At 38.8% G+C, this 144,179-nt stretch overlaps 2 protein-coding genes across 5 annotated transcripts; one reads left to right on the forward strand and one right to left on the reverse strand.

The window, feature by feature from the left end:
* The first annotated feature begins 3,498 nt into the window (after positions 1-3,498).
* Positions 3,499-68,284, forward strand: MED23 (mediator complex subunit 23). 4 transcript variants are annotated; one of them, XM_037843379.1, is made up of 30 exons: positions 3,499-3,775; positions 4,112-4,143; positions 4,297-4,384; positions 7,080-7,204; positions 8,667-8,778; positions 19,182-19,280; positions 19,864-19,965; positions 20,289-20,358; positions 21,341-21,453; positions 23,818-23,913; positions 24,457-24,474; positions 29,636-29,836; positions 31,394-31,537; positions 35,632-35,777; positions 36,699-36,944; positions 38,157-38,299; positions 39,342-39,516; positions 40,159-40,322; positions 42,309-42,433; positions 43,469-43,674; positions 43,766-43,946; positions 44,924-45,094; positions 45,453-45,669; positions 58,917-59,153; positions 60,117-60,282; positions 60,832-60,904; positions 63,680-63,894; positions 64,560-64,680; positions 65,384-65,515; positions 67,288-68,284. In XM_037843379.1, the coding sequence occupies exons 1-30, from the start codon at positions 3,728-3,730 to the stop codon at positions 67,453-67,455; spliced, it is 4,134 nt and encodes a 1,377-aa protein (XP_037699307.1). In that variant the 5' UTR covers positions 3,499-3,727; the 3' UTR covers positions 67,456-68,284. The 4 variants fall into 4 exon arrangements, 3 of the variants coding, with proteins under 3 accessions (XP_037699307.1, XP_037699308.1, XP_037699309.1); XM_037843380.1 differs by lacking the exon at positions 24,457-24,474; XR_005217918.1 differs by lacking the exons at positions 64,560-64,680; positions 65,384-65,515; positions 67,288-68,284 and adding an exon at positions 60,414-60,475 and having other exon boundaries at positions 63,680-63,756.
* A 1,969-nt stretch (positions 68,285-70,253) lies between these two features.
* Positions 70,254-82,587, reverse strand: ARG1 (arginase 1). The gene is made up of 8 exons (XM_037844534.1): positions 82,462-82,587; positions 77,800-77,872; positions 75,375-75,549; positions 73,184-73,343; positions 71,848-71,942; positions 71,420-71,524; positions 71,062-71,198; positions 70,254-70,842 (listed from the first exon to the last, which is right to left on the reverse strand). The coding sequence occupies exons 1-8, from the start codon at positions 82,516-82,518 to the stop codon at positions 70,676-70,678; spliced, it is 969 nt and encodes a 322-aa protein (XP_037700462.1). The 5' UTR covers positions 82,519-82,587; the 3' UTR covers positions 70,254-70,675.
* Between the last annotated feature and the right edge of the window lie 61,592 nt (positions 82,588-144,179).

Consider the following 144,179-nt stretch of genomic DNA (forward strand, 5'->3'; position numbering starts at 1 on the left):
GAATTTTATTTGTATATGCTACCAACTAACAATTGGAAAATTGAATCTTAAAAATACTTTTTAAAATCGCTTCCAAAAACCCTGCAAAATACTTGGGAATAAATTTAAGAAAAGATATGCAAGATCAGCGTGCTGAAAACTACAGAATATTGCTGATAAAATTTAAAGAAGCCCTAAAGAAATGGAGAGATCTACCATGTTCATATACAGAAAGGTTCAGTATTGTTTAGGTATAAGATGCCTACAAATTGCTCTATACAGTCAATCCAATCCTAATCAAACTGCCAGTATATTTTCCCCCTACTCTGGTTAAAATTGATAAGCTGATTCTAAAATTTATATGGGAATGCAAAAGACCTGGAACACCCAAAATAAGCTTTAAAAAAACATTGGAGAACTTGTCTTACTCTATTTCTAGACTTACTAAGTTATAGTAATTGTGGCAGCTTGATATTGGCATTGGGATAGAAAGTACAGAAAGGAGAACCCAGAAACAAACCTATACTAATACAAGGTAATTCACTGGAGAAAGGAAAGTTGTTTCAACCAATGGTACTGGAACAAATGGATAAGCATATGGGAACAAATGAATCTCCACCCCTACTATACACCATTCACAAAAAATAATTCAAGATGGATCAGGAACCTAAACATTAAAGCTAAAACCATGAATCTTCCAGAAAAAAAAAAAAAAATTGGGGGACATCTTCATGACCTTAAGGTAGACTAAGATTTCTTAGGCCTCTAAAACATAAACCATAAAGTTAAAAATTTGTTCAATTGGGCTTCATCAAAATTAAATTTTTTTCCTAATCAAAAGACATCATTTAAAAATGGAAAGGCAAGCCAAGACTGGGAGAAAATGTTCACCATACATATATCTGATAAAGGATCGGATACAGAATATATGAGAACTCCTACAAATTAATAACAATAAGATAAACCATCTAACTAATAATGGACAAATGACTTGAACAGACCCTTCACTTAAGAATGGCCAAGAAGATATACATCAAAAGGTATTCAACATAATTAGTCATTAGAGAAATATAAATTAAAACCCCCAAGGAGATACCACTGCACACCCATTAGAATGACAGAAATTAAAAAACTGACAATACCAAATGTTGATAAGGATGCAGAACAATTGGAACTCTCCTCCAACAGTGGTGGCAGTCTAAAAGAGTACAACCACTTTAGAGAACTATTTGGCAATTTCTTATAAAGTTAAATATACGCTTTATGACAAAAACATAAACTTGAATCAGAAATTCTGCTCCTAGGTATTTACCCAAAAGTAAAGAAAATATGTGTCCACAGAAAGACTTGTATGAGAATGTTCATAGCAATATTATTCATAATAATCAAAAACTGAAAATAACCTAAATATCTATCAACAAGTGAATCAATAGCTATATATAAATATAATGGAAGATAATTTAGCAATGACACATATAGATGGATCTCAGAATATAATGTTGTGTAAAAGAAGGCAGACACAAAAGATTATATACTGTATGATTCCAATGAAATAAATTTCAAGAACATGAGAAATGACTCAATGGTTATATAAATGAAAACAGTGTTTGCCTCGTGGAAGAGGGTTTAACTGCAAAGGAGCATCAGGAATATTCTGAGGTGATAGAAATATTCTGTATCTTGACTGAAGTTGGTAGTTACACAAAGTGTGAACATTTGTCAAAATTCATGGGTCTGTATATTTAAAATCCATGCATTTATTGTATGTAAATTACACATACATTTTAAAAAAATGAGTGTTGTGGAAAAACACAATAAGAAGGCCTAGGAATGGATAGTCAATTTTTATCCAATGAATGAAGCATTAGCAAGAAAGAAACAACATTAATTTGCATTTGGTTATGGCAAAAATATTATTTCCTGACCACTTTACCTTTCTAATTACACAAGCCTTGGTCAATATTAAAATTAGTTGCCATCTGTGTTACTGGTAAAAAACACAGTCCCAGGTAGTCAGGCCTGCCTGATCCAGCATCAAACAGAGAAACAAGTCTCTTCCTTTGGTGAGGTGAATTTATTGAAGATGCATCAACAAGGAACTGTAGGAAAGAAAAACCTTTCAAGCCCATTTCAAAGTGAGAATTGGTTGGACTTTTGTAACCCCAAACAGACAAAGAAATGGCCAGGAGCCAGAAGAAAGCAGAGAGGAAAAAACAGAAGAGAGAAAGCTGTTCTGTCAGCATCTCCTTGTTATCTTGAAGTCCTGAAGTCCTTCCTTCTTTCGGGTTTGTTTTTCAAAAAGCCAGTTCTTTACCAAACCATTACTGTGGTTTCCTCCTGTGGGCAATTCTGGGAAAGTTCCTGGGAGCAGAGAGCAATTTTTTTTGTTGTTGTTGAGATTAGAGCAACAGCAAGTTATTTTAAGGAGGGCTTTTCATGGTTAGAATAACTCAAGGCTGCTTGAATGAAGTGACCTTAATAAACAGGTTTTTTTTGTTCCTATTGGCTATTGAAGACTATACTAAGCATTTTCCAGCTAAAGAATTATGTTGAGTATTTTCTACTTATCCAGCTATCATTTGCAGAGAATACACTGAAATAGATAGCAGGAAGAGAAAGCAGGGAACCCTAATAGATTAAAAGGTGAACGCTATCTAGAACTAAAATATGATTAAAGATAATCTGAAATATAATCTGCTTTCCATAGAGAAAATGACAATAGATTATTAGGGGACTTGGGTTTTAATAACACAGGCTCTGTCATCCTTCCAGCTTGGACATTCTGCAAAATCAATGATTACCACAGTTTATTAAATATCTAACAGTGTGTCTGGCACTGAGTAGAGGGAGGATAAATGTTCCACAAGTTGGGTGTTCAGATACCTAAGCACAAGGTGTTACATGAGGATAAATCACCTAAGGGAAGTAATGCAAGCTTCCATCAATGTATAAAACTTAAACTGATATTTGAAGGAATGAAGAAGTCCCGCTGCCCATCTGCTCTGACTGCCAGTGAATCAGCCTGCCTCTGCCCCTTCTCCACTCCTACCCCCACCAAAGAGGCTGCGGGTACTGAATAAATGGAAATTATTATTAATTTTAGATGATTATAACTAAAAATGTTAGGCATTATTATTTGATGATTCTAACTAAATAATGCATCAATAGTGATTCATTAATGTGTTGTTTTTTTCAACCTTTATCTAAAGCCTGCAGCCAGCTCTGAGTCCGGAGCTCTGGTACACCTGGGCTACCATAGTTAAGAATCGTGGTCCTTGTCGTCAAGAAAAGCGTGGTTTCAACGACTCGGTTGACGGTGCTCGGGAAGGCCCTAGGCTTCCGCGCCTTTTTCTTCCCTGTTTGCAGAAGCGTTAGCCCGGGGCAGGAAGCAGTTTCCAGTCTGACCGGCGGGGGCGCCCGGCAGCCGCCGACCCTGCGAGTGACTTGCGCTCCAGGTTCCGCTGGGGGCGCTCTGGCGCGGCTGGCGGGCGGCGCTTCTCCACAGGCGGAACTGTCAGGCTGGCTTCGAGTTTCTGGGAGTTCCTCCATCGCCGCGCGCCTGGTCCTTCCCAGCTTCCGTGCTGGTCTGGATTGTTTACCCGGCCGGGAGGAGACGCGCCGGGCCGATCACCTGCGGAGGAAAGCTAGCCTCGCAAGCTGAGGTTTACTCCCGGCGTCCCCGCCCCTCCGTTCCGCGAGCTTTGGCCCGACTCAGGCCGCGCCGCCCGCCCGGGGAAGGCGGGGGGCGATGGTACAGATGGAGACGCAGCTGCAGAGCATTTTTGAGGAGGTGGTGGTGAGTGGAGGGGCTGGGATCCAGGGCGATGTCCCGGGGTGGAGAAAGCAGCCTGGGCAGCCTCGTCGCCCTCCTCCCTTTTTGTTTCGACACCGAGTATGTTTGTGCGCGTGGGGGTTGCGAGTCTCAAGTGCTGTCAAATTCATGGTCTCCTTTGAAATCCACAGCATCCTTTGTGACAGGCCTGGCACGTAGTGTTAGATTCTGCGTTGCTGATCGAGGTGATTTGCGCTGTTGTATTGTAATAAGTTGTTAGGGGAGCTCCCTGAAGTTCCCACTCCTTTTTTTTTTTTTTAATTCACATCGTTCACGTCTTTGCTTTCTTCCCCCCCACAGAAAACAGAAGTTATAGAAGAGGCTTTCCCTGGGTGAGTATAATGTATGGCAGATTTTTGTGTAAAACCATGAGGAGGGTACCTTTGTAAAAAGACTTAGGTTTGTCTTGGAGGTTTATAGATTATGCTGGTTATATTGAATTACGTTTTTTAAAGCTGGTGACAATCTAATTTTTTTTTTTTTAGTATGTTTATGGATACGCCTGAAGATGAAAAAACAAAACTTATCAGCTGTTTGGGAGCCTTTAGACAGTTTTGGGGTGGTCTTTCTCAGGTGAGCACTGCTTTTTTTAATACATTCAGCTGATGATTTTTGGCCTCTTCTTTCCTTAAGTTTACTTTGATGTTGCTGTTAAGGTTTTTCTGGAAAGGGAGAAATAAATTTGTCATCTTTTCTTTCTCTATTCTGGCTTCCACTTGTTTTAATTCGTGTAATTCCAGTGGAGAACCTATACTGAGAAGTCAAGTTGACAGCACAGTATTAGATGTCTTTCTTTTTCACTAACCTATAATGAGATGTCTCCGTTTTATGTTTTTAAAATGCCCCCCATGTTAGATTAAGACTATTTCATTCATTCTTCTGATTTATTTGATACACTTGAAGGCAGCTGTGTTAGGCATTGTAAAGGATAAAAATTTTATCACTTTACTCAACAGATGAAGGAACTACCACTATACTGATAGATTGTATCTTTACTGCAGTATTTTTATATCCTTACCAAAGCACTGTAAAAAGGATACAAAGATAGTCCAATTTAAAGGATACAAAAATATATTAAAAACAGGAAAAGGTTCAGTAAAACTTAGTAACCAAGAACAATTACCTAAAAAACGTGTATTCATGAAAAAGACAAAATTTGTGATCCTTATAGTTCATGTTGGAGAAGTGTATTATCTTCTCATGGTGCATTAAGGTAGGGAAATGAGAACTGTTTGTGGTTAAGTCACTGGTGGTAAGACTTGACACACAAGGGTCACATAGCCACAAGACATTCATATTTTACATTTTTGTTTTAATTGTTCTTTAATAGGTAATGCATTTATGTGTTCAAAATGCAAAAGGTACAAAGGGTAGAGCCAATGAAAATTCTCCCCCCATCTCTCTTAGCTTAATTACATTTTTCTCTCTGCAGCCAATGTATCCAGTTTGGTTTTTTTCTAGAAATATTTTATGCATATAGAATCATACTTATAGAATGGTCATATACTATGCATGCTATTGATTAGCTCCCTGCTTTTTTCTCTGTAATAATAAAAAACTAAAAGTAATTCCACATCAGTCCAGTAAGAATCCTTCCTTCCTTCCCTCCTTCCTTCCTTCCTTCCTCCTTCCCTCCCTCCCTCCTAATATTTCATTGTATGTCTGTGCCTTCATTATTTAACCATTCCCCTATGGACTGACATTTTGGTTGCTTCTTACCTTTTCCACTTTAAACAGTACTGTAACGAATTATAGTATGCACAGGACATAGGATAAATGCTGGGTCAAAGGGTATGTCTATTTGTAATTTTTATAGAAATTGCCAAATAGCTTTCACTAAGGGTTATACTAGTTACACTGCCACCTGCAATGTATGAGAGTATCTGTTCCTTCTTGCTTCACAATGGAGTGTTAATGAACTTCATGATCTTTGCCAGTCTAAAAAGTCAGAAATTTTATCTCAGTATACTTCTATTTTACATTTCTCTGAGTGAAGTTGGACATCTTTTCAGCATGATGTTTTAGTTTTTTAATTCATTAAACATTTTTAGGAGTTTAGGGAATGGCCCTATCTTCAAGAAGTTCTAATGGGGGAGCCAGGAGGTAAATAGATATTTCTAAATCAGTATCACACATCTATAGTACAAGTTTGTGTGAGGGACAGTGGTAGTGCAAAGGACGTATAGGCTCTTCTTGGGTGGATCCCAGAAGACAAACTTTGAGAGAGGCACAGTGTTTCAGTGTCACACTTAAAGCTTTGCAAGACTAGAAATTGGATGTGTAATTGGATTCATAATTGATTGGGCTCATAGGGATTAAATTCCTACTAATTTCTCGTGAGGCTGATGTTCTAACCCATAATGGATTTTTTCCCCCGGTAAGACAGCAGTATTTATATCCACATTAAAGGCATTGTTTCTCTTACTTCTTCAGGGTATCTGGAGGGCCATTTTATAGTCAGAATGTTGACTAGCTCAGAAGGTGTGAGCTACCTGTTGAATTTCCCTCCTCCTATAGTAGAGCTTTTGTGATTGAGGAATCATCTCCTGCTGCCTCCACCATTCACTCAAATTCTCTTTCACTAGTAAACCACCATTTTCTTTTCACACAGATTTTATTGGTATTAACAGCTGGCTTTCACATTCAATCCTTTATTTAGTTTCCAAGAAATTTCCTCCAAAAGGGATATAACAAAAAGGTACTACCACCATTATGTGTGTTTTTACCACTTTTGACTTTCGGAAAGTAATCTTACCTCCATTCTGGAACACTTTACTTTAGCTTCCTATTCACTTTTTTTTTTTCTCCCTATTTTTTTCTACTCACTTTTCACAGAGTATGCTTTGTCCTTCAAATATTCTAACCAACTCCGGTATCATCCAGTAAAACAGTATATATTAAAAAAAAAAAATTCAAGGAGCTTTTGAAAATAGTAGAGTCAGTATGTTTTCTTTCAACTGATTCACTTCACACAATGTATTAGAGTTTTCTATTGGCTGTGAATATGCTAATAAAATCTTACTCCTTTTGGAGGTTCCATGTAATAAAAATAATGGGATTTTAATCTATATAATTGCAAGAGTTTAAACTTAATGTAACTGAAATAAATCTGAGGTTTTCACTTTGCCTTTTAAAAAATTCTTTTCATCCACTGATGTTTATAGTGGATTTTCATAATCTTTATATGCTCACAGGTATAGTATTAGCTGTTCATTAATTACAAAATATGACATTAGACCTAAAGTATAATCATATTCTGATTTTCCAGGAGTCTCATGAACAGTGCATTCAGTGGATTGTTAAATTCATTCATGGCCAGCATAGTCCTAAGAGAATTTCTTTTCTTTATGACTGCTTAGCAATGGCAGTTGAAACTGGCCTTCTTCCACCCAGGTACGTTTAATGGCGAGTACAATTAATCCAAAGAATTTTTCTTTATATTAATGCTTAGAAATTGCTTGAGGTTGTTATAACAGGATAAGGGAATGAGGAAGGAAGTTAGGCTCATCAAGTAATCCTACATAATACTTCAGGTTTTAGTTTCTAGGATGCGGTATTCTTAGAATTGTACATTTATAGGCTCAGAACAAGGCAGGCCCTGCCTCTCAGTTCAGAGGCTGAGATCACTCACTTTGGTGAGCTTGTTCCAGTTAGTTTTGCTGCACAACAAATTACTGCACTTTGCAGCTTAAAACAAAAACAATCATCTAATTAGTATCTGTTAACAGTTATGTGGTTGAGCAGGCTTAATGGGCAGTTATATCCCAGAGTGTGTTATGGGTTGAATTGTGTCCCCCAAAAAAGACATGTTCAGGTCTCCTGGTCCAGTGAATGTGACCTTATTTTAAGATGTGATTAATTAAGATGAGACCAATCTGGATTGGGTGGGGACTAACCCGGTATGACTGGCAGCCTTATAAGAAGGGGAGAAAAGGGAGACAGAGAGGTAGGCAGAGGGGAGACAGCCATGTGATGACTGCAGCAGGGATTGAAGCCCAAGTATTGCTGGCCACTGCCAGAAGCTAACAGGGACACATGGGGCAGATTCTTCCTTGCATACTTCAGGGGCAGAATGATCTTGCCAATATCTTGATTTTGTACCTCCAGTCTCCAATACTGTGAGACAAGAAATGTCTGTTGTTTTAAGTCACCTGGTCTGTGGTACTGTGTTATGGCAGCCCCAGGACATTAAGGCAGGGTGTCTCATAGCTAGGGCTGGAGTCATGGCCAAGGCTCCCCAACTCACACTTATGGTGGTTGATGCCTGGATGTCATCCAGGACCTCACCTGGAGCTGTCGGCTTGAACCTACCTGTGGCCACTCTACTGGACTGGACTTCTTCACAGTATGATGGAGTCTAAGAGCGAGCATTCAGAAGTGGGCTGGACGGAAGCTATAGCACCTCTTATTACCTTGCCATGGAAGTCATGTGGTATCCCTTTTGCTATAGTATTAAGCCTGCCCAGGTTTAAGGGGAGAGAACATAGATCACCACCTCTCCATGGGAGGAGTGTCAGTCAGTATCACATTTCAGCTGACTGATGGTAAATATTTAACCAATAGCTTTGGTTTCTTTCTGGTGAACCAGTGGCTTTGGTTTTTTCCTGGTTTCTTTCTAGTAAAAATATAACCTAATGAATATTGCTTAGTTCTACTTTGTGTTTACTCTGTGATACAGATAGATAATGTAAAATGCTATGCACACTTTCAAAAAAAGTATCCTTGAGTAATAATGTACTTTCATGAAAACTACTTGCTATGACAAAATATAATTCCTGAAGTACATAGACCTTGGCTGTTGGAGAACTTAACAAAATTCTGTCTTTTAACTGGAATGGGTATTCCTTTATTCTAGGATGGTTTGTGAATCCCTGATAAACTCTGACACTCTTGAATGGGAAAGAACACAGCTTTGGGCATTAACATTTCAACTGGTTCGGAAAATAATTGGGGGAGTGGATTACAAGGTATTTTTTTTTCTAATTCCAAAAAGTGATTGCTTTCAAAATGATTAATTTTTCAGCGTTTGTATCTTAAGTTGAGAGAAATGAAGTGGAAGCATCCAAAAATCTGTGTGTGTGGTGTGTGTGTCTGTGCGCGCGCGCACGTGGTGTATTTACTAAAGGGATTTAAAATTACTTAATGATTCCCACAGCTTCCTTCTCCTTCCCCTCCCAACATTTTTTTTTTTAATTATTAATTATTGTAATTTTTATTCACCCTTACAATTTACCCTTTTTGAGCTTCCATTTTCTTATCTTAAAGGCGAAGGGACTGGATTAGCTATTTCTTTTTTTTTTTTTTTTTTTTTTTTAATCTTCATTTTATTGAGATATATTCACATACCACGCAGTCATACAAAACAAATCGTACTTTCGATTGTTCACAGTACCATTACATAGTTGTACATTCATCACCTAAATCAATCCCTGACACCTTCATTAGCACACACACAAAAATAACAAGAATAATAATTAGAGTGAAAAAGAGCAATTGAAGTAAAAAAGAACACTGGGTACCTTTGTCTGTTTGTTTCCTTCCTCTATTTTTCTGCTCATCCATCCATAAACTAGACAAAGTGGAGTGTGGTCCTTATGGGTTTCCCAATCCCATTGTCACCCCTCATAAGCTACATTTTTATACAACTGTCTTCGAGATTCATGGGTTCTGGGTTGTAGTTTGATAGTTTCAGGTATCCACCACCAGCTACCCCAATTCTTTAGAACCTAAAAAGGGTTGTCTAAAGTGTGCGTAAGAGTGCCCACCAGAGTGACCTCTCGGCTCCTTTTGGAATCTCTCTGCCACTGAAACTTATTTCATTTCCTTTCACATCCCCCTTTTGGTCAAGAAGATGTTCTCCGTCCCATGATGCCAAGTCTACATTCCTCCCTGGGAGTCATATTCCACGTTGCCAGGGAGATTCACTCCCCTGGGTGTCTGATCCCACGTAGAGGGGAGGGCAGTGATTTCACCTTTCAAGTTGGCTTAGCCAGAGAGAGAGGGCCACATCTGAGCAACAAAGAGGCATTCGGGAGGAGGCTCTTAGGCACAACCATAGGGAGGCCTAGCCTCTCCTTTGCAGCAACCGTCTTCCCAAGGGTAAAACCTATGGTAGAGGGCTCAACCCATCAAACCACCGGTCCCCTATGTCTGTGGTCATGTTAGCAACCATCGAGGTGGGGTAGGCCAATACCCCTGCATTCTCCACAGGCTCCTCAAGGGGGCACTACATCTTTTTTTTTCCTTGTTTTTCTTTTTTTTTTTTAACTTTCCCTTCTTTTTTAAATCAACTGTATGAAAAAAAGTTAAAAAGAAAACAAACATACAATAAAAGAACATTTCAAAGAGACCATAACAAGGGAGTAAGAAAGAGACAACTAACCTAAGATAACTGCTTAACTTCCAACATGTTCCTACTTTACCCCAAGAAAGTTACCTAATATAGCAACATTTCTGTGAACTTGCTCCTACTATATCCATCAGAAATTAACAGACCATAGTCATTCCTGGGCATCCCCAGAACGTTAAATAGCTTATCTGTTCTTCTTGGATTATTGTTCCCCCTTCCTTAATTGCTCTCTATTGCTAGTTCCCCTACATTCCCCATTATAAACCATTTGTTTTACATTTTTCAAAGTTCACATTAGTGGTAGCATATAATATTTCTCTTTTTTTTGCCTGGCTTATTTCGCTCAGCATTATGTCTTCAAGGTTCATCCATGTTGTCATATGTTTCACGAGATTGTTCCTTCTTACTGCCGCGTAGTATTCCATCGTGTGTATATACCACATTTTATTTATCCACTCATCTGTTGAAGGACATTTGGGTTGTTTCCATCTCTTGGCAATTGTGAATAATGCTGCTATGAACATTGGCGTGCAGATATCTGTTCGTGTCACTGCTTTCCGATCTTCCGGGTATATACCGAGAAGTGCAATGGCTGGATCGAATGGTAACTCTATATCTAGTTTTCTAAGGAACTGCCAGACTGACTTCCAGAGTGGCTGAACCATTATACAGTCCCACCAAAAACGAATAAGAGTTCCAATTTCTCCACATCCCCTCCAGCATTTGTAGTTTCCTGTTTGTTTAATGGCAGCCATTCTAACCGGTGTTAGATGGTATCTCATTGTGGTCTTAATTTGCATCTCTCTAATAGCTAGTGAAGCTGAACATTTTTTCATGTGTTTCTTGGCCATTTGTATTTCCTCTTCAGAGAACTGTCTTTTCATATCTTTTGCCCATTTTATAATTCAGCCGACTGTACTATTGTCATTGAGTTGTAGGATTTCTTTGTATATGCAAGGTATCAGTCTTTTGTCAGATACATGGTTTCCAAAAATTTTTTCCCATTGAGTTGGCTGCCTCTTTACCTTCTTGAGAAATTCCTTTGAGGTGCAGAAACTTCTAAGCTTGAGGAGTTCCCATTTATCTATTTTCTCTTTTGTTGCTTGTGCTTTGGGTGTAAAGTCTAGGAAGTGGCCGCCTAATACAAGGTCTTGAAGATGTTTTCCTACATTACCTTCTAGGAGTTTTATGGTACTTTCTTTTATATTGAGATCTTTGGTCCATTTTGAGTTAATTTTTACGTAGGGGGTGAGGTAGGGGTTCTCTTTCATTCTTTTGGATATGGATATCCAACTCTCCCAGCCCCATTTGTTGAAAAGACCATTATGACTCAGTTCAGTGACTTTGGGGGCCTTATCAAAGATCAGTCGGCCATAGATCTGAGGGTCTATCTCTGAATTCTCAATTCGATTCCATTGATCTATATGTCTATCTTTGTGCCAGTACCATGCTGTTTTGGCAACTGTGGCTTTATAATAAGCTTCAAAGTCAGGGAGTGTAAGTCCTCCCACTTCGTTTTTCTTTTTTAGAGTGTCTTTAGCAATTCGAGGCATCTTCCCTTTCCAAATAAATTTGATAACTAGCTTTTCCAAGTCTGCAAAGTAGGTTGTTGGAATTTTGATTGGGATTGCATTGAATGTGTAGATGAGTTTGGGTAGAATTGACATCTTAATGACATTTAGTCTTCCTATCCATGAACATGGAATATTTTTCCATCTTTTAAGGTCCCCTTCTATTTCTTTTAGTAGAGTTATGTACTTTTCTTTGTATAGGTCTTTTACATCTTTGGTTAAGTTTATTCCTAGGTACTTGAATTTTTTAGTTGCTATTGAAAATGGTATCTTTTTCTTGAGTGTCTCTTCAGTTTGTTCATTTCTAGCATATAGAAACATTACTGACTTATGTGCATTAATCTTGTATCCCGCTACTTTGCTAAATTTGTTTATTAGCTCTAGTAGCTGTATCGTCGATTTCTCAGGGTTTTCTAGATATAAGATCATATCATCTGCAAACAATGACAGTTTTACTTCTTCTTTTCCAATTTGGATGCCTTTTATTTCTTTGTCTTGCCGGATTGCCCTGGCCAGCACTACCAGCACAATGTTGAATAACAGTGGTGACAGCGGGCATCCTTGTCTTGTTCCTGATCTTAGAGGGAAGGCTTTCAGTCTCTCACCATTGAGTACTATGCTGGCTGTGGGTTTTTCATATATGCTCTTTATCATGTTGAGGAAGTTTCCTTCAATTCCTACCTTTTGAAGTGTTTTTATGAAAAACGGATGTTGGATTTTGTCAAATGCTTTTTCAGCATCTATTGAGATGATCAATTGATTTTTCCCTTTTGACTTGTTAATGTGTTGTAATACATTGATTGATTTTCTTATGTTGAACCGTCCTTGCATGCCTGGAATAAACCCCACTTGGTCATGGTGTATGATTTTTTTAATGTGTCTTTGGATTCGATTTGCAAGTATTTTGTTGAGGATTTTTGCATCTATATTCATTAGGGAGATTGGCCGGTAGTTTTCCTTTTTTGTAGCATCTTTGCCTGGTTTTGGTATTAGATTGATGTTAGCTTCATAAAATGAGTTAGGTAGTGTTCCATTTTCTTCAATGTTTTGAAAGAGTTTGAGTAAGATTGGTGTCAGTTCTTTCTGGAAAGTTTGGTAGAATTCCCTTGTGAAGCCATCTGGCCCTGGGCATTTATTTGTGGGAAGATTTTTGATGACTGATTGGATCTCTTTGCTTGTGATGGGTTGGTTGAGGTCTTCTATTTCTTCTCTGGTCAGTCTAGGTTGTTCATATGTTTCCAGGAAATTGTCCATTTCCTCTACATTATCCAGTTTGTTGCCATACAGTTGTTCATAATATCCTCTTATAATTTTTTTAATTTCTTCAGGATCTGCAGTTATGTCACCTTTCTCATTCATTATTTTGTTGATATGGGTCTTCTCTCTTTTTGATTTTGTCAGTCTAGCTAGGGGCTTGTCAATCTTGTTGATCTTCTCAAAGAACCAACTTTTGGTGATATTTATCCTCTCTATTGTTTTTTTTGTTCTCTATGTCATTTATTTCTGCTTTAATCCTTGTTATTTCTTTTCTTGTACTTGGTTTAGGATTGGTTTGCTGTTCATTTTCTAGCTTCTTCAGTTGATCCATTAGTTCTTTGATTTTGGCTCTTTCTTCCTTTTTAATATATACGTTTAGTGCTATAAATTTCCCCCTTAGCACTGCTTTTGCTGCATCCCATAGGTTTTGGTATGTTGTGTTCTCATTTTCATTCGTCTATATATATTTAGCAATTTCTCTTGGTATTTCTTCTTTAACCCACTGATTGTTTAGGAGTGTGTTGTTTAACCTCCAGGTATTTGTGAATTTTCTAAGTCTCTGATGGTTATTGACTTCTAATTGTATTCCATTGTGGTCAGAGAATGTGCTTTGAATAATTTCAATCTTTTTAAATTTATTGAGGCTTGTTTTATGTCCCAGCATATGATCTATTCTGGAGAAAGTTCTGTGAGCACTAGAAAAGTATGTGTATCCTGGTGATTTGGGATGTAATGTCCTGTATATGTCTGTTAAATCTAATTCATTTATCAGATTGTTTAGGTTTTCAGTTTCCTTATTGGTCTTCTGTCTGGTTGATCTATCTATAGGAGAGAGTGATGTGTTGAAGTCTCCCACAATTATTGTGGAAACATCAATTGCTTCCTTTAGTTTTGCCAGTGTTTCTCTCATGTATTTTGTGGCACCTTGATTGGGTGCATAGACATTTACGATTGTTATTTCTTCTTGCTGAATTGCCCCTTTTATTAGTATGTAGTGGCCTTCTTTGTCTCTCAAAACATCCCTGCATTTGAAGTCTATTTTATCTGAGATTAATATTGCTACACCTGCTTTCTTTTGGCTGTAGCTTGCATGAAATATTTTTTTCCATCCTTTCACTTTCAGTTTCTTTGTGTCCCTGTGTCTAAGATGAGTCTCTTGTATGCAACATATTGATGGTTCATTTTTTTTGATCCATTCTGCGAATCTATATCTTTTAATTGGGGAGTTTAATCCATTTACATTCAACGTTGTAACCGTGAAGGCATTTCTTGAATCAGCCATGTTATCCTTTGGTTTATGTTTGTCATATTTTTCCCCTCTGTCTATTAATATCCTTATTGTACCCATACCGAATCTCTTTAGTACTGAACCTTTCTCCAAGTCTCTCTGTCCTTTCTTTGTTTCTCTGTCTGTAGGGCTCCCTTGAGTATCTCCAGTAGGGCAGGTCTCTTGTTAGCAAATTCTCTCAGCATTTGTTTGTCTGTGAAAAATTTAAGCTCTCCCTCAAATTTGAAGGAGAGCTTTGCTGGATAAAGTATTCTTGGCTGGAAATTTTTCTCACTCAGAATTTTAAATATATCGTGCCACTGCCTTCTCGCCTCCATGGTGGCTGCTGAGTAGTCACTACTTAGTCTTATGCTGTTTCCTTTGTATGTGGTGAATTGCTTTTCTCTTGCTGCTTTCAGAACTTGCTCCTTCTCTTCTGTGTTTGACAGTGTGATCAGAATATGTCTCGGAGTGGGTTTATTTGGATTTATTCTGTTTGGAGTTCGCTGAGCATTTATGATTTGTGTATTTATGTTGTTTAGAAGATTTGGGAAGTTTTCCCCAACAATTTGTTTGAATACTCTTCCTAGACCTTTACCCTTTTCTTCCCCTTCTGGGACACCAATGAGTCTTATATTCGGACGTTTCATATTATCTATCATATCGCTGAGGTCCATTTCGATTTTTTCAATTTTTTTCCCCATTCTTTCTTTTATGCTTTCATTTTCCATTCTGTTATCTTCCAGGTCACTGATTCGTTGTTCAGCTTCCTCTAGTCTTGTACTATGAGTGTCCAGAATCTTTTTAATTTGGTCAACAGTTCCTTTAATTTCCATAAGATCATCCATTTTTTTATTTAGTCTTGCAGTGTCTTCTTTATGCTCTTCTAGGGTCTTCTTGATATCCTTTGTATCCCTTACTATGGTCTCATTGTTCATCTTTAGTTCTTTGAGTAGCTGCTCTAGGTGCTATGTCTCTTCGGATCTTTTGATTTGGGTGCTGGGTCTGGTTTTTTCATGTGCTTTATAATTTTCTGTTGTTTTTGGCCCCTTGGCATTTGCTGAACTTGATAGGGTTCTTTTAGGATTTGTAGACCAATTGAAGTCCTTATCTCTAATTTATCAGATCTACAGCTTCGTGGAGTTCACTTTCTCTAACTAACTAGCAGGTGGCGTCCACGAGCCACCTGTTCTCCACAAGTCAGTTCTCCCCTGCTTAGCCTTTTTGGTGAGTGGGGGAGTGAGTCTTGTGGGGTCCAATTGGTGTACCAAGCTTGTGTGTGTAGTTGGTGTTTCCTGCCCTGTATATGGGGCGTGTTTCTGGGCAGTCAGGGAGGGGGGGTGGCCCTAACAATCAAATCTCCCTGGTGATCCTAGAGTTTTAAAGCTGCTGCAATAGTCTAATCCTTCAGTTCAGTCCTGCCACAGTTTGTCTCTGCCACTGACCCACAAGTCCTTGGTATTGGCGTATGGCTCCTGAGACTTGCAAGTGGGCCCCTCTTCCAGGATGTGCACCCCAGGTCCTCTGTTGAGGGATGACTGTGCTATGTCACAGGTGAGTGCCCTCCCCCCAGGGCAGTTCTGGGCTGCTGGGCTGTGTAGGGAGGCTCCCAGTCTGCTGAAATGATGGCTAAAAGGGGCTTTGTTAATTCACACTGCTCCACCTTCCCAACTCTGGGACAATCAGCTGAGGTTTCAGGGAAGGCTAATGTCCACGCCCAGTTTTGTGGTGTGTGCCTGTTATTTGAAGCACTTCGGTCACACTGGGTTGTCTGGGGCAGCTCTGGGCTATGGGGCTTGCAATGGGCAGGAGTGTTTCCTGTCCACCAGGATGATGGCTGTGAGCAGGCACCCCCCTTTTCTTGGGAAGTTGTGGTGTTTAGTGAATTTTCTCAGCCACTGGATTATTGCCTTTTGTCTCAGAGCTCTCTTAGTTCTGCTCTTGACTTGACCTGCCCAAATTGCAAGTCTTTGAAGCTTTCTGTATTGGGCTTCTTAGAGTAATTGTTTTAGAAAAAGAAAAAAGGATTAAAAAAAAGGGCCCTCCTGAGAGATCTAATGGGTTATTGAAATGCTAAGAGACAAAGCAATTAGGGCCATTAAGGAAAGGTCCACAGGGCAGAGAGATCAGCTTTTCTTTGGGATTTGCATATGAGCCTCAGGGCCTGAGCTCTGCCCTTCCCCTTTCTATGTTCACCAGAACTCCAAAAAGCCTCCGCTTTTATTTTGGAGTTTTTTGTGTTGTTTTTTTTTTCTATGCCTGTCTCCTCTCTGCTGGGCTGGCTGCTCTCAGATTCTCTGGTGTCTGGTCTCAGTCTGTCTATGGTTGGACTTTGGATCAGTAGAATGTGTTTCCGATAAGGGCTGCCACTGCAGTTCTCCCTTCTCCTTCCCGGAGCTGACAGCCCCTCCTCCCATGGGACTGAGCCTGGCAGGGAGGGGTGCGGATCCCCTGGCCGCAAAAACTTACAGATTTCGCTGATCTCAGCAGTTCCACGTTTTCATGAGTGTTGTATGAAGTATGCCCAAAGTCAGATTGCTCTGTGGTGTCCAGTCCATGCAGTTCCTGGCTTTCTACCTACTTTCCTGGAGGAGTAACTAAAACATACAGCTCACCAGTTCACCATCTTGCCCCGCCTCTGTATTTCAACCCCAACATTTTAAAAAATGCAAGTGGCTATGCATTTTTATGTTGAGCAGGGAGGTCACAGAGCAGAAACTGTGTTCCTTCATGCCACAGGTCTTAGGAGGTTGAGATCCCTTCCAGACCACATGAAAGAGCACATAACAGAGAGTTGTAAATGTTGAGAGGGGATGTACGGTGTCCCTGTCTCACATCTACCTTGTACTGCTTTGGACTTGGGTTTTTCCTTAACTAGTATCTTAAGCCCTCTGCTCTTGAACAAAAACAACAGTATCCCCCTCTCCAGTTGTGCTTCCTAACACAGCTCAGGAACTCAAGAGATGCAAAGTCCTCTCAGCTTCACTCAAGCCACTTTAAAAATCGCCCTTTTTGGAAGAATTGCCAGTATCTGACTCTGTGCCCTATGTCTGCATTTTCTCTAGTCAGAAATGACTTAACAGGTAACAACCTATGATTTAACATAAAATTACCCTAACAGGCTTCTTCTGATTGTTTTCCCTTTACTCATACTTCAGCTTTCTTTGCAAATTAGTACCCAGTTTTTACCTTTTCACTTATTTGTGTGGGACTTAATAATTGTTTCTCATTTCTTCCATATGTATGTTCTGTCTGTCTTTTTTTTTACAATACTGGTCTCAAATCAGTGTATGTTGAGTGAAATTTCCTTTCTATGTATCAGGTTCTGCTCTGAGATAATGCGTCAGCTAGTAAATATGTTGAGATGTTCAATTAACAGAATAGCCTTATTGGAAAAGCTTGAGGAATTAAGGTATGTGATGGATGAGAGAGGCAATAAAGTTAGAATATACTAAAAGGAATAAGCAGAAAGGATTGTCTGCCATAAAGTATATTATTAATACCCAGATTTTCAGATTGTTTCCAAATCTTATTCAAATATATTTCTATACTCAAGCTCAAGTTAAGCTTTTTTGACACTCGTAACATAAGAAGAATAACGAAAGTGTAGAAAGTTTAATTTTTATTTTTTTATTTTTTTATTCAGTTTTATTGAGATATATTCACATACCGTACAGTCATTCATGATGTACAATCAGCTGTTCACAGTACCATCATATAGTTGTGCATTCATCACCCCAATCTATTTTTGAACATTTTCCTTATACCAGAAAGAATAAAAAGAATAAAAAATAGAAGTAAAAAAGAACACCCAAATCATCCCCCCCATCCCACCCTATTTTTCATTTAGTTTTTTTCCCCATTTTTCTACTCATCCATCCATACACTGGATAAAGGGAGTGTGTTCCCCAAGGTTTTCATAATCACACTGTCACCCCTTGTAAGCTACATTGTTATACAATTGTCTTCAAGAGTCAAGGCTACTGGGTTGGAGTTTGACAGTTGCAGATATTTACTTCTGGCTATTCCAATGCATTAAAACCTAAAAAGGGTTATCTATGTCCACCAGAGTGACCTCTCCACTCCATTTGAAATCTCTCAGCCACTGAAACTTTATTTTGTTTCATTTTGCATCCCCCTTTTGGTCAAGAAGATGTTCTCAATCCCATGATGCCAGGCCCAGACTCATCCCCAGGAGTCGTATCCTGCATTGCCAGGGAGATTTATACCCCTGGGAGTCAGGTCCCACTAGTGGGGAGAGCAGTGAGTTCACCTGCCGAATTGGCTTAGCTAGAGAGGGCCACATCTGAGAAACAAAGAGGTACTCAGGAGGAGACTCTTGGGCACAATTATAAGCAGGTTTAGCCTCTTCTTTGCAGTAATGAGCTTCATAAGGGCAAGCCCCAAGATAGAGGGCTTGGCATACCAAACCACTAGTCCTCAGTGTTTGTGACAACATTGGCAACAGTCCAGGTGAGGAAATCAACAATCCAGGTGAGGAAATCCAACACTTCTGCATTCTCCCTCAGCCCCTCAAGGGAGCCCTGCATATATATTTTTATTCTCTGCCCAAATTACTTTGGGATGTGTCGCTATTTCACACTAACCTATACACACCTACCAGATCTCACTTCCTATTTAATTTTTATTTTTGACTTTGCTCATTCATGTATTTCAAGACATTCTTGAGAATTCTATTTGGGAATGTGGCCCTTAGGTTAATGCTAGGGACTTAAATGCTAACTGATTCAGAAAAATAACAAGTGTGACCTTGAAGGTAACATTTTTTCTGAGCACATCATCCTGACACCTTTGATTCAGCATAACTAGGGAGTAAAACATTTTCAGTATTAGAGCACATCTGGAAATTAAAACTAGCACAGGGGACATTGCTCAGTTTTAACCTATGTCTTTTTCTTTCTTCAGGGTGTTCGGGATCTCTTAAAAGTGATTTTGGAAAAAATCTTAACAATTCCTAATACAGTCAGCTCAGCTGTTGTACAGCAGCTTCTGGTAGCAAGAGAGGTAATTTAGACATAGCTGAAATTCATTGGTTATAACCTCAAAAAAGTTTAGTTTTATTGTTCTGTACTTTATTTAAACATTTGGTAGTTTGTGGAATGTTCCATTTGCTTACTTCTACAAAAATCACTTCTACCTTTAAAGGTACTGATTCACTTTATTTCAAAAGAAAATTTTATATTTTAATTAATTCATGGTTTTTGCTTATGAAAGCAGCAATATAATATTGAAATATATTTGACCATTATAGGACATCACCTATGGATCACTTAAAAGATCTTCATGCTTTGTAGCTGATATTGCAAGAATATTTACTCTTGGTCTGTTGCTCTCCTGTTTGAGTCTACCAATTTTTAAAGTATTTTCAAGGTTAATTTACTAACCGTGAGCAATCCATTCCATTGTTTATTAATCTTCATTTTTAGACATTCTGTATATGTAAATGAATTCCTTTATGCTACAGCTTGAGCCCAGTACATCCATGAAATGATATCTCTAGTTTTTAATAGTCTTTTTGTTGTTATTGTCACTATTGTTGATACGGGTCTAATCAAAAGTAATAATATTGTTCTTTTATTTTTCATAGGTTATAGCATATATCTTGGAAAGAAATGCCTGTTTATTACCAGCTTATTTTGCAGTCACAGAAATCAGGAAGCTATATCCTGAGGGAAAACTACCACACTGGGTAAATTTTAATTTTCCAAAATTTGTAATTGAAGTTTTGTTAAAAATAGTTATAGTGATCTTAATTCTTGTGTGCTTATTTAGACAGTTTATATGCCATGTGATAAAATAACACAGCTTCATCAAGTAGCTAAGGATATGGTGAGTTGCCTTAGCTTAATTCAGCTGTGTTGGAAGGAAGTAAAAGGTATTAACCTTTCTGTAATTGCCATGTGCCAGGCACTGAACTAAACCTTAACCCATGTTATCTCATTTTATGTAAATGATCATTGCATTCAGAGTATCCTTGATTTTATTTTTATATTGGCTGGTTTTCTTTTTTAGTTACTTGGAAATCTGGTATCAGACTTTGTGGATACCTTCAGGCCCACAGCAAGGATAAACTCCATTTGCGGTAGGATTATAAGTTTAAATATACTAAATAGGACTTGATTTTTGGTGATCAAACTATTAAGCAGAGCTGAAAAATGGTATCTAACACATGTCTTGGTGGCTTGTTGTTTTAGTAACTCTCTAGGAGCTTGATAATCGTCTTTCACATGCTTTCAGGTATCTTATGGTGAGTGTAGGGAGGGAAAAGCAGTTGTCTAGAGCTCGGGCTGAATTTCAGGTAGAGCTGTTGGAGAAGACTTGGCTCCTGGGGATTAGGAAGACTCACTGATGCAGCCAGCAAAGCACCATGGGCTCTCTTAGGCAGCTGGTGGCTCAGCATACCTGTGCCTCTGAGGCCACAGTACGCAGGAGTGCCTGGCCCTACCAGCCATTATAGTCCATCCCTGTGCTCTTCTCTCTTTTATTTTGTTTTCCATTTTGTCATAGTTGGTCCAAGTCTACAGACTTTCTTGAAAGAAATAAGCATGTGATTTGGCAGTTTTTACCGTGCCCACAAGGTACTCGTGAATTATTTCGAGAAATCATGATGGTTTCATAACTGTCTGGGAAGAGAAACTGTTTTTTTTTGTTGTTCAACTGTTGAGCACCTTCTGTGAGCTAGGTGCTGTTCTGATACTGGAATTATAACAATAAACTAAACAGACACCAGACATATTTTTCAGACTTCTTTCTGGCTTTTGTAATTGAGTGGATATTGATTTCATTTAATGAACTATGAAAGTGGAGCAGATTTGAGAAGGAACATTAGTTTAATTTGGAACATATTGAATTTGAGGTGCCCGTGGGACATGAAGGCAATATCTATTAGGCAGTTGGATGTATTTATAGGAGCTGAGCCTCATATGCTACATCTAAGGCTTCTAAGGACATCCTGCCTGTAGTTAATCATCTTGACCCTAGACGGTTTTTGTGGAGTGAATGAAGGACCAGGCATCGCTGTGTTCACATTTACTTAAAAGCATTTTTTTTCATAATATACACAGGCCGCTGCAGTCTTCTGCCAGTTGTAAATAACTCTGGTGCTATTTGTAATTCTTGGAAATTGGATCCTGCGACTCTTCGTTTTCCCTTGAAAGGCCTTTTACCATATGATAAGGTATGTTGCCAAGTATTCTAGAACTCTTGGTCCATTTAACAGTCTTCATCCTGGATTATAAGATGTGTGATACTAAACTGTATCTTCATAGTCTCATACAAGAAAGAGTGAATGAAAGGTAGTTTATGGTTTATTATGTTATTCCAGCTTTCAGGGAAACCCAGTGGTTTGTGATATTGCAGCTGTTGATGCTCCAATAGGCCTCCTTCACTGTGGAGAAATTTGACTCATTCATTATACTGTCTGGAGTGGGGTGGGGTGGTGAACAGAGCAGGGCATGGGGAAGGCAACATATTTTTCATGTACATGTTTAAGTCAAAAATGAGGTACAGAGTAATTAGTAACTTATTCAAAGATGAGAAGAGTAAAATAGTGAAACTAAGGTGACAATTCTGGGCTCTTGGGGTGCTGATCGACAAACTTGAACGTTGGAATATACAGTTGTCATGATGGCAATAATAATGACAACAGCTAATTTATTGTACACATACTGCTAGGCAGTATTCTAAGCACTTGATTTAGCAGTAACTCTTTTTCTTAGCTCCACTCGTATTATGTCTATCTAGAGTTTATGAAACTGAGACTGAGTGTTGTAGTAACTTGACTTAAGGTCTCACATTTAGGTAGTGACAGAGGCAGAATTTGAACTCAGTCTGATTCCAGAATCTGTACTCTTAACGCCTATGCCATCAATCATTTGTCCTTTCCAAATTTGGAAATTGTTTTATGTTTAAAGTTGTATGAAAGTGATTGGGAGCTGCCTCTATTCCTCTTTAATTAGATTTTGAGCAGAAAATTCTTTTCTTAAAATAATACTTAAGATTTTAGTGTGACTATATCTGAAGTCATTTCTAAGTTTAATTCTGAAAGGGAGAGGGTTTTCTTTTCTTGGATCACAGGAAGTCTGGCGTGCCCCTTAAGGGGACCGTTACCACTCCTAGATTGTTGCATTAGTGAGCAATCTTGCTGATGGTAGTGATAAATATTTTGGGACTTAGTTGTACAAACTGCTGCATAAAACAGGCACTTCAGTTACTCTTAATGCCTTAGAGGAGTCCTTTAAACTCCTACATTGAAGTGAATGCTTGCATACTCATACCTCTTGCACAGACATTTCAGGATTAAAATGAAGAAAGGGACAGTAAACAGAGGCATTAGAATAACGGGTGAATTGAGAGAGACTACAGCCTGATTGGAACCCGTTTTTTTTTAAGTGAAGAAATTTACCAGTTTGTAATTATTCCAAAGGTTTTTACCTCACATTTGCAATTACACAAACTTTTAAAAATTATTTTTTAAAATCTTAAATCATTAAGTGATTTTATAGATGCATACCTAAGAGATCATTGGGGGTTAAAAACCCAGTTAATCTCGTACAAATGGTATTTGAAATAAACTTTTCAAGACTACATCAAAATGCTGTGTCTCTAGCAGCATAGATGGAGGTGAAGAGAATGTATTCTGGAAAACTGTGAGATTACTCAAAACTGAGTAACCTGCATGTAAGAGCTAGACTAAATTAGAATGAAATCTTTCTAAATTAGTATATTTTAGTAAGTATTTATAAATTAACAGTTTAACATTAATATATTTTAAATAGGGATGAACAAAATTAATTAATAGGCATATGGGTATTTCATTTACTTTTCTAAAAGTTTATGTATTTAGGAGCTAAAAAGCTACTTTGGGGATCTTATTTGGGAAGTAGATTGACTTACATTCAAGATGTTCTTTTGTTGGACATATTTGATTAACTTTCAGATTGTCATTTGGAAAAGGGCTACAAACTCTGCAAGAGATTTTGCTTTTAAATTTAGCTTTCTAGTACTGTTTATTATAAATTTAATTTGGTTATCAGAAATTGTGTACTTAGATGCCTAGAAAGACTTTTAGAAAATTTGCTGTCAAGTTATAAAAGGAGGGAAGCAAAGGTCTTTTAATAATAGTTCTTTATGTCTAAGAAGTGTTATGTCTAAGAAATGTTATCACCTAGGACAAAATCTGTATAAATTGGCATTTGAGGCTCTAACATTAAAAAATTTAAGCTTTTTATATTTTCAGGAAAATAGTGTGGAAAATGCACTGGAGGGAGCTTGGGGAAGCTCTGGTTTCTGGGCTCATCTCTACTCTAAACCTCTGTTTGACCCTTGGCAAGTTCCTTCACTTCAGTTTTATCACTTATCAAATGAGGGGTGGAAATAGATTCACCCTGAGCACTAAAGTCTCGTGATTTTCTCCATTAGATACTGCCTACTGTGTGAGGTAACAAGTGCCTTGAAAGGATGTTTTAATCTCCCTTTCAGATAATTTGAGTTACCATTTACTTTGATCTTGAAGCAATAATTTTCTTTATTTTCTTTAAAGGATCTGTTTGAACCACAGACTGCTTTGTTGAGATATGTTTTGGAGCAGCCTTATTCCAGGGATATGGTCTGCAATATGCTAGGTTTAAATAAGCAGGTACTGTACCATGCTGGAAACCTAGTAAATTCTGCATAGAATCTGCACTATTCTTTTCTCTTTTCTTTGCTATAGCTAACTGAGCAAAACAGTTAAGAACTATTTGGTGTTTTTTTTTAAATATATGGTTTATTAAACACTGTATTATTCCTGTCATTTATATATTGCTTTAAGAATGTTTAAATTAAAAAGGAGATATTTTTAAAGTTGGTTTATTTTGCATTGCTTTTTTTTTCTATAAGGCCAGTTTCAAGTATACCTTTTGCCAGAGAAACCTACACATGACTTAACCATACTTTTTGACTCTTTTTTTGTTTGTTTGGGTGTCTATTTTTATAACCCTTGGTATCTTCAGCGTGACCTCATTGCTGATTTTTGTTTGGTGTATGTTTGTTTGTTTTTGGTGGTTTAACATGTGGGAGGGTTTGTGCTGACTCTGGGTTCCTTGAGGCTGGCCTCATAGTCACTGTTTTGTCTTTTCTTTTTTTCTTCCTTTATTTTTGTTCTGTCCTGTCTTGTCCTGCCCATCCTCCAATGCTCTAGACCTTGAACATTGCTCAGGTATGTTCACAACCTTACTGTTGTATTGTGACTAACGATACGCTGGCCGCTTTGTAGCCACTGATTTCCATTTAGAGATTACGTGTATGGTCGGGGCTTGAAATTGGCAGGACCATGCTGAGACCAAGGCCACTGAAACAAACTTCTTCTTGGGATGAGAGTTCTTTTTGATGGATTGCTTTTGTTTTTGTTTTTATTTTTTTTGGTGTTTGTTTTTTTATATGCTTTTTTTTTTTAAAAAAAAAAAAAAAGACAACACCTGACACTCAATAAAGCCTGTCATTTTTGATGGATTGTTTTTCCTTCCCTCTCCATTTTACTGTTTTTATACTTCAGGGCTAAAGCTAGCCTGGTGGAATTTTCAGAGCTGGGAAGATTTGTGGTGGCCTTTATCTTTCCAGACTATTAAAACAAATCAGCAACAAGAACAACAAAAAATACTTACTTTTCTTTGCCTTAAAACAAAAGCAAATTTAAAACAAAACAAAAACAAGAAAAATAAAACACTTTAATTGAGATATACTGCTTTTAAAAGTTGGAGTATAAACTTTATACAGGGAAGGCTTTTTTGGAAACATGGGGCTTGACTAAGAAATGTCACTCTTAGGTGACCCCACACCTACTTGACAAACACCCTTCTTTGTCAATCTTTGCCAAAAATGTCCTCCCCCTAGTGTGAGCTTTCTCTGTTGACGCTCACCTATGGTGGGAGAAAAGGACTTTGGCCAAACTTTCTAAACCAAACTCTTATACAGTCCCAAGTCTGTTTCCAGGACTTTTCACCTTTGAGATTTTAAGCAAAATAGTGGTTCCAATTATTTTTGTTAAAATTTTTGAGCCCAACATATTAAAATAAACCAGCTTTTTTATTTTAAAAAGACATTCTTGTCCAGGTTATATAAAATAGCGTGACTGTTTGCAATACTATAGTGAAGGTTGTGCCAGTGCTTCCATTTATAAAGCCCTATTTTTAAGGACATATAGCTTGGCCATAAAACTTGCTCAGTGTTGAAACTTTGCATGCCAAACCTCTCCCTAGTAGCAGTATCTCTTTTATTATTTTGGTTTTTTCTTCTGAAAAATTTACCAAGTTTCCTTGTTTGGACAAGCCTTTGTACATGTGAAACAGAAACTGCTTCACACTACAGTATCTGACAGTTACCACATAAAATCTGTCAATTTAACATCTTAAACACCAAGTCATTTAATTCTGTTCAACTTTCACTTGAGTTAGAGGTAAGTATTCTGTTAACTTTGAAAGAATGCTTCATGCTTTGTCGTAAAACTGATTTTTGTAATGAATTTTAAGTCATACTTGACTCAGTTTTTTTTACAGTTTGGTGGATAAGTGTACCCATCGTCTTTGAGCTGCGTATCCCTTCCCCCAGATGTGCTTAGCTTTTTTCTTTTGGGGGGCAGCTCTCCTCAAACTAGAAATTGACAAAATAACTCGGAAGAGTATTTCGATCGGATCATTTCAATAACAAGTTTCAACCTAAAAAAAGTTTATGACTAAGACATAATTCCATTAAAAAAAAAGTTTATAATGGAAATGCTGACAGAACATTATTAGTATTGGTCCCACTGTAGTGTAAACATTGTCAAAATTTCACAATTCATTCGTAATTGTTTTGATAGAAAACTCTAGTGAGGGAACTTGTAGATGGAAGATAATATGCTGAGTTTGCTTTGGTATGTTATTTTTACCTCCTAGAAAGTAGAGTAGAAAATGAGAATACACAATATATGAAGCATATGATTAAAAGTAATCAAGTCATCTTTATTATGTCTTTTATCATTACAGAACTGTATCCTGCACTACTATACTTTCTTGTCCTTTCTCTAGCAATGCAATAATTCACTTAAAGCTTGAAACCTTTCAAGAGCTATCCATATTGTATTTTCCAGTAGGAATTGGGCTATGTTTTATCCCCAAATTGGTCAGATTCAGAAAGTCATAAATAGCCCAGTTCTGTGACCAGCAAGGCGGAGTGTTAAACCCAAAGTGGGAAAATCCTGTTTTATGTGTTTATACAAGATTTTGCGTTGTTGGTCCTTATTCAAGGCATTACAAAACAGATACATACACTCCTCAAACTCTTATGTGGTTGTGTATGACAACTGTCTACACTGAGATGGTGAAGTCCTAGAGAATCACTCAGTTTATCATTGGAAGGTGTTATTGAAAGTGGTACTAACTGGCATAGGGCTCCAGTTCTGATCGGCAGCTTTCTTGGTTAAAGCAGAGAAAATGATAAATGACATAGAAAGGAATTTTTCTTCCCAGTTTTTCCTGAATAGGGGCATTGCTTTAAAATTGATTTCTAGCACTGATATAAAAACTTAATATTGATTTAGGCCCGCCTATGTACAACATGTTAAAATTTCACTGCAAAAGCATTACCAGACCATTCTAAAAATGTAAGGTGCCACTTAGTATAGGGTATTGGTTACTGATACTGAAAAAGCATTGACATTTGCATTTGAAATAGTGGTGGGAAAGAACTGGGGTGTGTATGGGGTTAATGTCAATGTTTCTGTTAATGTCTTATTCCTGATTTTTAGCTTTTATGAAAGCTGAAAATTTTAAATGAAGTTCCTTTTTTTAAAAAGTTTTATTAAGATAAATTCGCATAGCATACAATCTATCTAAAGTGTCTTATTCCTGATTTTTTGCTTTTATCAAAGCTGAAAATTGAAAACGAGGTTTCAGTGCAGTTGATGCTATTATGTAGAAATTTAGACATTAAAATATTTAATTCAAACTTTTTTTGTTAAAATAGGTTTTAATTTAATATGCTTCTATATATGAGGTAAACTAACAAATTCAACTTTGTATGCCTGTATTTGGAAGCCTTAAATTTACTAAAGCTTTCAGAAAGTAATATGTGATTAGTTACAGATATAGAATCCACTGGCTTACAGAATTCGCTTAGCTTAATGATAGCTAATTAAGCTTTATTCATAGGTTATTAAACTGCTTTACACATTTTCATTTGTTCTACTTTGTAAAATAATCATTATGTAGAGGAGAGTCTAAATTTTAATGTCCCTATCTTTAATAATTAAAAACTAAAGCAAACTTATTATTCTAAAATAGTTAAAAGCACGGATCATTTTATATTTCTGACTTTTCTTTCTTTTTTGATATTATAAAAATTGGCAGATAAAGCAACATGTTTAAGCTGTTTTTAAACTTGATTTGAAAAATATCATTGGCTATATATAACTAAAAGACACCTAGGAAATTTAGAGTTGGTCCTGATAAATGTTCTGCCTCAGATACCAAGGCTTTAGGTACCCTAGAGATTCCTATTGATGTCATTCATATCAGAAAATTTGGGAATAATTTTGAATAATGGCATATGTTGAAAGGCCTTCAGTTTTAACTGTAAATTTCCTAACAATTGTTGTTGCTGTGTCAAAGTCTTAATATTTTTGGCTTTCTTCTCTACATTAATTGTAGGATCATCAAAACACCCCTGAAAAGATGTAGGTGAAAATGTAGGGTTTTTTAAAACAAATAACCACTATTAAAAAAGGAAACTCCAAAGTGACTTAGGTGCTAAAAACCAATTTTATTTAGTTTGCTCTTTTTTCCTGAAGCAGATTGATGAAGCATCATGGATGGAGGAATAGATGACAAATTGGTTAAGTTTCTGAACTAGAAGCAAACACCCATCACTTGTGAAAAATTCCTACTGGAAATCCTGGCTTTACTTCTTTTCACAGATTTTTCTGACTCTTGTATACTTTGAATGATCTCACTCTAAATTTGTGTTGTCTGACACATTTCTTAGGTTGTTGGTGGTTGGCAGAACTAGTGAATTTCAAGCCCTGTACACAGTAGTTTTGCATGCTGATTTAAGAAATAGTCTGTAGTGTTGTCTGTTGCACTTTGCTCTGCTTCATAATGATAATTACATTTGGAGGAAAAGTACTGTAGTCTTAACTGGTGGTGTTAATATTGCTCTTTGTAAACCTGTAATGTGGTTGAACTGTGATCATGGCATTGTGTTTTTGGAAAAAATATGAAACAACCATTGATGCATACTGTTTTGGATAGATGTTTGTTTTATATGCATGCTTTAAGAAAGTGCAGCTATACTGGAGCTTTACAAGTTTGGAGCTGGCAAAGAGCATGCAAAAGAGGGGATGCTATTCATTATGTTTTGTTTTATTCCAAATTCGTCCCCATTTTGCATTTTTCCCCTAAATTTGGAGAAATCATATCCCTTTTTCATGGCAAAAGACAAATAATTACATCTAAAGTTTAGGAGGAAAGCATCTGTATTAGCACTTGTATTCATTAAACAGGCTTCCAAGTGCCTGGCTAAGTCATATAACATTTATAAAGGAAATATGAAAATGGCTTAAATATGGCTTAACATGTTTCTTTTGGTAAAAAAAAAAATGTTTTAAATCATTTTAAAAAGCACAGATCTTTTTGCCTCTAGAAAGGGAAGTTGCATTTTCATTTTTAATGTTTAAACTCAATTCTTTTTCTTATTTTAGATTTTAAAGTAGTCAAATTTTAAATTAAAGCTGCATGATGTTTAGCTTCCAGGAAGAAGAGTAGAGATTAACTTTGAGATCAAATTGTTTTGCAGAAGAAGATTCCATTTCAGTATTGGGATCAATACCACACATTGAAAAACAAACATCAAGTAATCTATATAAAAAGTTAGTGTCAGCTTGTTGCATTTGCTTTAAATAGATTCACACACTGCTTTATTTGCTCTGCTATCAGAATACTTGATCCCTTGAAATCCAAGGTAGATATTGTGATTTAGATTACAAAATTAATACTGTTGTACCTGCTTCATATATCTTTTAAGGTGTGATCTTTTTCCAACAGATATATTACAAAATTTTCTACCATGCAGTGCCCTTTTTCAAACAATGTTGTCTGCAACGAAAGTCAAAAGTTAATGAGAAGTCTCTTGTGGGAGACCTGGAAAAATAATTTTGTAATGACAGTCATCCTCTATCATAATGTAACATTATGCAGCTTTAATAGACTAAACCTGACTTTAACTTCTTAAGTTCAACTTCATTCCATGCTTCTCAGCCTCTTGTTACAATTTATGCCCATTAACTGGTAATTTCTGAAACTAACCGGGAGGCTTTTGGAATACTGTATTTGGTCTCTGCCCTACAGCACAAGCAGCGCTGCCCTGTGCTGGAGGACCAGTTGGTGGATCTGGTGGTTTATGCCATGGAGCGATCTGAGACTGAGGAGAAGTTTGATGATGGGGGAACGAGCCAACTCCTGTGGCAGCATCTCTCCAGTCAGCTCATTTTCTTTGTGCTTTTCCAGTTTGCAAGTTTTCCACATATGGTCCTTTCTCTTCATCAGAAGGTATGTCCTAGATCTTTCAGCCAGGGCCACTGCACCTACTGATTAGTGCATTTTAGTCTGGTATGGGCATTGCCTAGTGATTTCATTTTGGCAGTGGTGGAAGTTCTGGGCCTTAGTTTCTGTTCTGTTCTGTGCTTTTATGGTTTCTTAAATTTATACTTTCTTGTCACTGTAAAAACTGGATTCATTCATTCATGCCACATATTCACAGTGCATGGACCGAGGAATACAAGATGCAGGGGCACTATATATACCCTCAAGGAGCTCCCCACTAGAGGGGAACATACATGTATAAACAGTCTGAGTATATAATATAACAGTTGCCATAATGCAAGTATGTTTTTCTAAAACATACATAAGAAATCAGGAATAGCTTTATCAGAGAGATCTTTAAACTAATACTTGAAGGACGATCAGAAATTTGTTGGGAAGAAAAGATGGAAAAGTGTTTCCCTAGTGATAAGAGCAGCTTTTGCAAAGGGATAGAGGTGTGTGAGGATGGGAAAGAAACATAAAGGGAAAAGTGTTGGTGAGACGAAGACAGCAGGAAGGCAAGGCCAGGCATGCGCTTGTTCTCAAGAGTTTAGATTTTCTTTTGGAGGCAGTGAGGAAAGGAATGACATTATCATATACAAGTTGGAAAAAATCACTGCTAATGGCCATATATAGGGAGATTGGTGTGAAGATGGATGTGGGCAAAACCGGAGGCAAGTAAATTATTAGTAAGGGAGGTATTGCAGTGGTCCAGGTGAAAGATGCCGAAAGCCTAACCTGGGGCAGAGAGGCGGAGCCAGATCCCAAAGTAGCCTGGGAGGTGAGTAGGCCTTGGTGACCATCAGGAGTCCAGGGTCACTGCCATTGCTTTGGCAGTGATGAATGGGTAAGTGAGGCAGTGGATCAAAAAAGGGGAATACAAGTAGAAGAGTAAATTTGTGGGAAAAGTTGGTTTTACTTACATGTTTTTAGACATGTTAAGTGGGAATAAAGGAAATGTTATTACATCTATAACATTTGTACAGCATGGATTATTTTTGGCAAAATTTTCCATAGAAGTTATTTGGAAATAAAAATCCTTTTAAAACCCGCCCTCTCCCCACCACTGCTACCACCACCATCACCATCATTGATTTCTATTATAATCTCCAAGAAAGTGTTTTTTGATAATCAGATCTCAAGGCTTTTAAATGTAAAAAGTCCTTTTGTCATAATAAAGTATTCCCTGTATTTTGATGAGATATTTGTAGTAAGACTATCACATATTAAGTTGATACTCAGACACACATGATCAGTTTAATTATGTTCTAAAACATTAAATTTTTTATATGTATAGTTGATTTTGGGGGTGGGGAGAATATATATATATATTTAAATATAATATAAAAAATAATAAAAGCATTGCTTGGTGTGTCTTAACTGAGACTAAATAATTAGTAAATTCCAAAGTTAGGTGCAACTTTCTGAAGCAATCAGGGTTTTTCTTTTTACTTCTTTATCTTTACTACATTCATCTGTTTTTGACTAGCTGCATATAGTTGTATATTTAAACGTCTTTTACAGTTAGCAGGGAGAGGACTTATTAAAGGCAGAGATCATCTGATGTGGGTTCTTCTGCAATTCATTTCTGGAAGTATTCAGAAAAATGCACTAGCTGATTTTCTCCCTGTTATGAAGCTCTTTGACCTTCTGTACCCTGAAAAAGAAGTAAGTTTTACTGAATAGTTGAACAGTGCAATGAGTGGATTATGTCTAATTTATGTTTAAGGATTTGAGTGTCATTTTGTGATAAGACCACTGGATTTGGAAACTGGAAACCAGAGTTCTTTTCTCAGTTCTGTGACTAATAACCAGGATCATGGGATGAGCATTCAATCTCTCTTGACCTTAGTTTCTTTATATTTTATAAAGTGAAGAAATTGAACTAGATTATTTCTAAGATTTGTCCTAACTCACAATTCAGGAGCTAGTATAGCAAGCTCTTTATCTGCATTCTAAGTAGGTCTACTGTTTTAAAAAGCACTGAAGTGGTTTTAAGCTATGCACAGCACTGAATGGTCAGTTAACACTGTTATTTGCCATTTTGCCAGTTGGATCTCAGTTGTCCCCCCACTATTTCATTATATAAGATTTTTGAGTAAAATGTAATATATTTTGATGATTGCTTTTGAAAAACATTTTATTATGGAAATTTTTTAATACACATAAAAAAAATAGAGGGTATACCTATCACCCATTGCCAAAAAATAATTTTGTTTCATCTTTCTTCTCTTTTTTTTTTTAATGTTGGACAGTTGTAAAGCAAATTCCATCAGTATTTAATAGTTTTAATGATATTTAGATTACATATTTCTTCATTTTTTTGTTTTTTTTGTCTTGCTATGTGAACTACAAAAACTGTATCATTAATACATAGTCTTTGAATACCTTTTAAAATGAGCAGTTGAAGAGATTTATTTATTTTCCTATATGAAATCATTCGAAATAATTTTTGAAAAGCTTTAAATGCAAGAATTTTTACTTTATTAAAAAAATTCATAATAAGTTGATATGCTAACATTGGGCAAAATTATATAAGGCAAAAATAGATCCTTCAGCCCCAGGAGTGTTTTAGGCATAAGTTAATGGATATTTGATAGATTTATTATGCATAGGACTTAAAAATCTAAAAGTTAACTAGTTGAGAAAAAGAAGAATGGGCCTTTTAGCCCTTCATATTCTGAGATCCTACTAGTTACTTCAAATAAATAAATTGAATCTATAGATTAAAGCATGCCTTGCTTTAAAAAAAGTGCTAAAAGGTACTAATTACATTTAAATATAATGATGAGAAAATGTCTTTTCACCAGATTGTGGAACAGTATATGAAATATAATTTGTGAAAATCACTTGAACGACATAAGATTACATTTTTTGTTAAAACTGATAACACATTGGACTTGCATTTTGGCATTCATTGACAAGAACAAAATGTTAATTTCCTAAAAGCTTGCCGCTCTAGAAAATCACATATCAAGTTATTTGTTGTTAAAGAAAGAAGAACAGACAATCAAAAGGAATACACACTTCATAATTCTTATTGATTGTCAAAAGTCTCTTTATGGTTCCTGTAAAACCTTTTCTTAGAAGAGAACACATCAAACCAAGAGATGATTAAAGATATAACAAGAGAGCCTTTTAATAATTTTGTATTCCTTACATCTTACCTAATTTATATCTGCATTTATCTAGTTGACACATGTGCCACTGATTTAGAATGTCTGCCTCCATTATATATACATATACATATATTCTATATATATACACATATATATTCTCTAAATTCTATATATATATCCTATAAATTCTCAATAAAGCAATTGTATACAGAGACAACAAAATTAATTCACTCTCAGCAGCCCAAAAGCTTTGTGTGTCTCTTATTCTGATTTTCAAACGGAACCACTTTATTCTCTTTGCCTTTTACTTTGAGTCAAAGACATGCAGTTTCACACACACTGGTAATAAAGGCACAGTGTATGAAAAATTGCAAATGAAATCTGAGTCAAGGATAATTTTTTTTCTTTAATTGAGTTAATTTGAGGAAAATGTTTCAATAGGTTAAAGTATTCAGTTTTCAAAAAATTGATGGCAAAACAGTAACTGAGCAAACAGTATGCATAGTGTTATTTATAAAATACTATATATTTTGCATTTTACTTGTGTTTACCAGGATCCTATATAATGAATTTATAAAAGACAATTTTGAAGTAAAAAATTAAATTATGGAAATACAAGTCAGAATTCATATATTTTTAGCAGTACGGAACTTCCCTGAGTTTAAGCCAAAGTAATGAGTCTATAAGGTTTTAAACTACTTTCTACTATTTAGTATTTTGTATTTCTCTCAATATTTATTGGAGAACTGGTAACCGATATATTGGGTTACACCCCTTATAATAAACATAATTAGTATAATGCAATATTCTTATAACCAAAATTTCATACTTATTAAGGGGTCAATGTCAATTACCAGAATTACATGGAATTTCCTGCATAGACCATCATAGCAGATAGGCATGCTTCCATCCCTAAGAATCAAGTCACTACACTGGTAGCTAGTGGTGATGACTACACGTTTGCAGGAAAGATGCTAATCTTCTATGTTCAATGAAATTTATATTTTGATGTTCTCATAGATGTTGAGTTTTATATGACCCAGTTTTTGAGGAACATCTTGAATGATATAAAGCTGTACTTTAACAAATTTATCTACTTTCTTCATTCTCATTTCCACAAAAAGCATATGAGTCAATTGAGGTCCTCTCTGTCCACCCCCCTCCAGTCTAGGACCAGATGGCTTTTGTTTCCTTTCACACAGAGTTCTACTTGATTAAGCGCAAAGGAAATACATCACCAAGCACACAAGCCAAATTACATCACTAATAGCAATTTTGCTTGTTTGTTTCCATTGTTTTTTGTTTGTTTGTTTGTCATATCAGCTGTAGTCTTTTGAGTTTCTGGAGGCAAATTATTGAATCTCACTCACCAGACGTTTGGTTTGTTATTGGGCTTCTTCTGTTCCTCCTTGAATGGTCTTATGTTTTCAGTTTGTTCTCCTGGGGCTATTTCACCACCTTCAAGCTCCCAATCTCCTCTTCTCTCTCATCTTCTCGGTGTTTCTTGTAGTACTTTTTAGCAACATTATGATGGTTATCCTCATTTGGTTGGACTCCAGACTGCATACTCCTGTGTATTTCCTACTCAGTCAACTTTCCATCATGGACCTCTTGTACAGCTCCAGTATTTTCTCCAAGTTATCCATTGATTACCTGTCTGGGGGATGGCTGAAAACTGTGGCAGTTGGAGGAGTCCTCTGCCACAGAGGGAGTGGGGGGTACAGCCCCACATTGAGTCAGACTTTACCCAGCAAAGTGAGGGTGCAAGAAAGTTGGAGCTTCAGCTGTGCCAAGTCAAACAGGGACCAGGAGGCAATTTAGCGCTGCTCAACCAACTCAGCTGGGCTCCAAGAGATAATTAAGCCCCCTCTTCAATTTTTATATGTTCTTGGAAAGCATATTGAGACTTGTAGAAGTTCCATGTTTTTCAATTTATGTCACATTCAGTAAGATTTCATAAAAGTGTGTTTATTTAAAAAAAAATGAAGAAAATTAAACACCTTGTCTTTGACTTTAAAAAAAAAGTTTGGGCAGAATTAGTATATTTTGAATTTTTTTTTTCTAATGTGATCCAGGTTGCTTCAAATTCTTAAATACTAATCAGTAGAAAATAGTGTGCTTTTGACATAGAAAGATTTTTTTGGTGGTATTGAAATAAGGAATTTAAAATAACAGTTACTAGTTTTCTTTGAGGGGTTTAAAAGAATAAATTCTTTATGTTGAATAGTTTAGATAAAAATTTCTTGGAGACTTTAGTCTTTCTCTGCAAAATAAGTCATGGCACCCCTAAATAATGATGAATATTTGGGTATCTATATCTTTTTTGAAATGTTTTATTGGTAATTTTGGAGAAATTTACTGTTTAAAAATTATTTTTGGTAGAGAATGTTCTGTGATAATAGGAAAAGATAGACTAAGTGCCTAGGATTGCTGTTATTATCTTTGCAAGTGAAACATGATCTTGTAATTGTGTCAGTATTTTATAGCTGCTAGACCTTCTGATGTATATATTCTTGAATAATCAAGAAATCATTGGGCTAAATTAATACAGGATATTTTAAAAAGAGATATGCCAAAAATAGATGACGGAAATGCATATAATTTAATTCTTCTTTCTTTGATTTGCAAATTATTACTTTTCAGTGTATCCCAGTTCCTGATATTAACAAGCCCCAGTCAACTCATGCCTTTGCAATGACTTGTATTTGGATTCATCTCAATAGAAAAGCCCAAAATGACAACTCCAAGCTACAGATTCCCATACCTCATTCCCTAAAGCTTCACCATGAGTAAGTTATTTGTAGCTTGATACATTATTTTATTGTTCAGTGAATAGTGATATTGTAGTTAATATTGGTGTCAAGTTTAACAAGAAGTTTGGAGATCCTCCCTTCTCCCTGACAGGGTTGAGTGTGATTATTTAGTGTGTAAAATATAGCAAGAGAAAACGTACCAACTAACAACTTGCATCAGAAGAAATCTAGAAAATTAACTCATCCTGTGTGCACATACATACACACATATAATTGTAATTTTCAAGGGTGATCTTTGTTTTTATGTGTTGTACCTTAGCTAGTCATTAATTTCTAAAAGTATGTGAAAAGGTTTCAAAATTTCTTAAGTGTTTGGGATTTGATAATGATCTGACTGACAGATCTTCCACTCTGTGGACTGCCGGGATTGACTCAGCTGGTCTGATGGGCATCTTCCTTTTCATATCTTCCAAAGCTGTGATTATTCAAAAAAGTCCCTTCTAAAAAGAACTGTCAGAATCTATTCATGGGAGACTATAGAGTAGTTAAACTGAACATTTCATCTGGCTTTCATTTTATGAGACACTGCTAACCATCTTTTCATAGTGACATCTGTAATCAAGACATATTATTGTGCTTAAGCCGACAGATAATAAATAGAAACCTGGTTTATGAATTTGTGAGTTATTTCTCCATTCTCTGAACCTTACCTTAAAATAGTGTTGTATATGTAGCACATAACAAATACCCATTTTTTAACTTAAAATTACTTTTCTTCTGAAATGCTAACAAAACTTTTATATGTGTTTCTATGCTACATTTTGGATAAAAATTAATAGCTGTATGTTCAAGATAGTGTTAGTAGATGGTTGCATAAAATTGAACTTTTCAAAAAATGCGCATTAGTTTTGTGAAAATTTGTATTTTTTTTCTGTTTAATTTAACTTGCATTTTTAGGTTCTTACAGCAAAGTCTGAGAAATAAAAGTTTACAGATGAATGACTATAAGATTGCCCTCTTGTGTAATGCATACTCCACAAATTCAGAATGCTTTACATTGCCTATGGGAGCTCTGGTAGAAACTATTTATGGGAATGGGATCATGCGGATACCTCTCCCTGGAACGAGCTGTTTGGCGTCAGGATCTATCACTCCATTACCAATGAACCTTCTGGATTCACTCACAGTTCATGCCAAGATGAGGTATGGCTTTCTTAATTACTTGGCCCCATGTCAGGGAATTGATATCAATAGATTACACACCTTGATTTCATGATTTTGTGTGTATATCATATGGTCAGTTGCATTTTATTTTGTTTTTTTGTTTTTTGTTTTTTTTTTTTGTAATTAGCTCTCATTACAAAAATGTATGTTATTTATTGTGGAATTCTAAAATATTCAAATAAACCTAAAGAAAATGCTAATTGTCATCATCTCCATGAGGTAATCATTATAAAAAAATTTTGTGTATATCCTGTGTCTGTGTTTGTATGTATAAATAAATGAATTTGTATTGTTTACTCATGGAGGTACTTTGAGCCTTGGATAAAGAAAAGGCTTTGTTAGGTAGGATTCTACTACCTCAGCTGCCTCTGGGGCCAAGCCGGTGATGTGAAGGAGTGAAGCCTGGTGCTGTGCGGAGGAGGCCCAGGTGTAGGTGCACACGGAAGCATGTGTGTGTGCAGGCAGGGAGGCCCCCTGGAGAGTGCAGACACATCTTGTAGAGCTGCCATCTTAGCTCATTCCTGTAATGTCAGAATGTGACCTTGTGTAGCTAGATCTTCTAAATTTTTTCAAGAAGGTCTGGAAATCCACACTTTGGTTTTCTAGTCTTTCAGCTTTTAAGTGTTGGCTCAAACTTAAAACAAATACTCACCCAGCAGCCCCAGGGAAAGCATGGTGGGCCTCTAGTTGGCCATTAGTTCTGGAGGAACCATGCTCTCTTCCAATGCAGAACAACTGGTGAGCAGAATTATACATGTGCTTAATGGGTATGTGTGACAAGTCTGAGGAGCATCCTGCTAGAACCTCAGGTTTGGGTCTTAGCAATGATTTATTAAGTAGTTCTGTAACAAAAATAATTTGATATCTTAAATATTTTTAGTTGCATATTTGAAAAAGAAAAGCATACTAGAATCAGTCCAGCATGTCTCTATGAGCTATACTCAAATATTGTTTTTCCATGAGCAGACAGACCCTAATAATACCCATTCAAACCTCATAAAAACCAAAATTAGTCTCCAGGCATGCAGGGGACCAAAAACAAGTTTCCTGTATAACTTAAATAGTATTAAGTGAAACAGCTACATTTTAATCATTTAAATTCAAATTTAGACCAAGTTACTTATAAATATAGCTAATCCTATCTTTATGCCAAAAGTACAGCTTAATTTCTTCCTTTTTGTTTCTCCTCAGCCTTATTCACAGCATTGCAACCAGGGTGATAAAACTTGCTCATGCAAAGTCCAGTGTGGCCTTGGCTCCAGCTCTAGTGGAAACGTACAGTCGCTTATTGGTCTATATGGAAATAGAATCTTTGGGCATCAAGGGATTTATCAGTAAGGCAGAATTTTCTGGTGTTTATAACCATTAACCACCTACTGGGTACTACTCTTCTGGCTGCTGGGGACACAGCAGTAGTGAACAAAAGTCACCGCCATCATGGGGCTCACCTGCCAGTGGGGCAGCTGGCAGCCAACAAAGTCATTAAGTGACATACGTCCTAAGTCAGAAGGCAGTAAGTGTTTCAGAGGAAATGAAAGCAGGAAAGAGGGATGGAAGTGTGAGAGTTGGAGTGAGTTGCATTTTTGAGTCGAGTGGTAGGAAAGGGGCCCTGTGCTAGGTGCTGGGATGCAGCGAGCAGGATGCATGTGGTCCCTGTCCTCTGGGAACTAAGGTCATTAATTCCCACCCCCTTCCCTGTCTGTCGCTGCAGGAAGCCACGGTCCCATCACTCCCCTTGCTGTGTGTCTGCTGCTAGTTCACCCAGGGCAGAGGGAAGAAACTTGCTCTTATCCCAGATGACACAGTGTCAGTTGGTTATTGGGCCATTCTAAACAATTACTTTCCAATATGAAAGTGCTTTTCTGATTTATAATTCTAATTTTTTACTAATACAGTATAATTTTTACTTTAACCCAGACATTTGAGAGTTGAATAAAAGTAAGATACTTTCTTATGTGGTAGGAGAGAACAAGAATGGGTGTAGTGCCATTTTTTTAATATTAAGAAGGGATCCTCATGATTGGAAAGGTAGGAAACACTATCATTATAAAAATAATGTAAAAGATAACTGAGAAGTGAGGAAAGTTAGAGTAATTTTTTTCACATCTGGTCTCTCATTTTTCCAGATGAACTTGCATATCATTTTGCCAAATTCCAGTGGTGGTGGTAACAAAATATTTTAATTGGGACTTGTATTTTTTTATTTTTTTGCAATTGAAATAGAAATTATGGAATATATGTATATGATCAAATCTCTATACCCATTTTACTCAGTGTGACTTTTGTTCAAATATCTTTTTTTTCTATTTTTTTTTCAAGTATCTTTTAATGCATAGCTTTTAATAATTGGTGCCTCAAATTGTCTTGTCTCTAAAGGCCAGCTTCTACCAACCGTTTTCAAGTCTCACGCCTGGGGAATCTTACACACACTTCTCGAGATGTTCAGCTACCGCATGCACCATATTCAGCCTCACTACAGAGTTCAGCTCCTGAGTCATCTTCATACTTTGGCTGCAGTTGCACAAACAAACCAGAACCAGCTCCATCTTTGGTGAGCCCATTGAAGACTGTCTTTCCTTAGGACTTACTAGAAGCTTTGTTGGAGATAGTGAACCTAATCCTTTGCCTCATAATTTTTTTTTCTTCATTTATCATTCAAACTCCTCTGCTTGTGCAGTAATTTTTTCCAGTATAGTAAGAGTAGAGTCCAGTTTCTTAAATAGTTGAGGCATGCCTTTGGGTCTCTGGACTGAGAATTAGTACTTCCAAAGCCTTTGTCATTATGTTTTAACCTAACCCTTTAGAATGCTGGGTTAAAATATGCTTCAGATTATGGTTTAAGTATTTATGTCATTTTGATTTTACTTTAAGTGAAAATATATTTCAGATAGAAAAATGTAATTTTTTAGAGTATCCAGGTGAAATTTTTTGAGTCCTACAGACCACAAGTTATCTTTTCAAATATGTAAAAATGGCAGATGGTTTTCACTATAAAACCTCAGGCTTTTTTAAACAAATTAACCAAAGCTCATTCCCACACCAAAGAGGCCTTTTTTTTTTTAAATCAAAGAAGGGAAATTAATAGTTTGCATTTTTGTTTCCGTTATAATTGACCTGAAATTAGATTTGATTTCGTGACATTTTATATGCTATTTAACTTTTTCACATTTCTTTTTGTTCTCCCACCTTCCAGTGTTGAGAGCACTGCCCTCAGGCTTATAACAGCATTGGGGAGCTCGGAGGTCCAGCCACAGTTTACCCGCTTCCTTAGCGATCCCAAGACAGTGCTGTCGGCGGAATCTGAAGAACTGAACCGGGCCTTGATACTGACCTTAGCTAGAGCAACTCATGTAACAGGTACAGTGAGCAGGTGGCCACAACAACAGGGAGAGGAATTGGAGTTGCTGGGATTGTAGACGTTACTGAGGGGAAAACTTACTGAAGAGACACTTCACACATGTTCCAAAAGAGGGCACTGTTGTTTTGATACCTTCACCGTTTCAGTCATTAATGCAGGTTCTTCTGTGTACTGTCATTTTAACTAGGTTGAGCATCAGCTTTCAACCCTCTTACACAATTTTAAAGTATCAGTTTGCAAGCTTTTTGGTCTCCAAGAGTGCTTTACAATTAAAAAACAATATTGAGAACTCCTGAGAATTTCTGTTTATATGGATTATATTTATTGATATTTACTGTAATAAAAATTAAAACAAAATTTTTAAACATTTCTTGATCCATTTAAAAATAACAATAATAAACACAATACATGTTAATGTAAATAAATACTTTATTTTCCAGGACAGAACTTTAATGAGAAGAGGTGCCATTGTCTTACATTTTTGTATTTTACTTTAATGTCTTAATAGAAGATCACAGATTCTCATATTTGTTTCTGCACTTAATCTGTTATAATATGTTGTTTTAGTTGAAGCTTTCTTTAGCTTCTTAAAGGTTTTGATTTTACTTTAAGTACTCAAACTTAAGTAAAAACTTAAGTAATTTACTTCAGTTACAATGTGGGATCCGAAATCCAATCAGTTAACTTTATGTACTCTGTTAATTAAAATCCTTGGTCTCTTTTGTACATTTAATGGATTTTTTTTTAACCTATGCATGATTTTATAGCTTCATGGTTTGATCATTTGGAAAATATTTTTCCCTAAGTTATATAGATCTTGCAATTGTTGACACATTTCATTATAAGGTATCAGAAAATAATATTTGTTAATGTCACTGCCAATTTCTTTGAAATGTCTTTAAGTTTGGGAAAGCCATCAAGCTAATGGTAATGGTTATAAATTTTCCAAAATTCTAATTTTTATTTGAAAGCTCAAATTTTAACATTGGTAACAGTATGTTTTTTTTTCCTTGAAGTGACAGACCCGTTTTGTTTATTTTCAAGAAAGTCTGCTACATACCCAAGTCTGAATAACACTAGTTTTCTGCCAGTGTTCTTTCAAGTAAAATTGGAATTGTGTGGCTGAAATACTTTATGCATGCTTCCCATTTTGTCACACAGAATAGAAAAAGGAGTATTCAAGAGTCAAGTTTTAGTTATTTCCCTGCCTCATCAGGGACATTGTTGAGTGAAACTGACACTTTTTTTTGTTTTCTCTGAGTGCGTGGCTCTGAAGAACACAGTTAATGTATTAATGTGTGACTATTAGTGTATTATTGCCACTGTTTGACTTGTGAGGACCAGCAGTTTACCCACCATTACTTTTGCATCATCAGTGCAGATATCAACACTATGAAAAGCCAGTGATATCTTAGTATTATTACTTAAATAGCTTTGACCTCATCAACCTCTTGAAAGAATCTTGGGACCTGCAGAGTCCACAGACCACGCTTGGCAAACTTCTATTATAAAGAAATAGTTCTTGAATTTAGCGATCGCAACCATTTGTTTAAGCTGTCTTGTTTTATATTAATAAGCCTCCTTGATTTAGAGATCTTTGCTTGTAATCTGTAGAGTACGGTGCTTTCGACCACCAGAAAAGGCATCTCCTTTCTTAATTTTATTTCCTAGGCTCAAGAAAGTACTAGGAAATCATTGTCAGAGGGACCTAACTGAGTAGTGGTGCTGGGCCTGTATCACTGTTGTATCAGTGATACTCTGTAACCTAAAAAAGAGAGTGATTCCAGATGTCTTTTGTCATCTGATCACTAATTATGTTCATATGTACTAATCCAAATCACTCATAAACTAAGAAAATTTAGGTCCTAAGGCCAGTTAATCTATGAACACACTGCAGTGAAATTCTGAGTGTACAAAATTGTTTGTGACTTTTATGAATGGTGGATATGATCATTTACATCTAGATTACATCTGTTTCTGTTTAGACTTTTTTACAGGCTCGGATTCAATCCAGGGAACCTGGTGTAAAGACATACTTCAGACCATCATGAGTTTTACTCCTCATAATTGGGCTTCACACACCCTTAGCTGTTTTCCAGGCCCACTACAGGTAATTTTGAAATACATATTGAATGTATATATGAACTCCTTCTTCCCATTCATAATGGCTCTTTTTCTAGAGAATTAGTTTTGGTTACATCTGAAAGAAAATTAGCTTTGATTTTTTCTTTTTTTAATCTATGTTCTTTTAGATCTTTTGTGTTGTTCTTTACCCAATCTGTAAGTGGATATGTCTTTAAAAGTTTAATTATAATGGTTTCATCTTAATAGTTAACAGCTTTAGGATCTCATTAGAATTAACACTTTACCTGAAAAATTCTTCCTTTGTCACAGAACTGAAATGGGGAGAAATATAATTTAGTGTAGCTTCACAGAGTACCCAGTATGCAACACTTAAGTGAACAGCAAAAATAAATAAATAAATAAAAGTTACATAGAGAGAAAAACTATAAAACTTGGCATGTACAATATGAAGAAAGGAAAACCTGATTTGTTGTCTACTTTCTGGGAAAACTTACAGCATGATGAGCATCTGTTTTCCATAATTTCTGATAGGGTTAGAGCAGTGGATCTCACTGTTAGGCACAACCAAATCACCTGGAGACTTGTTAAAACCCAGGTCACTGGGCCCCAGCCCCAGAGTCTCTGATTGAGTAGGTCTGGGGTGGGATCTGTGAATTTGCATTTTCTCCAGGTTCCCAGAGGATGCTCATACTGCTCGCCTGAGAACCACACTGAGAACCACTGGGCTAGAGAATGAACATTTCTGATGGAGACAGTGAAATATGTAACCAAAGTGTGCATAAATGTCTTTTTCTTTTCTTTTTCTAAGATTAGCAGAAGTGTCAACAGATTTTTGATGAAGCTTTGAATTCAGGCTTGCTTAAAATTTGACCTAAAAGGAATCTTTGAGATGACCTAATCAAGCCTATTTGTTTTCCAGCTGAGGAAATTCCGGCCTGATTACTGAGTTACTCAAGGTCACCTAGAGTTTATTAGTGTCAAAGCTAAGTCTGGGTCTTTCGCTCCATATCCAGAACTCTTCACTACAACCATGGAAATAAACCTCTTGTCTTCCCTTTAGGCCTTCTTCAAACAAAATAATGTACCTCAGGAAAGCCGTTTTAATCTGAAAAAGAATGTGGAGGAGGAGTACAGGAAATGGAAGTCAATGAGCAATGAAAATGACATCATTACCCACTTTTCTATGCAAGGCTCTCCTCCTCTCTTCCTTTGTCTTCTCTGGAAAATGCTCTTGGAAACAGATCATATTAATCAGATTGGCTACAGGTAAGCCAAAAGACGTACATCTGCACTTCATTTGGCAAACTGCTATATCCAAACAGCACTAGAATTTATTTTTTTCCTCACTGCCTTCCAGAGTACTGGAGAGAATTGGAGCTAGGGCCTTGGTAGCCCATGTGAGGACATTTGCAGATTTCCTGGTATATGAGTTCTCCACATCAGCTGGAGGTCAGCAACTCAACAAATGCATTGAGATTCTTAATGACATGGTATGGAAGTACAACATTGTTACATTGGACAGATTAATTCTCTGCCTGGTAAGAACAATTAAGGTTCTGAGCTTTTGCATTCTTTTTGGATCAAGGAGAATGACTTTGTGCCTTGTGCTGATGTACTCCATATTGTTTCTCAGGATTTAATGGATTCATACTGTAATCAGCATTGCTGTCACTTTCCTAAGCAACTAAAGATTGTCCCCCACTTCTTTATTCAATACTGAATATATACAATAATACTGAATATCTACTATATCCTATGCATAGAAGGTACAGATGTCAGTAAGACAGAGGGTCCTGTGAGCAGTTAGCCCCTCGGGGTTGATTCTCAAAGACTTCCCTTAGAGGCAGGAAGTAGTAAAAAGTCGCTGCATTTCTGTGCCAATGCCATTGTAACCATCCGTGTTCACTTTGGTGACCACAGTCAGGACTGAATGTTACTCACAGCCACCCAATATCCACCAAATGTTTTTTTCTTCTCACTTTGATATCTATTTCAGGCAAAATGTTTAGAAAAGACACTGAACCAGGCTAAAAAATGCTGCATTTAAAAAAAATACTGTGGTGAAGATATTTGGGGCGGTTTAGTTAGTTAACATTAACCTCTTGGCTGTGGAACATAGATACAAAGGTATTTATAATCTAGTAGGGGAAATAAGGTAAGTCTGAAAATCATCAAAATAATAGGATAAGATAGAGGAGTCAGGAGAATATTGTCAGGCATTAATGAGAGATCACGTTTACCTAGGCAATGGATCCTGAAGGACAGACTCAATTCCAAAACTAAAGACGGACATTCTAGGCAGAAGGATTGGCAAGGGCTTAATAGGCAAGGAAGGCTGGCTATGTTTGGGGAATGCTGAATAGTTGTTTGGAGTAGACTAGACATAATAAGGAAATGATAATAGTAGATTTTACTGCTTTGAGATTTAGACTCTGAAGTGGGAGAGAAAGTCTGAGCTCTGCTCTTGCACAGATCAGTCATTTTCATATAATTTTACTTTTGTTGTTCTCCAAAGGCCATGCGTAGTCATGAAGGAAATGAAGCTCAAGTTTGTTATTTCATAATTCAGTTGCTGTTACTCAAGCCAAATGATTTTAGAAATCGAGTAAGTGACTTTGTGAAGGAAAATTCCCCAGAGCATTGGCTACAGAATGACTGGCATACGAAGCACATGAATTATCACAAGGTATGTTCACAGTAGTACTCCATATCACCCTTTTTAGCCATACTAGGTATTTTGCTAATCGATTTAGGTGTATTCTCTATCATCAGCTAGTTTTGTCTCTGATCTGTACAGAAGTAAATGAACTTTTGAAACATCCTCCAGGTTTTAGAGTTTCTCTAATGTTAAGAATGTATTGAACCTGCAGTTTCACTAGGCATAGGTACTTATAATGCAAAATGAATTGTTTATTAAAGTATAGTTTTAAATGTTTCTTTATAAAAACTAAATTCCTAAATAATATTTTCAAGGTTATTTAGCTCTTTTTTTAAAAGAAGGAAAAAGATGTCTCAGACATTTACCATCTCCTCCACTTCCACAGAAATATCCAGAGAAGCTGTATTTTGAGGGCCTGGCGGAACAGGTTGATCCTCCTGTACAGATCCAGTCCCCCTACCTGCCCATCTATTTTGGAAATGTGTGTCTCCGATTCCTTCCAGTATTTGATATAGTAATACACAGATTTTTAGAGTTGCTTCCAGTATCCAAATCACTGGAGACCCTACTGGATCACCTTGGAGGCTTATATAAATTTCATGGTGAGCTTTTTCAAATTTTAATCCCATCTGATAGCTCTATAAACAAAAGTAGGCTGGGCATGACCATATCATTATAGTGTTGCTAAAGGATTTTTAATTTTTGTTAAAAAATAAAATGTCTTCAGGGTAAGTACTATGGAGTGATGCCATGAAGTCTGAAATATTGGACGTAAATATATGAACAGTAAATCATAGCCAGAATATTAAATAGTAAAAATAAGTCATATACAAACAAAGTTTAGAACAGAGTGATGTTGCTGTGAAACTAAATGGGTGTGGGCACGCTTCTTGGAGGGACTGGGTATGACCTATGATGCACACAATTTGTATAAGCAGAAAAGAAAAGAGAGCACACTAGGCAGAAGGAGTAATTTGGGAAAATCATGGAGACAGAGGGGGCAGGGGAGGCATATTTTAAGAGTAATTGCCTAGTTGGGCTGAATTGAGAATTTGTTCCAGGGAGTTCTAGAAATAAAGCTGGAAAAAGAGATTGTACATGAATGCCAAGCTAAGAAACTGATTTTATAAACTGCAGATAAAGGGGAGTCAGTTGGAAGTTACTGAGTCAGATCATGGCCTGGAAAGCATTATATTAAAAAGATGAACCAGTTGTAGTTGGCAGGATATGTTAGAAGGAGGAAGTCATTTCGAAAAGCTGTGTCAAGAACCTCAGATGTGTGATAAGAATTAAGTGAGGGTGGTAGTAGTGGAAATGAGAAAGAAGGGACAAATGATCAGGGAAGAAGGGATAGGACTTGGATGACCAGTTATGATAGAGGATAGTGAAAGAAGGATGACAAAGACGATGCTACAGTTTAAGCATAATAACTTGGTGGGGTGGGAGAGAGGAGTGCCGAAGGCATGGAGCAGCCACCTGGGGCACAAACGGAATGTATTTGTCTGGTGGGCAGTTCTGTTCTTAGTCCTTAATCTAAGATATCTCCCTGCAAAATGAAAGTATGAATTGTTTTTTTTTGTTTTATTAATAGACTTTGTTTTTTAGAACAGTTTTAGATTTACTGAAACAATGAACACATAGTACAGAGAGTTCCCACATACCTTCCACCCTATACAGTCTCCCCTATTTTTAACATCATACATTGGTGTAGTATATTTGTTACAATGAGCTAATATTGATACATTGTTATTAACTAAAGGCCTTACTTTATTTATTGTCCCTTAGTTTTTTTTTTAATGCAATTTTATTAAGATATACTCACATGGTGTAGAAACAATCTGAAATACACAATCACTTGGTTCACAGTATCAACACATAGTTGTGCATATAGCCCCATGATCAAATTTAGAACATTTTCATTACTCCAGAAAAGAAAGAAAAATAAAAAAAAAACCCTAGTCCTCCCATTACTCCTTATCCCCTCATATTATTGACCCATAGTATTGGTGTGGTACATTTGTTACTGTTGATGAAAGAGTATTAAAATATTGCTGTTAACTATAGGCTGTAGTTTGCAGTAGGTATATTTCTCCATATACCCTTCTGTTATTAACTCCTTATTATAGTGTAACTTGCAATAAGTACATTTTCCCCATATACCCCTCTATTATTAACTATTCCTTAGAATAATGTTGTGCATATGTTCTAGTTCATGAAAGAATTTTTTAATATTTGTACAGTTAATCACGGACACTGTCCACCAAGATTCACTTTGTTATACATTCCCATGTTTTAACCTCCAACTTTTGTTCTGGTGACATACATGACTCTAATCTTCTCCATCACACTCACATACCATCCAGCACTGTTAATTATTCCCACAATAATATGCTACCATCACCTCTGTCCATTTCCAGTCATTTAAGTTCACCCTAATGAAACATTCTGTACTTATTAAGCAGCTGCTCCCCATTCTTTAGCCTCATTCTATATCCTGGTAACCTATATTCTATATTTTATGTCTTTAAGTTTCCATATTATTATTAGTTTATATCAGTGAGAGCATAAAATATTTGTCCCTTTGTGTCTGACTTCTCACTTAACGTAATATCCATAAGGTTCATCCATGTTGTCACATGCTTCGGGACTTCATTCCTTCTTACTGCTGAATGATATTCCATTGTATGTATATGCTACATTTTGTTTATCTGTTCATCTGTTGGTAGATATTTGGATTGTTTCCATCTTTTTGCAATTGTGAATAATGCTACTGGGAACATCAGTATGCAAATGTCTGTTTGTGTCCCTGCCATTTTACATTCCCACCAGCAGTGAATAAGTGTTCCAATTTCTCCACATCCTCTCCAACACCTGTAGTTGCTTTTTTGTTTAATAGTGGCCATTCTAGTAGGTGTGAGATTATATCTCATTGTGTTTTTGATTTGAATTTCCCTAATAGCTAGGGAAACTGAGCATCTTTTCATATGCCTCTTAGCCATCTATATTTCCTCTTTGAAGAAATGTCTATTCATGTCCTTTGCCCGTATTTTAATTGGGTTGTTTAACTTTTTATTGTTGTAGGATTTCTTAATATATAGTGGATTTCAGACCCTTATCAGATATGTGGTTTCCAAATATTTTTTCTTATTGAGTTAGTTGCCTTTTCACCCTTTGACAGAGTCCTTTGAAGTACTGAAGTATTCAATTTTGAGGAGTTCCCATTTATCTATTTTTTCTTTCGTTGCTTGGGCTTTGTGTGTAGTCTTAGAAACTACCACCTATCATTAGATCTTGAAGATATTTCCCTACATTTTCTTCTAGGAGTTTTATGGTTACTGGTTCTTATATTTAGGTCTTTGATCCATTTTGAGTTGATTTTTTTTTAAATCTTTTTTAATGCATTTTTTATTGTGAACTTTAACATATATAAATAGCATTGATAACTTTCAAAGTATGATTTAACAAGCAGTTAGAGAGCAAATGTCAAAAAATGTCATGGTTCACAGTTCCACAACTTCAGCTATTTCCATTATTGTAAATTATAACATACATACAGAAAGGTGTTAACTTTGGATGTACAGCTTAACAAACAGTTATATAGATAATTTCAAAAATTGTTATGGTTAAAGTTCTACAGTTTCAGTTCTTTCCTTATTATGAAATATAGGGTATATACATACAGAAAGGTTAAGACTTTGAAAGCACAATTCAACGAGTAGCTATAGAGCAAATCCCAAAGGATGCTATAGGTTACAGTTCCACCATGTCATTTACCTCCTTCCAGCCATTCCAACACCCCAGCATCCAAAATATGTATATGTATTTATGAAGTTTCAGTATTCATAGACCTTTATTAAATCTTGTTTGTTGCTACCTCTTACTCTCATTTAATTTCTTTCTCCATCCTCAGGGGTGTCTAGACAGTGAACACCCTCACTTGTTCATATTGAAAGGGGGTGTTGACAGTATGGGGAAGGGGGCTGCATCTGATTGTTGTTCTTAAAGAGCTGTTCCTCTGGATCTTTGGCCTTGTCTGGCATAGGAACACTCTGGTAGATTTAAGTTTCTGAGAGATAAAACTTTAAGGGTGAATCTTTTATAGAATCTCAAATAGGGGCCTAGGTATTTGGGGACTACTTTTGGTAAGGGCATGGCATACTGTGGCCATTTGGAATGTCTAGCTGGAGCTTGCATAAGAGAAATCTCCAGGATAGCCTCTCAACTCTGTTTGGGATCCCTCAGCCACTCTGATCTCAGCTTGTTACCTTTCTTTTTTTCCCCCTTTTGGTCAAGTAGGCATTTTCAATCCCTCACTGCCAGGGCCAGGCTCGTTCCTGGGAGTCATGTTCCTCATAGCGGGGAGGTTAATGAATTTATTTACCAAGTTGGGCTTAGAAAGGCCACATCTGAGCAACAAAAGAGGTTCCCTGGAGGTGCCTCTTTGGCATAATTATAGGAGGGCTCAGCCTCCCATTTACCACCCTAAATTTCACAAGAGCAAGCATCAATTCAAGGGCTTGATTTATTAAGTAGTGGTTTCCTAATTTCACTTAATATATATTCTATCCCAAGATAAACAGTCAGTTTCTTGCTTATCTTTACTTAGTTGTACAATCATCATCACTCTCAACTTTAAACAATTATCATAACATAATACATCCCAGAGCTCTTATTAGCTGCTAATTATCCATCCCTATTATTAGTGTAGTTTTAGTAAGATACTCATATTAAATATAGTCTTTAATATGTAGTGGGTAGTTTTTCCATATCACTCTGTTGTTAACTCTTTGCACCAGTGTCATACCTTATAAATATATCATACTAACATTTATTGAGGTTTGTGTTGCTACTCTGTGGGTTACATGCCTTTAAACAACCATTTACAGACATGTTTGCCTTCAGTGCATCACTGATACTTAGAATCCCATTAACGAACTATAGTTACACTGACCATTCCCATACCATTAAGTTCACCCTCATTATCATATCTGTACATATTAGATTATGATTCCCCCTTCACTAGCTTCTTTGTAACTCTAGGTCCCCTGTACTCTACATTATAAGACATTTATTTTACATTTTTCCCAGAGTTCACATTAGTGGTAACATACAATATCTCTCCTTTTGTGTCTGGCTTATTTCACTCAGCCTTATGTCTTCAAGATTCATCCTTTTGTCATATGTTTCAAATGACCTCGTTTCTTCTAACTTCTGGGTAGTATTCCATTGTATGTATATATCACATTTTGTTTATCTACTCATCTGTTGAAGGACATTTGGATTGTTTCCATCTCTTGCCACTTGTGAACAATGCCACTGTGAACATCGGTATGCAAATATCTGTTTGTGTCACTGCTTTCAGATCTTCTGAATATATACCAAGAAGTGAAATTTCTGGATCATAAGATAACTCGATATCTGGTTTTCTGAGGAACCACCAAACTGTCTTCCAGACTGGCTGTATCACCAGCAGTGAATAAGAGTTCCAGTTTCTCCACATCCTCCCCAGCATTTGTAGTTTCCTGTTTGTTTAATGGCAGTCATTCTTATTGGTGTGACATGAATCTCATTGTGGTCTTGATTTACATTAGGGAGATGCTAGTGAAGATGAACAGTTTTTCATGTGTTTTTTAGCCATTTGTATTTCCTCTTTGGAGAAATGTCTTTTCATATCTTTTGCCCATTTTATAAGTGGGCTGTTTGTACTATGGTCGTTGAGTTGTAGGATTTCTTTATATATGCAAGATATCAGTCTCTTATCAGATACATGCTTTCTGAATATTTTCTTACATTGCATTGGCTGCCTCTTCACGTTTTGGCAAATTCCTTTGAGGTATACAGAAGCTTTTGATTTTGAGAAGTTCCCATTTATTTATTTTTTCTTTCTTTGCTTGTTCTTTGGGTATAAGGTCTAAGAAACGACCTCCTAATACTAGGTCTTTTTTTTTGTAATGCAATTTTATTGAGATATATTCACATAACATACAATCCTCCAAAGTGTATAGTCAGTTCACAGTATCATCATACAGTTGTACATTCATTATCACAATAAATCTTTGAACATTTTCATTACTCCAAAAAATAAAATAAAAATTAAAAAAAAAAACATCCAAAACATCCCATTCCCTTCCTCCCCCCATTGTTCATTTACTTTTTTAAATATAGTTTTACTGAGATATATTCACACACTCTATAGTCATCCACAGTGTACAATCAGCTATTCACAGCACCGTCATACAGTTGTGCATTCATCACCAGAATCAATTTTTGAACCTTTTCCTTATTCCAAAATAAAAATAAAATCAAAAAGAACACCCAAAACTTTCCATCCCCTCCATCTCACCCTATTCTTCATCTAATTTTTGTCCCCATTTTTCCACTCATTTGTCCATACCCTGGATAAAGGGAATGCGAGCCACAAGGTTTTCACAATCACACAGTCACACTGTGCAAGCTACATAGTTATACAATTATCTTCAAGAATCAAGGTCACTGGGGTGCAGTTCAACAGCTTCAGATATTTCCCTCTAGCCATTCCAACACACCAAAAACTAAAAAATGATATCTATATAGCACATAAGAATATCCCCCAGAGTGACCTCTCAACTCTATTTGACATCTCTCAGACACTGGAACCTTATTTTGTTTCATCTCTCTTCCCCCTTTTGGTCACGAAGATTTTCTCAATCCCACAGTGCTGGGTCCAGGCTCTTCCCCAGGAGTCATCTCCCACATTGCCAGGGGGATTCACACCCCTGGGAATCATGTCCCATGTAGCGGGGAGGACAGTGAGTTCACCTGCTGTGTGGGCTTAGAGAGAGAGAGGGCCACATCTAAGCAACAAAGATGCTCTCTAGGGGAGACTCTTAGGCACAATTATAAGTCGGCTTAGCCTCTCCTTTGGAGCAACAAGCCTCACAGGGGAAAGCTCCCAGATTGAGGGCTCAGCCCACCAAATTGGCAGTTCTCAGTGTTTGTTATAAAATCATCAATAACCCAGGTGGGGAAGTCCAACATTTCTGCATTTCCCCCCAGTTCCTCGGGGAGCCCCACAAATACAGTTATACTCTTGAGATGCCCATATCACTCTGGGATGTGTCAGGATTTCACCCCAGCCTGAAGCTCCATGCACCTGTGATGTTCAAAAAAACTGATCATACAAGTTAAATTATCTAGTGTGCTACAGAAAATATAGATCCTGCACCAAGTAAACATCTCCTCCCTTGGTCTTGCACACAAGTTGTAGTTTTAATACCCAGGCAGTTTCATCCTTTACCCTTTGGCCTGATTTGCCTTAGTCCTAACTAGATCTGCTTTGTTCGTCTCTCTCTACTTGACATCTGAACTCTTTTTCAGCTCTTTCAACAGTTGCCACATGGGGTAATACTGACATTCATAGCTGCCAAGCTCCAGCTCCAAGTCTTAGGTGTCACACAAATACCTAAAGTTCCAGAGACCAACCAGGTTATACACAAGGAGCTCAGCATCACAGAATTTAGAGATAACCATTACAACTCAGGGATAGATGTGACTGCTGTAAGAGCTTACAATCTAGGGACCATTACACCTAAGCATTCCCCTGATAAGCTGCGCTCTAAGATTCAGTTCTCAGAGTTTGCATATTATAGTTAGTCCATATTAGAGAGGCATTATATTTCTCCTCTTGTTTCTGGCATACTTCACTGAAGATCCATTCACCTAGTTGTGTGTCTCAAAGCTTCATTCCTTCTTGTAGCCATTCTATTGTATTCTATTGTATGCATACACTACAGTTCACCTTTCTCTTCCTCAGTTGATGTACCCTTAGGCCACCTCCGTTCATTGCAAGTCATGAATTCTGCCACCATAAACACCAGTGTGCAAATGTCCGTCTGTATCCCTGCACTAAGATCTTGCATGTATATACCCCATAATGAGGTTGCAGGACCTTATGACACCCACATACCTAGCTTCTTGTGGAACCAACACACTGTCCTCCAGATGGGCTACACCATTCTACTTCCCCACCAACAGTGAAGAAGTACATCTCTCCCTGCCTCCAGGTTCTCTCCAGCACTTTTGTCCCTCTGTTTATTTTTTTTTCCTTGCAATTTTGTAAGGATGTATTCAAATACCATACAGTCATCCATAGTGTACAATCAATTAGTATCATATAGTTGTGCATTCATCACCACAGTTAGCACTTACACATATTAATTACTCAAAAAAAGCACTGAAACAAAAGAATAGTAAAAAGGGTAAAGGAAAAAGGAAAAATAAAATGAATTTTAGCAGTGAGGTCAGACAATACCACCACTACCAAGTATCCCATACCCCTCCCTCCCACCCCCCTTTCACAGACATTTAGCTTTGGTATATAGCCTTTGTTACACTTAATGGGAGCATATTACAATGTTACTGTTAACCCCAAACTCTGGTTGCATTGATTATATTTTTTCCCTAATACCATCCCTTTTTCAACACCTTGCAAGGTTAACATACATTTGTTCTCCCACATGTAAAAACATGTTTACATTTGTATATTTAGTCACCATAACTGACCACTCTAGGTTTCCCTAAGTTACACAGTCCCATTCTTTATTGTCCATCCTCCCCTCTAGTATCATACATGCCCCCGGCCCTCCTCTGTCAAGTTTACTCACAGACATCTTTGGTCAGTGCACCTACAATACTGGGCTACCATCACACAGCACCGCACTCTCCATTTCTGGATCTACACCTAATACTAGGTCTTGAAGATGTTTCCCTACATTATCTTCTAGGAGTTTTATGGTACTGTCTCTTGTATTGTGGTCTTTAATCCACTTTGAGTTAATTTTTGTATAGGATGTAAGGTAGGGGTCCTCTTCCATTCTTTTAGATACTGGTATCCAGTTTTCCCAGCCCCATTTGTTGAAGAGACTATTCTGTCTCTTCAACACTGAATCTGTAGATCAGTTTGGGTAGAACTGACATTTTAACAACATTTAGCCTTCCAATCAATGAACATGGAATGTCTTTCCATTTATTCGGGTCTTCTTTGATTTCTTTTAGCAGTGTTTTGTAGTTTTCTTTGTACAAGTCCTTTATATCCTTGGTCAGTTTTTTATTCCTAGCTACTTGATTCTTTTAGGTGCTATTATAAATGAAATTTTTTTCTTGATTATTTTTTTTTGATAGCTCATTACTAGTGTATAGAAACATACTGATTTTTGCATGTTGATCTGTATCATGCCACTTTGCTGTACTCACTTATTAGCCCAAGTAGCTTTACTGTCATTTTTTCTGGATTTTCTAAATATAGGATTATGCCATCTGCAAATAGTGACAGTTTTACTTCTTCCTTTCCAATTTGGAAGCCTTTTTATTCTTTTTCTTACCTAGTAGTTGCTCTAGCTAGAATTCCTAGCACAATGTTGAATAGCAGTGGTGAGGGTGGGCATCCTTGTCTTGTTCCCAATCTTAGAAGGAAAGCTTTCAGTCTCTCACCATTAAGTATGATGTTAGCTATGGATTTTTCATACATGCCTCATATCATGGTAAGGAAGTTTCCTTCGATTTCTACCTTCTGATGTGTTTTTATCATGAAAGGATGCTGAATTTTGTCCAATGCCTTTTCTGCATCAATCAAGATGATCATATGGTTTTTCCCATTTAATTTGTTAATGTGGTGTATTACATTACACCCTTGCATACCTGGAATAAAACCTACTTGGTCGTGGTATGTAATGCTTTTAATATGCTGTTGGATTCTATTTACAAGTATTAATTTGAGAATTTTTGCATCTATATTCATTAGAGAGATTGAGCTGAAGTTTCTTGTTTTGTAGTATCTTTATCCAGCTTTCGTATTAAGGTAATGTTGGCTTCATAGAATGAGTTAGATAGTGTTCTCTCTTCAATTTTTGGAAGAGTTTGAGCAGAAATTGTATTAATTCTTCTTGGATTTCTTGGTAAAACTTGCCTTTGAAGGTCTCTTTCCCTGGGCTTTTCTTTGTTTGTAGGTTTTTGATGACTCATTTGACTTACTGATGGTTGGTTTGTTGAGGTCTGTTTCTTCTTGAGTCAGTGTAGGTTGTTCATGTGTTTGTTGGAAGTTGTCCATTTTATCTACGTTGTCTAGCTTGTTGGCATACAGTTGTTCACAGTAACCACTTATCTTTTTTATTTCTTTGGGTTCTATGGTAATACCACCCCCCACTCTCATTTCTGATTTTATTTATTTGCAGCTTCTCTCTTTTTTGTCTGTCAGTCTAGCTAAGGTTTGTGGATTTTATTCATCTTCTCAAAGAACCAACTTTTGGTTTTATTGATTCTTTTGTTTTTTTTTTTTTAATTCTCCATTTCACTAATTGCTGTTCTAGTCTTTGTTATTTCTTTCCTTTTGGAAAAGAATCTTTTGCTTTTGGATTAGCTTGCTGTTCTTTTTCCAGTTTCTCCAGTTGTTCAGTTAGATTGTGGATTTTAGCTCTTTCCTACTTTTTAATGTAGGCATTTAGGGCTACAAATTTCCCTCTCAGCACTGCCTTCACTGTATTCCATAAGTTTTGATACATTGTGTTCTCATTTTCATTTGTCTCTAGATATTTACTGATTTCTCTTGCAATTTCTTCTTTGACCTACTGATTGTTTGCTAGTGTACTATTTAACATCCATATATTTGTGTATTTTCCAGTTCTCCGTTTGTTACTGATTTCCAATTTCATTCCATTATGATCAGAGGAAGTACTTTGTATAATTTCGGTCTTTTCAAATTTATTAAGACCTGTTTTGTGCTCCAGCATTTGATCTGTCTTTGAGAATGCTCCATAAGCACTTGAGGAGAACGTGTTTCCTGCTGTTTGGGGATACAATGTTCTGTATATGTCTGTTAGGTCTAGTTCATTTATAATATTATTTAGGTTCTCTGTTTCTTTATTGATCCTCTATTTAGTTGTTCTCTCTATTGGAGAGAGTGGTGTGTTGAAGTCTCCCACTATTATGGTAGAGTCATTTATTACTCCATTCAGTTTTGTCAGTGTTTGTCTCATGTACTTGGGGGCACCTTGATTAGGAGCATAAATATTTATGAGTATTATTTCTTCTTGTTGAATTGCCCCTTTTATTACTATATGGTATCCTTCTTTATCTCTTACAACATTTTTCCATTTAAAGTCTATTTTTTCTGATGTTAGTATCGCTACCCCAGCTTTCTTTTGGTTATTACTTGCTTGGAATATCTGTTTCCATCCTTTCACTTTCAACCTGTTTGCATCTTTGGTTCTAAGATGAGTCTCCTGTAAACAGCATGTAGAGGGATCATATTTTTTAATCCATTCTGCCAATATGTGTCTTTTGATTGGGGAGTTTAATCCATTAATATTCAAAGTTATTATAGTAAAGGCAGTTCTTGATTCAACCACCTTATCCTTTGGTTTTTATTTGTCAGGTCTATTTTTTGCTCTCTTTTTATCCTTTAAGTTACACTTTTTATTATTCTTCAATTCTGTACCTTCCTCCAGACCTCTCTCTCCTGTCTTTTCTTTTCATCCAGCAGGACTCCCTTTAGTAGTTCTCATAGGGCCAGTCTCTAATTAACAGATTCTTTCAACTTCTGTTTATCTGTGAATATTTAAAACTCCCCCTCATTTTTGAAGGACAGCTTTGCTGGATAGGAAATTCTTGGCTGGCAATTTTTCTCTTTCAGTATCTTAAGTGTATTGTACCACTGCCTTGTCACCTCTGTGGTGTCTGATGAGAAATCAGCATTTAGTTTCATGTGGCTTCCCTTGTATGTGGTGAATCGCTTTTGTCTTGCTGCTTTCAGAATTTTCTCCTTCTTTTCAGCATTTGACAATCTGATTGCTGTGTGTCTTGGAGTGGGTCTCTTCAGATCTTGTCTGTTTGCACTTCTTAGATTTGCATATTTATATCTTTTATAAGGGTTGGGAAATTTTCAGCCATTACTTCTTTGAATATTCTTCCTGGCCCTTTTCCCTCTCTTCTCCTTCTGGGACACCCATGATGTGTATATTTGTATGCTTTGTGTTGTCAGTCATTTCCCTGAGACCCTGTTCAATTTTTTCCATTTTTTTTTCTCCATTTGTTCTTTTTTCTGTCAAATTCAGTTGATCTGGCTTCTAGTTCACTGAACTTTCTTCTGCCTCTTCAAGTTTGTTGTTGTATGTTTCCAGTATATTTTTTATTTCAACTAGAGTATCTTCTATTTCTATAATATCTGTTATTTTTTGATACCTTCTTTCAAATTCTTCTTTATGCTCTTCTAGTGTCTTCTTAGTATACTTTATCTCTTCATACACATTTTCCTTCATTTCTTTGAATTGCTTCAGGAGATTTGTTTGCACATCTTTAATTAATTTTTCCAGATTCTGTATATCCTCCAACTTTTTGATCTGTTCCTTCTACTGGGCCATTTCCTTGAGTTTTAGTATGCCTTGTGATTTTTTCCTGATACCTGGTCATCTAATTATCTTGATGAGTGTATTCTGAAGGTTGATTTCTCTCTCTTTTCTAGGGTTTTGTTGTTGCCTGGGTTTATAATAGGGTACTGTTTTGGCATTTGGGTTGTTTGTATTTCTCAGCCAAAACGGCTGGGTGTAGGGGATGTAGACCAGCTCCAGTGGCCTGGGACAAGGTCTGTAGAGGCTCTGAGAAGTCCTGCAGTATTCACCTGCACTTTCCAGCCTGCCCAGCAGATGGTGCTTTTCGATGGCTTAATGATCCTCAGAAGCTATTTACCTCCTGAAGCCCAGGCAGGGTCTGACTGGACAGGGCTGAAACTGCAGGTTTCTTGTGCCCTCACTTCACCAGATAAAATCTGGCTCAATATGGGGCTGTGTTCCCCACTTTACCTGTGGCAGAGCTTTCCCCCAGCTGCCCCAGTCTGCAGCCATCTCCCAGGCAAAGATTGAGCCTCCAGCTGCTGTTTTCCTCAAGAGTGCGGGATGGGCACCAGGACCCAGGGTGGGAGATACAGTCACTGCCCACATTTTCTCTTTGTCCCTCACTTACCTGGACCTTGAAATGTTCTCCCTTGTACCCCAGGTCCCCAAACAATTTATTTGGGTCATTTCTGCCTGGCTACTTGCTGCTTTTAGGGAAGATTTTGTGGCTCCGTCCCTGATTCTCCATTTGAAAGTTCTTCCTTGCTGCCCTTTTCAGATTGGGTTTTCATACTATAAAACAGGTATGAAGTTCAAGGGACCATTCCTATAAAAACACTTTCCTTTTGGTTTCAGTAATAATGTGCACATGGTATACAGAGGATATACAGTGAAAAGTAATTCAGTCACATCCCTCTCTTCCAGCTAGCCAGTCTTTTTCTCTATAGGCAGCCACTGTTACTACTTTCTCATGAATCCTTTCTTAGATATACTGGCTTGTTTTTTCTGTACAAATAAAATATGATAATATTCATATGTACTTTGTTTTTCTACATTTATAATGTGGATATGTATGATCATTTTCTATCAGTACATAAAAAGCTACCTCAAACATACCGTAATCTACTTAACCAGTTCCTCTTTCTGACCACAGGTTTTTTTTTCAAATCTTTTGCTAGCACAAACCAAGGCTGCAGCAGATAGCCTGCACATGTCATTTTTGTAGGATAAATTCCTGAAAATGAAATTGCTAGCTCAAAGAATATGATGAACACCCTTTTGGAATACATTAGTTTGAAATTCAACTTTGTATATATTATTAGAAGCCTTCTGCCGTGTCGTAAAATTAAAAATGCTCAATTTATGCAATTGCCAGTATTTGAAATAGTTTCATAGTCTTATTGGTAATCTTGAAAACAGAGGATTCACTTTTCATAGTTGTCGGTAATCCAGATAAACATTTTGGTGATCAGTTTTCTTCTTGGCAGATCGTCCAGTGACTTATTTGTATAATACTCTACACTATTATGAAATGCATTTGAGAGAGCGTCCGCATCTCAAACGTAAACTTGTCCATGCGATCATTGGTTCTCTCAAGGATAATCGACCACAGGGCTGGTGTCTGAGTGACACTTACCTGAAGTGCGCCATGAATGCACGAGAAGACAACCCTTGGATCCCTGATGACTCCTACTATTGCAGGCTGATTGGCAGACTAGTAGATAATATCCTTTTTATTTGATTTTTCCAGACTCTCCAGATATAACAGTATTTTGATGGTGAGGCCATACTTTTTTTTCTTTTCTAGGTAATATTTTTATATATTCCAAGACTTCTGTTTCCTAAAAATCATTTTATCGATTTTATTTCTACCTTTGTAAAGGTTTTAAAATCTTAAATTAGCAACATCATGCCAGATAGGCTGAAATCCACTCCGTTGACGTTTCTATTTAAGAATAGAATTCATGGAGACTTGTTTAAAGAAAAAAATCTTATTCCTAAATAAATGTACTATATTTTACAACACATTCATTTGTTTGCTACCAGGGCACATAGTTTCTTGGTGCTTTAAATAAATTGAGTACATCTAAGAATACTAATGTTAATAGACAACGATAAAACTTTTCTTGCTCTTTTAGTGAAAAAAGCTGCTATACTGGTATTTTCTTCATTTTTGATTTCGTGTTTTAAGTTAGCACACTATACCTAGATATCTATATACCATACCACTATTTACTAGATAGAAATTTTCTACTAATGGGTGTGATGTATTTTCCTGCACAAACATGTTTTCTGAAATATAAGAATTACTCATTATAACAGAATATTCTTATTAATTGTCCTAGAAATATTTTTTTAAAAAAACAGGCTGCTAAAGCCTCAGGATACCTTGGTTATATGCACAGCTATTATAATATCACAATTGTAACAAAGCATACCCATGAGGCCAATGCTTGTTTTCTACATATTTCAGTCATATCAAACTTATTTACATTTTATTGTATTATTTGTTTCTTAATATTTCTGCCTTTAGGCACATCACTTCTTTCTCTGTAAATTGGGGCTCATAATCAGAAAAATTGCTTATTGAGTGAGATGCTTCTATGTGAAACATTTTGAAAGCACTAAACAAAAGTGAATCATTACTCTCAGAATAATCCAGTTGTGATTCCTTTAACTGTCTGCACCGATGGCTGGCAAATCTCCTGGCCCATTCCCAAACTGTGACTGGAGGTTCAACGAGTTTCCCAACCCAGCTGCTCATGCCCTGCATGTCACTTGTGTGGAGCTCATGGCCTTGGATGTTTCAGGCAAAGATGTTGGGAATGCCCTTCTGAATGTTGTCCTAAAGAGGTGGGTGTCCTGTTTCCTGCGAGAAGATTCCCTGATTACTTGGAAAGAGAGTGGTCTTTTGTTTGGCGCTGTGAGAAAAGTCTTTTGCCCTGAGGCCGACGGGCTCTGAATAGACCTCCTCTTTGTGCCAGGTGTCATGCCTTGAGCCCTGGGCAGCATCAGGAGACCTGGTCTGTCATCCCTCCTCCTGTCTGTGAGTTTGACGTTTAATTTAGGAGTAACATGAACTTGTCACTGAAGAAGTTTTTTAATGATTCCTGTCTTGAAGATCAGTATAAAGTAGGAGATGATGATTAGACAAGAAATATAAATAACAGAAAACAGTCTTTTCAGCTCAGCAACTATTGTCAAAGATTACAACTAAAAAGAAAAGTCTTATTTAGCTTTTGTGGCTATTGAATTTTTTTTCAGTGAGAATCCATTTTAGCTTTATTGGAGTAGATCAGTTTGTCATTCCTCATAATATATATTCTCAAATTAAGATCTATTGTGACCCATATAAGATGTTTATATAATTTCACATGTTTACTCTTTTTTGCCCACTTGCAGTCAGCCTTTAGTGCCACGAGAGAACATCACTGCATGGATGAATGCAATTGGATTGATCATCACTGCCCTACCAGTGAGTTAATAACTGCAATTTGTCCTTAGTGAGCGATTGTAGCTGGGTCCTGTAGACAGAAAGAACAAGATGCATATAGGATGCATGTGTGCAAAGACATCTTATAAATTAATGAACTGTTTCAAATTTTTTAAAATAGTATGATTGCCTCAGAAATCTACAAGGATGATTTCTTTGCTTTTCTGCATCAGATCTAAATGTACCTACCTGACGTATAGGTCTCTGAATGCTCTGTCCCACCTTGCCTATCCAGCCTTAGTTTTTACATCCTAATCTGATGTACTTTTGGCCACTTAAAATCTTACATGTCTAGAGCCTTTACTCATACAAATAATGCTTACTGAGGCATGTTCCAGGCATTTCTGAGATGTTAGTGAAGAAGACATTATGCCAGAGCCCTTCCTCCTTCCATCAGCTTCTCTATATCCTCCTCATTCTTTGCCAGTATAGGGCCCGCTTCCTTCCCTGGCTTCTCCAGTCACATGCAGAATCCCTTCTGTGACACCCTCATATGTACAGGCAGCACCACACAGTTTGATAAATTATTGATCACCTGTGGTTTGATGTGTGCTTCTTCCTCCCCAGCAAAAGTAAGATTCAGCACAGCACATGACAAGCATTTACCATGGGCCTGGCACTGTGCAAGGTGTAGGAGAGTAGAGAAGACCAAATAATCCCTGCCCTCAAGAACTGTACAGACTGTCAGGAATACTGATAATTAAAAAGCTAGCCTAGTACAGTTGAGCAGGGCTCCACTGGTTGTGTAAATGGGCCACTTTTCCTGATATGATTAGGAAATGCTGTAGGAAAGAATGGAACATTAACCAGATAGCCTAGTAATCTGGTGATGGATATGGGGACAGGGGAGGGTTGGGAAAATTGCGGCAGTAATTGCCCAAGGGTGTGCCTAAGCATGGGAAGTAGTTGTGTCATAGTAACAGGTTGTGCCACTGCACAGAAACACGAATGGAACATGAGATGCGTTGGGAGAGTGACAAGAGGTGATACTGGAAAGATAATATTGAGCCAAATTCTATACATCCTTGAAAGACATTTAGGGAATTAAAAATTTCCCATATTGACAGTAGGAGGTCTTCAACGTTTTAAAGGAGTGACGTGATCAAATCTGCATTTTGGAGGGCAGGTGTTGACTGTCCAGAACATCTAGGGAGGGGCAAGGTTGGAAGCAGAGAGACCAGTTAGCTAGAAGGCTCTTGCAGAAGTCCGTGGGCTTGGAAAGGGTTTGAGCAAGGACACTGATGATAGAAATTGAAAGGAGAGGACAAATTCAAGAGCTAATTTTGGAGGTAGACTCCCCAGGAAATAGCAATGAATAATGGAGGCAGGAAGAAGTAGGATGAATCAAAGCAAACATCCAGGTTTCTAACATGGGAGACTAAGTAAGAGAGAGAGCTTTGAGGAACAGATTAGGGTGGGTAAATAATGTTTGTTTTTATGGGAAGTAGATTTATCCTCAAGCATTGTAAGTTTACATATGGTATTTAACTTCTTTATCCTATAATTTTGTAGGTTCAACTTGTTAGTTTTGACTATTGTGATGTCTTTGAATTTCAACACTGTCTAATCCAGTGTTCTACAAACTTTGATTGGGTGCCTCTATGAGTATACACCTCCAGAATATATTTATTTTTATCTGTAAATTATGTATGTGTGCCATTGTCATCTATGTGGTAAATTGAAAAAAGAAATCCATCTTATTAGCTGTGTCTCTTATTGATATCTTTGAATTTCAATATCATTGTTTAATCCAGAGCCCCCAAACTTGTTTGATTATGCCCCTCTATGAATAATTTTTTCCTTAAACAGCTTCAAAAATATATCTATTTCTAAAGTATGTATGTAAACCAATGTTTGTCTGTATAGTAAATATTGGTAAAGCTTAATTTTTTTCATATTTCCTTCCCTCATCTGAAGGGGTCATGTTGCAAATCGTCTGGAGTAGTATTCACACCCCATTTTGGAAGCTGCTAATCTAATGTTTTAACTCTCTCTCCCAGCTCTGTAGCATCTTAAAGTGTGATGAGCATGTCACTGATCTTAATAGTTAAGAACCCAAAATTTAGAGTCAGAAAAACCTGGGATGGATCATGGCTCCAGCAGTAACTCCTTTGCGAGCTTGGTTTAGTTAACTGACACTCTCTACGTTTCATTCCCTCATCTGTCAAATGGGGATAGTGATAATTTCTTCCATAAGGTAGTGTTTGTGAGCATTTAAACTATACTTGCAGTGCTGCATTTGACATAGTACAAGAAGTAAAAAGTTATCTGTTGCCATTATTGATCTGAATTTTAAAAATGAAGTTCAACTTGTTAGTTTTGACTGTTGTGATATCTTTGAATTTCAACACTGTCGTCTAACCCAGTGTTCTACAAACTTTGATTGGGTGTCTCTATGAGTAAACACCTCCAGAATATGTATTTCTTATTTCTAAATTATGTATGTGTGCCATTGTCATCTATATGGTGAATATTGGCAAAGTCAATTTATTGTGTAGTAAAATAACAGGTACTAAATGAGCTGGACAGAGGCAAGTATAGAGCCCTCTAACTCACAGATACTTCTCTGAAGGTTGTTATTGACCATTTGTCTAGTTACGAAACTATCCACCCATATTCCAAAATCCCCATATGCACAAAGACACAAGCTGGATACGTAGAAAGCTTTAAAAGGGTGAGAAGGTGCTATTATTTTAGGTTTCTGGTTATGTACTGGATAAGTGATATTTTTCAGCAGGCTTTCCTCCGGTTTTAAAGGAACCATATTGGATTGTCCTTCATGATCGAATTGTGAGTGTGATCAGCAGTCCCAGCTTGACATCTGAGACAGAGTGGGTTGGCTATCCATTCCACCTTTTTGATTTCACGGCTTGTCATCAGTCCTACTCAGAGATGAGCTGTAGCTATACGTTAGCTCTAGCACATGCTGTGTGGCACCATTCGAACATTGGGCAACTTTCTCTAATTCCAAAGTAAGTATGATTTCGTCAAGAAATTTGACTGTCTTTGTGTTTCTTTTTTTAATCTTATTTACACATTAGATTACAAAGATCTCAATCCATTAGAACAACTTGCAAAATAAGGGTGTTTTTAGTTAAGTCGGTTTTTCTGGTTAATCAGAAAGCCTCTTTCATTTCAGAATTATTTGAAGAAAATAGATTTGTTTGTCCGGTAATAATCTATTGTCTGGTTTTCCATTATAGTTTCAGGAGGCTTAGTCAAATGCATGTGTTTTTCCAAACCATATCCCAAAAGTTGCCTTTAGAAATGAATAACTGATACTAGCCTATTTTCTGATTATTTTTCTTGACTTTATACTTGTTGTTATTGAGATTGAAATTCCTTGAGAATGGTGTTTATACTAGATTAGATTACTCACTTTCTGTTACTCAGTAGTTTTACTGTTAAGAATACTCCTAAAACTGAAGTAATTTATTCCAAAAATCAATCAAGTGAAAGTAAGAGCCAGAGAGAAATGTGAGATTAATTAGAACTATTATTGTTAACAAAATTAAAAGAAACTTTAAAGTAATTATTACAAGTTTTGCAAGTACTTGGGTAGGCTGTATTAACAAAATTCAAATAATAAGCTGATTTCAAATTACAGGAGCTTTTTTTTTTAACCTTCAAATTTTAGGTTTCTCACCGAAGTACTTCTTCCTATAGTGAAGACTGAATTTCAGTTGCTTTATGTGTACCATCTTGTAGGACCATTTTTACAAAGATTTCAGCAAGAGAGAACTCGGTGTATGATAGAGGTAAAGTATAAGCTGGGTCTTTTGTGATAAGATTAAGTTCTATAGATTCTATTTAGGTCTCTATCCCAGTGTTTTTCAAACTGCCGGTCACAGCCATTCATAGTGAAATCACTTTAGTAAGATCTAAGAGAAATTTGAGTAGACTTAGCATGCCTATGAGTTTGGTGTGGGATGTGTTGAATTGGAGATGCAGGAGAAAATACCCATCATCAGGTTTAAGATTCCAAGGAGAAAGCCAAAGATGGAAAAGTACATTGGGGTCCTATAGTACAGAGGAATTAATTATAAACATACGTGTAGAGAGTGTGAAGAAAAAAGAAAATGAGCCAGGAATAGAACCTCAAAGCATGAGCTACCAACTAAGAAAGTACAATCCAAAGTATCTTGGAGAATGCAGTTACTCCAGAAACTGGAGTTGGTTTCTAGAAAGGGGATTTTCTGTCTCTTAAGAGAAATGACTAAATTATGAAGAGAAAATCCATTTAAGCCCATTAGGAGGCCCTTTGTAGCACCCTGGATTCCATTATAAATGCAGGGCATGTTGTATCTCCCATGTGCATAGAGATGTGTCTGGTATGTGATAATTCCTTCAACAAACTTGTTATCGCCCTATGCTGGTGTTATAGTGGAGTCCAGCTACATCATGCTGAATGACTGAACCAGTTGAGACCATTGAAATAATCTTACAATATTTGTTAAATAGATTGGTGTGGCATTTTATGACATGCTGCTGAACGTGGACCAGTGTAGCACCCATTTGAATTACATGGATCCCATCTGTGACTTCCTCTATCATATGAAGTATATGTTTACTGGTGACAGTGTAAAAGAGCAAGTAAGTTGAATTTATTTAATGTTACTTAATTTAGAAAACTTGACCTTATGGTGATAGACTTTTTGTTTGGATGAATTTTTTTATTTTGGTTGAATTTTTTTTAACAGAAAATGTTGATAGCAGTCCCTTTTGGTGTATATTATTCTATATATAATATTAAAGTATATACATGTTATAATTTCTTACATTTTTGCCCCTTGCTCTTTGCAGCAGAGCATGTGACAAAGACCAAGGGGTTTAGTGAACCATAATCTCATTAGGAAGAAGTAGGGTGGTGTGGCTGCTGGGAAGATGGTCCTTCTTTGCTCCCCAGTAGTTAGGGTATACTCTGGGGACTTGGACAAACTGCACCATGACTAGAGGCCAGAAGCCAGGATGTCAAGAGAATAAGCCATGAAGAGTATTTGAAGGATCTGGGAATGCTTAGTCTGAAGAATAAAAGTCCTGGGGGAGTCTCATGTTCTCACTGTTGAAAGGTTGCCATTTCAAATAGGTATTTGATTTATTCGGGTCCACCTCAAAGAGGCTCTGAATTCCAGTGAAGTTTACGGGAGGCCACCTGATGAGAGCATAAAGAGGCACTTCCTGATAGAGCCCCTGAAAGTGGAGAGGACCTCCTTGGATCCCGAGCCTCCTGTCTGCAGGAAGCAAGTCTGGGCTCTTTTAGACGGGTGAGGGTAGGGTGGATAGGTGATGTTTGCTGTCGCCTCTCTCATATTTCAATGTTATTTCCTTCTGTAATGGGAAAGGAGGGTGGATTGATACATCAGTCCTAGTCTGCTAGATTCTTTCTTGGAGGTGGGTTATGGGGAGGGGAAGATGTTTCTCCTTTAGGTCTCAGCAGGACTCTCAAAGAGAGATGAGTGGGAACCAATGAGGAAATGTGTTATTTAGCATATCCTTTATATTGGGGCCTAAAAAACTTTGACACAGGGAAAATAGACCATGCAGTAGCCCCCTGCCCAGAATCTGTTTATGTCTTCTGCCAGAATTGAGTATGTATCTTGGTGATTTTGTCAACCCTAAGAAACGCAAAGGCTTACAGATAGAGCAGGGAGAAGCTAGTTAGGTGACGGTGAAGCGGAAAAGTGTCTCCTCCCTTTCCCCATCCTCACTAGACCTGGAAAGGTAAAACTCTTAATGGGTTATTTCTTCAGGGAAGGTACAAGAGTGTTTCAGTAAAACTAAGAAAATTGTGAAACCAGTTGATATGTTTATTTCTCTAAAATATTTTAAGTAATATTAGATCTAATACTATTCAGATAAATATTGCAGATGAGTTTTTCGAAGAACTTTGAAACATAGTCATACTCTGTGCTTCCGTGAAGGTGGCATTTTTTAAAAAAGGATTATCAACTTGAGCAACATACTGCTTTTGCAGACTTCCAGGTGAATGTTGTGCAGAAAGTGAGATTTCAGCCCAAGAAAACAGCATAGAAGTCAATGAAATCAGTTTATCACTTGCTGGGCGTATAGAATTTCCAGTGTGAGCTAAGCTAGCTTTTCGTAGTGGGATGACTGATTAGATAATTGGGTATGCTTTTCTAAGTGTGTGCAAATAGATGATGGATGGAAGAAAGGAAGGAAGGTAGGGAAAGAGGGAGGTAGAGGAAGAAAAAAAGTTGAATCTGCATTTAAAACACAATGTAGAGAAATTTCTCACCCACTACACTTCCTAGTTTATTGTCTCAAGATACGTGTAAATTGGTTTTTTTGAGGAGAGAAGTTGAAGTTCTCTGGTTAAAATATTTTTATGTGTTTTCACTTCATAGGTGGAGAAGATTATCTGTAATTTAAAACCAGCTTTAAAGCTTCGTCTTCGGTTCATCACACACATCAGCAAGATGGAGCCAGCTGCAGTGCCCCCACAGGCCATGAACAGTGGGTCCCCAGCACCCCCATCTAACCAGGTGCCTGTGTCTCTGCCAGTGACTCAGTGAAGCCAGGGCGTGCTGCGGCGAAAACAGAGCTCCATCCATCTCTGAAAGTGGACTCAGAATCTGTTAAATCTGAACATGATCTTGCTACGTAGTGATGTAGTAGAAGAGGCAGTGGTGTTCAGATTGTTTCATTTTGATTCGAATGGTGAATCTGTTGACACCTGTAACTCCTGTCTCCCTGTCTATATTTTGGTCTCTAAGAGACCAGTTAAGCTACATCTTGTTTGTATCCTTTACAATTTATTAGAGCTCCCTAGGAACATAGAGATATCTCTGATCAATGACTTTTACTAGGCATTCTTGGTCTTGCCTGTTCTAGCCATTGTTTTTGTTCTTATTTTTTATTATTAATGACAGATTCAGTCTCTAAATAGGTTGTTTTAAAAGCACCACACAGGTAAAATAGTTAATTATTACAAAATTTCTTTATGCATAAATCTCCTTTTTGTGTCTTTGAAATGATAGAGATTTTTATTAGGTCAAGGACACTAGATTTCATTGCATTATAAGAACAAACACATTTTTATATTCTTTTAAAATGGCTTAAAATTTTATTGTTAGCTACCAAGTAAATGGTCTGATATTTCTGTCAAGGTAGGTTGGTAATGTTTTGCCTTTGTTGTGAGCTTGAACTTCTGGATGGAATGAATTGGAAGTCATGTATGGAATTAACATCTCTGGAAGTGCATAGACTTAAATAAAATCGTGGTTCTCCAATCTCTGTTTTAAAAAGCAGATGACTTTTCTAGAGTCACACTCACATCTGGAAAATGATGTGATGATTGTTTGAATTTTTATAATATCAAAATTAAAATATTTATATATTTAATTATAGTACACATTCTGTTTCTTTAGGGTTTATGCATTTTGATAAACATCATGTTAATTTGGGAAGGGAGGAATAAATGGCATTAAGATTATAAAAGATTGAAAAATAACTAGTAAAATCTGTTGAATAAATAAGCAATATCATTTCTTTAATTCCTCGATTTGAATGTGTGTCTGCCGCAGGCTGGGCAGTGTGCTGCCTGGGTCACAGAGAACCGTGCCACTTTGAGTTCATCACAGGCTACAGTGCACTGCTGTCACTGACCTGAGGATTCAGAGCTGCTCGTTTTCTTTTTTTAACCAGCTGTACTTTGGGTTCTTATTTCCAAATACATTCCTCACAGACTTTTATTTTCTTCAGATTCCATATTATTGCAATTACATAAGCTAACTCTTTATTTGCCATGCCAGTCTGGCTTAAAATTTTTATAATGGTATAAGCAGTTTTTCCAGATTAATATTTTTCTTGAAATTCTTCAGAAGTTTTATGTTAGAAATGATTTCAAGTGTTATTCTCAAAATAGTCTCAGCATATTCTTGCTGCCTCAAGAGGAATGAATATATATGTTTTGAGATTCTAGAACAGGAATAATTAAAAGACACTGATATACAAACAGAGTGGGGATAGTGAAAATCAATATGATCAGTTCTTCAAAGACATGTGCTCCAATTAATTTATTATTAAAAATTCCTTTTTCCTCTCTGTATTAATACTCCACCCCCACCCCCAGAATGGGCTTTAAAAGAATTCTTATTAATCAGAGACATTACAGGAGACAGAAACTTTGTTTGGTTACAGGGTACAGCCGAGAAAAAAAAATTCCCTTTATTAATTTCTAAAAATTTTTCTTTTTAAAAATCAATAGTAACTTTAGTGCAGATCTGTCCAGTTGAACTTCCTGCAGTGATGGAAATGTTCTCCACTTGCGCTGTCCAATACAGTGGCTAGTAGCCATGGGTAGTTAGTGAATGCTTAAAATGTGGCCAGTGCAACTGAGGAACTGAATTTTTAATTTTATTAAATTCCAATTAATTAAAACAACCACATGTGGCTACCATACTGGACAGCATAGCTCTAGATTAAGAGCCATCATAATTGTTCTTATCTAAAAGTAATTCAATAAAATATTTCTCTTACAAAGACCATAGAGGCAAATGAGGTGATTATTTGAATTTTCATAGGTTTAAAACGAGAGGTAGGTTTAAACTTCTGGGTTGCATGTGAGAAGTTAGATGGTAGAGGCTCTCTGACATACAGTTGTTAAAATAACAAATCCAGTGTCATGGAGCCTACTTCATTACAGAGTCCTCTTGGGTTCTTATATAGACTGGAGGGAGAAGAGTTTGCTTTCCTTGTTTTGACTATAGTTGCTCTCATTTGTGTTTTGTTTTGTTTTTTTTCTGCTTCCTTCACTATATTCCAGACCCAAGATAAGTTTTCAGCATGTTTTAGGCTTTTAGCCAAAGCAAACTACTGTAATTGAAGTAAGTGAAGACTGGGACGTTTGGAAGTCATAGATAATTCTAGGTGAAATCCTGATCTGAATTGGCAGATCCTGGAAACAAAATAGCAGTTTGGTTTCTCTACCTCCTGTTTAGATTTTGGGTGCTATCTTCTACCTCTAAGAGAGTCAACTGAATATCATCCATGCCTAAAATATCACCAATATCATGTTTGAGGCTTTAAAAACATAAGACATGGTCATCTAACATATATGAACTTGGACGTTACCTAAGCCTGTAATTACCCATTTTAAAGTTAAAGAAACAAGAGCCTGAGAGTTTAAATAGCTTCTCCAGATCTTACAATGTTTAGAGGATGATGATTTCAAGTATTTTAATAGTAGTTTTAAGTAGTTTTAAGCTTTTCAAGTATTTTAATAGTAGTTTTAAGCAGGGTGTGTGTGAGTGTGTGTGTGTGTGTAAAAACAATTTGTATTTATTTAGAAACATAACATAGGCACAGAAGAATCATTATAAAGAGTTTATTATAAAAATCACCTCTTTTGAACAACATGAAGATATGGCAGCTTTTCAGGTGGGGTAATTTTGACTACTGATACCAGGACTCCCACTGTGGGGGTGCAGGGGTGTTATATAGATGTGTTTATATGTAATACCAGCAAAATTTTAATTGGGAATCAGTGTATACATACTTCTGTTTCTAAGGATAAATTCTTTAATTTCACAGAAGTTAGAATTTACATCTCGAATTTCACACCAAGAGGAAAGTCCGTTTGTATAGTGTATACTAATTATGTTAATATTTTCTAAGGCAAAACATGTTTCTGAAAAGGACAACCCTTTGGGGCAATAACTGCAGACTTAAGTAAGTCATTAGATTTGCTAATTATGTCATTAGCTGTGAACTTTTTGTCCAACGTTTCCATAGCTACTTCGGGGGGTTGAGGTAGTCGTTGGCTTTATGGTTACCCTCCCGAGCAACTCCAAAGCAGGCCAAGGTTATTGCTACTGCTGTGTCCACTGTTCGAGTTACTTCTTCTGGTGTCTTCCCCAGACGGGGATTCAGTTCCATTATATCTAATCCTGAGAGCAGCCCTACAATGACACATAGTAATAATGTAATTTATAAAATAACGACATTTTAAAATTCAGTACAGATGGACTTGAAAGATTATCCAGGAACATAAAGTACCAAGGATCAACCCAAAACACTTTGTCAATGCATCGTGTGACGGACTTTCTGGAAGTGTCCTCAGGGGCTTGGCTTTCCAAGCAGGGAGGGAGAAATATGTACTGGCCCACATTTCAACCTACCTGTTCTGTAAATTTCCTCCGTAATGTAGAGCCCTTCTCTGTAAGACAGACCTCCCAAGACTGGGGTGCCAGTAGCAGGTGTGTGAGACGGGTCCAGTCCATCCACATCAAAACTCAGATGAATTGGCCTTTTCTTTCTTTTAAGAAGTGGGACAGTAATTCAGTTTAAAGGTGGTGGTTTACTATTTGGCGGGTATGTATTACTCTTGCTTTATAAACCGCATCACCCAGTGAAGTTCCATGATTTTACTTAAAGGCTTTATTAATAATTTTTATTGATAAATGTAAGTAGCAAGTGCCCTAATAATATTTATGCTTTGCCACACACACATAAACACATACACACAAAGCTTCATACCTTCCTAGTAGATAGCTGAATGTTTCTTCCATCACCTTGCCAATTCCCATTTTGTCCACTTCAGTCATTGAAAAGTATTTAATACCCAGAGTTTTCAAAATGTAGCTATGAGAGAAGAGATATTAAGGTAATCTACAATTAAAAAGGAGGCTGACTCTATGCCCTCCTGTTTCTTTTTAAGGAAAAGGTCAATGTGGTAAATACATGAAATATTTAGGTTCTGTGAACTGTATTTCTATCTCAATGTATTTTATCTGTATTTCTAACAGACAGTCAAGATATAAATTGCCTAAAAAATACATCCATACAGACATGTGTGGATGTACTTGGTCTTTAAATAATTTCCTCTTGTAGGTTTTACCAGGAAAGCATACCTAGCACCCAAAAGGCCAAACACAAAGGTAAATAACATCAAAGAATAAACTTACTGCTCCCCAGGGTCCACGTCTCTCAAGCCGATATACACGATGTCTTTGGCAGATAGGCAGGGCGCTACCCAGGAGAATCCTGGCACATCAGGGATCTAAAATGGTGATGTTTCCATTTGCTTCAATAGGCTTCTCTTGGGCACACCTCACATTTAAAGTTAAGACCGTTTGGCTTGCCTGTATCTTGCATTTAGAATGCAACTTTCAAGAGCATCATTTTAAAATGATTCCGAATTGAGAAGGGGACACCTGCCTTTCCTTGTGGTACTTTTCATTGGCCTTATCCAGCCTCTCCCTGTTCCCCAGAACCATTTATCAGCACTTCCCTGCTTGGGGCCCGTTCCTGCTGGGCCCTGCTTTCCCAGGACTCTTCTACAAAGAAATCAGTGTGCTCCATTAACTTTGGCAGCTTCCTCCTTTTCTTCTCTTTCTCAATAAGGGACTTAATCCAGAAGATGGTCTAGGGGGCTAAGGGAAATTTCTGGCCTGACAAACCTTAGGTTGCTCCTCACATCGTCATATGACATTACCTGTTTATCCTGGAGCCCAGCTGGGTTGTTCCATGTGCTAACTAGACATTTTGCCAGTTTATAAACCTATCACTTGGTTGCCAATTCAGGAAATGTTACTTCTGAACACTGAGCATCAGGAGGTTTGAATCAACAAGGATCATCATAAGGGCCAATATATTACATCTATTAGATATGACAATAAAAGTTTGGAAATACAATGCTGAATCTCAATCTAGAATTTCATCTCACGTCTTTTAGAATCAAAGTTTCCAGGAAGCAAGGAGATGGTTCCTCTATGATTTAGATATGTGCTGCTTACAGTAAAGGTGTGCAGTGATATAAATCATTGTAATCCTGCCTTTAAAAACTCCATTTTTGGAAAGGCCCTTGGATGTGGAGGGGACACTTTATACAAAAGAGAGGCCATGTGGCATCTGGCAGAAAAAGGAGGAGTTAGGAGATCTGGTTCTGAGTCTTGCTAGACACTTGGCATATGATCTTGGACAAACTGCTTAATCTCTGAGTCTCTACTTATTTATAAAGGACTGCTCTTTTCCCCATCCCTCTTCACACTAAAAAAGGGTAACTCCAAATGGAAGACACACATAAAGTCAGTTTGCAAACTATCAAGTAAAGCAGAGGTCAGAACCTCCTCACCCTTATCAGCCACCTCTTTGCTTCCACCTCTTTGCTTCCCGGCTGCAGAGAACATGGTTTGAGGTTACCAAGAAGAAGATAGCATAGGGGTTCCTACTTCCCTGTCACCTCCTGAACTGCTGCCAAAGATCCTTCTTTGGTAATAGAAATACCAAGCAGCCTCTCACCTTTCCCTTCAGCTCCTTCAGGAGGAAAGACACCGGTTGTCCGTGCAAGTTCCCGCTTGTGGTTGTCTGTGGAGTGTTGATATCGCTGTGAGCATCCACCCAAATGACACAGAGGTCAGGGTGGACCTTGGCATGGCCGGAGATGGTGCCAATCGCCATACTTCAAGGGAAGAAAAGTCCGTGTGAACATCGGGCTCGCCAAAAGAACACACACAGCTGGGAATGTATTAACTCACTTCATGCACTTGTTTGTTTCCCTGTAAGTCAAAGGGGCTGATATTTCTGATAGGTTTGAAAATGGAAGTGCCAATTAAACCATTTTAAAAACGAAGTATAGCCTATGGTTAGTACTTACTAGCCAGTTATAGTTGCAGTGCTATCTTTACTAAAACTTTTGTGACTATTTTTTTTCAAAACCTACCTTCTAATCAAACAGCAAATATAGTATATCCAAAGACACAAATGTGTGTAAAAACACTTGCCACACCAGAAATTCCCTAGCATGAGAGGCTCTTCAATTCTGAGTGTTAAACCTTACTCATTTTCAGCACTTTCATCTCCCCTGGCAAATACTTAATTCTCCCGTGTATTATAACAAGATCCTCCCATTTTTCTACAGTTTCAGTTACCTCCTTATTGTGAAATACAGTAGAATATAACATATATACATAGAAGTGATATCTTTCCAAGTGAAATTTAACAAAGAGAACAAATTTCAAAGACTACCATTTTTCTAAAACCCAACTTTTTGCAATTGGGGAGCATCACTCAGAAGTCCTTATGCCCACTTCAGCCAGCAGATCCCGGGTGCCCACTCACTGTTCAGCTCTCACATCCTCTTTGCTTCCTACTCTGGCCACACGTTCAATGACCTGCTCCTACCCAGCTCCAGAACCATGGAATCCATCCCAAAGACCTCAAACTCCAGAAATTTTGTTTAATGGAACATCTAAGTAGTATTTTACACAAGAATGAAAAGATTGGGATTTACTATACAGTTGCTGGGCTTTCCCACTTGTGAACATTTATGTATCATTCAGCGAACCAGGAACTTTGGGAGCTCAAAGTGGAAACTGTACCCCCTTGAGGTTCAGCTATCAACCACTCTGCTTGTCTGGTTTTCCCTTCAGGTTTCTAGTCTTTTGAGCATTTGCCACTCTTTAATTTTTCCATTTACAAATCTTCCCACTTAGAAAATGAGTCCCCGGTTCCCCAGTTGCTGTTTTGTTACAAAACCCTGGCAGCGGTTTGGTTCAGGAAGAGAAAACGGAGGGGCTCAAGGACTCGACTCTTCATCAGAGTCAGAGTAACATTTATGCTATTTGATCCAGTCAGTCCAATTCTGGCAAAACATCCCAGGGCCTTGACAGTAAACATTAAGAAGACGCATGCACAAAAGGGATCCTTGCCACAGCTATTTGTAACAGTGAAATTTTGTAAATACTTGCATATCAGTCAATGTGGATGTGTATAGTGCTATAATGTCTTGGTGAAAAATTACACAGGAATAAAAATGATGCTTGTGATGCTTATTCAAAAAATGAAGTAACAGGAAATCTGCATTGTAGATTAAGAGTAAAACATAGGATATAACCAACACACACACACACACACAGTTATTTTAAACACAGTCACGTACCAGGAAAAAAATATGCCAGGAAGGATATATAACAAAGTGCTTATACTAGTTATGAGAGAAGTGCAATTACCACTAATTTTTTTTAACTTTTATATACATATTTCTAAATTTTATAATGATTAATTTTATAGTAGAAAACATCCACTTTTAAATTACTGGCCTAACTGAATTGTTTGTATTACCAGTAAACAAATATAACAAGCTCACTACAAATTTCCTAAGTGCTTATTTATTTAGAAATGTAAGGCTGTGCTAAATATTTCTCTAAAATCCATTAGTATTTCATGAATTTTCAGCTATAATAGATAAAGATATTGAAGACTTCAGATAAAGCTCATTGTATGTTGCCATAATCAAGTAGTTACTGATAAAATTAAAAGGAAAAATGCCTAAAAGTTGGTGCAGTCATGTCCTTTGGGACTAGTAGGAATGGAAGAGGATGATACAGACCAGGGAGTTCCCCGCTGCATTTCCTGTCTTCTCCTGCCCGTGGCTACACTTCCATTATACCGTTTGTACCAGCCTCCCAGAGACGTAATCAGTCAACAAGACCTGTGATCTCCGCCCAGCACCAGGCTGGTTCTTCCATCCTTCTTGACATCCGCTACCACGCCAGCCAGCTGCTCACTAGCTTTTCCCACCGACCTCGGATTCTTCACAATTTGAAAGGGACTATCATTGGGGACCTCAGCAAAGATCAGGTCCCCATAATCTTTCACATCACACCCTATAATGAAAATCAGAAGTTCCAGGTCACTGGGTGAAGAAAGCAGATTGCAAAACGGTATGTGTAGGCTGATTCCAAATTCACAACATAGACATCTTTTCAAAAGTATAAGCAAAGGAAACACCTGGAAGGACGGTCAGTGTCATCTCACCAGGGTCTGCTATATACCTTTTGGTTTGGGCCTTTCAGGGGATCTTTCTCTCTCTCTCCCTCCTTCTCTCTATTTATGTGCCTATGTGCTTTCTAACTTTTTTTTTTGCAATAAACATGTTCTTTTTTTTTGTAGTAAAGAAAAAGCTAAAAAGAGTTTATACATTTTGCCCAGAAGAAAATACATCAGTCTTTTCTAAATTTTCTGACACTGTAATAACAGTTCTTGACTTGAAGCCTGTCTGTCACCTGCAAAAGCAGCTCCTCTGTCCATTGTACCTACTCATAGTGCTGTTGTGAGAATGAACTAAAAACATGTGCTTAGCCTGAGCCCAACACTTAGGAAAGTTCAGGAAATGAGTCTAGATTACCAGACATATTTGTGTGTGGGGGGGGGGGTATTTTTATTGCAGTAACATATATACAACATAACATTTCCCATTCTAACCACTTTCAAGTATGCAATTCAGTGGTGTCAGTTATATTCACAATGTTGTGCTACCACCACCACCATCCATTACCAAAAAAGTATATGTTTGTAATAAGGAAAAAAATGCAGATAACTCAAAATTTCTAAAAACCCTGCTGTGCATTCTAAACAGCCTTGCATTAGGCTTCAGAAGTCCAGAGTTTCATGTAAAGCAGTGATACGGGGGAGGTTGCATGTTTTATGGTTAACTATGCATTGTGTATCATATTTATTACACATCTGTCTGAATACATGGCTCAGTAACACAGGAGACTTAACTCGATATAAAATGTGACTACATTATGCTTGGTAATCTATTTACTCAAGCCTTCTGTTCTCCTACGGATTTTGTTTTTTTTTTTCTTTTTAGCTTTATTGAGAATAATTTTTATTCACTAAATTCCCCCATCTTAAGTGTACAGGTCAATAAGCTTAGTTACAGTCGTGAAACTACCACCCCAGTCAAGTCCTAGAACACTTCCCTCCCCTGCAAATTTCCCTCACGCCCTTTTGCAGTCAATCCTCTTCCCCCAGGCCCAGGCAACAACTAATCTGCCTTCTGCGACTATAGTTTTGTCTTTTCTAGAATATCCTATAAATGGAATCATGCAATATGTAGTCCTTTGTACCTGGCCTATTTCACTTGGTCTGATTCTAGATTCACCCATCTCCTTGCCCATGTCGGGACTGTGCGTGTCAATTGTTGAATATTGTCCACCGCATAGACATGCCACATTTTTGGGTCCATTCACCAGTGAATGGACATTTTTTTGTTCCCATTTTTTGGCTGTTATAAATAATGCTGCTCCAAACATTCAAGTGCAAGCCTTTGTGTGGACGTGTGTTTTCACTTGGGTAAACACCTGGGAGCAGAATCTCTGGGTCAAGCGGTAAATGTATATTTAGCTATTTAAGAAACTGTGATACTGAAAGTGGCTACATCGCTGCATTCCCATGAAACACAATCCAATTCCAGTGGCTTCATATCCTCCTCGCCAACACTTCATCAGGATTTTATATATAAAGATAAATGCACTCAAACCTATCCTTAAGTATATATATATACATATTTGCATTTTCATGTCTATGTTCATGTGTCTACAGACATACCTACACTATGCAGACACTTGGATTTGTTATTATTATCACTACTATTATTATTACTGTTACATTTTCTTTCCTTTCACAAATAAGGATCCTTTTGTGAGCCATGCTGCCCCTTGCCTTTCATTTCCAATTGCCCTGACACCCCACCCCCACCCCAGCTCCCCCCACTACAGATTCTGTTATACAGAAGTTTGGCTGGAAAGACAACATATCTGAGTAAGGATATTTGTTTTTGTCAGAAGGAATATTTACCAACAATATGTATTGAGCATTCTCCCCATACACCCTGCTTCTTTTTGTTGTTGTTTTTTTAACTTTTTGTTCTTATTTTTTGTTTTTTTCTTTGTTTTTGTTTTATACCCTGCTTCTTGTAGAGGATGTGCTTCGATGGTTACAGCCAAGGCTGCAAGTCTGTGGTACAAATGTCACTCTGCTGTGGGACCACCCCATTTTCCAAGAGCCTGCTCCTTCCTTCAGAGTGGGGAAGGAAATTAAACTGATCATCTTTTGACTTAAAAAATTACCTTGTTCTTTAAGTTTCTCAAGAAGACCAGCTTTTCTCAAAACCGTAGGGCCTTCTTCCACCCCTCCTCGTGGCTGAATAATTAAAAAAGTAAATAATTCAGATGTTGTCATGACCATCAGTCATCCACACCAGGAACCCTTTTCATTATTTAAGCAGTTGAAGAGGAATTATCAATGCTAGGCATTTCATGCTATCTCATTTAATCCTCACAGCAAGGTGGACTGAATTATTCCTAAGTCAAGTATGAGAAAATAGAGACGGAAAGGTTATGTAATTTTCCTATAGGCACATAGCTAGTAAGTGCTAGAGTTTAGGTTCACATGGTTTGGATTTCAAAACCTTCATTCTTTCTTCCCACCACACCATGTTATCAACATATTGAACCCCTATTTCATGCAGAAGCACTTTTTTTATATGTGGAGACATAAAAACTAAAAGGAGAGGGCTTCTTTCTCTCTTGGAGCGACTCATAAACTAATATGGGATTTGCATGTTGGACTCTGCCCGGGTTTGAAGCTGTTTTGTCCCCCAGAAAAGGCCATGTTCTTTTAATCCATTCCTGTGGATGCAGACCTGTTGTGGGTGGGACCTTTTGGTTAAGTTATTTCAATTGAGATGTGACCCAGCCCATTCAAGGTGGATCTTAGTTCTCTTACTGGAGTCCTTTATAAGAAGATAAAAGACAGAAAAAGCCCAGGGAGAGCTTAGAGAAAAGCGTCAGAGAAGCAAGAGAGGACCAACAGGTGCTCAGAGAGGAAGCCATTGGAACCAAAAGCAGAAAGCAACGAAACCCAGGAGAGAAGGACCAGCAGACACCAGCCATGTGTCCCGGATGCTGGCAGTCTGTCTTTGGAGTTCAAGTGTCATCCTGTTGATGCCTTGAGTTGGACATTTGGCCAAAGAACTGTAAATTGTAGGTTAATAAATCCTCATCATAAAAAGCCAACCCATTTCTGGTATATTGCATTCCAGCAGCTTTAGCAAACCATAACAGAATCCAATTACAATGCACTGGGAGTCGCTTCAAAGCAGATACCAGATGCCACGGCAAAAAAAACAGGGTGCTCCTCACTCAGCCAGGGGCAAGACATAGGAGGGAGGGCTGCCTGAAGAGGTGGCATTTAAGCTGAGTTTTGCAACATGAATAGGTATTCACCAGGTAAACAGGATGGGACAATGGAAAAAGTTCACAAACCAGAGTAACAGCTTGGAAAAAGACATAAGGAAAGAAACAGTGTGGATGAGAGAAGCCTACATGCAGATCATCACAGCAGGAAGAAAAAGGCTCTTAGAAAGAAAGTTGGCAACAGGGAAAATCATCATCCGGGAGCTGAAACCACACAGGCCAACCCCACCTTTCAAGTTCTGAGCTGCTTAAGCACAGCTGACCCGAAATGGCTACCTGTGGTAGTTTGAAGCTGTTCTGTACCCCCAGAAAAGGCCATGTTCTTTTAATGCATCCCTGTGGGTGCAGACCTGTTGGAGGTGGGACCTTTTGATTAGGTTATTTCAGTTGAGATGTGACCCACCCCATTCAAGGTGGGTCTTAATCCTCTTACTAGAGTCCTTTATAAGAGGATAAAACACACAGGAAGTTAAGAGATGAAATTAAGAAACTCACAGAAAAAGCCCCAGAGAAGCTGAGAGGAAACCACTGAAGCCAAAAGCTGGAGGCAACAAAACCCAGGAGAGAAGGACCAGCAGACGTCACATGTGCCTTGCTATCTGACAGGAGCCCAAGCTTGCCAGCAGCCTGTCTTCAGAGAAGATATCATCCTAATGATGCCTTAATTGGGACATTTTTATGGCCTTAGACTGTAAATCTGTAAGCTAATAAATCCTCATTGCTAAAAGCCAGTCCATTTCTGGTATATTGCATCTCGTCAGCTTTAGCAAACCGAAACACTACCCTGGCTGTTTTTACATCAGGGAAGCTAGTGCTCTCCCTCCTTGCAGTGAGTCTTCTCTAGCCCCTTGGCTGACTGGAGGTCTAAAGAAAAAGTGCTCTTATGACTCGTTCCCACTCAAATTTCCAACAAGGCTTTCAAAGTTATTTCCCTTTGTCACATGAGATGTGCTAAAAAACATGTCTCTCCCTAAGATTGGGTCTATTTTACCAAACCAAGCAAATCTTCCCAATTCAAATGACCAGATGGTTTGCCCCAGGCACCAGGAGAGCCCTTGATCTCATTTTCCTGACCCGGGCAGCAAGGCTGCCACATGCTTTCTCTGACACATCATGTTCCTTTACTCCAATCTCTTTTCCCGTGGCCCCCACCCCCACCCCAAGTAGATAGAGCAGCTCTTTCTTTAAACCCCAATAGGGCACTTCTTGGCTCAGATTCTGCCTTTGATCCTTCTTGTGTTTTTCTGTGTGTATATTTGTTTTTGTCTTATTCCCATGATTAGATTTTGTTCCAAAGTTCTCTACATATGGGGCACTATTTTTGTGGTGTAAGGCTGCTCCACAGCAGATGTTCAAAAATTGCCAATTTGATAAAACTCCCTGACTTTTTTATTCCCCCTCTTCCTTTCAAACTTTAGAACAAATCTGGTCAATTCCTTTGTTGACACTGTGTTTGCTCTAACAGAGTTGTTAAATTTCCCAGAGTGACGTTTTCTTGGATGATTTGTCATTTGATTGGTTTATACTCTTTCTCATGATTGGTCTTCTCTCTTCACATGGTTTATGTGACACTTTGGCAATGCTTTGTCAGTTCAACTGACATTGGGAACTGGGCCCCAATCCCTAACTCTGCCCTCCTGGCCACAAGGTTAAGGTTCAGTAGGGACTCGTGTCCCCAGAAGAGGCCTCAGCACAGGTTAGGGGCACAGGCTTTGCAATCAGACACACCTAGCTTGGCCACATGCTGTGTGACCTTGAGCAAATTACTCAGCCTCTCTGTGCTTTCATTAACTCAACTGTAAAATAGACATAAGGTCTCCCTCAGTGTTTGCCACCCCTCCCCCACCCCTTGATGCCTGGTAAGGGGGTGAACAGCGTACAGAGCTCTTTCTTGGGCACCTTCCAGCACCAACCTTGTAGTTTTGTCCCTTTGCCTGCTTGTCAAACTATTATCTCCATTTAGGTGGGGACAACTGCTTATGTGCTAGCCATTCTTTCCCTATTCTACGGCTTAGTGTAAAAAAATCTATCTCAGTCCCTCCTATCCTAGGAAATTAGCTTCATATTTTAAGGAGGGAAGAGTTGTAGGAAAAAAAGAGAGAGAATATCTGAGAAGGGAAAATTCATGAGGCTGTATTTCAAAATATTATCCCAGTACAGTGACCGTGATTCTCCACACCAGACCTCGTTCTGGGGTCTGGGGCCCAAGCCTGTTCAGTCCCTCTGTCTCTCGGTCCCTCCCTAACTTTCCTTCTTTTTTATTTTAATCAATTATCTCAATTCTGTCTTTGTTATAAACTCTTTCAAGAATAGGTGAGCATACTGTGGATTTCACCATTAACTCTAGCATTGGAAGAAGCACTTCTGTCAGCAAACCATCCCTGTGTTCTGGGAGAGAACTTTGCAGTATTTCCAAGAGAAGTGAAGCAGTGTTTGCAGACCCAAATGCAACTTGGGTCTCTAACCTCTGACCTCTACCAACTCACTTTGCAATTAAAAAAAAAAAAAAAAACAGAGTGCAAAAGAAGAGTTCAAAACTTAGAGCCGGGGAGAGAGGATAAAATGCACCAGATGGGTAAAAAGAATTCTGAGAGGCTGGAGAAAGGCTCTGGTAAAAAAAAAAAAGCTAAAACAAACACCAAACCCATAAACTTTAGGAGTTCCAATTCACATGTTGTCTTATTTGTTTCAGAGTTCTTGTTGTTTTTTGTTTTTGTTTTTTTTTCCTTTTTAAGCACAGACCCATATTGAAGTCTATGGTTTTCTGTCATCTCATTAAACAGCCGGAATGAGTGTGCCCAAGCAGAAAAAAAAAAAAGACTACATATTTAAATGTTGCTGGCAGGTTTTGATTCACAGCTGATTGGCTCTAAGACAATCTAGAATTTTCAAAAATCCCCCAGTCCTTTCAATGTTGCCGACTTGCAATAGGGCTTCTCTCTCTTTCCTTTTCTTTTTTACCCCCTCAAGGAGAAGTACATAAAACAGCATTCTGCCTACTCCATGAACTAAGAGTTTCATAGAGCCCCAAAACAATAGGAGTCACTTACAAAGTTGAATAAAGCAATCATATTTTGATTAGCTAAATTAAAAGAAGTCTGAAGGTTGTCTCCAATCTATGAATTTTTTCCAAGCACAAATTACATAACTAAACATACACATTTTCTTGAAATTCTCTCTCCCTCTACATAGACACTGTAACACGAAAGGACACAAGAGCAACAAATCCAAATGAGCAGCTACAGTGTGGAAGCAGTCCATTTCCAGTCAAATAAAAATGCTTTCTCTTCAAAAATATAAGGAAAAATTTAGGAGATTCAAATAAAATTGGCTTTGGCTATGATTGAGAGTCACCTGCGTTTGGGACCAGAACTGTACAACGTTGCAATATGGTAAGAGAACCTTAAAATGTGTATATTTCTAGGCAGGACTGTATCGGGCACTCACAATAACCAGACAAGAACACCTTAATAATTTTAAAGTCCAAACTTTTCAAATAAACTCCAGTTACTAAAAGCCTGGCTCTGTACTCACCTGTCCCTTGGAGAAAGGCGCACCAATGATCCCTATGGATTTGGACTTGGAACTCATGATCTTGACACTTCTCTCTCTGCACCCGAGGTCTCAGCCCTTACCCTCTGCAACCCTCAGTGACGGAAGGCACACATTCTTTCCATTTATAATTGGCTCAATTGTTTACCTTTATTCTAATGAGGGAGCCTGGCTCCACCCACTGAACCCTAACATGACTGAAGTCAACAGAAAACTTGCAAGTTGCTCATACATGATTCCTCCGAATCTGTCTCAAATTAAATGATCCTTGTACACTCTGCCAGTTCACACCCCTTTTAAAAAAGCTGGTTGGATGACAAACTCCTTAGACCATTGACGATTAGGTGTGGTTTCATAGAAAGTGCTGAGTTTCAGGGCAGGGCATTTATCATCTCAAGCCCTCTAAGTCCTCCTGTTTAAAATAAGGTTTGGAACAGGTGAGATGGTATCAGATATCTTCCAGCCCTAAAACCCCAAGTTAAGGTTTCATACACCAGGATAAATGGTTAATCCACGAGAGACATTTCATATAAGGTACTATCTCAGGGCAAGAATAGGACTTCCTTTTCCTATCACTACATAAAGAAAAGATTAATTGTCTAATTAACAATGCAGAGGTATTACCACACCAATTGTGAAACATGGAATGCAGGGAAATAACCATCTTTAGAATAATAATCAAGGCATGCAAACAAAAGTAGCTAACATTGAGTTTTTAACATGTGCCAGACGCCCTTCTGTTTTATAGTCATTAACTTATTTAATTCTAATAACAGTTGTAATGAGTCCCATCATTAGAGCCGTTTTACTGATGAAGATACTGACGCTCAGAGAGGCTGCTCAAGGTAACACGCAGATTTTAGGGGAAGAACCATGATTCAGCCTTAGGCATTTTTGATCTGCCTAACCTCTGTACTTTACAGTCTAAGCACACTGCTGTGTGCCCCTGGAAAGTTGTTTTTCATCATGCACAAGGATGGATTTACAAGACATGCTACTCTAAAGATCCGTCCAACTTTAAAATTGTATGATTGTAATTAAAAAGGAAAAATAACATAGTAGAAACTGACGTATTTTTCCTACCAGTGGAAGAGAATATTGTGGGGAAGGTTAATTCTGTAAGGGCAGGGAACTTTGCCTGCTGTATCCAGTTCCCAGAACTGTGCTTGATATATAGTGGGCATTCAGTAAATGTATGTTGAACAAATGAGTAAACAAAGACCTCACAGGTCCATTTGAATAGACCCATTTTCCAAATTGACAACCTATCATTTACTTGTATATTTGCAGGTATTCTTTGAATATCTTAGATATTAACCTCTCATGATGTTGACATGGCATGTGTTTTTTCCAATCTGTCATTGGTCTGATGACTTTGACTAGGCTAGCATTCAGAATCCTGAATTTTGAAACAGACAATTTAAAAATTTTCCCCTTAAGTATTGTGGATATGCTTTGCTTCCTCACACCAAATCACAAATAGATATTTCTACATTTTTTTCAATTTGCTTTAGAGTTTATTTTCACAGTTAGATCACTGTTGCATTTCTGGATCAACTTTGTATATTGTGTGAGTCAATTTCCCAACTTTATTTTTCCTTATATAGTCTATAAGTTTCTTCAACAACATTCGAGAGGCCCACCCGTTTCACCCTTGATTTGAGGTGCCATCTCCATCATACATGAAGTTCTCCTCAATGCTTGGGACTTCTGAACTCTTTCTTCCATTCCATTGACTTACTTGCCTGTCGTCATCATTGTTTGGACATTGTCCTTCCTTTTCAAAATGTATTTAGCTATTCATAAATCATAAATATCTACATATATACATACATGAGAATTTTTACTAAATTTATAGACTATTATGTAGAAATGTGCTATCTTTCAAGTGTCTTTGCCAGCATTTTCTTTCTTTGAAAAACTCTAACATCCTGAAAGTTCCTGCTATATCAAGCCAAGATTGCCTTCCAGACATTTAATCCATAGGTACAAGCCTTGGATACAAATAAAACACACTGTCTCTTGGCTGTCATGTCTGTCTTGGGTTCTCTGTTGTCTTGGCTGAATAGCTCCAAACACCTCATCAGTTTCTTGTGCTACACGATTTCCATTCTCCTTCAAGTCTCCATCCTGGTCCCTCTCCCCAAACCATCTTCTGGTTTGCTGGTGCCTTCCTTAAAGGAAGCATTCTGAACCAAGGGCAGATGCAGCCAGAGTCCAGGTGTAGCCAGGTCACTGGCTCCAGGTCACTGATAAAAACTCTGAACAGGGCAACACTTACGTAAGAGCTCCTTGGCATTGCACCGGAACCTCAACCCATACTGTCGTAGTTCCAGTGATTAATGATCAACATGTCCCCACAATTCCCAGCTTGACTGCTGCATCACGTCCACACAGACATCATAAGGAAACCTGTCAGGTGTCTCAATAAACTCTAGCTACTCATTGTTCCCTTTTGCCAGCTACCAGTCTGACATCCCAGTCAAAGGCAACCCTGACACATCCTGTTCTTGGTGAATTCATGCTGACCTTGAGTGGTCATTGCTCTCTGTTCACTGTAAATATAAATCATCTTTTCAAATCCCCAAAGCTCTCATCTCTGGATTTCTGGATTTCTAAAGGAAGAGGACTGAGGCATCTTATCTATGTCATCCCATCTAAGAAAGGTCAGAGTTCCACTTTCTCCAGTTCAATTCTTTAATTTATTTTGGAGGGCATATGTTGAATTTTAAAAAGCCCTCTACTAGCGATACAGGCCTCTTAACCAATCTCATGATTTTTCTATTCTACCTGGCATTTCCCTTGGCCTGAGACCATGTCTTTTTTACCTTGACCCACAGTCACTAGAGTGAGATCTGGCACATAAGAGGTCCTCAATTAAAGTTTCTTGCAATTATAAAGAGAGGATGAATAAATAGATAAATTGAATGACAAGAGGGACTAAAAACTGGCAAGCCTCTCACCCTCTGTCTCTCTCTCTTACTGAGGTTCCAAACTGTGGTCCATTTCTTCAGTGACTTTTCATCAGCCAGCTGGTGGGTGAGACTCTTCAAGTGAAGACTCTTCAGGTGAAGCCTCTGAACACTTTTACAGAAGACTGGAAAATACAAAAAATCCAAAAGACTCAATCTCTCACGGAGTGACTTCAGGGAACCGTTTTGTTTTAGGACCTCACCTGGTCTCCCTAAGCCCATTACAGTAGGGATGGGTCTGCTCCGAGGACACTGTGCGTTTATGGGAACGTTCAAACCGGACTGCTCCTTGGGTAAGTTACCCAAGCACACCTCTGGACAGGAATTCCCCTAACCCTCTGAGGGATAGCAGAAGCCCAAGCAGAGCGGGCAGCCGCGAAAAGAATGTTCACTCTGAGTGTTTGGCTCATGTTGCTTTCTGACTATATTTTTATAGCCTTATCCTCTTGATCTCCCTTCCACTCTCTTTATCTATGGACTCGAAGCCGTGCTCTGAGGAATGTGAAGGCTGTAGGAAACAAAATGACAAGGAGGAATGTCACTGATCTCCCTGTGAACACGAGATTCAAGGCTTCACTACTCTGGGACCAGGTGACAGAGAGCAGCCCCAAAAGGGGATTCCACCTGCTCTGGTGCCCAGAGCTCTCCAGAGATATCACCTAGTGCTCAATGAACTTGTTTTGGAGGCAGCCACTTCAGATCCACATAAAGAGTCTAAAATCAGGGGAGGAGGAGGCAGGTGTACATATCAGGGTAATTAAAATCACTGGGTTCATGCAGATGTATGAGTCACCTCTGGTATACCTCAACCTGGCTGTGGGGTCGCCACATCCAGCACCAGTGGTGAGGCTTGCAGGCAGGGAAACACTGTGTCTGGCCATTTTTGAGCTCTAGATTGACTCCAAAGTACATGTGGCCTGGGATATAAGATTATAGGCATATGAGAAAACCGGCCCCTGAGGTAAAGTGGCCTGTCCGAGCACACAGCTAATGGAGGCTTAACTGGGAATGGAATCCATACTACTTGGATCCCCGTGAAGCTATTCCCACCTCCTCAAGCCTCTTCTCTAAGCCTGCAAGACTTCATTCTTGTCAATGAGGCAGGCAGCCTTTAGCTCCTTAAAGATTAAAAGAATTTTCACAATCTTCCGGAAACCAAACGTGGTGCACAGTGAATGAACCATATGTCTGAGAAACTGTCAAAGAATCTGCAGAAAATGAATCATCCTCATTCCCCAAACCCAGAGAGTCAAACAGGTCTAGACAAAATGTTCTGGCCAAAAGCATGAGAGGAAAAGGATTTCTTCCAGGAGAAAACTAGACATTCCCCTAAGACATGGAGCCCTTCGAACAGAGAGGGCTCTGGTGCCTAGAACAGAGGAAATGAGCTCGTTGCTGTCCTTCTCCTCAGGAGACAAATGGGAAGAAATCAGACAGGTTTCTGCCCTGAGTCACAGCCTGGCAGCAGCTCTGACCAGCGGGCCCACAGGAACTTTCAGACTGGTTTGTGGACACCTCAGTGGCACCCACAGGGACCACCACCATGTGAGATTCCACTCCCACCACAACCTGGGAAACTACAGGTTGTTTCCTGCCAAGGGGGAGAGGGCCCATGACATAGAAATCAGGATGAATCGGGACTCAAAGGCAAGCATAACTTGCAAAACTTGATATGCTGAACTGCAAAGCTGACAATTATTTGAATTATTAATTGAAAAAATAACATTTACGAGATTTGAATCTAAAAGATAAAAATAAAAATAAAAGTCATACAATAATCCCTGGCTGTCATTTCAGATTTAAGAGATGGGATTTTCTGTTTGGATTGGCTCAGCTCAACCACCATGTGGTTTGAGCTTGTTACAGGTTGATGGTTCTCTCAAATGGTGCTACTTATTTTGGTATTTCTTAGACAATCTCATCTTCTATCTGAATATGAGAATCCAATTTTGGTCATTTTTCTTGTCTACCTAGGTTTCAGAAGTCAACTCTTTCTCTATAGATTCCCAAATTGAAAAGAAGTGGACAAGTTTCCAATCCCTTACAGAGTTCAATCAGCATCTTGATCTATCTTGACATCTAATGATCATGCAACCTTGCTCCCAGTGTCCAGCAGGGAAATTATTTCCTTGGCTGTGTGATATAGAAGTGACCTTTAAATATTTTGAGGATTTCTCAGGCAACAAAATTTCATGGAAACTGGAATACAGTTTGCAATCCTGAGTCAATTTTTAAAAATTCTTCTTTGAGCATTTGGCCAGTTGTCAGGGGCTTATTAACAGCAACTGTTTGGCAAGATCGCAGAAGGCTTGATGGAGAAAAGAAGGAACCTTCTATGGATCTCACTGCTTTAAGAAGCCTTCCCAATTAGCTCTATGTTCTCAACTCCAACAGCTCTCAATGTCAGAGCAGTCACTGTCAGGAGCATTCACTGCATCTTTAATAACACATTGTTCTAGAGGCTGGATCTTTATCCCCTTTGTATTAAAGGATTGTGTTTTCATTCCTTTTGAGCATTTGGTAGGTGCTCAAATAAATACTTGTTCAACTGAATTGGTAAAGAATTTTAGGGAGAAATTATTAGGGTACTAGTCATAATCTTCAGTCTAAACAAAGATCTAGCCATTTATAAAATTTTTTCGGGTATGATAATAACATCTCTGGTGTTCATTTAGTGTTGTAGAATATACAATATTTTGCCCATTTGGTTACAGATTTACCCCATACAAACACCAAATGTTACAGGGTGAAAACTTCAAAACTTCTGTACATATTTAAAAAGCAATTTGGTTCAAATGTAGTGCCAAGATGGTTGCTTGAACAAAACCCTGACATTATGTCAGCAAAGGTAAGATGGCTGATGAGGACTGATTGGTGAAGTCCTTGATTTTATTATAGAACATCAACTCCGCTATCTGTTTGGTTGATCTTAAAGTATTTGGCTGGAACCTCCTTCAAACAGTGGCACTTCGTAGGTGCAGCAATTGGTAGGTGAATAATCAAAAGTGAGGCAATACAGCATTCTGATTTTTTTATTTCAGTTTTATTCAGGGTTCACATCAAAATCTAAAGAAATGACCTTCTTCAGCAATGTTGTTTTGATTCACTGCACACTGATCTCCCTGGGTGGCTTTTTAGCATCGTGAAATTGAACTCCTTTGAAGGATACAAGAAGAAGCAGCCTTATGAAACCCATATCTGTATTTGCTGTGGGGATATTATTGAGGTCATTGTGTACCAGAGTTTCAAGTGTTACCTACGTGAAGTCCACTGAGTAATTTCTTTCACAATTGAGTGCTATAAATTCTTTGTTTGGTCTGAGAAACTACGTTTTCTTTTCTTGAATAATGAATACTCTCTAACTGAATCTTTGGTGCTTTGATTTTCAGGAAACTTTAAAGCCAAATTTGTGTCCCACCTATAGCCAATTATGTTGGGCAGTATTGCTTGAGTATTTATGGGGGTGGTGTGTATGTGCATGTTTCAATTTAATTTTACCTAGTTCTGACACATTTATGCAAAGTTATTGAGATACATTCACATACCGTACAATCCATCCAAAAGTTCTGACTTTTTGATTATTATATTTTATGTGTTTCCTGTAAGTACACTTAAATCGTCTCTAATCTCAGGCTTGGGAAAAATAAATATGCAATTAAACAGAAAATTTTAGATGTTTTGATATACTTTCTATCTGGAGATACCATTGGTGATTTATTTGTATCTGTTGAAAGAGACCCAAATTTCTTTTGAGTGTCAGTAGAAAATAGAGACTAGGGAAGAGCCACAAAGCCCCATGGGTATAAAAATGCAACTTTTGTTAAGGATTAGTGGTTTCTGCAGTGGGTAGATATGGTCACTACTCTTTTCTCAGATTTAAGAGTGTCGGTCTCTTACCACTGCTTTCTCTTCCTCCTGAGGCCTTGCTTGTGAATAGGGTGCTTCCAGGGTTTTAAAATTGTTACAACAAGGCAGCTGGAAGCAGGGCAAATACTGTGTAATGCCCATGGACTTGGCTCCAAAGTCAGTTACAAGTTTACACCACAGAAGGTTTGCACTGTTGAGATGAGGTTCTGCTATGCTCGATGCTTTTAGACAACTGAATGCATGTTCAAGGTCTGATGCATTGTTATCTGTATTGACAGATAATGCGTCACTTATTACAGCCTCAGGACCCACCTCCTACTCATTCATTCATTCATTCAACAAATATTTATTTAGAACGTGCTTTGTACCAGGAATCTCTGGTCTATTTCCAACATGAAAGACAATGTCTGTCTATCTATCTATCGTCTATTTATCTATCTTCACTTAATGAATATTTAAATACATTATATGAATATATAAGCCAACATCTTATAAGACCCAACTCCCGAGGAAGGTGTTAAGAATCAATGGTTTTCTGTAAAACAGACATTTCACAGAAGTGTTACATCCAAACACTTGAAAGTGTTACATCCAAGTGTTACACGAAGTGTTACATCACTTATTATCTCCAACGAGAATGACTGGGCACGTTTATCATTTCAATTAGTCAACCCCTAATTATTCATTGGATGATTCATCAGTTTCCTCATAAATTACTTTTTCTTCCTGATGATAGAAGAAAATAAAATTTCCTTCTGATTAAAAAAATATTTTCCCATTGTAAAATATTAAGCATGTTTAAAAGAAGAAAGAAGAAAATATTACCCACAACTTACCTACCATATATAAATGTTGCTAATATTCTGCTGTATTACCATCTGATGTATTTACATGTTTTACTCATTGATATAATAGTCCATTTACCATTTTTATCTTGATTTTTCTCTTAAAATTATTTTGTGAACATTCTCCATATTACCAAAACTTCTTAGAAAAATGCTTCTAAAGAGATTCCAATATTCTCCCAAATACTGGTACCATAATTAAGTTGAGTGCTTATATTTGGATTGTTCCACTCTTCACTGTGATTAAAAATACTGTTCTAGGCTTTAAAAGTTATTTCAACATCTGATTTTCTAGAATAGCACAAACAATATGCAAATGAATGGCATTTGATATATTAACTGTTCAATTCAGGGAGCTCTCTGTACCAAAAACCTGGGTTCCAGTCTGGATAAATAGTGTATGGATTAAAACCTCTAATTTTCTGAAAAGGTACCTGGATTTAACAAATCAACACTTACCGGGAGACGTAGAAAGCATTATTTCCAACAAGCATAACATAATCTCTTTCTTAAACATCCTGGCACTTCCAGTAAACTCAAGGAATAAAATCAGCATTTAGAGGACATGGAGGTAGGAAAAAGTAAGCGGTTTGAACCAAAATTATTTTTTCATGTTAGTTTGAAACTTTCTCCTTAACTGGTCACTTTACTATTTTCTTCTCTTTTTTTTCTTATAATGAAATGCACCTCTATAATCCAATATGATAAAGATGAAAGCTTTTTTTTAAATAAAATCTTTAACATGTTTTACAAGGAGAATTCAGTGTTTAGGCAAAAAATCTTTTTCAAATAAACTAAAAAGCTAAATAACAAAGAAAAAATTACCATTGATTCATCAAATTTACAATATAAGACAGTGAAACAGGTCTAGGGATTGAATGCAGAACTGAATAATTGTGTGAACTGCACCACATGTGAGCCTAAACAATTAACTTTCTGGGGCAAAGGACGTTGCGTCTTCATTAGGAGCGTGAAAAGTGCTTCTTCCGGCTTCTAAGAGAACCAAGAGATAGATGTGGAAACTCTTCTGAAGAAAGGCTTTACATCTATTGCTTATCCTAGGGAACACAGCATGAGCATTTTGTTATAAGCCAAATAAGCCATTATAAATTTGTAATACTTGAAGAATCATAATGTTAACTAGCCAGTGGGAGCCAGAGTTCTGTTTTATCTCAAACTCTCTCTTCCCACAGATCATTGTCATGTCAGGCTCATGTCACTGAGTGTCTTAGTTTGCCAGGGCTGCTTTTACAAATACCACAGACTACTTTGGCTTTAAACAAGAGGAATTTATTGTCTCAGACTTTTGGAGGCTGGAAGTCCAGAATCAACGTTCAGTCCATCATTGTGTGTCTCTCCTGAACGGACACTGGAGGGACAAAGATGTCAAGACAAGATCCCTGCCCTGGAGAAACAGTCAGACTCACAGTTTATTTTTCAAGCTGTTTGCATTTGGTTCAATGCAAAACAAGTATAGATGCATTCCTCAAATGATGGAATCCTCCCTGGTAAAAAAAGATCCAGGATGAAGAGGTGAATGTCTCTAGTGGCTAATTTATTATTTTTAACAAAATGAAATGCTGTTTGTGCCTGTTAATGTTGAAATTTATTTTGGGGGGGAAATGATTAGTTTCCCTCCCACTCTATTATTAAGGAAGACAGAAACCTAAATTAGAGAAATCTGTTTAATTCCTATAGAAGTAGTTTGTAAAATTTTCAGGCATTGATCCCCCTTAAGAATCTGATCCAAGCAGGGACTATCCCCTAAAAAATGTACATATCCCTTCAATCTCTGCCTCAATCACATGGAGATCTGTCTCCTTTCTTCTCCTCCCTACTCCTCCAGCTGTGCACAAATTTCCTCTGCTTATAAGAACTTCAGTCATATTGGATTAAGGTCCATTCTGATTCCTTTTGGTCTCATCTTAATAGGATCTTTGATGATCCTATTACACGTGAGTTCATATCCACAGATTGGGGGTTAGGACTTGAATGTGTCTTTGAGGGGATGATGATTTAATCCATAAGAATCCACCCTCTGGACCCCAAAAGACATGTCCTTCTCACCTGCAAAATGCATTCACCCCATCCCAACATTCCAAAAGCCTTGAGCCATTTCTGTAACAACTCTAAGTCCAAAATCTCATCTAAATCACTCATGGGTATGGCCCATGCTCAGGCAAAATTCCTCTCTGTCTGTGGACCTATGAAACCTAGAAAGCAAGTTACCTTCCAAAACAGAATGGTGGTACAGGCATAGAATATACATTCCCATTCGAGGAGGGAGTAACTGGAAGGAAAATAGAACTCACAGGTTCCAAGTAAGTCCAAAACCCAGCAAAGCAAACTCTGAGTTTTCAAGGTCTGAGAGTAACCTGGGGCTTGATGCTTTGTTCTCCAGAACTGCTGGAGTGGCAGCCCCTCTCCAAGTACTGGGATGGTGGCCATGGTCTCCTAGCACGCTGGGGGTCCTGCCTTTCCAAAGGCTGGGGTGAACCCATCCTTTCCAAACACTGGGCAAGCCCACCTTTTCCAAACACTTGGGTGGTGACCCTTCTCTCTTGGCCAAGGAGGTCTTTTCAGCCTAGATCTTGGCATCTGTTCTAGTTTGCTAATGCTGCCGGAATGCAAAACACCAGAGATGGACTGGCTTTTATAAAAGGGGGTTTATTTGGTTACACAGTTACAGTCTTAAGACCATAAAGTGTCCAAGGTAACACATCAGCAATCGGGTACCTTCACTGGAGGATGGTCAATGGGGTCCGGAAAACCTCTGTTAGCTGGGAAGGCCTGTGGCTGGCGTCTCCTCCAAAGTTCTGGTTTCAAAATGGATTTCTCCTAGGACGTTCCTCTCTAGGCTGCAGTTCCTCAAAAATGTCACCCTTAGTTGCTCTTGGGGCCTTTGTCCTCTCTCAGCTTCTCTGGAGCAAGAGTCTGCTTTCAAAGGCCGTCTTCAAACTGTCTCTCATCTGCAGCTCCTGTGCTTTCTTCAAAGTTTCTGTCTTGGCTGTAGCTCCACTTCAAAATGTCACTCTCAGCTGCACTGAGTTCCTTCTGTTTGTCAGCTCATTTATATGGCTCCACTGATCAAGGCCCACCCTGAATGGGTGGGGCCACACCTCCATGGAAATATCTCATCAGAGTTATCACCTACAGTTGGGTGGGGCACATTTCCATGCAAACAACCTAATCCAAACGTTCCAACTTAATCCCCACTGATATGTTTGCCCCACAAGATTGCATCAAAGAATATGGCTTTTTCTGGGGGACATAATACATTCAAACCAGCACAGCATCCATGGTTCCACTCTTGGGAACATTTTTCTTTCATTTCATCCCTACTCTGTCCCTTCCAGTTCAGGCTGGCAGTGTTTTTGCTTATACAAAATATGCAAAAACCTTGTCAATCTTCCAAGTAATTCAAAGAGGTTCAAGCCATCAGACAAAAGGATCTCCCATATATCCTTCCTGGATAATTACATCTCCATTCCTTACTTCCTCTGAGATGGCTGATGGATCCAAGAGTAATATGCCTAACCGCTTTAGCAAATGATTGTTTTACCATCCCCTCATGCAGACCTCTGTTCTCAGGAGCTCAAGGAGGTCCCTGTTAGGGCCACTTCTGGCCCTAATCTCAGAGCATGCAATCTGGATAGTCAGAATTTTCCAAATCAACAAATGCTGGTTTCCTTTGGCTCTTGCATTTTACTATAAGCAATGGGTCACTGGCAGCTCATCTCCAAGAAGAGAACATCACCCTGATGATGCCTTAATTTGGACATTTTCCCAGCCTCAAAATTATAAGCAAATAAATTCCCAGTGTTTAAGCCACTCCATTTCATGGTATTTGCTTTGAGCAGCCTAGGAAGCTAAAACACTTATTAAAGAAAGCAGACAGCTCTTAGATCAGTATTCTACTCTGTTACTTGAATATACTAATAGATGATCACGTGAATGAGAGTTAACCCATTCTATAGGTTGTCATATAACTGACAAGATCAATCCAATATTGACTTAGAGCATCTTATCAGCTTAAAACAGAGGCAGTTTTCACAGGAACTGGAAACAGGGAGATGATGGGGATTTTGACCCCAGCTTCTCAGGCATTTTAAATGTTCATTTGCAAGAGGAGTTTGCAGTTCTATGGTATGAGTCTTTCCTCTGTGACAATTTATGGAAGAAGGATATGAATATTAACATTCTACACATCATAATAGGATGGAGGATGGTGTAATAAGATGAAAAGTCCATAGACTCTGAAATCAGAAAGACATGGGTATGTAACCTTGAACCATCATCTATAAAATGAGGGCAATAGCAACTTTCAAAGGTTCTTGTGAAAAGTATATTGACTAATGTATGTAGTATGTCTGTGCTGGTTTGAATCTATTTTGTACCCCAGAAAGCCATATTCTTTTAATCCAATCTTGTGAGTGCAAACTTATTGTGGGTGGGACCTTGATTAGATTATTTCCATGGAGATGTGACTCCGCCCATTCAAGGTGGATCTTAATTAGTTTACTGGTGTCCTCTATGAGAGGATAAAAGGCAGAGACATTTTGAAGAGAGCTCAGAGATGCTTAGACAGAAAATGCCTAGAGACATTTTGGAGACAGCCATTGAAACCAGAACCAGGAGAGAAGCTAAGAGATGAAATCCAGAGTTTGCCCCAGAGAAGCTAAGAGAGGACCCCCAGATGCTTAGAGAGAAACATCTTGGAAGAAACAAGCAAGGACACACAGGAGCTGAGAGAGAGAAGCTGAGACAGAAGCCCAGAGACATTTTGGAGAAAGCAACAGAAAACAGAAGCTAACCTCAGGAAGGGCCTAGCAGAATTCAGCCATTTGCCTTCCCATGTGATAGAGGAACCCCAGATGTCAGCAGCCTTTCTTCAGTGAAGGTATCCTCTTGTTGATGCCTTAGCTTGGACACTTTTATGGCCTTAGAACTATCAATTTGTAACCTGATAAATCCCCTTTATAAAAGCCAGTCCATTTCTGGAATTTTGCATTTCAGCAGCTTTAGCAAGCCAGAACAATATCCAATATCTTTTGTCCAGCTACAATAAGCGTTCAATGAAATGGTAGCTAGTATCATTATTGTAAAAATAACAGATGCATAGTGAGTCATTTAATGAGACTCACTCTACTGGGTGAGGCAACATCTTTTATCTAACTTTGGGGATCCCATACAGACCTCCCAGAGGGCAATGACTTGCAAAAATTGCTGCTACTATGAACTGAAAACCTAGAAACTCTTCAAAGCAAAGATTTCTCCATGAGTTGTGAAATAGGAGCATCTTACAGAAACTGTTAGAAGAGTGGCTGATCAGTAACAAAAATTGATCTGTTTGTTATTAAAGACAGCAGTTGGAAGTTAAAAGCCTCCACCCCAGGAATAATTTTCCTATTCACTAGTTTCATACAGACCACTCAGGGATTCTGTCTTATCTTGTCCATTAGAAAAAGACTCTAAAAGAAAAATTAATATTCATCAATTAACTAGAAAGCAGGGTTTGAGGCTCCTGGTCATGAACAGTAAATGGGTTGTGGGGAGGGGAGGTTGGAATATAGTGTCTAAAGTCCCCACATGATTGAACTCGGCCACCTCCTCATCTCGGCCACCTTTAAAGCTCCTGGCTTATTCCCACCGGGTGCACTGGGAGCCAGAGACATGTTTATGTGGATTCGGATTTTCCTCCTTTAAAGCTACAAATGTTATCAGGAGCCAGAAAGCACATTCCCAATGTTAAAATCAATGGGTCTCAACCATACCTGCATCTAAGAATTTCCTAGAGAGTGTTTTAAACCACCAGTGATTAGGGCCCCAGACCAGTTCAAATAAATCAGAACCTCTGGGGACAGGGCCTAGGTATGGTATTTCTTAAAAGTCCTTCAAATATTTCTCCTTTATTACCAAGGTTGAGGACAACTGATTTACACCAGTGGATCTCAAACCTGAGCATGTTTGGAAGGTACCTGGAGGGCTTATTAAAGCACAGATTTCTGGTCCCCACCTAACATTGTGCTTTTTTTTGGGGGGGGCGGTTCCCCTGTTTTTCTACTCAGCCATCCATACACTGGGCAAAGGGGCACATGATCCACATGGCTTTCCTAATCACATTGTCACCCCTCATAAGCCACATTTTTATACAATCATCTTCAAGATTCAAGATTCTGGGTTGTAGTTTGATAGTTTCAGGTATTTACTGCTAGCTATTCCAATTCATTAGAACCTAAAAAGTGTTGTCTATATTGTGTGTAAGAGTGCCCACCAGAGTGACCTCTTGGCTCCTTTTGGAATCTCTCAGCCACTGAGACTTATTTCATTTCATTTCACATCCCCTTTTTGGTCAAGAAGATGTTCTCCATCCCACGATGCTGGGTCCAGATTCCATAGTGCTTTTATGGGGTATAGTAAAGGTGCTCTAAAACTACTTGCTGAACGAAAGTTGCTAGATTTGCATTTTAAAAAAAAACAAACTTCTAGAACACTGTTTATAAACTGGTGACCATAGATGGGGTTTGGAAGTTCTTGAGGTCCCTGAGTTGTCTGCCACATGTCATGGGTTTATGCATATGTGCATTTTTCAAGGGGACAGCCCTTGCTTGGATCAAATTCTTGAGAATGAATGCCTTAAAATGTTACAAACAACTCTTAAATTTCTTAAATGTGGTATTTCTTCAGTTTTCTATCTTCATTAATAGAGTTTCAACATTAACAGGCATAAAAGCATTTCATTTTATTAAAAATAATAAATCAGCCACTAAAGACCTTGCCTCTTCATCCTAGATCTTGAGGGATGCATCTATGCTCGTTTTCCTTTGAATAGAATTTACTGCAGCTTGAAAAATAAATGGTGAGTCTACCTGTTTCTCCAGGGCAGGGATCTTGTCTTGGCATCTCTGTCCCTCCAGAGTCTGCCCAGGAGAGACACACCATGATTGGCTGAAAGTTGAGTGATATTGCTAATACACTTTACTCAATGCTGAAAAATCTTATTAGATATATTAATAAAAATTAATCCTTAAGTTGCTCTGTAGTTGTGAGTTTGGCATAAATTCTTTGATTATTTTTCAAAGAAATGGGTGCTTTTATTTTTTCCCCTCATCCATCCAATTCTTTCCCTTCAAGACAAAGATTCACCACCCCTCAAGCACTGGCTAAATACATTCCTCTTTGATGAGTATATAACAATTATTATCTTAAAAATATTGATTTCATTTAAGTGGTAACTTTTTATAATGTTTGGCTCTTATAAACCAATACCCTTCATTATATTCTGTGTTGTATACATACATGACTGCTATACTGGCATGTCATAGGAAATGGAATACTATATAGGACAAACACAGTTAAGAACAGGGGTGACACTCCCACTCTGCACTATCACCGCAATGCAGCTATTTTTTTCTATTCCAGAAACCTCTCAAATTCCTATACAACTTAATTTAGGGAAGTCATCTGAGCGCTCTGCCCCACAGAGGGTCCAGCCAAGTTTCCATAGATTAGCACTGGCACAGCGACTCCTGCTCACCAGGGCACCAAGCAAAATAGAAGCCATCCACCTCTTTCTGTTCTTTCTTCTTCTGTCTGTCTCTCTTTCTCTATGTGTAGAAAGAAATGGTCTTGTAGAGTATAAACTTTTCCCACGAAAGAGTTCATTCTCTACATAGACTTCTGTTGACTTGTGTTTTGGCCAACTTTGCAATGCATCACATTTTTTGTGTGTGTTGTTAAAAAAGTTCTGCCTATCCTTTTGAAAGACTGCAGAGTCTTCCACTGTACAAATACTTGGTGCTTTTGTTATGTTTAAAACAGCCTCCAATTGACAAACATTTAGATTGCTTCCAATTTTCCCTGTGAAAAACAGCAATGAACACCCAGTGAGCACAACTTTATGTCTTTGCCTTTCAGGGGGATAAAGTACCTATTATGATACACACACAGCCTCATCCCCAGCAGTTGAAAGTCCTGGATATTACCCACGTCTATCATCTAGTAGCCATATAAACTTGGGGAAATTACTTATGTTCTCCTTTTTTTGCAGGATGGAAACACGCATCACTGACCTGCCTTCTCTCACAGTTGAAATGGAGAGGAAACAATGGATATGAAACACACTTTGAGAACTGTTCAGCACCACACAGATGGGAGATGCTTTATTCTGTTGTTGCTTTGTATTCACTTTCTAACAACTGCCTGCATTGGTTTTTTGTTCCTCCTCTGAATGATTCTGCCATGATGCCTAATGTTTCCCCCCAGGAACTCAGTAAATGCTCATTGAATGAATGACCCTATCAGTGTTCCTCGGATCGAGGTCTGAGGACCACTTGCCTCAGGTGGCCTGGTGCACTAGTTCAAAAGACAGATTCCTGGAACCACAATCCACACCCTCCCTGCTTCCCCATCACCCCTCCTGCCTGCCCTGCAACCTAGTGAACTAGAACCTGTGTGTAAGGGGAGGTGGGAGTGGAAAGGCCCTAGATTCTCCTTTTTTCTCAAAATTCCCAAGTGATTCGGGGGCAGATGAAAATTTGAGAATCCCTAGATGAGGCTGTTATTAGTACTGTTAATCCCCATTATAAAGCTCTCCAGTAGGAAAGTCTCCTTGGCTGGGGGATAAGCAGGTTATACAGAAAAAAGTCCCCTCCACCTCCTACTGTCTCAAATTCCATAATAGGGTCTTTAGGGATCCATCTCATAATAGAATGGACAGACCACCCAACGGACTGTAAATTTCTCACAACTCTATTCCCCAAGAGAGACTTCAACTTTCTCATCAAGTTTTAGCATTGTGTGGATGTCTAGATTTGACTGAATAAAACATTACCTGCCATGACTGCTAACAGTCGAACTGAACGTAGGCTGTGCAAGAGGTCCCTGTGGACATCAGAAACTAGGGTGGCCTTTCTGGGTAATGAAGGTCATGAATAATGTTCCTTCTCATGGGTTCTTACCGTGCTAATAGAAAATGCAGGGGAAATAGGGAGATATCTTTAAAATGGGAAAAAGAAAACCCACCAAGCACAGTGTATTCAACAACTTAGACATGACTTTCTCATATAATATAGTTTATGATTGCATCAGGGAATGGTGAATAAAAAGATTTCTCCAAAGAACAAGGAATATCAATAATTGCTCAATTCATGCCAAAACTGTGTTAACTGCTTTCCATATATTAGATTACTAAACTTCATCAATTTGCCATTTTGTCAACAACAAAGAAAGCGTTTAATAAAAATAAATGTGGAACGAAGTGAAGAAAACATGAATGAACACTCCATATTCTTTGTGCCAACAGGTGAAGCCAGAACTCTGGTTTGTCCTAAAGGTTATCTGCTTTGTTTTTATGACATCATTCGCCAGGCACCCTCACTGGCTGAGGTCAGGGCTTCGTGAGCCACAGGGTGAAACTGCTCAGGGAAGCACCAGGCAGTCCTCTTGAGAAAGAAAACAAACAAGTCTGGAACGTCCAGTGCTGTTTGACATTTCCCCCTGTGACGCTGAGGACAGAACCGCAGCGGTCAGTTAACATTTTCAGATTTTCCCGTTACATAGTAGGTAATATGAGGCATCTTGTAGAAGTTGGGTTCCCCGTCTCAAAAGAGCTTACTCTCTTGTGGAGGACAGGAACACAAATCCCCACATACTTTTACTTATAAAGGTGTATGTTAACCATAAAAAGTAACCCCAGCCCTACAGTTTCGTGGGTAGGAATCCAGGGAAGCTCGTGGGGCCTCATACTTGCAGGGGCCCCAGCCTCGCGGGGAGGGTTCGGGTAGAGAGAGCACCACAGAAGGGCGTCCAGACTACGGAGCAATCGGAGAGCACAAAGGAGGAAGAGGAGGAAAGCAAGCCACTGGTTACTAGCCGTGTCCAGGTCACCCCACTTCACCCAGACATGTCTCTTGGGTTCAGTAATGTGTAAATAGCCAGTGTTGCCTCTGCACCACGTGCCTCCTAGCACTCACTCTTCCCACTCCTTCCTGAAGTGATCCAATCCTTCCGGCTCCAGTGAGGACTGCGTTCCCCTGCCCCCCAGACTCCAATGTCCCACTTCCTTCCCATCTCTGATCCTCCCAAGAGTCTCTCCCCCACCACCACCCCAGCTCTTTTCTGCAGCCTACGGCAACAGGTGAGCGCCGGCTCCCAGGTGGCCGAGGCTGCTCCTGCCAAGGTGTGACAATGGCGTCAATAAGACTCTCCCACATTCCCGGCAGGGTCCAAGTGATGCCCGACTAGGATAGTGGTCTTCGTAGGGTCTGATGTGTGGGTCACGTATCTGTGACATTTCCTGCTGACATTACTGGCTCCTTTCGTCCCTTTGGCTGCTTCTGCTGTGCCTGCCCCCCTGCTCTTGACTGGCCTGATCCCCAGGCTGTCTCACCTCCTCCCGCATCACCTCCAGGCTTCTCAGACCCACCTGCCCAGACTCCACAGCATCCCCTACAGAGGTGAGAGAAAAACCCAAATCCTCTCATGAAATCCCCCACTCCTCTCAGCTTGAGGGTTTTGGCGTAAACCGTAGGCTCTGAATTCTCCTGCTGCTGCTACTTGAAGATAAGATTGTTGGACTTCTGAAAACTGACTGACTAGACTAATTTCTTGGCACTCTCCAATCTGGCTCTTGGAATTGGAAGTCATGTTTTGAAAATTAGAATCTCTCATCAATTTACAAGAGTTTCCTTCTGAGGCCATGCACAACACCATCTCTGCTGCCAGCATGAAGGCAGAAGGGAAATGGGAACCCCAGGCAATGGGAGGGGGCTAGACTTCAGTTTGGTATCTCCAGTTGTCATCCTTCTACACAAGGAAGAAGCAAAGCATGGAATTCAAAACTTTGCTTAAAAGTTAAGTCGAGGACAGGCTAAGAGAGAGTGGATTGAAGATCATTTATAATAGCCCAAGTAAGGACAGATTGTACACTCCTTTTTCTCACTCTCTATATTCAGTATGGTTTAATCATTATTTTTTCATAAGGAGTACTTAGGCCAGAGATCTTAGTTGAAAGCAAGAAAGACATACTCTGGCCAAGTAAGCAGAAGAGGAATTTGTTGAAAGGATCTGGGAAGCTCAGAGAAATGTTGGATGGGCTGGAAAAACTGGCTCAAGGCTAAGCTTCCAGAAACAAAGTCCCAGGCATCACTGCAGGTGACCTGACAAAGGGACCCTCCCATGGCCGCTGCCCGTGGCACCAAATGCTACACACCAGACACTATTGTTTACCCTGCTGCCGGGAATGGGACTTCATCACATCTGCAGTTGTCTGCATAGCCAAGGCCTCTCCTATACCCAGAGATGATCTTGGAGCCACTTCTGCCTCAGAAGCCTAATCACCCTGCCACCGCCATCATCATCAAAATGAATACTACCCAGAGGACCCTTCTCCAAGTGCTCACTTCCAGTTCACAGGAACTCAGAGTATAAGCCTATGCCCTTGTTCCAAAGGGGCTGGAGGAGCAAGTTTTCTGGGACCTGCCTACCCTTATGAGGTTGCATATTCCCTAAACACAGCAAGAGTATTCCAAAGGGGCAGGATTAGGAAACTTGATGGAGTCCTACAGAGTTATAGAAAGATGGAGAGACACTGTCATGGAGAGCTCACCAGGATATTCTGCTGTGTACAAAAAGCAAGGCAGCATAAAAATAAATGCAGCCCCAGCTTTTGTATAGGAAAGAAAGGAATAGAAAAAATAAATATATGTATTGTGGTGGTTTGGAGCTGTAAGTACCCCAGAAAAGCATGTTCTTAAACCCAATTCATTCTGTGGGTGTAGACTCATTGTAAGGAGGAACATTTGATGAGATAACTTCATTAAGGTGTGGCCCACTTCATTCAGGATGGGTCTTAATCCTATTACTGGGGTCCTTTATAAGAGAATGAATACAGAGAGAGAGAGAGAAAGCCTTGGAAGCAAGAAGCTGAAATCAACGAAACCTGGAAGAGAGAAACCAGCAGACACCGCCATGTGACTTGCCATGTGGCAGAGGAGCCAAGGATAGCTGGCAGCCAGTGTTAAGGGAGAAAGTATCACTTTGATGATACCTTGATTTGGACATTTTCTTGGCCTTAAAATTGTACACTAATAAATTCCCATTGTTTAAGCTGAATCATTTCATTGTATTTGCTTCAGAAGTCTAGGAAACCAAAACAGATTTTGATACCAGGAGAGTGGGATGCCGCTATTTCAAACACCAAAAACGCGGAAACAGCTTTGGAATTGGGTAATGGGTAGAGGCTGTAAGAATTGTGAGGAGCTTGATAGAAATGGATGCTGAAGGGACTTCCAATGAGGCCTTAGAAGAAAATGATAAATGTGTCATTGGAAATTGGAGGAAAGGCAACCCTTGTTTTAAAGTGGCAGAGAACTTGGCAGAAGTGAGTTCTGATGTTGGATGGAAGGCAGAAGTTGAAAGTGATGAACTTGGATATTTAGCTGTGGAGATTCCCAGGCTAAATGTGGAAAGTGCAGCCTGGGTTCTCCTTGCAGCTTATAGTAAAATGTGAAAGGAAAGAGATCAGCTGTGAACTGAACTTCTGGGCACAAAGAAACCAAAAATTGATGATTTGGAAAATTCTGAGTTTCTGGAAAGCGAGTCCCCAGAGAATAGTGCCCCATGGGAGGGTTTAACTGAACATGGATCCAGTCAGCCACTGCGGTTCTAGTCAGGCTTGGAGCTGCAGCTCTCCAGGAAGGATCTGTGGAAAGTCCTACTGTCTGATAGTTTGAACCCCTGTTGGAAAACCAACAAGATTTTGGGGAGAGCTATATAAATGGTGCCATTGCCAGCCTGGCTAAAAGGGACAGAAAAGAGACAGACTGAAGGAAAAACATCACTTCAAGGGAAGAACCACAGAAACTGAGGTCTGGACTGAAGACTTCTTCTCAGGCCAGGAGAGTGGACCCACCTATCTGTGGTTGAAAGGATGAGTCTGCTTCAGCACTTAGAAACGGTGGGCCTTCCACCCTGTTATTCAGGAAGAGTGTTGTCACCCCATTATTCTCAGAGGGTGGAGCCTATGACTCGAGGATTGTGGAGAGTCTGGCTGCACCCCAGACTTTACAAGGGTGCTTTACAAGGGTGCTTTACAAGGGTGGATCCTGCACCCCAGCATTCAAGTAGAGCCTGGCTGTCATCTTGATGCTTGAAGAAGGTGGGGCCTTCACCCCGGAGTTCTGGGAGAGTGTGGAAGCACGTGGGTGTGGGGCTGCTGCTCCATCAGGCCTAGAGGACAAAATAACATTCACAGATGACTCTCAGGGCTTCAAATCTAATGGAGGACGCCATACAGTGTTTCAAAATTGTTTGGGACCCATGACCCCTGTTTTCCTTTCAATTTCTCCCTATAGGAATGGGAATGTTCATCCTATGCCTATCCCTCTTTTGTCTACCGGAAGCAGATAACTTGTTCTCCAGGTTTCACAGGTCCACAGCCAGACGGGAATTGTGCCCCAGAACTGACCACACCCACAACCAACTTTGATGAGACGGTGTACTAAGCATTGTTTCTGAAATGACTTAAGGCTTTTGGAATATTATGATGGAATGAATGTATTTTGCATATGGAAAGAACATGTCTTTTGGGGAGTCCAGAGGGTGTAGTGTGGTGGTTTGAAGCTGTATATGTACCCCAGAAAAACGATCTTAAATCTAATCCATTCCTGTGGGTGTGAACAGAAAGAAACACAAATTACTTTAAAATAATTACATGTAAAAAGAGTACAAATGTTCAGAAAGATGCCGGACAATTTTAAAACACACTTGGTTACAAAGCTGGTATAACTCTGGGGCATTTAAATGCTCAGCCTAAACCTTAAGTCTGTGCTGTCTGTGCTATTTCGGTCTCGGGTGCCCCACCGTTGACAGCAAACTCTTTCCTTGTGTCAAACCACAGTTCTGAAAAGCCTCAGGAATCACAACGACAGACGCCTCCGCGGGCACCCAGAGGAGCCCAGTGGCCAGGGCGCTACCTCCCTGCCTTTGATTGGCAGTGCTGCTTCTGCCTGCATTGAATACTGGTTTCCACACATGGTTCTTTAAAATTGTCACCCATGCACAGGATGACGCACTGGCAATGCCTTTAGCCTGTGCTCTTAGCCGTGCAACGACAGTGACATTACCCACAAGAAAGACGAGTGCCAACCACACCCTCCCCCCACCAATAGAGCCTCTGGTTGTTTCCTTTGCCCTAAAATTCCATGAATCCAGGAGAAACAATTGTCCTCTTTCACAAATTTATTTTTCCTTTGTCCTCTGAGAGTGAATCTGATTTTCTTTAGAAACGTTCTGATTCATAAAAGTGGTTTTTGTTCACTGACAATCATAAGCAGAGCATGAGCCTTGCAAACTTATCTTGTTCCTTTTTATTTTTATTATATATACTTTTAGAAATGTAAAAAATATGATGAAGATAAAATAATACCACTAACTAATGTCTATATTTCCTTAGGTAATAGAAATTAAAATATTGTATGTAAATACCAACTCACAAACTTTGTTTTCAAAATATTACACCAGAGGGCGCTAGACTAACAGAGAATGGATTGCCCCACAAAAGAGCCGATGTTTCAGTTAGCTTCACTAGATAATTTATCCTAAAATACGTTTTAGCCAGTCTTTGGTAAAAGCTGAGAACTGGCAGGCAATATTGACTAACCAAAGAGGATTTTTCACATTCCTCATGGAATTTAATCCTTTTTCACATCTGCGATTCCAAGTTTTCTGAATGAACACTTCTAACACACATGCACACATGCACGTACACATGCACACACACAAACACAAACACAACCCACACATGCAAATATGCACACATGCACACATGCACACACACATGCACACACACAAACACAACCCACACATGCAAATACGCACATACACACTTCACTTGATCTGAAACAGCAACTGGGTATCATATTATTAAGCATTTGTTATACACATGTAATGCATTATATATAAGTAATTAGAAGCAGTTGTCAAAATAAATTAAGTAAATCCTATTGGCAAAGCAGCATGTCCTTAAAAAGGCTATTCATTTGCATGGTGGCTTACTTTAAATCCATAAGGGAATTATGAGTTGTCATTAATGCACAGTTCATGGCAGGCTTGTCCCCATCTCACAGCATTATTTTTAGAAAGTTTCAGACTAACTCACCATAATTTTCAGGAACGGGAAAAAATATTTTGTTTCAAATTTGCCCAGTTTAAACATCCAAAATGTAAAGAGTTGAATTTGTGTGGGTATAAAAAAATCAGTAAATTCTAGTCCAAGGGAAAAAGTACTCACAATTCTAAATCTCATGCTACAGTCAGGTCTTTTGGTGGGTACCCAACTAATGACTTTGAAAAGGTAACTAACAATTTTCCTGAGTCTCGCCCCACTCCACTATACTAAATTAAAGACAGTCTCAGTTCCGGGGAGAGGTAGACTTGGGTTTAAATCCCAGATCTTGAGTCCCAATCTTCTCACCTCTAAAATGGGATCAATATTCCCTATCTGGTGTATCATGATGACATGTTAAATGAGGCAAAGTTTGTTCAACGTGTAGGTCAAATAAACTTTCAAAAATTTCAAAAGTGTTGGATATTTTTCCTCTTTCCCTCTTTTTCCCCTTCCTACTTTCCTTTTTCCCCTCCCGTCTTCCTTCCTAAATTATTTGCTCTCAAAAGGCAGTGGGTTTCAAAGAGTGGCAGGCTTCATATATTGCACTTACAGCCCTGTTTAATATTTGGTTATTTATATCTGTTGATCTCTCCTTGCCCTCTCCCTGCTCACGCTGCTCCCACACACGTTTACAGACTCACATGGGCGGTTCCTCCGGAGCTGTACTCCAAAAAGCTGGCACCATGTGTGCCTCAACCATTCTTGAGTGTGTATTTTAAAAGTCATATTCTTTTCCTGTTCTTGTTAGTTTCAGCTCTACAGAGGATGCAATGGTATACTATAATTAATGGTAATAGCTGGGGATTTTAGTGGCAGGCAACATAATTCATGTCACTAGTGTAAGCAGAGATTTTTTTTTTTAAGGGATACAGTCAGCTCACAGCCTTGTTGGGATGACCATAAAAAGAGACCAAACTTCCAGAAGCTGTTGCCACTTCCACAAAAGGAAGCTATCTGATCAGAAAGCCACTGCCAGCTGCCAGCACCAACATGCCACCTTGGCCATGATCTCTATCAGCAGAATGGACGCCTGAAACCCTGCCTTTCCTGCCACATAACTCAGGTACAAACCACAATCTCCCATGAGAGCCTCTGAGTGGCAGAGCCTGAATTACATCTGGAACTCTGCCTTGGAGGAGGACTGGGAAAGGCTGTTGTTGGTTTGAGAGAACAGAAAGGCACAAGAGAATGGTGCTACAGTGGTTGGAGAATGAGCCATCCACGGCATCTCTACATTCTTTTCTGTTTCATTTATTTTCACATAATAATGAGAACTGCTGTATACCTTACTAAACAGAAGGCATTGGGACTTCTAACATTACTGGAGAGGCAAATGGGGTGTGCAGGGATTCAATAACATGACACAGTATTTAGGACCACCTATTTTAAAACTATGTGTCTTGAATATTTTTGCAGATAACCAAATTCAGTAGTATCATATTGTCTATTTCTCTCAACAGGACTCTATATCGTAACCTATATAGATTAAATACAGAATTTTAAATGCCAAAGAAGAGATTGGCCTCCAGATTTTTGTTCCAATTATCTTTCTATTTCCCCAGAGTTATTTGTTTCACCTGTGAAAAGGCTCTGGCGGAGCACAGCCTCTGGTGCTTGGGACTTCCAAAATTTACCTGAAATTTCTTTTCTTCTTAGTTTAATTCAAAATATACTAGAAGCAGGAACATCACTAGATGAATGATTGTTACAGTTGTCTCATTGGGCTGGTGATGTAACAATTTCCACTTCCTACTTAATCTCTACTTGTCCCATTGTATCTGTCTACTACCTTTTTCAGAGCTTGTGGAAGACATTCCAAATGAGAAAGATTGTCAGCACACACAAGAGGAAAATTAGAGTAAATATGGGCTCTTTTTGAGATGTTAAATAATTCTCCGTATCTTTGCTTTTCAGATCTGATTTCTGATCTGTAACTTCCATTACAATATCACAACATTGGAGGAAATATTGCATTTGCAGAACACAGTAAGCTTGAGAATTGTTGCATTATCTCAATTTTCTACTCCCAAAGCCCATTACTTCTAAACAAAACTGTTTTAGAGCCTTTATAATGCCTCAAAGCATTGGGTGAGGCTCTTTATATACACTGCTTGTTTAACTCAGGTTTGATAGCTGCAATTCGACCAAAATAAATGACAACCGAAAAACTGTTTCAACACCATGAAAGACAACAGTTATTAATCCAATTATTTAAATCACTCAGGATTATGAATAGATGTGCCACTAAGTAGAAAAATTTGGATTTAAAACCATTTGTATTCATATCCAGTTTATAGTGGGGTGGAATAAACCATTTATTGGCCCTCCCTGTATTAGTCAGGTCCTAGCATAAAATATAGGCACTCAAACAGAGTAATCTGGGAAGAGTTAAATAAAGGAACAATTTCCAAACTGTGGGCACAGATGAAGGAAACTAAAGTGAAAAGAGCAGCACTCAGAGGCTAGTAACCAGAGCAAGGTGGGAGAGGAAAGCTCCCAGCACCTGTAGGCTCAAAGAGGCAGGTGGGGGGCCGGTTTGCTAATGCTACCGGAATGCAAAACACCAGAGATGGATTGGCTTTTATAAAGGGGGTTTATATGGTTACACAGTTACAGTCTTAAGACCATAAAGTGTCCAAGGCAATGCATCAACAAGCGGGTACCTTCACTGGAGGATGGCCGATGGCATCCAGAAAACCTCTGTTAGCTGGGAAGGCATGTGGCTGGCGTCCACTCCAAAGTTCTGGTTTCAAAATGGCTTTCTTTCAGGACGTTCCTCCCTAGGCTTCAGCTCCTCAAAAATGTCACTCTTGGTTGCTCTTGGGACATTTGTCCTCTCTTAGCTTCTCCAGAGCAAAAGTCTGCTTTCAAAGGCCATCTCCAAAATGTCTCTGTAAGCTGAAGCTCTTCTCTCAGTTCCTGTGAGCTCTTCAAAGTGTCCCTCTTGGCTGTAGCAAGCTCGCTCCTTCTGTCTGAGCTTATATAGTGCCAGTAAACTAATCAAGACCCATGCTGAATGGGCGGGGCCACACCTCCATGGAAATTATCCAATAAGTCATCACCCACAGCATCTCCATGGAAACACTCAAAGACTTACAATCTAGTTAACACTGATACGTCTGCCCACACAAGATTACATCAAAGATAATGGCAATTTGGGGACATAATACATTCAAACTGGCACAGGTGGTTAGAGCAGCCCTATGGAGAGGGACACCCCCAAGCTGCGGTAGCCTGGCAAGGTTACGGGAGGGGGAATAAAAACTCAGACCTCACCCTCCTCCAACCCACTGGCTGAATGCAGACAGGAGACAGAACCAAGGAGCCCATTAGCCATTAAAGTAGCTCTGGGCACGGAGCCAGGGTGGAGAGTGGATCTGGACTGGCAAAGAAAAACCATGATTGAAAAGAATGATCAAGTTGATTACATCAATAACAATAGACAAAGAATAAAGTGAAATGACAAGGTACAGACAGGAGATAACATATAATACTATGTAATGAGCAAAGTACCAAATACAGAGAGGAGAGGGAAGAGAAGAGCTCTCACATACTGCTCAGAGTTTCTAAACTGATTGGACTTGGAAGATACACTTTGGCAATGCAGAAGCTGAAGATGAAGAAGCTTATACTCCTCAACCTAGCAATTTCTAGGTATAGTCTTCAGAGAAACACTTAGACTTGTGCACAAGAGGATATGCAAAACAATATTATTGCAGCATTATTTCTAAAAGTAAAAAAAAAAAAAAAAGAAGGAAAATAATTCAGTTCATCAATAGGGGAATGAATAAATAAATCATGGCACATTTATACATTGACTACCATAAAGCAATGATAATGAATGAATAAGAGCCTCATGTATCAACATGGATAAACCTCAAAATAAAGCATATAAAGTAAATTGCAGAAGGATACCATGTATAATTTCTAAAGCTTAAAAACGTAAATGATACTCTATATTTTTTAGGGTGACTCCAAATATATGCAGTAAAGATATAAAGAAATGCCTGGGAAAGGTAGTCACCAGATTCAGGATATTAGTTGCCTTTGGGGAATATGAGTGTGGGGAGGGAATGGAGACCAGAGAGAAAAACACAGGGGCCTCCGACTATATTAGAAACGTTCAATTTCTCAAGCTCGATGGTGGATATATGGATATTTATTGTAATATTCCATATGCCTTTGTGTATATCTGAAATATTTCATTATTAAAAATAAGCCAATCAAACAAAAAACTAAAAGATAGGGTAACAAAGAGGCAGCACAACGGAGTGGTTAAAGAATTCAGGTTCTGAAGCTCTGGTCTTAGATCCCAGCTTCCCTCTCTCAATCGCATGACCTCAACTAAGTGACTTAACCTCACAAACAGCATAACAGTACCCGTGTAAAGCCACATGTCCCTACTGAGGGTCACAGTGCAGGGAAAGTGCGCAGACTACTGTCGGGCATCTGGTAAACCTGCCCTCTGTGGTTCTACCACAATTATACTCATCTTTCAGAATGCTCGATGCCTTCTCCAACCACAGGACCTATGAACATGCTAATGTCATATACTTTATTCCACAGCACTCATCTGCCTGCGTAATTGTGCACCCACGTGTGCAGTTTGATTACTATCCATCTCATGCCTCAGTGATAAGCTCCGTGACATCAGAGACAGTATTATTTTGGCTCATTATTATATCCCCAGAACCTAGCAGACTTCCTGGCTCTTTCAGTTCATTTTGGTTGAATAAATGGTAACTACTGATACTATTATTATGTAATTTGACCCAGGCCATGTAGCTAGTAAATGAAAGAGTTGAGATTCGATGCTATTTGACAGGGCATAAAACTCCCTACAACACTGGGCTGAGGCTGTGTAGCTTCATCTCTTAAAGAAGGGTCGGCGAAGTCACTAGAAAGAATAAGAGTTGGAAAGAGAAATGTCTAGGCCAGTGGTCCTCAACTGGGGGAGATTTTGCCTTACAAGGGACATGTGGCAGTGTCTGGAGACATTTGGGTTGTCACAGATGGAAGGGGTTCTTCTGGCCTCTAGTGGGCAGAGAGAGACAGTCCTTTTCAACAAAAAACTATCTGGCCCCAAAAGTCAATGATGCTGAGATTGAGAACACCTGGTCTAGGCCATCCAGTCCTGCAGCCTGGAGTTAGGACCCTATTTTAATCACTTCTGGGAGACAAGATACTTGCAGAACAATTCCCTTCTTTTCCAGTCCTCATAGATTTGAATAATTGGGCTGCTCTCTAGCAAACTCTCCGACTTCTGGATGCTCATCCAAGTCACCTTCAAGTGCCCAAAAGTTTGGAGGTTTACCTATTAATTCTGAAATCCTAAAGAGCTCTGTTTTTGTTTTTGTTTTTGTTTTTTTTTAACTCTGACATTTCTACTTGGCCCATTTACAGGACTATGAGTGAAATCTAATGCTTTCCATTAACTCTCAGGTTTTAGTTTCAGGTTGCTTTCTTTTATTTTCAGCATTAAGAAATGTTTCTCAGTCAAGGAAAGATGATGATAAAATATTTTAATGAGCTTTTTACAGAATGGGAACTCTAAGGGAATACTAAGGATGCCTTTCACAGACTCCCAATTCTTTCTGCTGCTTTAGCGTAGTGTACACTTGGATTTCACCCCAAACTGAGAGGTGTTTTCTCTCCCATCCACAGTGGTGCTGACTGCTAATGGGCTGATTAACCCAAGCTCTTTGCATCTCTGTCACGGGGAACCATTAGCATGAGCTGGGTGTCCAGGGGTGCAGAGCAGGCTCCTGGAGAATAATGGGGAGGTCAGAAGAGAAATGCCAACTTCAATGATTTAAGGATAATTTTCCGGATTCCAGAGTCTGGTGGGAGAGAACAACAGGAAGTAGGTTTTGCTCATAACAAGAGAGAGATTAATAACCCAAGAAATATGGTGAAAGATTGGAAATGTCTTTACTTAATAAAATACTCGCTTGTAGTAAAAATTCTGCTATAGTTGATACATGTAACAGTTACCTTGGTGACAAATGAAAAAGGACCTTTTACTAAGATGAGTACCAATGAGACTCAGAATCTCACCCACCAAACCTCCACCATTTAGGAGCAGAAAAAGTCACGTAATCTCTTTAAGAATCCGATTCAGCATCTTTAAAATGAGATTAATGATAGTTCATGCCTCATTGGATTATTGTGAGGATTAAATGAAGTTGTGCATGCAAATATCCAGAATGCTTAGCACATAGTAAGCACTCAGTAGATAACTGTTATTGTCACTATTGTGACTATCACTCCCAGCCAGCTCTTCACACCATTCGTATCTCTAGAAAAGTCTGAAAGGTGATAATTAAGGTGACTATAAAATACAATTAAAGCAGAATTTTTTTCTTTTCTGAAAACTTTCTTGGAACACATTTTATTGCATAAAGTAAAGGGAAGTGCTTCTTTACTAAATGTATTTTGAAATATTACAGAAAGACAACCAATGACTAGAATTGATGCAAGGTCTTGTTTTTTTTTTTTTTTTTCCTGCTTTGGCTGGGTTGTCATTTGACAAGTTACAAATTCTTCAGTGCTGTGATAACCTGAGCCTCTCAGAGTAAAATCTAAAACAAACTGCAAATGTAAGAAGACATTACTAATTGGCTATGGTTGTGGTCGTTGCAAAAGGAAATGAGGTTAGCAGGCCCTGACCCTGTTATCTCACATTTTAAGCCTGCAGATTCATACATTATAACATGAACATATTAGCTGCTACACTGTAAGTGTCCCAAGGTAAGGGATTCTGGCACCTATGTTTACACCTCTCAGATAGGAGGTTCTCGTCTACTTGTTAAAGGAATAAATCAGTTTTTACACATTAAATCATCAGAAAGGGTCTAAAATGAGGGTGTGAACTATTAAATAAATACCTCATGAAAGCTCCATATTCTGAGTTTAAAGCAAAAAGTTAATATGGTGTTTATTTCCTCTGGTTTTATTACAAGTAAAGCGGAGGCAAAATTGGATGGAATAAAACTGAATATCTGAGTATTCTATTTATAAAGAATGCCTAATGGTCTGAGATGGGACTGAGGATGGTGTTGTCATGGTGACAGTACCCAGAGTCAGTGTCGGTGTGTAAAAGATTATTTGGAGAAACATTAAATTATTCTTTTCTTTTTCAAAGGTCCTCACAACCATCATTTAAGGACAATGATAATGTAGCAAAGTGACAAGGGATTTAAATTTGAGGCGCTGTGCTATGAACTGTAATAATTAAAAAGGACTGAGTCATCGGCTCAATTAGTATTTAATGAGCTCCCCTATGTGCCAGGCACAGTTTAGCACTGGGACTAAATAGCTAGGATTAACTACTAAATATACAATTACTTATTGGTAGTGGTAAGGGGCTAACATTGGAAGAGTTATTTGGCTTCTTTGCACCTTGGTTTCCTCATTTATTTTATTCACCATTATACCTAGTACAGGAGCTACTATAAGAATTAAAAGAGATGTGAACTACTTAGTACAGCACATGTTACATCATGCTGATTATTATACTGTGCAAGGCCACCAGCAGCACATGCCGAGTGAAAGGCACGACTCTAATGACAGTGGGACTCCAGGGACAGTGCAACTGGTGGCCTGCTGGTAGCATTCTGACGATCATTTTCTCTAACTTTTTTCACTCTCAAGCCTTTCTTGTCTATTTCATTTGGAAGCATTCTCCTTCACATCTCGCCTTTTGTTATTAGCTGGTGGTGGTCAACTGTAGAAAAATATTTTTCCTTTGAAATCATCTGAATTCATTGAATTATGCTCTCAAGTCAAACCAAAGTCAACTATCTATTAGGTAAATTATCACTGTCTCCTATGAACAATGCAGTTAATCCACATTTTAGCTGCAACATTCATTTATAGTGTTAAAAGAGACTAGAGATGATTCATTTCACACTATACACATGATGCTCTCATTAAGATACTTTTAGCTGCAAGTAAGAGGAAAAACAACTGAAATTAGCTTAAGAACTAAGGATATTTATTATCTCACATAATAGTAGGATGGAATTCTGTGTTGGTTAATTTGGCAGCTCAGGGAGGTCAAAAGGACCCAGTTTCTCCTGGGCCAGCCACAGTATCCGCTGCACCCCAAGGTTAGAGTGAAAGGGAAAGACAAAAGGTACACTTCCCTTCTGTTCTAGTTTGCTAATGCTGCTGGAATGCAAAACACCAGAGATGGATTGGCTTTTATAAAAGGGGGTTTATTTGGTTACACAGTTATAGTCTTAAGGCCATAAAGTATCCAAGGTAACACATCAGCAATTGGGACCTTCACTGGAGGATGGCCAATGGTGTCTGGAAAACCTCTGTTAGCTGGGAAGGCATGTGGCTGGTGTCTGCTCCAAAGTTCTGGTTTCAAAATGGCTTTCTCCCAGACGTTCCTCTCTAGGCTGCAGTTCCTCAAAAATGTCACTCTTAGTTGTACTTGGGGTATTTGTCCTCTCTCAGATTCTCCAGAGCAAGAGTCTGCTTTCAACAGCTGTCTTCAAACTGTCTCTCATCTGCAGCTCCTGTGCTTTCTTCAAAGTGTCCCTCTTGGCTGTAGCTCCTCTTCAAAACATCACTCACAGCTGCACTGAGTTCCTTCTGTTATGTCAGCTCATTTATATGGCTCCATTGATCAACTTAGACCCACCCCAAATGGGCGGAGCAATTACCTCTATGGAAATTATCCAGTGAGAGTCATCACCCACAGCTGGGTGGGGCGCATTCCAAAAAAACACTCAAAGAATTACAATCTAATCAACACTGATAATGTCTGCCCACACAAGATTACATCAAAGATAATGGCATTTGGAGGGACATAATACATTCAAACTGGCACACCTTCCCATACTTTTCTCTTATGAGTCTAAAACTTTATTCTCAGATGACCTTGGTAAGCCTCTCCTTGCTTTTTATTGACCCAAATTGTCCTAGGCCTGGTCATTGTGGAACCTTTAATGGAGAGGGAATGCGATTCTTAGATCAGATTAGATTAGCTAATTGGGGTGGAATGGATATTGATGAGGAATCAACAATGTCCATTACATATGGATGAGTTGTGGCTTTGTTTTATCCTATAAATTATTCACTCATTTCTATTTTTTTTTCTTTTTATGAATTCACTCAGGTCTTCAACTTTTCAACACTGAAAGAAAGATGTTAGCCAACCACACCTGGAACAGAATAATAGACTACAGAAGTTTCAGATACAGTGGACCTCAACAATTCTTCACCTCAGACCAACACCATAAATAGTAGTGATTCAACAATACAAGATCTCATGGGACCTCTTTTCATCATTTGCTCTTTTGTGTGTTTGAATTCAGGGGCATTGTCCTCTAGTTCACTTCTTTCTTCTGCCTCTTCAAACCTGCTGTTCTGTGTCTCTATTATATATATATATGTTTTTTTATCTTCATTTTATTGAGATATATTCACATACCACGCAGTCATACAAAACAAATCGCACTTTCGATTGTTCACAGTACCATTACATAGTTGTACATTCATCACCTAAATCAATCCCTGACACCTTCATTAGCACACACACAAAAATAACAAGAATAATAATTACAGTGAAAAAGAGCAATTGAAGTAAAAAAGAACACTGGGTACCTTTGTCTGTTTGTTTCCTTCCCCTATTTTTCTATTCATCCATCCATAAACTAGACAAAGTGGAGTGTGGTCCTTATGGCTTTCCCAATCCCATTGTCACCCCTCATAAGCTACATTTTTATACAACTGTCTTCAAGATTCATGGGTTCTGGGTTGTAGTTTGATAGTTTCAGGTATCCACCACCAGCTACCCCAATTCTTGAGAACCTAAAAAGGGTTGTCTAAATTGTGCGTAAGAGTGCCCACCAGAGTGACCTCTCAGCTCCTTTTGGAAACTCTCTGCTACTGAAGCTAATTTCATTTCCTTTCACATCCCCCTTTTGGTCAAGAAGATGTTCTCCATCCCACGATGCCGGGTCTACATTCCTCCCCGGGAGTCATATTCCACGTTGCCAGGGAGATTCACTCCCCTGGGTGTCTGATCCCACGTAGGGGGGATGGCAGTGATTTCACCTTTGAAGTTGGCTTAGGTAGAGAGAGAGGGCCACATCTGAGCAACAAAGAGGCATTCGGGAGGAGGCTCTTAGGCACAATTATAGGGAGGCCTAGCCTCTCCCTTGCAGCAACCATCTTCCCAAGGGTAAAACCTATGGTAGAGGGCTCAACCCACCAAACCACCCGCCCCCTATATCTGTGGTCATGTTAGCAACCATCAAGGTGGGGTAGGCAAATACCCCTCCATTCTCAACAGGCTCCTCAAGGGGGCACTACATCTTTTTTTTCTTGTTTTTCTTTTTTTTTTAACTTTCCCTTCTTTTTTTTTTTTTTTTTTAATCATTTTATTGAGATATTTTCACATACCACGCAGTCATACAAAACAAATCGTACTTTCGATTGTTTACAGTACCATTACATAGTTGTACATTCATCACCTAAATCAATCCCTGACACCTTCATTAGCACACACACAAAAATAACAAGAATAATAATTAGAGTGAAAAAGAGCAATTGAAGTAAAAAAGAACAATGGGGACCTTTGTCTGTTTGTTTCCTTCCCCTATTTTTCTACTCATCCATCCATAAACTAGACAAAGTGGAGTGTGGTCCTTATGGCTTTCCCAATCCCATTGTCACCCCTCATAAGCTACATTTTTATACATCTGTCTTCGAGATTCATGGGTTCTGGGTTGTAGTTTGATAGTTTCAGGTATCCACCACCAGCTACCCCAATTCTTTAGAACCTAAAAAGGGTTGTCTAAAGTGTGCATAAGAGTGCCCACCAGAGTGACCTCTCGGCTCGTTTTGGAATCTCTCTGCCACTGAAGTTTATTTCATTTCCTTTCACATCCCCCTTTTGATCAAGAAGATGTTCTCCGTCCCATGATGTCGGGTCTACATTCCTCCCCGGGAGTCATATTCCATGTTGCCAGGGAGATTCACTCCCCTGGGTGTCTGATCCCATGTAGGGGGGAGGGCAGTGATTTCACCTTTCAAGTCGGCTTAGCCAGAGAGAGAGGGCCACATCTGAGCAACAAAGAGGCATTCAGGAGGAGACTCTTAGGCACAAATATAGGGAGGCCTTGCCTCTCCTTTGCAGCAACCGTCTTCCCAAGGGTAAAACTTATGGTAGAGGGCTCAACCCATCAAACCACCAGTCCCCTATGTCTGTGGTCATGTTAGCAACCATGGAGGTGGGGTAGGCGAATACCCCTGCATTCTCCACAGGCTCCTCAAGGGGGCACTACATCATTTTTTTTCCTTGTTTTTCTTTCTTTCTTTTTTTTTTTTAACTTTCCCTTCTTTTTGTGTGTGTGTGTGTGTGTGTGTGTGTGTGTGTGTTTTTTTTTAATCATCATTTTATTGAGATATAGTCACGTACCACGCAGTCATACAAAACAAATTGTACTTTCGATTGTTTACAGTACCATTACATAGTTGTACATTCATCACCTAAATCAATCCCTGACACCTTCATTAGCACACACACAAAAATAACAAGAATAATAATTAGAGTGAAAAAGAGCAATTGAAGTAAAAAAGAACACTGGGTACCTTTGTCTGTTTGTTTCCTTCCCCTACTTTTCTACACATCCATCCATAAACTAGACAAAGTGGAGTTTGGTCCTTATGGCTTCCCCAATCCCATTGTCACCCCTCATAAGCTACATTTTTATACAACTGTCTTTGAGATTCATGGGTTCTGGGTTGTAGTTTGATAGTTTCAGGTATCCACCACCAGCTACCCCAATTCTTGAGAACCTAAAAAGGTTTGTCTAAAGTGTGCGTAAGAGTGCCCACCAGAGTGATCTCTCGGCTCGTTTTGGAATCTCTCTGCCACTGAAGCTTATTTCATTTCCTTTCACATCCCCCTTTTGGTCAAGAAGATGTTCTCCATCCCACGATGCCGGGTCTACATTCCTCCCCGGGAGTCATATTCCACGTTGCCAGGGAGATTCACTCCCCTGGGTGTCTGATCCCATGTAGGGGGGAGGGCAGTGATTTCACCTTTCAAGTTGGCTTAGCCAGAGAGAGAGGGCCACATCTGAGCAACAAAGAGGCATTCAGGAGGAGACTCTTAGGCACAAATATAGGGAGGCCTAGCCTCTCCTTTGCAGCAACCATCTTCCAAAGGGTAAAACTTATGGTAGAGGGCTCAACCCATCAAACCACCAGTCCCCTATGTCTGTGGTCATGTTAGCAACCATGGAGGTGGGGTAGGCGAATACCCCTGCATTCTCCACAAGCTCCTCAAGGGGGCACTACATCTTTTTTTTTTCCCTTGTTTTTCTTTTTTTTTTTTTAACTTTCCCTTCTTTTTTAAATCAACTGTATGAAAAAAAAAGTTAAAAAGAAAATAAACATACAATAAAAGAACATTTCAAAGAGACCATAACAAGGGAGTAAGAAAAAGACAACTAACCTAAGATAACTGCTTAACTTCCAACATGCTCCTACTTTACCCCAAGGAAGTTACATAATATAGCAACATTTCTGTGAACTTGTTCCTACTATATCCATCAGAAATTAACAGACCATAGTCATTCCTGGGCATCCTCAGAACGTTAAATACCTTATCTGTTCTTCTTGGATTATTGTTCCCCCTTCCTTAATTGCTCTCTATTGCTAGTTCCCCTACATTCTACATTATAAACCATTTGTTTTACATTTTTCAAAGTTCACATTAGTGGTAGCATATAATATTTCTCTTTTTGTGCCTGGCTTATTTCGCTCAGCATTATGTCTTCAAGGTTCATCCATGTTGTCATATGTTTCACGAGATCGTTCCTTCTTACTGCCGCGTAGTATTCCATCGTGTGTATATACCACATTTTATTTATCCACTCATCTGTTGAAGGACATTTGGGTTGTTTCCATCTCTTGGCAATTGTGAATAATAGTGCTATGAACATTGGCGTGCAGATATCTGTTCGTGTCACTGCTTTCCGATCTTCCGGGTATATCCCGAGAAGTGCAATCGCTGGATCTAATGGTAACTCTATATCTAGTTTTCTAAGGAACTGCCAGACTGAATTCCAGAGTGGCTGAACCATTATACAGTCCCACCAACAATGAATAAGAGTTCCAATTTCTCCACATTCCCTCCAGCATTTGTAGTTTCCTGTTTGTTTAATGGCAGCCATTCTAATCGGTGTTAGGTGGTATCTCATTGTGGTCTTAATTTGCATCTCTCTAATAGCTAGTGAAGCTGAACATTTTTTCATGTGTTTCTTGGCCATTTGTATTTCCTCTTCAGAGAACTGTCTTTTCATATCTTTTGCCCATTTTATAATTGGGCTGTCTGTACTATTGTCATTGAGTTGTAGGATTTCTTTATATATGCAAGATATCAGTCTTCTGTCAGATACATGGTTTCCAAAAATTTTTTCCCATTGAGTTGGCTGCCTCTTTACCTTTTTGAGAAATTCCTTTGAGGTGCAGAAACTTCTAAGCTTGAGGAGTTCCCATTTATCTATTTTTTCTTTTGTTGCTTGTGCTTTGGGTGTAAAGTCTAGGAAGTGGCTGCCTAAACAAGGTCTTGAAGATGTTTTCCTACATTATCTTCTAGGAGTTTTATGCTACTTTCTTTTATATTGAGATCTTTGGTCCATTTTGAGTTAATTTTTACGTAGGGGGTGAGGTAGGGGTCCTCTTTCATTCTTTTGGATATGGATATCCAACTCTCCCAGCCCCATTTGTTGAAAAGACCATTATGACTCAGTTCAGTGACTTTGGGGGCCTTATCAAAGATCAGTCGGCCATAGATCTGAGGGTCTATCTCTGAATTCTCAATTCGATTCCATTGATCTATATGTCTATCTTTGTGCCAGTACCATGCTGTTTTGGCAACTGTGGCTTTATAATAAGCTTCAAAGTCAGGGAGTGTAAGTCCTCCCACTTCGTTTTTCTTTTTTAGAGTGTCTTTAGCAATTCGAGGCATCTTCCCTTTCCAAATAAATTTGATAACTAGCTTTTCCAAGTCTGCAAAGTAGGTTGTTGGAATTTTGATTGGGATTGCATTGAATGTGTAGATGAGTTTGGGTAGAATTGACATCTTAATGACATTTAGTCTTCCTATCCATGAACATGGACTATTTTTCCATCTTTTAAGGTCCCCTTCTATTTCTTTTAGTAGAGTTATGTACTTTTCTTTGTATAGGTCTTTTACATCTTTGGTTAAGTTTATTCCTAGGTACTTGATTTTTTTAGTTGCTATTGAAAATGGTATCTTTTTCTTGAGTGTCTCTTCAGTTTGTTCATTTCTAGCATATAGAAACATTACTGACTTATGTGCATTAACCTTGTATCCCGCTACTTTGCTAAATTTGTTTATTAGCTCTAGTAGCTGTATCGTCGATTTCTCAGGGTTTTCTAGATATAAGATCATATCATCTGGAAACAATGACAGTTTTACTTCTTCTTTTCCAATTTGGATGCCTTTTATTTCTTTGTCTTGCCGGATTGCCCTGGCTAGCACTTCCAGCACAATGTTGAATAACAGTGGTGACAGCGGGCATCCTTGTCTTGTTCCTGATCTTAGAGGGAAGGCTTTCAGTCTCTCACCATTGAGTACTATGCTGGCTGTGGGTTTTTCATATATGCTCTTTATCATGTTGAGGAAGTTTCCTTCAATTCCTACTTTTTGAAGTGTTTTTATCAAAAACGGATGTTGGATTTTGTCAAATGCTTTTTCAGCATCTATTGAGATGATCAATTGATTTTTCCCTTTTGACTTGTTAATGTGTTGTAATACATTGATTGATTTTCTTATGTTGAACCATCCTTGCATGCCTGGAATAAACCCCACTTGGTCATGGTGTATGATTTTTTTAATGTGTCTTTGGATTCGATTTGCAAGTATTTTTGTTGAGGATTTTTGCATCTATATTCATTAGGGAGATTGGCCGGTAGTTTTCCTTTTTTGTAGCATCTTTGCCTGGTTTTGGTATTAGATTGATGTTAGCTTCATGAAATGAGTTAGGTAGTGTTCCATTTTCTTCAACATTTTGAAAGAGTTTGAGTAAGACTGGTGCCAGTTCTTTCTGGAAAGTTTGGTAGAATTCCCCTGTGAAGCCATCTGGCCCTGGGCATTTATTTGTGGGAAGATTTTTGATGACTGATTGGATCTCTTTGCTTGTGATGGGTTGGTTGAGGTCTTCTATTTCTTCTCTGGTCAGTCTAGGTTGTTCATATGTTTCCAGGAAATTGTCCATTTCCTCTACATTATCCAGTTTGTTGCCATACAGTTGTTCATAGTATCCTGTTATAATTTTTTTAATTTCTTCAGGATCTGCAGTTATGTCACCGTTTTCATTCATTATTTTGTTTATATGGGTCTTCTCTCTTTTTGATTTTGTCAGTCTAGCTAGGGGCTTGTCAATCTTGTTGATCTTCTCAAAGAACCAACTTTTGGTGATATTTATCCTCTCTATTGTTTTTTTGTTCTCTATGTCATTTATTTCTGCTTTAATCCTTGTTATTTCTTTTCTTCTACTTGGTTTAGGATTGGTTTGCTGTTCATTTTCTAGCTTCTTCAGTTGATCCATTAGTTCTTTGATTTTGGCTCTTTCTTCCTTTTTAATATATGCGTTTAGTGCTATAAATTTCCCCCTTAGCACTGCTTTTGCTGCATCCCATAGGTTTTGGTATGTTGTGTTCTCATTTTCATTCGTCTCTATATATTTAGCAATTTCTCTTGCTATTTCTTCTTTAACCCACTGATTGTTTAGGAGTGTGTTGTTTAACCTCCAGGTATTTGTGAATTTTCTAAGTCTCTGATGGTTATTGACTTCTAATTGTATTCCATTGTGGTCAGAGAATGTGCTTTGAATAATTTCAATCTTTTTAAATTTATGGAGGCTTGTTTTATGTCCCAGCATATGATCTATTCTGGAGAAAGTTCCATGAGCACTAGAAAAGTATGTGTATCCTGGTGATTTGGGATGTAATGTCCTGTATATGTCTGTTAAATCTAATTCATTTATCAGATTGTTTAGGTTTTCAATTTCCTTATGGGTCTTCTGTCTGGTTGATCTATCTATAGGAGAGAGTGATGTGTTGAAGTCTCCCACAATTATTGTGGAAACATCAATTGCTTCCTTTAGTTTTGCCAGTGTTTCTCTCATGTATTTTGTGGCACCTTGATTGGGTGCATAGACATTTACGATTGTTATTTCTTCTTGTTGAATTGCCCCTTTTATTGGTAGGTAGTGGCCTTCTTTGTCTCTCAAAACATCCCTGCATTTAAAGTCTATTTTATCTGAGATTAATATTGCTACACCTGCTTTCTTTTGGCTGTAGCTTGCATGAAATATTTTTTTCCATCCTTTCACTTTCAGTTTCTTTGTGTCCCTGTGTCTAAGATGAGTCTGTTGTATGCAACATATTGATGGTTCATTTTTTTTTGATCCATTCTGCGAATCTATATCTTTTAATTGGGGAGTTTAATCCATTTACATTCAATGTTGTAACCGTGAAGGCATTTCTTGAATCAGCCATGTTATCCTTTGGTTTATGTTTGTCATATTTTTCCCCTCTGTCTATTAATATCCTTTATTGTACCCATACCGAATCTCTTTAGTACTGAACCTTTCTCCAAGTCTCTCTGTCCTTTCTTTGTTTCTCTGTCTGTAGGGCTCCCTTGAGTATCTCCAGTAGGGCAGGTCTCTTGTTAGCAAATTCTCTCAGCATTTGTTTGTCTGTGAAAAATTTAAGCTCTCCCTCAAATTTGAAGGAGAGCTTTGCTGGATAAAGTATTCTTGGCTGGAAATTTTTCTCACTCAGAATTTTAAATATATCGTGCCACTGCCTTCTCGCCTCCATGGTGGCTGCTGAGTAGTCACTACTTAGTCTTATGCTGTTTCCTTTGTATGTGGTGAATTGCTTTTCTCTTGCTGCTTTCAGAACTTGCTCCTTCTCTTCTGTGTTTGACAGTGTGATCAGAATATGTCTCGGAGTGGGTTTATTTGGATTTATTCTATTTGGAGTTCGCTGAGCATTTATGATTTGTGTATTTATGTTGTTTAGAAGATTTGGGAAGTTTTCCCCAACAATTTCTTTGAATACTCTTCCTAGACCTTAACCCTTTTCTTCCCCTTCTGGAACACCAATGAGTCTTATATTCGGACGTTTCATATTATCTATCATATCCCTGAGGTCCATTTTGATTTTTTCCATTTTTTTCCCCATTCTTTCTTTTATGCTTTCATTTTCCATTCTGTCATCTTCCAGGTCACTGATTCACTGTTCAACTTCCTCTAGTCTTGTACTATGAGTGTCCAGAATCTTTTTAATTTGGTCAACCATTTCTTTAATTTCCATAAGATCATCCATTTTTTTATTTAGTCTTGCAATGTCTTCTTTATGCTCTTCTAGGGTCTTCTTGATCTCCTTTGTATCCCATACTATGGTCTCATTGTTCATCTTTAGTTCTTTGAGTAGCTGCTCTAGGTGCTGTGTCTCTTCTGGTCTTTTGATTTGGGTGCTTGGGCTTGGGTTATCCATATCGTCTGGTTTTTTCATATGCTTTATAATTTTCTGTTGTTTTTGGCCTCGTGGTATTTGCTGAACTTGATAGGGTTCTTTTAGGATTTGCAGACCAATTGAAGTCCTTATCTCTAATTTATCAGATCTACAGCTTCGTGGACTACACTTTCTCTAACTAACCAGCAGGTGGCGTCCACGAGCCACCTGTTCTCCACAAGCCAGTTCTCCCCTGCTTAGCCTTTTTGGTGAGTGGGGGAGTGAGTCTTGTGGGGTCCAATTGGTGTACCAAGCTTGCGTGAGTAGTTGGTGTTGCCTGCCCTGTAGATGGGGCGTGTTTCTGGGCAGTCAGGGAGGGGGGGGTGGCTCTAATAATCAAATCTCCCTGGTGATCCTAGAGTTTTAAAGCTGCTGCAATAGTCTAATCCTTCAGTTCAGTCCTGCCACAGTTTGTCTCTGCCACTGACCCACAAGTCCTTGGTATTGGCGTATGGCTCCTGAGACTTGCAAGTGGGCCCCTCTTCCAGGCTGTGCACCCCGGGTCCTCTGTTGAGGGATGACTGTGCTATGTCACAGGTGAGTGCTGTCCCCCCAGGGCAGTTCTGGGCTGCTGGGATGTGTAGGGAGGCTCCCAGTCTGCTGAAATGATGGCTGAATGGGGCTTTGTTAATTCACACTGCTCCACCTTCCCAACTCTGGGACAATCAGCTGAGGTTGCAGGGAAGGCTAATGTCCACACCCAGTTTTGTGGTGTGTGCCTGTTATTTGAAGCACTTCCGTCACACTGGGTTGTCTGCGGCAGCTCTGGGCTATGGGGCTGGCGACAGGCAGGAGTGTTTCCTGTCCACCAGGATGATGGCTGTGAGCAGACATCCCACTTTTCTTGGGAAGTTGTGGTGTTTAGTGAATTTTCTCAGCCACTGGATTATTGCCTTTTGTCTCAGAGCTCTCTTAGTTCTGCTCTTGTCTTGACCTGCCCAAATTGCAAGTCTTTGAAGCTTTCTGTATTGGGCTTCTTAGAGTAATTGTTTTAGAAAAAGAAAAAAGGATTAAAAAAAAAAAAAAAAAGGGCCCTCCTTAGAGATCTAATGGGTTATTGAAATGCTAAGAGACAAAGCAATTAGGGCCATTAAGGAAAGGTCCACAGGGCAGAGAGATCAGCTTTTCTTCGGGATTTGCATATGAGCCTCAGGGCCTGAGCTCAGGCCTGAGCTCTGCCCTTCCCCTTTCTATGTTCACCAGAACTCCAAAAATCCTCCACTTTTATTTTGGAGTTTTCGTGTTGTTTTTTTTCTCTATGCCTGTCTCCTCTCTGCTGGGCTGGCTGCTCTCAGATTCTCTGGTGTCTGGTCTCAGTCTATCTATGGTTGGAGTTTGGATCAGTAGAATGAGTTTCCGATAAGGGCTGCCACTGCAGTTCTCCCTTCTCCTTCCCGGAGCTGACAGCACCTCCTCCCACGGGACTGAGCCTGGCAGGGAGGGGCGCGGGTCCCCTGGCCGCAAAAACTTACAGATTTCTCTGATCTCAGCAGTTCCACGTTTTTGTGAGTGTTGTATGAAGTATGCCCAAAGTCAGATTGCTCTGTGGTGTCCAGTCCACGCAGTTCCTGGCTTTCTACCTACTTTCCTGTAGGAGTAACTAAAACATACAGCTCACCACTCCGCCATCTTGCCCCGCCTCTCCTGAAGTCTTATATGTCTATTATATTTTTAATTTGATTTATAGTATCTTTAATTTCTGTAAGATCTGCTATTTTTCTATTTATTCTTTCAAATTTTTCTTTATGCTCTCCTTGTGTCTTTTTTCTTACACATCAGTGAAACACTTTAATAAAACTATATCTTAAGTGAGTAGTTCATGCTGAAAATTTAGTGTCTTCTTGATATACATGATCTCTTTAGCCATCTCATTGAAGTTATTCAGGAGATTTGTTTGAACGTCTTTGATTGGTTGTTCCAAATTCTGTGTCTCCTCTGGCTTTTTAATTTTGTCATTTGGTTTGGCTATCTCTTCTTTCTTCTTCATATGTCTTGTGATTTTTTTCTTGGCATTTTGATTATCTTGATAAGAATCGTTTTGAAATTTGGTTTTCCTTGCTTATCTAAGACTTTGTTGTTGCTTGTGTTTGAGTTGAAGTTCTCCTTTGACAACTGGTTTGTCAGTAATTCCCAGCCAAACCAGGGCTGGGGCCTCAAGCAGATGATGCAGCCCTTCTGAGAAGGCTATTAGAGGCTGGGCAGAAAAACAGCTTGCCAGACTGCACTTTCCAGTCTTCCCAGCAGACGGTGCTCTTGGGCCACCTCTTCTCCACAACCCCGATTTCCCCTGACTATGGCTGCCTGCTGGACAGGGACCCAACCAGGCAACAATTCAGTCAAGGCTTGCAGGCCCCTATAAGCCCTGGAAGCTGCTGGCTCCAGGGACAGGGTTAGGCACTGGGCACCACAGCAGGGTCCCTGTAGATAAAATGAGTCTGCTGGCTTCCGGGTTCCCCCATGGGAACTCTAAGCACTGCAGGACTGAAGGGGTTAACGCCTGCAGCCAGCAGTCAAAGCAGGGATGTGCTGCTTTTCAGCTGCCTTGTCCAGCCAGTGAACCATGGTGGGGCTTGGGGTGGTCATGACTGAGTTCACTCACCCCACTTTCTCAGTCATAGTTTCTCTACTTTTTCATCCAGACCTTCCTTATATAATGCAGAGGGCCTTCTCTGGTCTCCCAAATCCCAGAACTGCTGTTTTGTTTGTTTTCCACCCATTCTTTAGTTGTTTTATGGTGGAGGAGTGAGTTCTGCCTGTCCTATTCTGCCACCTTCCCAGAAGTTCCCCTAGGACTCTTTTCCATCTATACCCTTTAGGTGATCCCATTCAATCTCATGGCTTTAAACATTAACCATGTCTTGATGACACCTAAATTTTTACCTCTACCTTAGATCTCTTCCCAGACATCAGACCCATATCCATGAGCTTAATTGCTTCTTTGGTTATCAAATAGATACACGGTGTCTAATAGATATCTCAAACTTCACACACTCATAACTGCTGCTCTTCCCCCAAACCAGGTCCCCTGCAGAGTCTTCTCCATCTCATTAAATGGCAACTCTCTCCTTTCAGACCCTAGTAAAAGGGTCTGATCATACATCAAGCCTGGTCTGAGTGCTGCAACCCCAGACTTCATCAGAGCACTGCCATTAGACATTAGGTACCTGTGCAGGATTAATAAAGAAGTACTTCCACTCACAAGCTATTGTTGGTTTTTGAGTGTTTAACGCCTCGGGAACTCTTGGGGAGTAAGAACTCTTAGCAGAATGAAATTTAGGTACTGCAGATAGCTTTACAAAAACACCAAAATGTTCCCATAATTCTGATAATATTAATTACTACAAAAGGGAATTATATAAAGACAGTATCTGGAAGAACACAAGAAGCACAAAGAACACAAAAAATCCTTTGAGATAGAACCTGGGATAAAAAAAGAATTCATTGCCCTTGGAGTGGGAGGCCCAGTATAGCTCATTTCAATTTTATTTCAGTATCTCTTTTCCTTCTGCTCACTTATATATATTTTTTGTTAATAGTTTTATTTTTTTAGTTATTGTTTATTTTTATATTGTTTAAAAATTTTTATTTTATTTTATTTCTCTTCTGCTGCTCATTTTTAATCCTCCTTACTCTCTGCCACCAATAACTTGCAGTATAATAGAGGAGATATACAATTGTCTATAAGTCAGACCCTTTGGTACAGGGGTGTAAGCAGTTAATTCTGAAATTCTGTTTGAGGGACCATGTGATGAAGTCTTGACGTAGAAGTGAGACCCAGGATGAGTGGGACACCAAAGACCCGGAAGTAGGAACAGTTAGTTGAAATAACACATTCACAGGCACAAAGCAATGGGGGGGTCAAAAGGTGTGAAATTGGATGTTTAATGTTGTTTTGGGTTTCAGGATGGATCTCAAAGCTGAGAACAATTGGTGACCAGTACCCTCCCATTGAAAGAAACAAGCTAAATCATCTCCTTAAGACTTGCTAAGAGGTGGGCAAAAATTGATTGTACAGAAAAGATCCTTATGTTAACTTAAAAAAAAAAAAAAGCTGGGACACATCTGTTTAATGTTTCACCCAAAATTTTCCAGATGGATTTGATCCTGAACTTCTGTGTCATTACAGTAACATCCATGAACTTCTCTGGCATGAATTTTTTGGAGCATACCTTGGAAACTGCCATTATTCAACAAACCAAGAAAGTTAAAAATACAGAGAGGAGGGAAAAAGGACCACTGACAAAATTAAAGGACAACTCATATGGAAGCACAATAAAGAAGACAGAGGAGGGGTGAACAGGAAGGTGGAAGGGATGAACTAGAAAGTGGCAGCAGGTGATCTAAATCAATGAGGTGATCAGGAATCATTTCCAAATGCAACCTATTTTTGTATTTTCACACTCTAACCCTTCTATGTTATTTTTCCACTGCTCTTTTTCTTCTTCATCCCCACTTTCTAAAAATAAATTTTGTATTTTAAAATACTTGTAGATTTACAGAAAAGTTGCAAAGATAGTATAGGGAGTTCTCATGGACTCAGATACCTCCACGCAGTTTCTCCTGCAGTTATTATCTTACATCACCATTTCCTGTACTTTGTAAGAATGTGATCTCTTGCTCTTCTTTCCCTTACTCACTTCACTCTGGCATGCCAGGCATGTTCCCAGTTCAGGTTTCTTCCCTTGCTGTTCACCTCCTTCAAGTCTTTGTTCAATTATGCTAGCTACTTCAAGGATATAAAAGATGAAAGAGGATTTTTTAAAGGAATCATTTAGAAGTTAGAGGCCTTCTCCATAGCTATCCCTACCTCAGGCCAAATGAAGGAGCCCCAAGAGAACCCTTCAAAGAGAAGGGGTCTGGACAGAAGGAGCTCTGGCCCCATGCTTGCTGTACCCCGTCCCTGCTGAAAGCTCCTGGTCCCTGCTCCCTGTGCGGCTGCTACAGTACAGCATCAAGAGTACCTGGAAGAACCTATGTGTGCCCCTGCAAATTTGGGGTGAATGAGATGAAGACAGAGGCTGGTTGGAACTACTTCTGATGGCAGGGGAAGGAGAGTGAGCTGCAACTAAGGAAGCAAACTGCCATTCTCTGGACACAAGCAAGGTGTGTGATTCCTGTGCCTGTTTTCTGAGATGTTCAATAGCCAGGCTATAGTCATCTTGAAAGGACTCAGTCCAGAGGACTATCTGTTGGGGCAAGGAAATTCCAAGAAAATTGCATAGAGTACACCACTGGCTGGGCAGGAATTAAGGGAGAGATAATAGAAATCAGCAGGAGAAGGCAATACTAGCATCAAGGAAAGGTGCAGGATGGAGAGCATTGTTGGGGCAAAGTGTCCTAAGAAAGTATAATATCCCCTATATAAGTCACACTTCAGTCTGTAGTGGCAGGAGGCATTCAACAGCCTCAATAAAATGACAAACAGGTGTTTGCATTTTAACTGTCATCCCTCTTCCCTGATTTGACCCTGGAAAAGTCAGAAGTAGCAGAGTAGGAGAGAAAGAGTAGAAGAGCAATATGGAGAGTACCCAGTCCTGGTATAAATACATATAGGTAACATCTGTGCCAGAGGAAAGATGCAGGTTTCACTTGGTGGAGAGTTGGAAGTTTTGCTATTAGATTGGACATATAGAGCACCAGGCATCCCATCCATGTTCCAGGCCAGGGGTCATTAAACTTTTCCAGTACAGGACCAGATAGTAAATTTTTTTGCCTTTGTGGGCTATACAATCTCCTTCACAGCTACTCAATTTGCTGGGTGAAAGCAGCCAAGGGCAATATGTAAACCAATGGATATGGCTGTGTTCCCAGATAACTTATGGGTGGGGAAATATGAATTTCATAAAATTTTAATGAGTCATGAAATGATGATATTTCTTTGATTTTTTCCCCAATCAGTTAAAAATGAAAATATCATGCCCCACCCATGGGCCATAATTTGATGACCCCTTTCTAGGCAGCTGGATAAAGAAAGGGTAGAACAAAAGACTGAACACTCCATATGTCTTTTTACATGAGCAGTTATGTGCCCAACTAAAAATCAGGTTTTTGTTACTGAAGAAAAGGGGAGGATATATATTGCAAGGCAGCCAACCAGTCTGCCATGGTTTCTAGGTGCTCAATAAACAGATGCTCAATAAATCCCAGCTCTCTTGCTCTTGAAAACAAAAGATGATGAGTGTCTGAGCTGAATGGTGCTAGGTGCATAAGAAAGACAGTGAAGTAGGAAGGATGATGACCAATGGGTTGTAAGGGGAAAGTGAGGGGCAGCAAAGAGTCAAAGCTGGGTGAGGCTCAGAACAGGCAAAACAGGGGCCACTAACTCGGAATCACATGAGAAAACTCAGAATTCAAGTTTGGATAATTTCTATTTAAGAAGTCTGTGTCCTGGGGCCAGAGAATTGAAGATGGTGGTGTTGATGTAAATAAAATTGTCAGATATGACTGAGAGTACCACATGCAAATTGGCCAATATATGTTTTACTTTTTTAGTGAAATATTGTGAGAATTTTCTTTTTGCTCTGCATTAAAATTCAGTAAGGCAGATATTATTATCCTGGCAGTATCTGAAACAAAGGAATTACTTCTCTATAATAATCTGTTAGTTGTTGAAGCCCAGGACAGAGCCCAACATCACTAACTCCATTTAAGTTATTCTCCCTAAAGTATAAAAGTGGTAAGAGGCTAGTTTGCTCTCCCATCAAGGCACCTTTAAAAAAGGGAAAGATCTCATTTCATGATGTGAAAAGGACATAATTGTAGTTGAAAGAAAATATATTGCTGAATAGTAAGAAATTTCATTAAATTTTAATTTAGAAATATAGCCTATGTACTATTCCTGACTACTTTCTTTTTCCTAGAAGCCATAAAGCCCTAAATTGCTTTAAAGCAATTTGATGTTGGTCAATTTGAGCAGGGGAACAGACTAGGTCCATTAAAAGGTGCTCATTTTATTTCTTCCTGTCCTTTATACTCCACTTACTCGAAAGATCTTTACATTATTCATTATACTGCAGAGAAATCACTCAAAAGGAAATCCTTAGATATAACACATAGAGGGTGAAAGTGGTTCCTGCCTCTTCCAACTTCATCTACTGACCTCAGGAAGCACCTACCACATGTAACAGTCTTCATCTCCATCAGATGCCCTGACATCAATTTGGGCAATTTCAATATCCACATTGAAAATTTACCACTCAGGCATTTTAGTTCCTGAAACTTATCAGTAAATTGTGAGGACTCACAAAAAACAAAAATAAATACACAAATCTGAAAAAGTAGCAACAAAATAAACCAATGAGAGAATCAGGAAAAATTATTAAAATTAGTCATTCAAAAACAAACAAAAAGTAGAATTGATAAATAAAATCAGAAAATTTCTTTCCAAAAAGATAATAAAAAGAAAAAAGGAATGGCTAAGATTAATCAGGGAAAAGGAGATTTTTTTTAAATGCAACTTTATCAGGCAATAAGAAAGGCAATAAAACCAGATGGGGATACATTTAGAAAAGGATAATAAAATATCACACACACTTTTTCAGCAGTAAAGTTGGAGATCTAAATGAAATGGCTGCTTTTCTAAGAAAATATAAATTTTTAAAAATTAACTCCAGAAGAAGTAGAAAACATGAATAGACCAATAATGACTGGGAAAATTGAAAAGATCATCAAAGATCTACTTCTAAAAATGTGTTCTGCGCAGGTGATTTTACAGGTCTCGTCTATCTGGCCTCCAAAGAATGAAGAGGCCCTGTTATTTTAAATTACTGCAGAGCATAAAAAGATGGAAACATTTCCAATTCTTTTTAGACAGCTAGCATATCTTTTCACCCAAATCTGATATAGAAAGCACAAAAGAATAAAACACAGATCAGTTTCATTTATGAATATGATACTTTTTTTAAATGATAACATTTTTGATAGAATTTCCATGCTGAATAAAATCATCCCAGGCTTCTTTTCCTTCCCTCATAAATTCTATATTCCCACAGTGGGGTGTGGAACCTGGTTAAAAGAGCAGAAAATGGAATTTGGAACTTTGGGAAGGGCCAAGGTGGATCCTAAAATATAGTTGTAACTAAATTCTGAGGTGTTTGCAAATGACTTGCAAATTCCCACAGCCAAGCTTTAAGATGTAAAGGTGTTTCATGTTTTATTAGCTCATGAAGTAAATCTTGCTAATTTTCAGTCCGTCTAGATTCTAGAGGTAACACCCTAGAGACCTGTGTCTTTGGAGAAAAAGCACTCTCTACTTTTAGCTCATTTACACTTGCATATGATGAACCTAAATGGGGTCTGATTCTCAATCTCAGGGTCAGCGTAGCACAATAGTCACATTGGTAACAATCTCTTAGGTTTATCTAAAGTGATTTATTTTCTATGTCTGGATCATGCTCAGAAAATGTGCTCTAAAGGGGAGTGGATAGCAATATGAGCACGGAAGTACTTCTTCCTTCTATACTAAAAGTAAACGAGGAAGATTGTCAAATGCAGGTGGGAAAGCATTAGAAATCAGACACACACACACACACACACACACACACACACTCAAATTATGCCCAGGGTTAAGATGTCCTGAACAGATTTTAGAAGCCCACTGAGTGGCTGCTACTACCTGTCTATCTAACAACCACATGCTGTTTTGCAATGTAACCTTGTTACTCCCCCATCAAGAAGTAGAGTTGATCTTGCCTCCCCTAAAATCTGGGCTGAACCTATGGCCTATTTATTTTTAAACTTTTTATTTTAAAATAATTTTTAGGTTTATAGAAGGGTGGCAAAAAATATATAGGAAGTTCCTTTATACCCTTCACCCAGCTTCCCATAATGTAACATTTTACATAACCATGGTGCATTTCTGTGATAAATTTTGATCAGTAGAATTCAGTGGTGATATGCAATTTCAAAGACTGGGTTTGGAATGCTTCTTCTCAGAGCCTAGCTGCCATGTAGAAAGGAGGCTCAGGGTGCCAGAGAGGCCCACTCAGAGGGGAAGCAAAGCCCCCAGCCCACAGACTCAACTCAGCTCCCAGGAAGCAGCTAACACCAAGTGCTAGCCATGTAGTGAGGCCATTTTGGCCCTTCCCAGTGCCCCAACTGACACTTTGTAAGGCAGGAGAATCAGAAAGTCAACCCTTAGAATTGTGAGAAATAATAAATTGTTGTTACTTCAAGCCACTAAGTTTTGGGATGGTTTATTATGCACCAATAGATACTGATATTTGTTCTGTGTCCTAAGTAAAACTACTCAGATCGAGCCAACTCACCATAAAGAAGCAGAAAGGATGCATGCAGACAGTTGCAATAAACAGTGTTCTATCCCTCTAATTCAGGCATGCGGTTGCTTCAGTTTCCAGGCTGAATGTACAGCAATGGGGTGTTTAAGTGACAAACTTCCACTTTGGCAATGGGAGCTTCAAAGACGACCCTAACTAGTGGCGAAAGAATAAGGAGCCTTTTAAAGGCTGATTTGAATTAAAGAATATAGATGCTTACCTATTCAAAAATTGTATTTTAAAATGACTCTGCAGGAACCAGAAACAATTTGCTTAATCACACATTTCCTCTAAATCTAGCTGTGAAATTAACAATTACAAAAATGGCACATAAGCATGACCCTTTGTGAATTTTCTCTCAGTTATCTAGATCAGGAATCAGCAAACTTTTCCTGTAAAGGGCCAGATAGTACATATTTTAGGCTTTGGGGGCTAAGAAGCAAAATCAAGGACACCATACAAAAAGAGTGATTTTTTAAATATATATTTTAAGCTTTGTGGACCAAGAGGCAAAATCATGGACATTACATAACAAGAGATTTTTTTAGTTAACAAAATTCAAAATATAATAATAAAAATTGAGTACAATTTTTTGTGATACAGGTCTACTAAGGTGAAGAATGGAATTCTCTTAGGTGACTATAACATTTTTTATTATTGGGGCTCAAATGTAAAAACCATTCTTAGCTCACAGACTGTATAAAAATAGGCAGCAGGCCAGATTTCCCACAGCTATAGTTAGCCAACCCCTGAACTGTTGGGATAGGCAATTTTGCTAAGGCCCCTGAGCATCCCAAGACATTCTTGTGTATGCCAAGAATGCAAGGTCCTGACCACTCTTCAATAAGCCATTCTTCAGAATTGTGTTTGCAGTGAGCAATCTTAAGGGATGAGGTAATTTCTTCCAGACAAAAGTAGGGTCACTATGAAAGTGGTAGATTTCCCAATCTCCTCTATTATAACCCACTGCATGTGAAGGCATCTCATCATGGGCTCTTTAGGTTGCTCCTGTGGAACTTGAGGGGCATGGAGAACTAACACAAACAAATATGAAATTCTGGCTACTGCTTTTGCTTTGAGTGAATAATGTTCTTTATCTCTGACCCAGGGGTCTCATCTCTTCTCTCAGTATCCATGAAGCAGCAACAAGCTAACTTGTTAGCGTGTAAGTGGGGTAAAATCTCAGATCTGTCACAGTTCTTACCATAAGCCTGAGAAATTTAGGGACAATCAAGTTCAGATTAGATTAAGTTAGAACGCAGGGATGACCCTGGCCTGAGGGCCTATGCTGGTTTGGATCTGTTATGTACCCCAGAAAAAACTATGTATGTTCTTTTAATCCAGTCTCAGGGGGGCAGACCTATTGTGGGTGGGACCTTTTGATTAGGTTATTTCCACGGAGATGTGAAAACTCATTCAAGCTGGGTCTTAATACTCTTGCTGGAGTTCTCTAAGAGGAGTTAAAAGGCAGAGACATTTTTGGAGAGAGTGCAGAGAATCCAAGAGAGAGGCTAAGATAGAAGCCCAGAGACATTTTGGAGAAAGCCACAGAAACTAGAAGCTAAACCTTGGAGGACCAGAAGACTCCAGCCATGTGCCTTCCCATGTGACAGAGGGACCCCAGATGCCATTGGCCTTTCTTCAGAGAAGGTATCATTCTGTTGAAGCCTTAATTGAGACATTTTCATGGCTTTAGAACTGTAAATTTGTGAAATAATAAACCCCCATTGGAAAAGTCAATCCATTTCTGATATATTGCATTTAGGCAGCTTTAGCAAACCAAAACAGGGCCTAAGACTAATAGTAACACACCATATTCTGGTCAGAAGGAAGAACTGCAGAGATGACCTTTGTCTGGGGCTTGGGTGGGAATTGGGGAGATAGAAATTGGATGACTCACACTGAGCTGATATTGCTATATTCCAGGCAATTAAGTACTGGAGACCAATCAGTCAAAATTTTGTCATTCTCAATCAAGTGCCACTTTTAGTTGTGTTTTAGCCAGAGACCCAAAATACCTTACTGGCAATCCTTGAGCATGAGACTCCTGGAATAAAGAATTCTAAGTCAAATTCCAGAATGAAATTCCAGTTTAAGAATCAGGTGCTTAAAATTTTCTTTCCTGGTCCTTTTTTTGTCCTACAACTTATAATAGGAGATAAAGAATATCAGGGTTTTCAGGCTTACAACATGGCTCTATTTATTCAATGTGACTATGGGCAAAGACACGCTTCTCTGAGCCCAGGGGGGTTAGCAAACCAGGGATCACTCGAGGGTGGGTATGCTTTGAAAGACATGTCCCAGTGGGGATGGGATACAGTGGTGACAGAGCAATCTGTTTATGTATACTAACCTCCCTGCATTGCAAACCCTGAGATATGTGCCAATGCAGCTACTTTCTTAGTTTGAAAGAATTACTGTCTTGCCACTGTCAAGGAAGGGCCTACACCACTAGGTATTACTTTGTTAGCATTTGAAAATTGGTGGTGATGGTGACAGGTTGTTGGTGGTGGTGGTGGTTTTTTTTTTTAATTGATTTATTTTTTATTGAAATATATTCACATACCAAACAATCATTCAAAGTGTAAAACAGTTGTTCACACTACCATCATATAGTTGTACATTCATCACCACAATCAATTTTTGAACATTTTCATTACTCCAAAAATTTAAAATAAGAATAAAAATAAAAGTAAAAAGAACACCCAAAACATCCCATACCTCTCCTCTCCCATATTCTTCATTTACTTTTTATCCCTATTTCTCTACTCATCTGTCCATACACTGGGTAAAGGGAGTGTGGGCCACAAGGTTTTCACAATCACACAATCACACCATATAAGCTGTATAGTTATAGGCTCGCCTTCAAGAATAAAAGATACTGGATTGCAGTTCAACAGTTTCAGATGTTTCCTTCTAACTATTCTAATAAGCTAAAAACTAAAAAGGGATATCTATATAATGCATAAAAGTTAACTCCAGAATGACCTCTTGACCCCACTTGAATTCTCTCAGCCACTGAAATTCTATTTTGTTTCAATTCTCTTCCTCCTTTTTGGTCCAGGAGGCTTTCTCAATCCTACAATGCTGGGTCAGGCTCATCCCTGGGAGTCATGTCCCATGTGGCAGGGAGGTAGTAAGTTTATTTGCAGAATTAGCTAAGAGAGAGGCCACATCTGAGCAACAGAAGAGATTCTCTGGGGGTGACTCTTAGGCACAATTATGATTAGGCTTAGCCTCTCCCTTGCAGTAACAAACTTTATAAGGGCAAGCCCCAAGATTGAGCACTTGGCCTACTACAGTGGTAGTCCCCAATGCTCGCTAGAATATCAGAAATTCCCCAGCTGGGGAAGTTTAATATTTCCACATTTTCCCCCAGTCCTTCAAGGGGGCTTTGCAAATACTTTTTATTCTCTGCCAAAAATACTCTGGATTGTATCAGGGCTTCATGCTAACCTGTACAAACCAACAGAATCTCACTCCCAAGTCAAGGTTCCATGTAATTATGGTATTTGAGTAAACTGACCATACAAGTTAAATTATAAGTATGCTGCAGAAAGTATAGATTTTGCACAAAATAAACATCTCTTCCTTTGGTCTCACACAGAAATTGAAGTTTTAAAATGCTGTCAATATCATCCTTCACCCTTTAGTCTGATCTACTCCAATCTCAACCAAGTCCATTTTGTTCATATCTCCAATTGAAAACTGATCTCCTTTTCAGTCTCTCTGGCAGTTGATTCATGGGGCAATGCTGACACTCACAGCTGCTGAATTCTGGCTCTGAGTCCCAGGCACCACACAGATACCTGAAGCTCCAGGGACCAACCACATAACACACAAACAGCTCAGCATCTCAAAATTTAGAAATAACTGTTGTAACTCTTGAGTAGATGTGACTGCTTTAAGAGCTTCAATCTAGGAACACTTATATAAGCTTCCCCCTGATACCCATGTTCCCAGATGCAATTCTCAGAGTTTGCACATTATTAGTCCATATTGTTGATACGTTATAATTTTGTCTTTTCATTTCTGGCTTATTTTCCTCAACCTACTGTCCTCATAGTCCATTCACCTAGTTGCGTACCTCACAACTCCATTCCTTCTTGCCACTCCCTCATGTAAAAACATTCTTATGTTTGTACATTTAATCACACTCATTGACCACCCTAGGTTTCACTAAGTTATACAGTCCCAGACTTTATCTTCTATCTTTTCCTCTGGTGTCATACCCCTAACCTGCCTCTTTCAACCATATTCACAGTGATCTTTTTTCAGTGCACTTACAATATTGTGCTACCCTCACAGAGTAATGTGCTACCCATTTCTGGATCTATACAATCAATCTTCTAGAACATTCTACACTCCTTGAAAATCAAATGCCTGATCTCTACCCTCTATTTCCTGATATATTCATTTCTACACTCTTCTCCAAACCTCTCTCTACTGTCTTTTCCTATCTGTCTGTAGCACTCCCTTTAGCATTTCTTGTAGAGGAGGTCTCCTGTTCATGAACTCTCTCAGTGTCTGTTTATCTGTAAATATTTTAAACTCGCACTCATTTTTGAAGGACAACTTTGCCGGATATAGGATTCTTAGTTGGCAGTTTTCCTCTTTCAGCATCTTGAATATATCATACCACTGCCTTCTCACCAATGTAGTTTCTGCTGAGAGAGATGCACTTAGTCTTATCAAGCTTCCCTTGTATGTGATGGATTTCTTTTCTCTTGCTGCTTTCAGAAATCTCTGTCTTTGACATTTGAAAATCTGACTAATAAGTGTCTTAGAGTAGGTCTATTTGGATCAATTCTGTTTGGGTTATGCTGTGTTTCTTGGACCTGTAATTTTATATCTTTCATAGGAGTTGGGAAATTTTTATTGATTATTTCCTCTATTATTCCTTTTGCTGCTTTTCCCTTCTCTTCTCCTTATGGGACACCTATAACACATATATTCATGTACTTCATGTTGTCATTCAGTTCCCTGAGACCCTGCTCATGTTTTTCCATTCTTTTCTTGATCTGTTCCTGTGTGGGTAGGATTTCAGATGCCCTGTCTTTCAGCTCACTGATCCTTTCTTTTGCCTCTCAAGTCTGCTGTTGTATGTCTCCATTGTGTTTTTCATCTCTTCTATTGTGTCTTTCATTCCCATAAGTTCTGCCATTTGTTTATTCAAGCTTATGAATTCTCCCTTATGATCACCCAGTGTCTTCTTTATATCCTTCATCTCTTTTGTCACATTCTCTCTCAATTTGTTGATTTGCTTTAAAAGATTTGTTTGAACATCTATAATTAGTTGTTTCAACTCCTGAATGTCAGTTGAGGCGTTAGTTTCTTCTTTTAACTGGGCTATATCTTCCTGTTTCCTGATGTGGCTCGTGATTTTTTTGCTGTGTAGACATCTGATTTTCTTGATTGGTTTCTTCTGGATGTTGTTTTCTCTCTTTTATTTCTCTCTTCAGTCTTTGATCTCTATCTTTTCTTTGTTTCTCTCCTAAGCCAGTTGTCAGATTGGCTCTGCCCCTGAATCTTACCCCAAAAATCAAGCATCCTCTGTGGCCTGCCACAGGGATGAGAGGTAGGCACTGGGCATCAGCAAGTTCACTGTGTGTGGTAATATAGATCTGCTGGCTTCCAGTGGTGCTCTGTTTTCCACTGGTCAGCAAAACTTGGGTTTACTTTAGAGCCCTGCTTTGACAGTTGGGTTGTCCATATTTCTCAGCCAAAAACAAACTGTGCTTCTGTGCAGGGCATGTAGACCAGCTCCTGTGGTCCTAAGAAAGGGTGTGAAGCATCTTTTAAAAAGTATTTTATTTCCCTTGCACTTTCCAGACTGTCCAGCACATGTCATTGTTTAGTAACCTAGTTGTCCTCAGAGGCTGCTTTGACTCTGAGCATAGGCTGTCTGACCAGCAGGGCTGAAACTACAGGATTCCTATGTCCTCACTTTGCCAGCCAAAATGTGGCTCAATGTTGGGCTACACCTGTGGCAAAGTACTCCCTCACCTGACTCAGCACTCCAAGTGTCTCCAAGGCAAGGAAACAGCTGCTGGCTGCTGATTCCCTCAAGGGTGGGAAAGGGCTTTCAGTCCCAGGGCTGGAAACACAGTCTCTGTCCATATTTTCTCCGTCTCTTTGTCCCTCACTGACCTGGGCCTTGAAATGTCCTCCCTTGCCCCTGGGTCTTCACAAAGTGAGGGTAAGTCTCACAGCTGTGAGAGATCTGGAAATCTGTATCCCTGGTAGGAGGGTCCCATCTGCTGATTCTGTGCCTTTCCCACATGGAGACTGAGTGAGGGGCAGGGGAGAGGACTGGCTGGTTGGGACAGAAGATTCTTACCTGATATTTCTTCTCTTTCTTCAATTCAGCATTTGCAGCATCTTTCTCAAGTATATATCCTCCTCCAGATTGCCAAACAATTCAGAATTGTCCTTTTTTTGTTGTTGAATCTCTGAATTGAAGTTTTCAGTAGCTGTTTACGTCGCCATGTTGATGACGTCACCTCGGTGGTGGTGTCTGTAGTCAATGAGTTATGTGTTCCTTTAAAAACCTTCTGTAGATATGTACTAGACCTTTGATACAAATTTGCAGAATTAATAAAAAAAAAATGAGACGTGGCAAACCCATTTTAAATAAGTCAGCCCACAAGGGCAAATCTGAAGCAACACTCCCAAGATGGCCAGGGCATTTGTTTTTACTACCCACCCCCTCATCTCCTGCTCCCAACAATGACAACCTCCTCAATGGTGATGTCAGGCCCTCACCCTGCTTCTGCTCCTCTCTGACATTTCTCTTTCTCTCTAGTCAGCTGACCCCTTCTACAACTCCCTTTCTCAAGACATCTATCAGTGACAACCAGCCTCGATACAGCTCTGACCTATGTCTGTTAAGTGGGACATCTGGAAACTTTGCTTTCCAAATAAAAAAGACAAACTCAGCTGACCTTTCCCACTTGTTTCTTCTTACTGTGGGGGTTTGGCGTGGGAGATGCTGGAGTTGGAGAGGTGGCAGATGACTAACCCCAGCTTAAATATTACTTCCTGGAAGATTATAGAGTAAATAGAAGCACCTGGAAACTTCTTCCTATTCAAATAACCATGACACCCTCTAAAAGGAAAGAACCAAGGAGATGAGAAAGAATGAACAAGGTTTGGAAGATTCTAAGAACTTTTACAATCCTCTAAACCAATGGGTCAACTTTTAAAGGCTTGTATTAATTCCCTTTTGCCATGTTCCCCGGATTAGATATTCTTAATACAATGATTTACCAGTTTCTGAGGTCATTTTTGCCCACAGAATCAGAGCTCTGAACCACTTACTAGACTTTGGAAACTAGCATTGCCAACCACCTCGGGAAGCTCTCACTTCCAGTGTTGAAACATAAAAGGAAATGCTTCAGAACAGAAGCTTTCTCTCACAGCTCCACTCTGGGTTGTCAGCCCCAGGATTTTATGAAGAGCTGAAACGAATTTGTTCTCTAATCTGGAACTCTACTCACAAACAGTTTTTCCCCTCTCATTGCTCTCTTTGCTTGGCCAGGTTTTTTGTTGTTGTTGTTGTTTTGTTGTTTTTTGTTTTATAGTTCTTACAAATACTGAGGTTTGTTCTCTGATTTGAAGTCTTTTTTCCTCTATTTCTCAAAGCAACTACTATTGCTTTTTATCACATCTTTAATACTCTTAAGTTTTATGTCTACAAGGCTAACCACCAAAAGCCTATAGGTTCGCCCAAATTAGTGTTTCCCAGAGTACAGTGCTACCATGATTTTAGATGGTACACAGAATATTTTTTAAAAGCTACATATGATTTTGATTTTAATCACATTTTTAATGTGCACTAGGAAAACATAACCAACACATAAAACCCGTTTTTTATTAACCTTACTGTTTAGGAGAAGGGAAAAAATTTGTGAATGGTATCAGTTAAGTCTATTTAACAAATATTTGCTACGTAATAGCAGAAGTCTGAGAATATGGCAAAATTTAAAATGTGATATTTCAATGTCTATAATTTGGGAAGTTGGATGATCAGTAAGCCACATTGTGAACATAATTATCAGCACTACATGTGTTACTAGAAAAAATTAAAAAAAAAAATCCATGGAACTGCACAACACAGTGAACCTTAAGTTTAACCATGGACTATAGGTAATAGTACAAATATAAAAATGTGCTTTCACCAATTGTAACAGATGTACCACACCACCGCAAGGTGTTAATAATAGGGTAGTATATGGGAATCCTACATTTTATGCATGATTATTCTGAAAACCCACAACTTCTCTAATAAACAACAGCAACAAAAATATGGCAAAATTAGCTGAAGTAGCAAATTCATATTCAGTGACAAAGGAGGCCAACTTAGCATTAGAATCTTTGAAGCGGAAATAGTATTTTGCTAATTTTTAACCATTTTAGGCATATTAGATCAATCCTCCTTTCCCAAACTTCGTTTTTCAGAGGAAAAAAAAGAGAACCTTTCCCTCAACAGAATGCTTACTAAAATTCCATGGACCAGTTTGGGAAACAATGGTCTGTCCAGGTCATGCTGTGAAACAGTCAGGAGGAAGAAAGCCATCTCTGCGGAGTCTATCTAACTTGAGCTCCCGAGCAAGGCAGCTGTAACTCCTGTGAATTTCAAAGCAAAATGAGCCCCCACCTGCAGATGCCATTCCTGAAAGACATAAGGGGCAGAGAAGCTTCTACTCGTATTCCAGGCTAGCAGGTGACAGAATTTTGTTAAACGAAGTGATTAGGAGAAAATGACCTGTTATTCGTTTTGCTTTGATTTGTGTGTGTGTGTGCGTGTGTGTGATCCTTACAAAAGGCTTTTTAATGGTTAGTTCATGTTATGAAAAAGCAGACCTCCTCTCCTTTGCAGCTCATGTTCCTGCCCAGGTGTTTGAAATGCTAGCAGAGGGACCTGGGGTTTCTTGAATCACCGACCCCACCCACCTTCATGCTGAAAATGATGGTTTACCAGCTGCCCCTTATTCATCTGCATGAATCATCCCTGTGAGCATTTCTTTCTGTTGTTGTTAATGTCTAGTGTGTGATAATTAGGTAATAAATCAAAAATAGCCAGAGGCCCTCCCACCGGGACCCTCAGTGACTTCGCTGCAGCAGCGCAGGGTGAAACACACCCCGCCGCCCACACCGCCCCCCAATGGCTCCCCACCAAGACACAGCCCAGCTTGCCAAGGTGCAGGGCTGGTAAGCTCACTCCGCATTTCTTTCCTCCCCTCCGTTCAGTACTCCCTTCTGATTCCTGAAGGCAAGAAAACCTGCTACAGCAGATCCTGTCATAAACACATTTTTTTTCCTTCAAGCAAGTAGGCTCTATATTTAGAGGGGATTGAAGTGTTGAAACCATTACCTGAATCACTGCACTCGCCTTCTCTTTTGGGTTCCCATAACTATATAGTAGGTTATTTTCCAGAGCTGCAAGAAATAGAAAACAAAGCAAAGAGAGCACTGCACTTGGAGGAGAAGGAGATGAATGTGGAGTTAGAGGAAACCGGTGAAATGTAAACAGTGGGGCAATCCGCCAACTTTCTGTAAGTCAGTGGCAGATCCAGCAATCTCACTCCAGACCCATGTGACACGCCTCATCAGAGCAGCCTGAAACCAGCTGGATTGAGGGAATAGCAGTTTTGTAATATTTTCTTGCCTTTAGCAATATCAAGCATTGGGCTTCTTTCAGGACATTTCACTGGACCAGAGACTTTATTCCTGACTTTATTTCTATTCGACTACAGTGGCTACTGAGGAATCCTTGGAGTCCTGGTTTTTCTGTCATCTAGTTTAGAGAGACAACCCAACATGGGAGAAATAGAGCATCTGGCTCTTTATTTAGAGTCTAAATAGTCAGAAAAGTAAAATAAGTTGACTGGGATAAACAATGATACATTACTATTTATAATGATGACAGCACAGTACTATAGAGGAGAAGAAATAACTTCTGAGCCTTGAAAGAAATAATTATGAACAATGTCATTTTAGAGTTGAGTTGATTTGTTATATTCAGATTCTTTTAAAAAATTTATTTATTCCATTAACAAATACTTATAAAAATCTATGGAGAACCTAAGATGGCGGCTAGGTGAGACAGGACAAAAAAAAATCTCTGTGAAAAATACTAGAAAAAAAACAGAAGGAGACCCAGAATACCAGTTTCAGCGATGCGCCAGTTGGATGAGGCCTCCTAGCACCACAGGGGCCGTATACTTGGTGTAACTAGGAGTCTGCATTCCAAAACGAGTGAGTAAGCCGGCTGGAAGACCTGCAGCCATGCTGCAGTATGGGGAAGCCGGGGGTTGGCAGCTGGAGACAAACTGGTTCTTTAAAAAAAAAAGGGAAAAACCCAGGAGCGGCCGCAGTTGCCAATGGTGGAAACCACGCAGCGAAACATGACAGGAGTGAGCTGAGCCGGCCTCTCGGTGTCGGCCGTGGAGGACAGCTCATGGCAGATACCCTCGGGACCCGGGGAGTGCAGGGGAGAGCCGGAGGGAGGGAGAAGCCTCGCGGCTTGTAGCTGGATCCCCAGAGGGCTGGATAAACTCCTGCCTGGAGCCGTGACCACAGCCCAGAGCCCCACCAGTTGTCCCGGAGCTGGGAAGGAGGAACTGTGCAAAGAGAGGGTGTTGTGGAGACGCCCCGTTCAACCATTTTTGCATCGGGCTGAGAGCACACCAGCAGGCATGGCGGCCCAGGGCTTCCCTTGAGGGATGGCGCACAGTTGTGATATAGCATAGCATTCCCTCAGCAGAGGTCCTGGAAGATCACAGCTGAGAAAGAGGGCCCATTCGGAAAACCCCAGGAGGCTGCGCCAAGTCTGGTGGTTTGTGGAATGCAGCGAGAGAGAGGGTCTGGGACGGATCCGAAATGAAGGCTTAGACTCTTATGACGGCCTTGAATCTCCAGGAAAACCTGGGGGGATTGAATATTAAAACTGCCCTGCCTCCCTGGCCACCCGAACACATGCCCCACATTCAGGGTGGGCGGCTCTAGCAACACACCCAAACTGAGTTCACCATCTGAACCCCACAAGAATCATTTCCCTACACACCGCGGGGACAACGTTGGGGACAGCTGACTTGAAGGGTATAGGTGACTCACAGACGCCACCTGCTGGTTAGCTAGAGAAAGTGTACACCATCAACCTGTATTTCTGAAAAATTAGATTGGCATTTTGTTTTTAACAACTCAAAAGAACCCTATCAAGCAAAGCAAATGCCAAGAGGCCAAAAACAACAGAAAATCTCAATGCATATGATAAAACCAGACGTATGGAGAACCCAAGTCCAAACACCCATATCAAAATATCAGAAGACACCCAGTTCTTGGCTCAATTAATCAAAGAACTACAATTAAGGAATGAAAAGGTGGCAAAGGATTTAAAGGACATCAAGAAGACCATGGCCCAGGATATAAGCGACATAAAGAAGACCCTAGAAGAGCATAAAGAAGACATTGCAAGAGTAAATAAAAAAATAGAAGGTCTTATGGAAATAAAAGAAACTGTTGGCCAAATTAAAAAAATTCTGGATATTCACAATACAAGATTAGAGGAAGTTGAACAAAGACTCAAAGTCCTAGAAGTCCACAGAACAGAAAATGAAAAAACAAAAGAAAGAATGGAGAAAAAAATAGAAATGGATCTCAGGGATACAATAGATAAAATAAAATGTCCAAACTGAAGACTCATTGGTGTCCCAGAAAGGGAAGAGAAGGGTAAAGGTCTATAAAGAGTATTCAAAGAAATTGTTGGGGAAAACTTCCCCAACCTTCTACACAATATAAATACACAAACCATAAATGCCCAGCGAACTCCAAATAGAAGAAATCCAAATAAACCCACTCCAAGACATATTCTGATCAGACTCTCAAATACTGAAGAGAAGGAGCAAGTTCTGAAAGCAGCAAGAGAAAAGCAATTCACCACATACAAAGGAAACAACATAAGACTAAGTTGTGACTACTCAGCAGCCACCAT

This window comes from Choloepus didactylus, chromosome 7 (assembly GCF_015220235.1).
Source record: "Choloepus didactylus isolate mChoDid1 chromosome 7, mChoDid1.pri, whole genome shotgun sequence".
In the NCBI taxonomy this organism is placed as follows: domain Eukaryota; kingdom Metazoa; phylum Chordata; class Mammalia; order Pilosa; family Megalonychidae; genus Choloepus; species Choloepus didactylus.

Coding starts and splice junctions, on each gene's coding strand:
- ARG1 (XM_037844534.1), bottom strand. CDS start 82,518: ATGAGTTCCAAGTCCAAATCCATAGGGATCATTGGTGCGCCTTTCTCC. Junction 71,943..73,183: donor TGAAGGAGCTGAAGGGAAAG/GTGAGAGGCTGC, acceptor TCACCATTTTAG/ATCCCTGATGTGCCAGGATT. Junction 70,843..71,061: donor GGAGGAAATTTACAGAACAG/GTAGGTTGAAAT, acceptor GTGTCATTGTAG/GGCTGCTCTCAGGATTAGAT.
- MED23 (XM_037843379.1), top strand. CDS start 3,728: ATGGTACAGATGGAGACGCAGCTGCAGAGCATTTTTGAGGAGGTGGTG. Junction 19,966..20,288: donor AGGGAAAACTACCACACTGG/GTAAATTTTAAT, acceptor TTTCTTTTTTAG/TTACTTGGAAATCTGGTATC. Junction 45,095..45,452: donor AGCACATGAATTATCACAAG/GTATGTTCACAG, acceptor CCACTTCCACAG/AAATATCCAGAGAAGCTGTA.